Raw genomic sequence first — 108,193 nt, forward strand, 5'->3', positions numbered from 1 at the left:
GCTGCAGCTGAGGAGGAGAAGGCAATGGCACCCCACTCCAGTACTCTTGCCTGGAAAATCCCATGGACAGAGGAGCCTGGTGGGCTGCAGTCCATGGGGTCGCACAGAGTCGGACACGAAGCGACTTAGCAGCAGCAGCAGCTGAGGAGGCCTGGGGCTCTTGGTTCAGGTATGTGAGCTCTGACTTTCCTCTCAGGCTCTAAATACCCATGGAGCTTGCATTTCCCTAGAAAGGGTGCTCCTCTTTCCCTTCCCTGGGAGGTTTGGTCTCTGGAGTAACCTTTCATCCTGTTTTGAGATTTTCCTATAGAATTGTCCGAGCCTCACTTTTTTTCCCGTGAAATTCTCAGAAAACCTCTTGGAGGAGAGAACATTACTTTAAAGGAGGCTGAAATCTCCAACCCTCGCTCCCACCCGGATCTGGAAACAGATTCCTATGCACTACACCGGGCAGCTGCGAGCCCTCCCAGGAGGGTGCAGGAGGCCCGATCCCGGTGTCACCCGCTTGCTCTGTGATCTCTGCTAAGCTCCTCCATCCTTCTGCTCTGTCATGTGCAAACCAAATGCTCCCGGAGCCGCCCTGGCTTCTCCACCGCAGAGAAGCAGCGTTGGAGCTGGAAGCTGTTCTCGGACTGAACGCTGCAGGTCCCTTCTTCCTGACAGTGTACCTCAGATTTCTGCAGGAATGCCATAGTTACCAGCACATAAGTAAGGACCAGACCAGGGTTACCAGCCATCTGGCGTGTCCAGGCGTTTCCTGGTTGGACCACTGAGTGTTCTGAGCCCTGGAACCATCCAATTGATCACCTTGTCTGCACTCCCCTTGGCTGTGAGAGGGGGAGGTGATGGTGTGTCCTCCATCCCTCATCTTCTCCCCTCTAATCGAGACTGGGGGTGGCTCCTCTGCCAGGGGTGACGGAAAGGTAGAAAAGATCCATTTGAGTTTAACAGAGAAGAAGGAAGAGGAAACTTCAAGATGTCAAAGAGCCAGCCTCTCCCAGCTTCAGGTTTAACCAGGTTGGGATTTCTGGCCTGGCCCAGACCACTGAGGTCCTCAGCTGGGGCCCGCTCTTGGTTCCTGTCTTGCTGGGTTTCCACGTGGGGCCAGGTGCGGAGATGCCTCCTTAAATGCCCTCTCGCGGTCACATACCTGATTAACCTTTCTCCAGATGCCCTGCTTTCGCAGCCAGGGCAACAGGGTATGCTCCCACACATGTTCTCCCCCAGCCAGCACCTTCACCTGCCACCGGGATGCTAGGCCCACGCACTCACAAACGGTACTCGGAGCTTAAGCAAAACACCTACTCGGGCTATGCAGGGAGGCGTGCACACAGACACACACAGACACACAGACACAGACACACAGACACACACACACACAGACACAGACACAGACACACACACACACACACACACACACACACACACACAGAGACACACACACACACACACACACACACACACACACACACACACACACACAGATGGAGGGAAGGCCTGGAGAATGGTACAGGCCAGCAGAAGATCCCTGGAGACACCAGGGCATGTGTGCTCAGGGGGTGGCTGGGGTCTTGTACACAGCACATACCCCCTTTCCCCAAGCCTCCCCAGAACTCCAGTTTGGCATCAGTTTGGGAGCAGGCCCTGGACTTCAAAGAGATGTTCTCCTCCCTCTCCCGACCAGGCAGGAGCCTTTGGGTGGCCAGACCTGTGTGGGTACCAGGGCCTTCTGGCCTGGCCCCCCGGGAGGACAGGCAGGCCCAGGCGTGCTGCACGAGAGAGCAGGCGTGTGGAGGGCGGCTCTTACACAATCCCATCCGGGCTCAGCAGGGTGGGAGAGTTGAAAGGGCCCTGGCAGCTCCCCAGGCCCTGATGCTTGGGCAAGGAAACCACAGCCTGAAACTCCTGGGTTTCTAAAGGCGGGTCTTTTGGAGGCTTGTTTCTCTCAGACTCTGTCCTTCCTCTGAGGCCAGAGGGGCTGCCAAGGATGTCAGGCACCGAGTCACAGGCTTCCAGAAACTCAACTCGGCCAATGCCCTCTTTTCCCACCGAGTACAGGAAGAATTTGCTGAAGACATTGTTCCTTTGTCCAGAGTCTTACGAAAACTGTGAAGCCAACCCACTTAGGTACAGATGGCAGCTGGAAAGTGGAATCCTGAGAACACTGACAGCTTTCCTGGTTGTGCCAGACCCTATTTTTAAGCGCTTTCTGCATATGAACTTGTTCAGTTCCCACCAGAACCTGTGGAAGGTAGATACTATTCTTGTCATCTCCATTTTTCAAAGGTGGGAAGATAACTCTCCCAAATTCACACAGCAAGCATATGGCAGGGCTGGGATTTGAACCCAGGCAGCTTTACTAGCATTTATAGTCTTTCTGGTCTCTCAGGTATCAAAATTGTGAGATGACCAATTAGGAATATTAGAAATTACTTTGGAGCCAGAATTGCAAACTTAAGTGCCTACAGGCTGAGGCAACTGAAATAAATATGTGCCCAAGGCCAGCAGAGAAAGGCCTGTTGTCCCGCTGAGACTGTGCAGGCCATGCAGAGGTGTCCCTCATGCAAATTCCCTAAAAGCAAAACTAGCCTGGAGGCTAATTGGGTCCCCTGGCTTAAAGCAGCTCTAACCAAAGCCCATGAGCCTCAGGCTGTAAATGACCAGGAACAGGACATGTGGGCTTCCACGGCATTATCAGTTTGTCCTCGGGGTGGGGGGTAGGGTGTTGAAAGGCCACAGAAGCAGCAAAGGGCAGAGAGACACCAATGAGTCAAAGTGACAGGGGACGGGGAAAACAACCTGTTCAGAAAGAGCAAAGGAGGTGAGGGGTTGCCTGTCACTGGAGAAACGAGGCTTTTTCTTTTTCCTTTTGGCTGAGTCTTCATTGTGGCCCTCAGGCTTTCTCTAGCTGCAGCAAGTGGGGGCTCTATAGCAGGGGTGCCAGGCGCATGGGCTTCAGTTGTTGCGGCTGGTGGGCTCCAGAGCACTGGCTCAATAGTTGTGGCACCTGGGCTTAGTTGCTCCACGTGAGAGCTTCCCAGACCAGGGATTGAACTCATGAACCCTCCATTGGCAGGAGGATTCTTAACCACTGGCCCATCAGGGAAGTCCTGGAATGAGGCTCTCCATTAGCCTAAATAACTCCTTCACTTATGAGGTGTCAGATACCACATGCCTATGGCAAGAATGAGGTTCAAGGCCATAGCTGATTGAGGGCTCATTGAACAACAAAGATTCCTCCACTCAAGGGTTTTAGCCTCAACTTGGTCACTGATTCACTTGGTTACCCCAAGTCCCTTGCTATAATCCCTTGGTCCGCTTTCCTGGCCTGTTAAAAAAGGACAGTGATAGCATATGAGAGGTTGAACCTATAAATCTGCCATTTTCAGTTGGTTTTGACCTTCAAAAAAGATCAGTTTCATAAAACCCTACTCTATAATTGTCCTACCTACTTTGGAAAGTGTGGAGAATACCTAAAAATGCTTGAAGCATGAGCCAGAGGCTCACTGCCACCTACACAGCAGGCACCCAGTGTGTCCTCAGTGAAGGGAACGCTGGTTCCAGAGCCAGGTGGGCATGAGCCTTACCCACCTAGCCAAGTCAGCTGCACAGGGACAGCGTCAGGCAATGCAGTTCTTCGAGGGAAATTCACATTCACCCAGCTCCTCCCAGGATCCGCCCCCTCCCCTCGCCTCCCCTCCCCCGTTCACTAAGGCCAGAATCCAGAACAATCGTGACCAGTTTTCAGCCGTGAACACAAGAGACGACTGCCCAAGGCCACTATCCAGACAGGGAAGAAGACTCACTCGCTCAAATGCGGCACAGAACAAACTCTCGATGCATCGGCGTTTCGTGGACTAAACAATCCCTTCCAGGGTAACCAGAGTTTAAGGGTCGCGCCTCAGGAGGCGCTCTTGTACCCTATGTAGGAGCCGCACAATCCCTCCACCTCACGGGATAATGTGATACAAAGGAAGGGTCGCGGCCGCAGCGGCCGAAGAGACCCTTCCTACTCCGGGGCGAAGGGCGGCCCCGATCTCCGTCTTACTAAAGGCAACTGACGGCGGGCGGGAGCGGAGTGAACAAAAAGGTTGGGACGCGTGGCCCCGGGGGACACCACTTGCCAGTCCTTTGGTTTGGCGGGCGCCCGTCCTGGGGGAGAATCGCACCTCCAGCCATCGGGGCGCCCTGGGGTAGGGCGGGGACCCGGCGGGCGCCCCTCCGCGGTTGCGTACCCAGGAAGGGATGGCGACCGCCAGCCTGCGGGAGGTGGCGCGGTGCCCTGTCCTGTCCAGCACCTGCCCCACGTTCCCCTCTGCAGGAGGACAGGCAGAGCGGGCTTCTCTTTTCCCCAAAAGACAAACTCGCTCGGGAAAGCCCCCACAGGCCAGCAGCCAGAAAGGCAGATGTAAACGGGGATGCGAGCCCGATAAGCGAGCGACAGGGGCAGTGGGAGGGGACCCCGACCCGAGTGGCGCCCCGGCACTCCGCGCCTGCTCCCAGCTGGGCAGCCGAGTCTGTGGCCCGAGGCGGATGCAGCCAGGCGAGTGCGCGCTGAGCTTAGTTAAGGGAGGGTCTAGCGGTGGGAATAGGGCCACAGGTCCTTGACTTAAAAGAGAAGGGCGACCCACTCAGTCTCTCCTCTCGCCCCCCGACTTCAAGCACTGCTGGACTTGACAATTGTCCCTCCTCCGCAATCCCAGATTCCGGGTTTTCTCCATTCCCAAATCGGCGGCCCCCAAGAGACAGACAGAGGAACCTGCCAATGGCAGGACGCAAAGCGTCAACTTTGTGTTCGCCCGCCACTCTCAGCCAGTGTGCGCTCGCTTCTCCCGAGTCCCGCCTTCCGTGTCGGGCGCCCCCTTCTGGCAACACGAGGATGAACCCTATCTGTCGCCATCTTGTGTGTGGCACAGGTATATTTCTCTCGAACGTCTTTGCACTCAATTCAACCTTTCTTGGCGCAAACCCGGTGTCTCAGTTCGACAGCCAAATACGATGGCGATAAGGGGAGGGTCGCCTACGGTTTTCGGATCGTCCGAGTGGGTTGGGTCGCCACGTCACGCCACGCTCGCCGAGCCCAGCGCCATCTTGAGTGTGGCGTCCGCCTAGTTCCCTTCTTCGGGCTCCGCGTGTTCCCTAAATGGCGCCCCAAACCTCAAGGAGCCCCCAAGGAGTAGCCCACCCGGTCTGAGGGACGATTACTTCCCCTCGAATAACCTAGCAAGGGATATGTTCAAGTGCCCTTCACAGAGCCTTTAAGTGGGGCGGGAGAGCGACAGACTCGAAGGCCGGGCCCTGGAAGCATCCCAGAAGCTGTCGCGACGGCAGTGACCGCTCGGGGCAGGCGCAAACCAGAACCCCGAAGTGCGGGCACCCGCTGTGTGTTGCGACGCCCGTGGGCTGTTCAGCTCGACGACAGAGCCCATACCGGCCCTCGAGTCCCCTAGATGCACAAATACCCCCAATGTGAATGCTTGGCACGAAGCCCACTCGTCGGCTGGCTTTGGCAGCGGGCGCCTAGGTTGGGTAGTGGGCGAAGAGGTCACCTCTCCAAAGACTCGGGGCGCCCAGAACGGGACGCGGGTAGAGGACGTACGGGGTGGCCCAGGAACGCGGGTCTCCCTCACGCCCTCAGCGCTCGTCGTGGGGCTTTCCGCCGACTTGCGCTGGGACAATTCGTGGTGGAATGTGCCGAGGCGCGAGCGTGGGGGGTGAGCATCCCCGGGCACTACGCAGGGCACCGCCCGGGGCGAGCACAGCCCAGCACCCGGCCTGCCCCTCCCCCTCGCTGGCAGCCGTCGTGTGGGCCAGCCACCGCCTCCTCCTCTTCTTCCCTGCCCCCCTCCTTCCGAGCCACCGCGGGGAGGGGTGAGGACGGGGTGGGGGGGAAGGTGGGGGCTGGGCGGGCAGCTTTGCCGCGCTTTGGCTTTCTGCGTCAGCAGCCCCGAGCAAAACAGCGGCGGGAGCGCGCCCCGAATGCGAGAGCGCGCCCCTCCCCCCGCGGCGTCGGTGCTGCCGAGACCCGGCAAACTCAGACCCCGAATGACAGGGCGGCCGGCGACTGCGCAGCGCGCAGGCACCAAGGCACTGCCGCTTTAAGCATGCTTGCCCATTGTTCGGAATCGAGCCAATGAGCGAGCGCCCGCTCCCTGCCCGCAGCCAATGGCGTTCGGGCAAAGGAGGCCGAGCGCCGCCCACTAATCTATATTAAAGGTTCTGGCGCCGCGTGAGTTCCCCACTGGCTGCTCTGAAAAGCCATCTTTGCATTGTTCCTGTCTCCGGCTTCCCCGCTCGCCGCAGCCGCCTCCTCCGCGCGCCATCTCCGCCAGCGCGGACTCCGGCAGCTTTACCGCCAGAGTCCTCGAACTCCCGCTTTTCTTCTCAGTCCGTTGCATCGGATCACCGGAGTGCCCCATCATGTCAGACGCGGCCGTGGACACCAGCTCCGAGATCACCACCAAGGTGAGGTTAGACGCCGCCCGCCCGCCCTTTTGGGGTCCGCGCGCCACCACTGCCGGAGCGGTGTTTGGCGCGCAGCACCCGGCTCTGCCCCGAGCCCGCTGTTACTCCCATTCGCTGCGGAGCCCGCCCGCTCCCGGCCTGGGGTACTAGGTAGCCCACTCTTTGTGCGCGTGCGGGGGAGGGGGCGGGAAGCGCCGTGGGGAAACGTGATGCCCATCCAGGAGTGACCTGGGGGGCCCTCAGGGACCCGGAGATGCGGGTGCGGAGGCCGACAGGATCGAGGGGAGGCTGCTGCACGGGCTCCCGAAACTTGTTTGTGACTCTTCGGAGTGGCGGCCGGAGGATAGGGGCCTGGCTGGGGGGTCGTCGGCCCAGGGGGCGCGCGGAGATAACTTTGAAACTGGAGCGCTTTGGGAATCGGAAGTGCCGGGGAGGGGGGGAGGCCCGCGTGTGCGGGCGCAGGCCGGCTCAGGGAAGTGGCGGCTCCGTGGCGAGCGTCCGTCCACGGCGAGCGCCCGTCCGCGGCGCTGCTCTTTGTTCGGCGCCAGGCGGCCGAGTTTTCGCGCCTCGTAGTGGATCCGAGGAGGTTTATCTGGACTAGGCTCCGATAAGGCGGAGCGGGGCGGCGGGGCTGCGGTGTCGGTTGTCTTACCACGGAGGTGTGAAGGTCTCCTCCGCGCCGGCTGCCCTCGGGGAGGGGAGGTGGGTTCCCCGGGGTGTGGAGGAGTGTGCCGGGAGCAGCCGCCCAGCCTCAGTAATTCACCAGCGGTACCAGGGTTCTCTGAGGAGGAGGCGAGCCCACGCGCTGGAGGGGAGGAAACGGAAAGTGAAGGAGCGGCGCGCCGGGGCGACGATGGGCGCCCCCCGCGGCTGCCCGGGGGCACCGAGTGTGCGGCTGCTTCGGTGACTACGCGGGCGAACAAAAGCTGCGGCCACGGCTACCTTCTTGCGGGGCCGAGCCGCGCGCCGGGGGCTGTTGAGGCCCGGTGATGCGGATTCACTGCCCTCGGATTTGAGATCCTGCGTGTTTGGCGCAGCTCCGCTCCTGCGCGCCGCGTCGGTCCCGCTGTCTGCCCTGGGGAGTGTCTCCGCCCTCGGCGGGAGCACGGCACTTGGAGAAGGGACCGCTATTTTTTTTATCCTTTGGTCCTTATTCGTGCCCCTCCGGAGAGAGGCGCGAGTCACCTTGGCGTCTCCTTAACCCCTGTGCCCCTCGCGTCACCCCTGGTTCTTTCCCAGGGGAGACTCCCCGAGAGGAGTGGAGCTTGGGACACGGATCTCCGCCGGGGCTCCCTCCGGCGCTCTCTGGGCCCAGCCAGGGAACTGGTTTGAAGGAGAGGGTCAGCCCTTCCCAGCGCGGGCGTTCGCTTTTCCCCCAAGGTTATTTTTCGCTAGGAGCCCCAAATGCCCCTGTGGAATGCGTCTCCGACGGCCTCGGGCTTGCGGGACTGCGAAAGCCCCGCGGACTTCGGGGCAGCCTCCCGCGGGACTTTGCCCGCCAAATACAGAGACGTAGTAGGCCCGCGCACCTAGGCCTGCGAGGGGAGGCGGCGGGGGCGCCCAGAGGCCCGGAAGGACTGGAGAGCACCTGGCGCGCGCCCGGCGGTGTCAGTGCCGCCCGCGGGCGCCGGGTCTCCGGGGTCAGGGGCGCACTCGGAGGCCCCGGGCCACGTGCTCCGCGCGCGCGGTGCGTGCAGAGGCCCGCGCGCAAAGCCCGCCGGGCGGGGGTGCGCGCCTGCGCGCCACGACCTCCCCGCCCCCACAACTCCCCGGGGCTCCGGCCGCCAGGGGGCGGGAGCGGGCGGTGCCGAGGTCCGCGCCGGGTCGGACAGGGAGCACCAGGAGGATGGGGCCGGCAGGTGTCCCGGGGCCCTTCACCGGAAGGCGCCCTAGTGGCCTCCGGTTCCAGGGCTGCTCGAAGCCTGTTTGTGTTGGCGGCAGAGTGCCGCACTGGGTGGAAAAAATTACGGGGCTGCGGGGTTGCCCGCGGCGGCGCTGCCCCTTGGGGCTTGGGCGAGGCGCGGCCTGACGGACACCGAGCTGGCCCTCGGGCGAGAGAGCCACGGAGGGAAATTTGGCGCTCCCAAGTGCCAAATTTCAGGGACGGCGCGCCTGAGTGCAGCAAGGCCTCACTCGGGCCCAGAAGTGTGTCGCCTGGGCCCGCGTCCATGTTCAGGGCTGTGGTCTGCCAGGGATGGCTGTGGCTTACGGAGGGACCGGTGGGATTCAGGTGCCTTCAAAGAAAGCCCTGCGCTTGCCAGATCGTGGGCTCCGAGCTCGAGCTCGGCTGCGGGGCCTCTGGCTGGAGAAGCGGCTTCCCCAGTTTTGCCAGTTAGTTCCCTCCCATTCCCTTCCCAGGCTAGTCCACCCACGCGAGTCCTCCCGCGGTGTGAGGGCCCTCCCCCTTTGCCTTATTTATTTATGGCACATACCTGCTGTCTTCCAAGAAGGATTTGTGAGAGGCGGAGCTCTCTGGTTGGAAACAAGTCTGTGATGAGAGAGTGTGAGTGAAGTGTTCCCGGTCTCGTCCGCCCGGCCAGACAGGTTTCGGGCTGTGGTGCCACATGGCTTGTTTCCTAAGAAGCATGAGTAAAGGTGCGGTGGGAACCGCTGTCCTGGATCCATTTTTGAAAGTGTGTGTGTGTTTTTAAGGGTAGAGAAGTAGGATGAGATCCCGGCCACAGACACTCAGTATTCTTTGCTCCCTCCCACCTGTAACTTGGAGCTTGTAACTTGGGACATTAGAATCCGCATTGAATCCCTGCTACCTGTAGGTTCGGGCCCCTTTGCCAGCCCTAGGCTACTCAGAAGACTTACTGGTTTCCTTTTCCTTTTTGAAGGACTTAAAGGAGAAGAAGGAAGTTGTGGAGGAGGCGGAGAATGGGAGAGAGGCACCTGCAAATGGGAATGCTGTGAGTGTCTGCTGTGGTCATACCCCCAGCAGCTCCTGGCCTGGAGTTCTTACTTAAGAGACTTTGGGCTTAATCAAGGGTGGGGTGGGGGGCCGAGGCCTTGGCCAGTCTGTACTGGGATCTCTGGCTGGAACTTCAGGGGGCATCTCTCAGGGGGTCTGGTCTGTAGAAGCCCAGGGCAGGGTCTGGAAGAAGGGACGTTGGGGGCAGAGTGATGTTCTGTCCTCATCAACAAGCTGCTCTGCTTTCTGTCGAGGAGAATGAGGAAAATGGGGAGCAGGAGGCCGACAACGAGGTAGACGAAGAAGAGGAGGAAGGTGGGGAGGAGGAGGAGGAGGAGGAGGAAGGTGACGGTGAGTAGCTTTGTTCTCTAGTAACTTCTGGTCTTTCCCAGCAGATGGGGAGGGACTGGGGTCTCCCTGGGGGGTGGCGGGTCCAAGGGACCACCTCCAGCTGGGCTTGTAGCTGCAGAGCCGGCATCTTCCTCACTTCAGGCTAGTGGCTGTGGGGCTGTGCCCTCAGCATCACACTCACTCCCACCGAAGAGTGTCCTCCATGCCCTGATCATTGGTTGGTGGGGCTTCTCTGGTTTTACTTGGGTCTTCTTACCTCTGATGACAAGATGCCCGTGATGGGCAGTGTGGGTGCAGTGACTGCCTGGTTTGTCAGGCAGCAGAGACAGTTCAGCGGCACTCAACCCTGGCCAGTCTGTTACTGGGAGATTGCCCAAGGAGCTGTGGTTTTCCTGTCGTGTCTGTCCCGTTGTCCTACCCCCGCCCCCCGCCCCCCCCACCGTTGGTGGCTGCCACTGAGTGGGAGAGTCCCAGGACCCGCTGGTGCCTGGTTGGATGAGGAAGGCAGAGCGGTTTACCTGGGCTTTGTTCTCTCCAGGTGAGGAAGAGGACGGAGATGAAGATGAGGAGGCCGAGGCAGCTACGGGCAAACGGGCAGCTGAAGATGATGAGGTGGGTCAGGTCTGGCTCGAGTTGGGATAGAGGGTTGGGATCTGAGACACTAACATTAGAAGGGCTGATGGAACTTGAGTGATACAAGATGTGGTGTGTGGTCCTTCTCCTCTTGAGCTGGAGTGGGAACAGGGACCCTCTGGATCCTCGCATGCCTGGTTTTAGCTCTGCTAGCAGGAGCTCAGCCAGTGGGTGGGTGGGCCCAGGGGATTGGAAGAGGCCTTGACAATCCTTCCCTTCCCAGGATGACGATGTGGATACCAAGAAGCAGAAGACTGATGAGGATGACTAGACAGCAAAAAAGGAAAAGTTAAACTTAAAAAAAAAAAAGGCCGCCGTGACCTATTCACCCTCCACTTCCCCCGTCTCAGAATCTAAACGTGGTCACCTTCGAGTAGAGAGTCCCGCCCGCCTGCCCCCACCGGCAGGCAGCGCCACCCGCAGACGACAGCGCTCTCCACCACCCAACCAAAACCACAACATGAATTTGCAACAGGGGAGGAAAAAAGAACCAAAACTTTCAAGGCCCTGCTTTTTTTCTTAAAGTACTTTAAAAAGGAAAATTTGTTTGTATTTTTTATTTACATTTTATATTTTTGTACATATTGTTAGGGGTCAGCCATTTTTAATGATCTCAGATGACCAAACCAGCCTTTGGAGCGTTTTCTGTCCTACTCTGACTTTACTTGTGGTGTGACCATGTTCATTATAATCTCAAAGGAGAAAAAAAACCTTGTAAAAAAAGCAAAAACAACAACAAAAAAAAACAATCTTATTCCGAGCATTCCAGTAACTTTTTTTGTGTATGTACTTAGCTGTACTATAAGTAGTTGGTTTGTATGAGATGGTTAAAAAGGCCAAAGATAAAAGGTTTCTTTTTCCTTTTTTTGTCTATGAAGTTGCTGTTTATTTTTTTGGCCTGTTTGATGTATGTGTGAAACAATGTTGTCCAACAATAAACCGGAATTTTATTTTGCTGAGTTGTTCTAACAAAGCTGTCTCAGGCCTGGTTTTTCTGTTTTGGTTTCTTTAGGCTTTCCCCAGAGGGGCGGGGGCAAGAAGAGGGGAGGATCTTGAACTCTGGACCCTGCTTTCCTTCCTGGGGACAGTGGGTTGGAGACCTCAGTTGGGGGAGGTGTGCCTCTTTGCACCATCCTGTAGTCAAGGACTGAGCTGCAACTGGCTAATGGGGATGTGGTGCGGGCACTAGAGCTATGGTCTGAAGGGGGAGCCACTTACCAGCTTCATCCCTTCTTAGGATTATAGTGAGAGCATCTTCACTGAAGTTGTATAACCCAGTTGCATTGGAAAGGTACAGACACCTCTATATGCTGGGGTAACAGGCTACATGCCAGGCTGCTCTCTGGATCCAGGAGGTGGGGTGTGGGGTGGTCCAGGCCCAAGTGTGAACTCAAAGCCAAAGATCCCAGAGATGCCACCTCCCTGTGGGACAGCTGCTAGCTGTGCCCTTCACCTCAAAGGCCTCACTGGATTATCCTGGGCACTGAATGGCTCCCCCTGATGGTCACACGTGGCACTTTCTGGTCCCTTAGGACATACATTCCAGGACACGAACGCAGCCTAGGTTTAGTCACTTAAGAGCTAAGTTGTGTCCAACCATTGGGACCCCATAGACTAGCCTGCCAGGCTCCTTTGTCCATGAGATTTCCCAGGTAAGAAGACTGGAGTAGGTTGCCATTTTCTTGTCTAGGGGACCTTCCCGACCCAGGGATTGAACCTGGATCTCCTGCATTGCAGGCAGATTCCTTAGCAACCTTGCCCTTATTCAAAATTCCAATTTCCAGAAGAAACAAATACCTTGGTTGGGGGAGAGACAAACAACCCTGCCCCTTCGGCACAGCAAGGGATGATAGGTGAGCTGCTCGGAATTTTCAGACAGGTGAGTCAGGACAGTGAGTCAGGAGAGCAAACTGGATAAAGTGTGACAAACTCAAGCCCTCAAGGAGAGAGGCGACTGTTTAAGAGCCCTCTAAGAACCTTCTGGGGTCCACAGGTGAGCCTCATGTGTGTGGTGGGGGGGTCCACAGAGGAGCCTTGTGTGTGGTAGCGGGGTGGGTACACAGAGGAGCTTCATGTGTGTGTGGTGTGAGGGGTCCACAGAGGATCCTCGTGTGTGGTGTGAGGGGTTCACAGAGGATCCTTGTGTGTGGTGTTGTGTGAAGGGTCCACAGAGGAGCCTCGTGTGTGTATGGTGTGGGGTCCACAGCTGAGCCTCGTGTGTGGTGTGAGGTGTCCACAGAGGAACCTCGTGTGTGTGGTGTGAGGGGTCCACAGAGGAGCCTCGTGTGTGTGGTGTGAGGGGTCCATAGCTGAGCCTTGTGTGTGTGGTGTGGGGTCCACAGAGGAATCTCGTGTGTGTGGTGTGGTGTGAAGGGTCCACAGAGGAGCCTCATGTGTGTGGTGTGAGGGGTCCACAGCTGAGCCTTGTGTGTGTGGTGTGGGGTCCACAGAGGAACCTCGTGTGTGTGGTGTGTGAAGGGTCCACAGAGGAGCCTTGTGTGTGTGGTGTGAGGGGTCCACAGAGGAGCCTCGTGTGTGGTGTGGGGGGTCCACAGCTGAGCCTCATGTGTGTGGTGTGAGGGGTCCACAGAGGAACCTCGTGTGTGATGGAGGGTGTCTACAGAGGAGCCTCGTGTGTGATGTGAGGGGTCCACAGAGGAGCTTCCTGTGTGTGGTGGGAGGGGTCCACAGAGGATCCTCGTGTGTGGTGTGAGGGGTTCACAGAGGATCCTTGTGTGTGGTGTTGTGTGAAGGGTCCACAGAGGAGCCTCGTGTGTGTATGGTGTGGGGTCCACAGCTGAGCCTCGTGTGTGGTGTGAGGTGTCCACAGAGGAACCTCGTGTGTGTGGTGTGAGGGGTCCACAGAGGAGCCTCGTGTGTGTGGTGTGAGGGGTCCATAGCTGAGCCTTGTGTGTGTGGTGTGGGGTCCACAGAGGAATCTCGTGTGTGTGGTGTGGTGTGAAGGGTCCACAGAGGAGCCTCATGTGTGTGGTGTGAGGGGTCCACAGCTGAGCCTTGTGTGTGTGGTGTGGGGTCCACAGAGGAACCTCGTGTGTGTGGTGTGTGAAGGGTCCACAGAGGAGCCTTGTGTGTGTGGTGTGAGGGGTCCACAGAGGAGCCTCGTGTGTGGTGTGGGGGGTCCACAGCTGAGCCTCATGTGTGTGGTGTGAGGGGTCCACAGAGGAACCTCGTGTGTGATGGAGGGTGTCTACAGAGGAGCCTCGTGTGTGATGTGAGGGGTCCACAGAGGAGCTTCCTGTGTGTGGTGGGAGGGGTCCACAGAGGAGCCTCGTGTGTGGTGTGAGGGGTCCACAGCTGAACCTCGTGTGTGGTGGCAGGGTTCAGGGAGGGTTGAAACCCCAGCGCTGGGGCTGCCTGGAATTGGCTTTGGTTTTACAGTGGAGTGGCTGCAGAACCCACCTCTGCTGGCTGGGTTACTGTGGCCTCCTGTCTCCCTCCTGGAGGCATTTTCTCAGCCTGGAGTCTGTCCTGAAGGCCGAGTGGAAGCCGTGCACCTCCCTTCCCACCCTTGACCTGTGACCTCTGAGCCACATCAGGGATCTTTGAGCTGGCTAGGGTGGGAGCACACTGTTGTATCACAAGAAGGAGCGCTTGGGACCCCAGCCCCTCCTGATGGGAGGAGACATCCTGGGATATTTTATCTACCCCCACTTCTGTTCTCTCTCCCTGCCTCTCCAGCTGCCACCGTTTGCATTAAGGAGTCATGTCTCTTCAAGACACGTTGGGGAGAGAAGGGTGATAAGAGGGGGGTGGTTATTAACCAGGTGTGTGCATGCTCAGTTGTGTCTGACTCTTTGGGACCCTATAGACTATAGCCTGCCAGGTTCCTCTGTCCATGGAATTTTCCATTAATTTTCCAGATAAGAATAATGGACTGGGTAGCCATTTCCTTCTGCAGGGTATCTTCCCGACCCAGGGATTGAATCTGCGTCTCCTGTGTCTCCTGCATTGCAGACGGATTCTTTGAGCCATTGGGGAAGCCCACAATAACCAAGTATCTGTTTATAATTCCTTAAGGACAATCCTTAGAATCCTTAAGGAGCTGTAAACAGGCCACTGATAAGGGCGCTCTGAGTACTAGGACAGGGTAACTGGCAAAGCAGGGAGGGTTTCCCTGGAGAGGTGGCATTGAAACAGACTGGAAGGGCCAGGAATATTAAAAGAAAAAAACAACAAACTGGTAGGGGATGTTTTTGGTGGGGGGGGGGGGATGTTTTTTGGCAGGGGGTGGGGAACAGACAGCCCTGATGAAGGAGCCCATGGAGGGCACATGGGCAAAAGGGATGGGCGAGCAGTCTGAGCCAGGTACTGAGGGTTTGGGGAAATCAAGGAGACTAAATAGGAAAACTTACAGGCAGGCTACAGGGTTGGGGAGGTTGCTGGACAGAGGGGAGGGGCTAGGGGTGGGAGAACCAGGTACATTTAAATCATCACATGGGGTACCAAGTCTGGACTCCGGGATGAATTGGATGTTGGACACAGTTCGCACTGGATCCCAGGCTCAGGCCTGAGCCCCCTGGCACAGGGAGGAGCTCTTTATCACCTGGAAGGAGCAGGAGATGAAGGTCAGGAGCTGCGTGGTGGCCTCACTGTGCTTGAGGCTGTTGGGTGCCCAGGTGCGGAGGGCAGGATTGAGGCCTGGGCCAGGCCAGAGCAACTAAGGCCAAAGTGTGAACACAGTGGGCCAGGGCGAGGCCATAACAAGAAGAGACAAGACTAGTTACACCACGGAGCCTGCCACACTGGGTGCAGTCCCTCCCAGTAAGTGACAGCTCCGAGGCCAGGGCCAGCTCTCTGCCCAGTGCCCTACCCCCTTTGCTCACTAGCTGCATCAGCCTCCTGGTGCCCCTGGCAAGCTTGGTCCTCCTCCCTCAGGGCCTTTGCACTTACTGTTCCTGTCACAGGAATGCGTGACTCCCATACTTCTTGCTACTTGCTCTGTGTTAGGTCTCAGTAGCAGCATTACTACTGTTATTTCCCCAGAGACACCTTTCCTGGCCCCCAGCCCCTCCCTTGGCCGGCCAGCAGTTCTCACAGTGTGAACTTGTATATTCACCTGTTTGGATGTGGTTTGGGCCTGAGGTTAGGGGCTACTCCTTATTCACCAAGTTATCCTTCCTGTGTAAGTATTCTGTCTCCGTTCATTTATTCCTTCATCCCTCTGCTCGCTTTTTTATGGAACGCTCTCTCTGTGCCAGGCACCACTCTGGGCTCTAGAGACAAGGAAAGAAACAGGAGAGACCCATCAGGACACCTCCTGGTGGGACATCCTTCTACAGCTTGTCTCTCGCAATTCGTGGTTTCTGCCAGGCGCCCGCCTTCTGGGAGGGCCTCGCCCTTCACCAGGGCTGGAGCCTGTGGAGTGTTGAGTGAGGGTGCAGTGTGGAGGTCCCGGGCTGCCTAGAGTCAAGGTCAGATCAAAGCTTTGGTACGAAGGGCCCTCTGATCCTGGGTGCCCATTCCACGGGCGCTGCCAGGCTGGACTGTGGCCCCTTGAGGCAAGACTGGCCAGCTGCTCTTTGTCCTGCCGTCCAGGGAAGCTTGTCCTGTGGGGCCCAGAGCCTAGAGGCCGGGGGGGCAGGCAGGAGGGCGGTCCCTGAGGCAGGGGAAGGGGTCTCTGAAGGCCACATAACAGACAACATATGGAACTGGGATCAGGACCAACCCAGTTTGGAACTATAAGCCCCAAAACTCTCAGAAAGGACAGGAGCTTAGTTAACCCTGTCCAGACACAGACACACAGCCACATTAGTGTGGGGCAAATAACTGAGCCCTGCTGGGCCTCTATCTCCTACTCTGCCTGAAGGCAACACTAGCATGAGGCGTGTGCCATGGCCCAGAGCTGCTTTGCCTAGGGTCTCAAGTCTGCACTGTGAGCTCACCACATTCACTTTGCCATCTGTACTGCTCACCCCTCCAAAGGTTTGGTCTGGAACAGGCCCTGCTGCCTTCAGCAGAACCCATTTCTCTCTAGTCCCGAGTTTAGTACACAATTTATCACTGCCTGGGAAGTGTCCTTGGGGTACAGGGTCGCCTGGATCCTATTCAAGTTCTCTCCAAGGGGAAGGACAGGATGCCCAGGGACCCCAAGTTGGAAGATTTGTGGGGAATGGGCGCCCCCTGGTGGACATAGAGGAACCGCATATGGCTCTCCAGCGTTCAGCTCCTTCCAGGAAAGAGCCATTCTGGGCCCTGGCCCCTAACAAACGCAGCCTCCGCCAAAAACAAGATCTTCCTCCCTCTCTGTTGCTGGAACCTCAGTCAGACATGAAAGTCGGTGGTCATTTCCCAAGCCTTCCCTCTGGACAGCTGATGGCCCATCTCAGGGTTCTGATCCTTCTTTTCCTGGAGTGGAGACTGCAGGCCTCCCAGAGCCAGAGCTGAGGCCAGGGTTGGCTCTTCTGGAGTCATGGGAGTCCCCTGGATTCTGGACCCTCTTGTTTCAAACTCCCTCTTGTTTGAAAGTGTTAGTCGCTCAGTCATGTCCGACTCTTTGTGACCCTGTAAACTGTAGTCTGCCAGGCTCCTCTGTCCGCTGCCCTTTCCTTCTCCAGGGAATCTTCCCAACCCAGGAATGGAACCCGGGGTCTCCTGCACTGCAGGCAGATTCTTTATACTGTCTGAACACCAGGGAAGCCCTCTCTCTTGTTTAGTTCTGTTGAAATGCGTGATGTGCAGAGCGTCCTCCTAGGGCAGGCACAGCTTTTGGCCATCTCTTGGCCCTATTATAGGACTCCACAGAGTGGCTGCTGCCCTGATGGGGCTCTAGGGCCTCAACTGATTGGATTTGGGGGTGGGGGGGCGGGGGTTCCCAGCTGTACTCCCTGGAACTCTGCCTCCCTTCCAGGCTGCCCCAGGCCCGAGGGCCAGGATCTGGGGTCACCTCTCCATAGCTCCGTTGCTGGCCCAAGGGCCCAAAGGCCTTCCAGGTCCCAGTCCTTCCAGGACCCTGATGCTCAGTCTCCCCTGTGGCCTTCTGTGTCCTGGATGCAGGCCAGCCCTGCCTGCCTCAGGCCCCTGGCCACTCCGGTCCCTCCTGGTGGAAGTTGCTTCGTGAGGATGAAAACCCGGTAACAGCTTTACTTGAACTGGTCCAATTCTGCAGTGTGGCTGCTTGTCCCTCCTAACCTCAAGCCTTTGTAGGCAAGCACAGGGCTGTCCTCAGCCTATGGAGACCTCAGTCTATGCCCACAGGGTCTAGTCTGAGCTCAGAGAGGTGATGAAGGCTCAAATAAGGAAACAGAGGTGAAACATTCTAAAACCGCCTGGGACATTGACCTTATATACTGGGTGAATGATATGTGCATTATTTATGGAGATGGCCTAGCAGCCAGTGACTGGTGTGGATTCCATGAAGTCCTGGGAATAGCCAAGAACCCAGCTAGAAGGGTGTATGTGCCCTTGGGAGCTTTCCATCAAGGCTGCTGCCCATAGCAACATGAAGTGCCAGGTGGTCATTTGAGACAAGCTCATTTCACATGCACCCATGCTGGGGCCCAGCTGTGAGGCTCTTGGCAGCGAGCAAATCCCTTGAAGGAAGCAGATGCTAGTGAGGATTCCAGAAGGTACTGGGGACATCTGTTGTTTTTGTGACCAGCAGTCTTTACTTTCCTCTTGGCAATCATCTCCTGAAACTGTCCAGTGGGCCTCCTGGATAATTTCCCCTCTCCCAATCTTAATCAAGCCTCACAGGAAGGATGTGGTTCAGTCCTGGCCAATCAGTGCCTGGAGGCCCCCTCTGGCTAAACTGATTTGCTCAAGTTGATCCAATCAGAGTGAGCCCTGGGATTTTTGCCCGAGTTGCTGGGATGAGAACAAACTGGATTCTGAGCCTTGGGCATTGAACTTGGGCAGCTGAGTAAGAAGCTGAGGCTGCAGCCCACATGGATAGCAGCAGAGTTGAGCCAAGAGGCAGAGGAACCCTGAGATTTCTGATGACATTGCTTGAGCCCCCGAGTCTAGCCATGCCTGAAGCTAGAACAATCTTTAACTTGTTAATTATACATGTCAGTAAATTTCTTCCTAGCTTAGGCTGGTTCACGTTGGGTTTTCTGTGGTCTCTGAGTCATACCAGTAAACAGGTGAATACAGGGCTCCAGGCTCCGGTCTCCAAGGCCAACCAGGCTTCCATGAACAAAGACAGCCTGAAGGAGGAGGAACATGGAGGTGTGGGGGATTGCTTCTCTGGTGAGGTTTCCAGGTTGAGAGGGAACAGAGGGAGGTGAATCAGCCTCGGAAGAGGCTGTGATGCTCACGGCCTATCTCTCAGCAGGATGGCAGAGTACTGCTGGATTCATTCTCAACTGGGGGTGGGCGTTGGGAGAGAGGGCCTGGGTCATTTGAGCTGCCCCTCATGTATCACCCACCTGGAGACCCCCATTCCCTCATCTCTAGCCCCAGGACTCTCTGGTCCTCTGATCTCCCAGCAACTCACTGAACTCCCAGCATTCCCACCTGTGCCTCACAGTCCAAGTCTCACTGAACTAACTCAATTGCTCTTGAAGGCCAGAGGTGAGAGGTGAGACTCTCCGTCTTTATGCCACCTGGTGCCTCCCAACTGTCTCTCTGTCTCAAGGTGGGCCTGAGAGGTGAGAGCCCCTGTGTGGAGAAGTGCTGGGCTAACCAATGTCCAAAGTGTCTTCTTTCCACAGAACTTACTGGGTCTTTAATATACCAAGTAGTCTCCAGGAATAAGGTTTAACATGCAGCTCGTCCCAAGTTTATTTGACCTGTATTTTTTTCACAGTATGTCTATTAACATGTTGAAGGACATTCATGCCCAGAAAAAGCTGATCTTGCACAAGGACCAACTCCAGGGCTCAGGGAATATTTGCTGAACTAAGCTGATGATGGGAAAGGATTCCCTTGGGAACTGGTTCCACAGTCTGGCTCTCAGAGCCCTGCAAGGGCCTCACGCAGGCTCCCTGGGCTGAAGGTGGCCTGGGGACCTGTGCCCACAGCAGTGGCCCTTGTTAACACAGCCTGGGAGGTGACCTATCAGTAGGTTACTGCTGCTACTGCTAAGTTGCTTAAGTCGTGTCCGACTCTGTGCGACCCCATAGACGGCAGCCTACCAGGCTCCCCCATCGCTGGTATTCTCCAGGCAAGGACACTGGAGTGGATTGCCATTACCTTCTCCAATGCGTGAAAGTGAAAAGTGAAAGTGAAGTCGCTCAGTCGTGTCCGACTCTTAGCGACCCCATGGACTGCAGCCTACCAGGCTCCTCCATCCATGGGTTTTTCCAGGCAAGAGTACTGGAGTGAGTTGCCATTGCCTTCTCCGATCAGTAGGTTAGGGGGATAACAAAAGGGGAACTGGTACAGACCCTTCTAGAAAGCATTTGACCCTAAATATCGAGATTCACAAAACATGTACATACTTTTTCGAGATAAAAAATTCACCTGCAATGCCATTCTGCATCCTAGGAAAATCTCTACCCCTTCTCAGTTATTCTCTGTACCCTTCTTGCCAGTCTCCCCACAATGTCCCAGATCTGACTCTCGTGGTTTCTACTGGAGCCCGGGGCTTGGCCTGCTGGGCAGTCACCCAGTCTCAAAGAGGCTGAAGAATGGGGAGGGGGTGGTGGTGTTTCCAGTCGCAGGGGGAAGTGACAGTGGCTTCTACAATTCTGACCCCGCTGTCAACATTGTCCCTAGTGAGCCGCTCTACTTGTCAACCCAGTAGTGAGTGTCTCTCCTCAGGAGAAGCTCCTTACTCTCCTTGGAGACTAGTGTGGTCTGACCCATTTTAAAATTTATAGTTATTTTATTTATTCATTTTTGGCATGTGGGATCTTAGTTCCTCAACCAGGGATCAAACCTGTGCCCCCTGCATTGGAAGTGCAGTGTTAACCAATGGACCACCAGGCAAGTCCCTGAATCCATTTTAAAGAAAAAACATTTTACTGACCTTGGCACTTAATGGGTCCCATTATTAGGTGGGTGGGCTTTCTATTATTTTCCTGTTCTGCTTGGGGAGGGGATGGGAATCCTGCCAAAATCACAGACTTGACTTTTAAATGGTAGTCTCTTGTTATGCAATAACATTTTTCAGATGGGTACTCCCAGTGGCTATTGGCCTCCCAGGGAGGTCAAGGAGGTGGTTGTGAGCAGAGGCAAGGTTTTCCTCTGCAAATAATTGTGTCCTCCATAACACCACCAAATCCACAACGGAGCTACCAGAATTCTGGGTCATAATGATACTATTTGAGAGCCTGGAAATGCTGAAGATCACTATTGGTCATAAAATCATTTCAGTATCATGAAACATCTACTTTTAAGTAAGTGTGAACCCTCCAAGAGCTTCCCAGGTGGTGCAGTGGTAAAGAATCGGCCTGTCATTGCAGGAGACACAAGAGATGCACGTTTGATCCCTTGGTCAGGAAGATCCCCTGGAGTAGGAAGTGGCAACCCAGCCCAGTATTTTTGCCTGGAAAATTCCATGGACAGAGGAGCCTTGTGGTCTACAGTCCATAGTGTTGCCAAGAATCTGACATGGCTGAGGGACTGAGCATGCATGCACGCACGCACAAACCCTCCAAGAAAAACCTTAGTCTAATTCTACCAAATACATTATAGATGGTTGCTGAATACAAGCCAATTAAAAGAGAGGAACACTTCGTAGACAATCTACCGGAAGAGATGAGGTGGATTCCAATTGTAGCCAAGGGTTGTGGTCCCAAGTAACCAGTATGTATGACCGAAAATGTACCAGGAAAGAAAAGAAATGACCATGATCAACTTCTGTAATAGTAGCACAAAGCAGTGAAATGAAATTCCAGTTCTTTAAACAGGTAGACCAATCACATACAGCTTGATTATACAGGGATGTCCCGTGTACCATGCAGATGGCATATTGATAGCTCAAGATACACACTTTAGCCCAACACAAAAGTAATAATTATAATATGCCTGAAACATTCAAGGTGACAATAATTTTCCTTATTCCCTTATAACTGAGAAGAGCTGTTGGGGGTTGATTTGAATAAATCAAGTCACCTAAGAAATCATTCTAAAAAAATTGAGTAAATGCTATATATTTTTTTAACTTTGAGTACATGTCCTCCAAATAACTGCAAGAATTTAAAAGCATTTCATGGAAATAAGCAGCTGTTTCAGAGTTCAGAGCTGGGTGCTCAATACCCATTTGCTGGTACTGCTGCCAGTGATGGTGAAATTTATGTGTTTAAGTATGTTTCTAATCCTCTGAAAGACATAATTTTAAACTAAAGGTTTTATCAGAGAGCCCCAAATGCTCTGTTCACAGAAATCTGTGTCTCAGAAATGTTTCACACGGTGCAACTAGACCAAAACAAATAACTAACAATTCTCTTTATTAAGTAGTTAGGTCTGAACAACTTATTCAGTACTAATGTACTACTTACTAGCCATCATATTATTTTGGAAAAAGAAAAGCCACATAAATTGAGAGCAAAAATATTTTTATTTCATTTATAATCACAAGGACTTACGAATGGAGTGTGTGTGCCTGTGGGACCCGGTACAGCTTTTCCAACCTGGAGTCAGATTGGACCACACCCCTCATTTCCTCTTCACAGTGATTTTCAGCAGTGTGCAACAGATGTCCTGGACCATTACACTGCTTTTAAAAACTAAAAGATCCTGTGCCACCCCTGTGAATTCACTGCAGTGCCCTGGGGTGCCTCAGTGTACAGATTGGGAAACAAATGTATTGGGTTGGCCAGAAAGTTCGTTTGGGTTTTTGGTACACTGCCATGGAAAAGCCCAGACTTTTTGGCCAATCTGATATTTACTAAATTTCTGCTTCACTCCACTGCACTGCATTTCTCAGGTTCTTCAAAGCCATAGTCAAAGCTGCTCAGGTTCAGATCAAATAAAAGCACCTGAAGGAGCTGCTAAGCAGTTTTATGTTTTGAGGACCATTTGAACGGTGCATTTATGGAAGGCGGCAAAACGAGTACCAGGTCACTAGCCAGAAATTCTAAAAATAAACTCACTGGTACACAGGGATTGGTGAGCATATGCATGCCCTGGGGCGCTCTCTGGTTGTGGTGTGAAGGATAAATGGGGGTGGGGGGGCCAGCATGCCGCTGGCTGGACCGGCCCCAGATGGTTATAGGAACTGTAGCAGGGGCGGTGGGGATGGAGGACATGATGGGGGAGATGTTTATGAAGCTGAGTCAACAGGCTCCCGTCTACTGGTGGCAGGCAGCCCACTCTCCCTACTAACCTCCAGAAGGCCCCATCATCCCCCACACCTGGGCAGATTTTTTTTAAAAATAATTATTTATTTGGCTTTGTGCTGGGTCTTTTGTTGCTGTGCAGGTGTTACTCGAGTTTCCGCAAGCCGGGGCTCCTCTCTAGTTGCGGTGTGCGTGGGGCTTCTCACTGCAGTGACTTCTTTTGTGGCAGAGCGCGGCCTCTTTTGAGCGAGTGGGTTTCAGTAGCTGCAGCACTTGGGCTCAGGAGCACAGACTCAGTAGCTGTGGCACACGGGCTTAGTTGCTCTGTGGTGTGTGGGATCTTCCTGGATCAGGGGTTGAACCTGCAACTCCTGCATTGGCAGGCAGACTCTTTAACACCTGAGCTACCAGGGAAGTCCCAGGCAGCTATTTCTATCCAGCCATCCCCTCCAGGCCTGAGCGGTGGAGAGCAAGGATGTCAGCACGGGCACCTGTGACCTGCTTCCTCCTTACCCTCCTCTCCATCCTTCACCAGGTGGAAGGGGCAGGCGGTCACTCCTCCCACAGGGCAGGGCAGGGCTTTCCCCGTCCCACCCGGAGGTCTTTGCAGTATCAAGCCTGTCACATCTGGTTCTTACTTTGTTGATGACAGGTTAAAGGGTGTAAAAAAATCTTTCTGTTTGAGTCAAACCTGGCTTTCCCGATTGCGGGCTCGCTGCGGGGGCTTGTCAATCCTGTTTCGGGGTCAAGGGCTGAATGCTGACTTCTTTCCATTTTTTCACCTCCTCATTTCAGACACGTTGCCACTGCACTGCCCTGTTTTCTTCGGAGCAAACTGATTACCATCTGAAATTATCTGCTTTCTCTCTCTTCTCATTAGGCTCTCATGGTAGGGGCTTCGCTCATCTTGTCCAGCAAGTGTCTCCATCACTTAAAACAGTGTCTGGCACATAAAAAGTGCTCAATAAGTATGTGTGGAGTGAATGTATAATGCTTGAAGAATTTGACAAGCATGTTTTCTACATATACTAACTAAAAAAAAAAATCCCAAATTTACCAACATTTTAGGGACAGGGCAGCTGGAAGAAAATGAAGAGCCTGCAAAGGAACAAGGAGTAAATGCTCAGGAAAGGAGCTCCCAGGACCCCAGCAGGTAAAGCAAGGGCTGGACGGGGGCAGGGGCTCAGTGGAGTTCTCTTGATGCCTTGGAGGAGAGGTGGCCACAGGCCAGGTCAGACAGCAGAGGGTCGAGCAGTAAATGGAGGCAGAGAGTGCAAAGAGTGCGAGGAGATAATTTTGGGGAGCTTGACTCTGGAGAAAGAAGAGGATGGAGCAGGAGCTGAAGGCCATGTGGAGTTGAAGGAAAGCCTTATTATTTTTTTTTAATTCATCTTTTAAGGCAACTTGAACATGTTTTGTTGGTTGAAAGATCCAGAGAAGAGAGGGCTTTCCTGATTTTTTCTGCACAGCGTGTCATCTCTTCCTTTGAATGCCCACCTTGTCCTTCTCTCATGGCAGGTACTTGTAACTGCTCAACTGGAGACGATGCACGGGAATGCAGACCTGTGCTAACTGGTACACACACAAGTGTGGCCTGAATGGGCCAGATCCCCTCTGTCAGAGTGCGCGTCCTCCAACTCCCACGCCTGCCTGGGGCCAGCCTCAGGGCTTCACCACATGCCCCATCACAGAAACCACCCAGCACTCTGGCCAGTAACACAGATGGGAAGGTGGACGAGACAGCTGACTCACATCACACAGGAAACCTTAACCAAAACTCTCTAAATAGAAGTCTGTGTTTGAAAGAGTCTCTTGAGTTCTCCCGTCTTTCTCAAAGGCCATGCTGCCTGGGGCTCTTCTGTCCTCCTTTAAAGATGACAAAGTTCCTCTGGATGGCCCCAAGCAACTGGACAGGTCAGAACTTGCACAGGTCAGAACTGAGACTGCCTTTGTTCCTTAAGCATGCTGCTTGGAGATCTCAGTTTATCTTATGGTCACCAGTGGACATATTATGTCTCTAATACTCACTGAATGCCAGTATTTTGGATTAAAAAAAAAAAAAGGAAAAGTGGGTCAAGCTTTTATTTTGCTTTCCAAAAATGCCTTGTCTTTTCTCAGCATCAACCTGTCTCCTTCCTTTTTCCTGGACTGTGTCTTCTCCCCAGAATCCACCCAGGGAAGGCTCTCGGGCCTGGACACATCCTGGTGGAGAAAGGACTTCCCAGGGGAGGCTTCTCCACCTGCTTAGACTTCCTTCACTGCCCTGCTATACTTGCCCACCCAGCCAGCACTGTCAGGGACACATTGTGTTGTATTTGTATCCCTGTTGAAATACAGGGACAGTGCTATATTTCAAAGATTGCTCCACAGACCACCTGTAGCAGAATCAGCTGGGGTGCTTCCATAGGTAGGTATCTGGGCCTGACACCCGCTGGGTCATCATCTCTGGGGATGGGCAGATGTCCATTAATGTTTGAGAAACAGTGGCTGTACACTGTGCCAGGTCTGATCTGAATGCGTCTCCTTCCAATAACATTTTGTGATCTTTAATATATCCACCCCCGACCCCACACAGATCTTCAGGCATTTGGACCAGCACTCATCCTACAGGGGCTGACCTGAACCCACCAAGGATCCTGGTCCCTGCAGCTCCCGTGTCCTCTCCTTCCACCTGGCCTGTACCACCTCCCTTCTCCTCCCACCATAGCATTCAGCCATCCTCCCCATCAGTTCAAGTCCCGCTTGTGCTTGGAACCCCTTGATTGGCACTGTTCCCAAAGCACACGCTTTTCTTCCTTGTTTGTTTCATGATTTACTGTTGTTCAGCCACTCAGTCATGTCCAACTCTTTGCGACCCCATGGACTGCAGCAGGGCAGGCTTCCCTGTCTTCCACTATCTCCTGGAGTTTGCTCAAACCCATGTCCGTTGAGTCGGTGATGCCATCCAACTATCTCATCCTCTGTTGTCCCCTTCTCCTCTTGCCTTCAATCTTTCCCAGCATCGGGGTCTTTTCCAATGAGCTGGTTCTTCTCATCAGGTGGCCCAAGTATTGGAACTTCAGCTTCAGCATCAGTCCTTCCACTGAGTATTCAGGCTTGATTTCCTTTAGGATTGACTCTTTTGATCTCCTTGCTGTCCAAGGAACTCTCAAGAGTCTTCTCAAGCACCACAGTAAAAAAGCATCAGTTCTTTGCAAATGTTCAATATTTCCTGAGCACATGTACCTTGGAGAGATGGCAAATTTCTAAGGACTGGGCCATGGTTCTTTTTGTTTTTCTCAGAGCAGCTAGCAAAGCAGTGCTAGCTGGGTGGGTGAGTGGAGAAGGGCAGTGAGGAAAGTCTAAGCAGGTGGAGAACCCCCTTGGGAAGTCTTTTCTCCATCAGGATGTGTCCAGGCCCAAGAGCCTTCCCTGGGGGAGTTCTGGGGAGAAGACACAGTCCAGGAAAAAGGAAAGAGACAGGCTGACGCTGAGAAAAGACAAGGCATTTTTGGAAAGAAAAAGAAAAGCTTGACTCACTTTTATCTTTTTTTTTTTAATCCAACCTTTGGTATTTAAAAATTAGGTTTTGAAGATAACAGATCTAAGAATGGAGTCATCACTGAAAGATGGAGATATAGTACTAAAAATGTTCTGCTTTTCCTCCCACCCACAGATGCAAACAGGCCCTTTGCAGTAACAGACGGAAGGAGAGCAGGGATCTAGGAGCAGGGGCTCCACCAAGAGGGCCCACTCAGTGTATTTTCCCTCCTCTGGCCTCAGACCTTACAACTTTAGGAACCAGAAAAGTTTGCTTAAAAAATTTTTTTTTGGATGTGGACCATTTTTTGAAGTCCTTTATTGAATTTGTTACAATATTGCTTCTCTTGTTTTCTTAGTAGTGAGGCATGTGAGAAGGCATGTACATTGGAAGGTGACATCTTAACCCCTGGGACTCCAGGGTAGTACCAGAACCAGAAGACTTTTCATTGCTGTTATTTTATAAAGGACAGTGAAGGCTACTGATAGCTCAGAGGTAAGTTCCTAAAAAAGAACCTTTCTTGTTGTTCTGTGTGTGTTTTAAACTCTTTTGGCCACCTTGCTCAGCATGGGGGAGTCTTAGCTCCCAATCAGGGATCAAACCCGTGTCCCTTGCATTGCAAGGCAGATGCTTAACCCCTGAACCACCAAGGAAGTCCCCAGAAGAACCCTTTTTTAGTTTTCTATTATCAGACTTAAAAGCACTGCGGATATAACTACTGCTCCCCTACACGGACTCCCTCTGACCCCAGTTTTCAAGGTCTCCCAGCATCCCTCCCATCCAGGTACTTCCCCATCATTGTTCTCCAGGTGAGTTTAGGGAGACCTTTTCTTCATTTTGTAACTTCTAGTCTCTCATTTATGAAGTTAAGAGTCCTTATTTGACCAACTTAGAACTTCCAACCTCTCTGGAAACCTCTTGAACCAATGCAGATTATAAAAGAAGGGGAAAAGTTAAAAATAATAGACAGATGGAGGGCACATGCATGTTGTAGAAGAGAGCCACTAAATATCACGTCTAAAAGACAAATGTCAAGGTCATGGGTCTTGCTCAAGTGTGTTGTTCGTTCTTGGAAAGCAGTGACTGAAGCACTCAGGACCCGCAAGATTGATCAGTCCTCTTGAGCAAAACAGAGCTGTGATCCTACAGTCTGATAAATGTCTTTCTTCCCATCATGGAGCCAGGTTCACATTCCAAAAAAAAGGAGAGATGAAAGCAGTGTCATGCTAAAGATGTAGGAATATTTTAATTCACATGTTTTAATTAATTATGTAATAATAATAATATCAGTCTATTTTACAAGTTAAATGTATAAGAATGTATGAAATAGAAACGGTAGGAAAAAACTAAACGCGGGTCAGGAACATGAAGTTTTCCAAAACCAGGGGCCAAAAGAAGATGTGTTGCCTGCAGGGCCCAAGGAGGAGGCAGGGAGGGTGACGGGAACAGCTCGTGGCGTGTGTCTGTCCCTGGGTCTACTCCAGGAAGGAGTCGAGGTATGCCCTCTGCCCTGGTCTGGGACAGGGAGTTTATACTCTGGTCAGCAGAAGATGGTGGCTTGAGAGAAAAAAGCCATTTGGTTACCTACACAGAGCTGGTCCCCTGGTGGCCGCAGGTGGGTTTTGCCATAGAAGGAATCAGGGGTCAAAGTGCCAAAAATCAAAGGTGTAGAGGAAAAAAGTAAACAGTTTCCTCCATCCCCCTAAAAAAATCAATTCTTGAAATGCACACACATTCTTCTCTCAAACGTAGAAAAGCCTCACTCTGGATGTGCTTACAAGAAGATCGTCGTCAAAAAACTTTGTCTCTATGATAACATTTCCACTGTAAGTCAGAAGAGAGGGCAGAAGAGTGAGTGTGTTAGCAACAGATTTCATTTCCACAAAGTAGTTTCAATCTGGGTCTACTGGGCCCATGGACATGCACTCACCTATATAACCTTGGGTTGGGGATATTAAGATCACATGGGGTTAGATGTCTCACATGACCTTTAACTTATGTGATGAGGTTCATCTTCTTCAAGTTCAGAAATTAGAAGAGGGAGCATGTCTTAACCCACAGTACATCCAAAGCCCTCTGAGTGCTCTGCACGCAGAGGTGCCTATAAATACGACTTTCTGATTCACGTAAAAACCTGAGACTGCAGGGGTGGTATCTTTTCCTATAAAACTCACTCTGGTGGAAGCTGTGGGTTGGCCTGTCCTGTATCTTTCTCCTCACTTTGGGTAACAGCACTCTGTTCTTCTCTTGGGGGAACCACCCTTATCTCCAGTCCATGGTCAGTCAAGCAGCCCCTCCCTCACCTGGCAAAGGGGCAGGCACAGGATATAATTTGGGCCAATCAGAATCTCTCCCCTGAGCAAAATCCTTCCCATGGCTGCTCCTTGAGGAATCCATCCATGATTCCTGCCACCTACATCCTCTGGCTGCTCAGGTCTCAGCCCTACCCTTTCAACTCTGTCCTGTAAGCCAAAGTCAGTTTCTGTGGCTTATGGTTCAATAACCCCAAACGACACACCTGTATTGTACACAGTGTGCAATTTCATTCTTCTTGGTGGGTATGTCAGTGTTTCCAAATCAAATTCCTCTTAAACTGAATTAAAAACAAGAGTAGTGCTATTCTGGGGTTCTAAAAAGTAAGACAGAACTTAAATAACCTGAATATATTATCGTAGACTTGTTGGTGTTAGCACCTGAAAGAAATCAGGCCTGGCAAAGAAGTCAAGTAAGGGTTAACAAAATCTAAAAAATGCCCTTCTACCTATGACACTGTTTCCCAGGGTAGTTAATATCTACCAGATACATTTTTGCTGGTAATTAATTATAAAAAAATGGGTAAATAAGGAACTCAAGATCTGACTGACTGATTAAATATAAATTTATACTATTTTATAACTTATACTATTATATAAAGTTATAGTATTTTATAGTTTATACTATTATGTAAATAAAAATCTATCTAAGACATAAAATAAAAAAACCTCTATTTACAAATTCAATGTGGTTTTCATAAAGGACCTGTTTAAAGAGGTGATCCAATATCACACAATTATCTGTGTACATGATTTGCTACCATGCAGTACTGCTAAAATCTTTAAAAGACTAAAATTTTTTCGGAAGAGAAAATGGTAGGTGGGCAGTGACTGACTGATTTAGGGGGCAAAGGACAAAGTAATTATTCTTTGAGCAGGGAGAAAATTTATAAAAATGGTAAGTGAGTCTCTGAAAAACTACAATCAAACATTATCCTCTAAAACAGAATTAGGACTTTGCCAGATTCTGCTGAGGGTCAAATGAAGTACAGAGTACCAGAAGTCTGATGGTCAGGAAAGGGAGCAAATTAGCATAGATTTAATTTATGTTATTTGCTAGTTTCCTTCCATACGATCTCATTTTATCCTCACTCTACCTCTGTGAGACAGGAAGGATTATTAATTCTCCGTTTAGAGAGGAGACGAGTAAGGCCCAGAGAAGTACATAGCCCAAGATTACACAGCTAGTCATGGTTAATCAGGAACTCAGTCTAAAGGTCTAGTCTGAAGTTTTTAATTCTTTCCACTCTATCATACTATCTTTTTCATGTGACTGAAGTCAGTTAAGCTGTGACCTCGGATACCATAGATACTCTTATCCCTGTTCTCAACCTAGGTTGCCTGCCTGCTGAACGGAACCATGAGTCCCATGTGCCTGGACTTGCTGCTTCTAAACACCTCCACCGTCCCTGCAGCCCACTCACTCACGTTAGCACGCTGGCTGGCATCATCTGGGACTCGGGCGCGGCCTCTATCAGGGACTGCCAGGTGTTTGTTGAGTTAGGGATCACAAAGCCAAACTCGAAGAACCATTCTGAAGGAAGAAGGAAAAGTGGGTGAGCTGGCACCCTGGGCAGAGTCTCGGGGCTCTGTGCCCCCATCCTTTTGAGCAAGCCTCTTCCTACCCCAGAAACCACCAATGAAGCCATCAGAAACCTCCCAGGTCAGAGGCCACGAGAAAGGACATGGAAGCCCCCTTCAGGCTGTGCCCTGAACCACACCAGAGGTCTGTTCCCCATGCTCTGAGATCTGAAGGACTAGGACCAACAGCATTTTCTTATAAGTAGGCTGGATGTAAATTATACACAGAGGCACAGAACAGGCCTTTTCACTTGTCACTTTAGATCTAAGACACGGAGTGCACTCTTACACTCAGTGGTGAAGAAAACTCACTGCAGGGTGCCTTTGCCAGTGGGATCTGTATGTGACAGTATGGAAAGCACTGTACCAGCGCCTAACCAGCAGCTTCCTCGTGATGTCAGTGACAAAGCCGGCACCACCCCCAGGCCCTCCAGGGTCAGTAATCCTCTCATTAGGCTCAGAGCCCCTCATAGTTGCCAGCTTTGTTTCTGCTTTTCGCCCAAGCTCCTGATCTGCCAGGGTGTAGGAACCCTATCCAAGCTGAGTTGCAAAATGGATGTTATCAAAGCAAGGCTTTAGTTCCCTGAGTCTTGACTTCTGCCCTTGTCACCCTAAGCCCAGATACGAGGCATGTAGGTAGCAGAATACCTTCCAGGCATTGCCCTTTGAAGTAGACTTTTTGTTCCAGGCGGAATTTTTCCATTTGCTCTGCTGAAGAGAAGTTCAGTTCTCGAGACACTGCCTTGCATTTGAGGATTTTCTTGGGAACACGGGCTGGTAAAGAAAAAGAAATATTGAAACCATTTCTGGGAGCTTCTTAGAGATGATTTAGAGCATATCTTATCTATGCTAAATCTCAGAGAATGCCTCGGTAACAGAATTATACTTTTTAATTAAAGGCAGAGATCCCAAACTGGTCCAATGCATCTGACTGAAAGATCTTCAAGGAACACCAGATTTAGTGCACCGAAAGGCCTTACCCAGCTCCTCTTATCAGGATGGAGGCTGAATGGGAGCCTTCTTTCCAGTCTGTCCTGTGGGTTTTAACCCCTTGGTTTTTCTTTTATTTCAGGGAGATAAAAACACAAATTTTCTTTCAGAAAAAAAGTCAAGATCTTACTTTATATCTTTGGGTATGTTCTAATGCTAAAATTTCAGCACAGAGTCGGTTTTAGGAAGTAGGAGAAAGAAGGCACTAGGAAGAAAGCAGGCATAAGGAAGGCACTAGAAATCTCAGCATCACGTGGATGGACATGCTGTGCCTGCAGAGGCCTGTCCACTGGTGGTGCTGCGTCAACTTAGCTCCCTGATACCCCGGCCCTGCTCTGCATCATCAGCCCTGTGCAGAAAAGGGTGGAAAGTACCTTCATGCTCCACGCCAGGGACTGACAGGTCTTCTGTTCCTTGCCAGAGTATCTTCCCTGTCTCAGCATCCCGAAGGTTCATCCAATTTCTGATCAAGTATATTAAGGAAAAAGAAGACCTTGAAGCCGCCTACTTCGTCCTCCAGGTGTCTCAGATTTGCTCCTATTGACTCCTGTTTACTTCTCAGCAAGCTGGCCTGACCGCTAAGTGCCAAGAAAGCAAATACAAATGTGGAAGAGAGTGCAGAAGACATCTAAAGGAAGATGCAGAGACCCAGGGGAGATATTTTTATCTGCCACATGAGAGCTCACAGATGGTACACGTCTAGCAATTGCAAGAAAGAGGTAGAAAATGAACAGTGCAAAATTAAAAAAATTTTCCAACAGAAACTGACCAGCTGAGATAAAAAGACCTGAAGAAACAGGTATGAGAGAAATCCCAGGACACGACTCATGGAGATCGCCCTACAGTGAAAATCACAGTCCACAAGCGTTACTCACAAATCCAGACCTCTCAAGCAATGCTTTTTTTTTTTTTTTTTCTGGCTGTGCCACTTAGCTTCTGGGATTTTAGTTCCCTGACTAGGGATTGAACTTGGGCCCAGCAGTGAAAGCGTAGAGTCCAAACTACTGCCAAGGAGTTCCCTCAAGTAGCTTTTTTCCCCCCTCACAATCAATATAAAGTCATTTATTTTTAAATTGGCAATAAAATTATCAAGTTTACATTAAAAAAAAAAAAGGAACAAAAAACCCTTCACTTTGGTTCCAAAGTACCATTCCAAATGGTAAGCCCCAGACCTCAATCTCAGGTAAGCCAGGGTCTGAGATTGGAACTTGGCCATCTTCCTTGCTGTAGCCAGGCCCGTGATGGACATCATAGTCACAGGCAAAAGGGGGTCCCCTCGGCTCTGTCCGAGCTAAGTAGCTGCTGCAAAGGAAGCCAATGGGCTATGTCTGGGTTAGGCTGCTCCCCTAGCCTAGAAACCATTCAAGTCAAAGCTGAGATATCAGTCCAGGAAGCTGGCAGGCAGAGACCAGCAGGGAACCTAAGGGGGTCTTTGTGGGGGTCTTTGTGGGCTCAGCACAGTCATTACACTTACAAATTTCCTAGCTGTTGTTTCCTGCATGACAAGTGGGGAGGTGGGGACAAGGGATCTATCAAGTCCATTAACCTGGGAGCAGGAAGAGCTACTGAGTAGACCTTGGCCTCCTCAAGCTGGGCACAGGACACCCAAAGGTCACAGAAATGATATCAAACTGCTGTGGGATGTTCTTAGGACAAGCCTAGCCTAGGCAGCAAGAGGGGAGAGGCATCAAGTTTGCCATACCATCTGTCTTCTATGTAGAAAAACCCAATGGGGACTCACTTAGTCCTCACCCCAACCATCTATGATTCTCTGAGGGCCTGAGCAGAAAACAAGTTTCCCAATGACGTGGGAAGATCACATTTCTATTACAATTCATTGCAAGTGGGCGAATGTCTCTTACCTAATTTTTAGCCTGCGTGCATGCTAAGTCACTTCAGTCACGTTCAACTCTTTGCCACCCTATGATCTTAGCCTGCCAGGCTCCTTTGTCCATGGAATTCTCCAGGCAAGAATACTGGAGTGGGTTGCCCCTGTCCTCCTCCCAACCCAGGGATCAAAAGCACATCTCCCACATCTCCTGCATTGGCAGGCGGGTTCTTTACCACCATTTTGAGGTTATAATAGCCTCATTTCCAGTTCCCTACTTCCTGAGAGATACATGGATATATATACATACATGTCACACATATGATTATAAAAATACATTTGGAACACATTAAATGACTGAATGTTCACAGGTGCCTCAGTCTGAAATATCCAGAACCTGAACCTTAAGCACCTCATCCCCTGGTCTAATTTTACATGCCTGGTTATTCTGGGCCTCAAGGCAATGGCTTCACAAACATCACTTTTAACAGTAAACAGGCCATTCCCAAGACGGAGACACAGAAACAGTGACCCCACATCGCCAGCATTTACAGATGACTGTCTCAGGTGGCGCCTCCTTGAGTCAACATGAAGGAGTACAACACAGACAGAGATGGAAGCTGAACACATGAAGAGCTTAACTGAAGGCTGCATTTCAAAGAAGTCAGCTTCCAAGAGCAAAATGACCTCTGCTGTTCCCTCTTATTGTTAGGTCAGGGCCAATAAGCTGTGAGAACTGGGACCCTGCCCGTGGGACTGCCTCTCTCCCCTGGGATGAAAGACAAAGTTGAGAAATACTTTTAGAAAGAAAAAAAGACTATAAGGATAGAAAACAAGAGTAAAGATACAAAAACTGGACACCAGTACAGGAGGCCCAACATCTAGCTAATGTAACTTTGAGAAAGAACAGAAAAAAACAAGGAGAGGAAGTCATCAAAAAAGTGAATTCAAGAAAATGTCCCAGATTGAAAAGGTCCAGCAAGGGCCTGAATCGCATAACTGTGAACTTGCAGAATATCAAGGTTAAAGACAAGCTTCCAAGAAGGAAAATGAGTTGTTACCCAAAAGATCAAAATCAGAATGCATAAGACTTTTCAACAGGGACTCTGGAGGACAGAAAAACTTGGAGCAGTGCCTTTAAAATTCTTAAAGAAATGATTCCTAAAACTAATAAACCTTTACTTTCTCAAGAAACTAATGGTAACATGCTCCTTCAAAATGACAGGGAAGACCAAGGAAGAGGATGACATGGAATCCAGGAAGCAAGGGATCTAAAATAAGAAACAGCAAAGGGCTCCTCAGAGACGGTGACGGAGACCCCAAGACAAGAGCTCCTTAGCAGGCCTGGAGGGCGACTGGTCCAGGATCCAGACAAGAGCAAGCCATAACACTTATGGAGACATTTAAGAAGATGAAATTAAAAACAACAAAAACAAAAAGATGAAATTCATAGAACATCTGATGTGCTTATATGGAAAGAGGGTTGATTCAATTAGGGGAGGTTTGGGGGTCAAATTAGTGAGAAGTATAGAAAATTTAAGCAAATTAAAAAAAAACAATTATTAGCATTAGGGGAAAATTAAATGTGGTATTTGAGAAAGGAGTAGTCACAGCATACTACACAGCTTCATCGCAGTGCTGACAAAGTGATGATAAAAACACAGATCATAGATTCAACACAATTATCCTGGGAGGATGGGGAAAGGAGAAGAGAATGTATGTGTGATTAAGAGTAAAGTATTGAGAAAGAACAAAACTCATTTTCATCGTGGAAAGTCGATAAATAATGCTTAAAAGGGAAACATTAAGATATAACCACAGTGCACTATTTTGAAATATCAAGATAAACACCAAATAAATCAGTTAGAAAGAAGTAAAAACAGTTTTCTCTGGGGAGTAGAAAATCACAGTGTGAGCAATGAAATGCTCTTCATCTTTAGACACCAGGTAGAACTATGACTCTACATGAAGTATACATACAACTCTGATAAAAATAAAGACTAAATTTAAAAAGATGGGACCAAGTTTTTTGTTTTTAAAAACAATGAACAAAGCATTCAAGGAAAAGAAAATTAATATTCTCCATGCATGGTTGAGCCTGAAAAAGATGGTTAATATTTGTAAAGAGACTAAACTTCAGATAAATACAGTTGATAGTTTATGTTTTTTTTTCCCCCCTGGCTGTCTAGCAACCAAACCTTCTTCCCAACCAGCACTCCGCAGTCTCCCTTCCCTTGTGGGAGGCAGTGAGTGCTCTGCACTATAGCAACTAGAAGATTCAGCTTGTCTCCTGGTCACGGTGCAGCTGGGGGCAAGCACATGGCCTAGGCTGGGACACCCGGGGCCCTGAAGCTGTTGTCACACAAGGATCTGAGGAGAAGCCGGCAGATCCTCGGGGTAGGGCAGCAGGTCGTGCTAGCCTGATGCTTCCTGCAGTGTGTCCCTTGTCCCTCTGACTGCCAGTCAGTTCTGAAGCAGCAGAGAGCCTCCGAGAGTCTTTTCCATGGGTTGGGTAGCTTGCAATGCAGAACTCTGAATGACACAGTTCATGAGCATCATTATGTATGGAATGGTTCTACATTTAACCCTCTGGAGAGACTCTAAGTTTTGCTGCTATATAAAAAAGGTCACAAAAGAGAACCAAGGGTTATCCAGTAGTGTGCCCTGAATGTGATTGGTACCTAAACCTCCTGTGCCCTCGACCTGCTTGGGCACTGTCCTCGGACATGAACCCACCATTGCTTTGAAGTTGTGTTGGTTGTGCTACTCTCCTCTCAGTGTGCGAAATCCTAACAAACTCTCCTGCAAGCTCATTATATCACTTGATACAGTTGCCCTGTTGCACCTACGTGGTTTTCTCACCTCTTTCATATTTCTACATTCCACTTTTTAATTTTAGCGACTGAATCTAAAAGCAAGTTAAAAGTATCCACACTTGCTTAGGCCATATCTTAAAAAGTGTAAACAGTGACAGATTTTCTTTTCTTGGGCTCCAAAATCACTGTGGATGGTGACTGCAGCCACGGAATTAAAAGATGTTTGCTCCTTGGAAGGAAAGCTATGACAAACCTAGATAGCGTATTAAAAAGCAGAGACATCTCTTTGCCAACAAAGGTCCACAGAGTCAAAGCTATGGTTTTTCCAGTATTCATGTACACATGTAAGAGTTGGACTATAAAGAAGGCTGAGCATCGAAGAAATGATGCCTTCAAATTGTGGTGCTGGAGAAGACTCTTGAGAGTCCCTTGGAGAGCAAGAAGATCAAACCAGTCAATCCTAAAGGAAATCAACCCTGAATAATCACTGGAAAGACTGATGCTGAAACAAAGAGCCGACTCATTGGAAAGACCCTGACGCTGGTAAAGAATGAGGGCAGGAGGAGAAGGGGGTGACAGAGGATGAGATGGTTGGATGGCATCACTGACTCAGTAGACATGAGTTTGAACAAACTCCAGGAGATAGTGAAGGACAAGGAAGCCTGGCATCCATGGGGGTCGCAAAGAGCTGGACACAAATTTGCGACTGAACAACATACATATACCTACCCGTTCTAGAGTCTCTGTGTATTAAGAGAAAGCTTCCCAACTGGAGAAATAAAACAGGCACTACTGCTCTAGCAAGTCCATGCTGAACTCAGATCTAAACAGAACTGCCTTAGACATTTAAGCCCAAGGTTTTCAGAAGACACAGTACTCATTCAACCTGCAGTGAACATGCTTTTCATTCTTTTCCTGCAGATAGTCTCTTATGTACTAATATAGCCACAATGGACACCAGCCTTTCTTAAATAAGAGAACTAAAATTACTTCCAAATTTCCAGGCTCACAATGCAAGTAGGACATTCTAGCAAAACTACTGCAGGAAAAGCCTTGGGGAAGGGGTTCTCCTCACAAAGCAACAGATGGATCAGACCTAGTAGCTTCTAGAAAAAGCATTACTGTCCCTGACCTAGGTCAGCAAACAAAAGCCTGGGACCAGGACTTACTCTTCAATCTGTCAGGGGATAAAAAGAAAACAGCCTTAAATTATTCTGTCTGATAGTGGATAGTGAATTTGTTTCCTCCATTTTATAAGGGAGAGAGGCTGCTAAAAACATATAGCTTAATTCCTTAATATAAGCATCTCTTCTCTTTATCAATGATCAGATTAAGGACTTATTATCTTTGGGGAAAATATAGTAAAAAAAAAAAAAAGTATCTTTGGCCACTTCAACAATTAGGCATATCCTGTATGTACCCTAATCTGGAATATTATTTACTAATGTCTATAGCTTATGTTCATTTCATAATCCTAAACCTGTGACATTTTAGCCTCAACACAAAAAGCTTCTCAGGTAGCAGAGAGGTAAAGAATCCACCTGCCAATGCAGGAGACACGGGTTTGATCCCAGGGTTGGGAAGATCCTCTGGAGGAGGAAATGGTAACCCACTCTAGTATTCTTGCCTGGAAAATCCCACGGACAGAGGAGCCTGGTGGGCCACAGTACAAGGGATCGCAAAGAGTCAGACAAGACTAAGCAACTGAGCACATACATACACACACACCCACACATACAACACAAAATCAGGGAAATACAAATAGAGCTCCATTCAAAGATACTGGGGTGAAGGTTACTTAGAGACCCTCCAAGTTCTGTGATTTTAAGGGTGAAAAGAAAGGCTCTTAGCTTATGATAGAGATGCAGTCATTTTTGTTGTTGTTGTTATTAGATGGAAACTAAGTCATGTCCGACTCTTTGCGACCCCACGGACTGTAGCCCACCAAGCTCCTCTGTCCATGGGATTCCCCAGGCAAGAATACTGGAGTGGATTGCCATTTCCTCCTCCAGGGGATTGTCCTGACCCAGGGATCGAACCTACATCTCCTGTGCAGTCATTTGGGAACAGCTTTCTAAATCATAAAAATACAAATCCATGATACCCTATCAGTAAAAAGAAATAAAAATGATTGAGGAAAGTGTCTTATAATAATAACAATGAGAAAAGCTGGTCCACAAAAGAAGCAGCATATTTGCCTAAAAATGCTGGAAATGAAAGATAAGCTCTTATGGCTGATCATCATTTGGCTGAAAACATTTTTTAACAGCTTTCTGCCAACCAGATTTTTAAAAGAAAAAAGAACCTGAGTTTTAAGGCTCAAAGTTCAAGTCACTTCCTATCTTGAGAGAAGAGGATTAGGTGGACAAGCTTTAAGGAGGGGGGACTGGAGGACTATTTATAAATACCACCTTCTGGGTCAGCTGGGTTTTTTCTCATTTAAAAGCTCCGTGGTGATTTATATACGAGATGAGCACAGAGGAACGCTCCTTTACTAAGGGAAGCCTCTGCTGGGGAAGAGGGGTTGTCCCTGGTACCCCCATATTTGGAACCAGGCACCCAAAAGGAGATGCACTCTCACATGTAAAAATAAAAGCATCTTAAAAAGAAGCTTCAGAACAAAAGCAATAGTTTGTAAAGTATCAAGCTTTACGAAAGTTAACAGAGGAAATAAACTAAGATAAACATGGAAGAATTAGACATTTGGTTCAATGTGGACAGTGGCATAAGTCCTCTAATGTTTTAAAGAATAGATGTGGTCTGGTATGACTTAGATGCAGTCCAGTGTAGGAGCTGGGGACAGTCCTGAGGTTCAGAAGGCAGTGGAGGTGCAGAGGTGGTAGTGGAGTGGGAAGGGAGCGTGTAGGGGTTGGGAGAAACCAGTTAGATGAGTGGTGGTGGTGGTAGTTTAGTTGCTAAGTTGTGTCCAACTCCTGCGATCCTGTGGACTGTAGCCTGCCAGGCTCCTCTGTCCATGGGATTCTCTAGGCAAGAATACTGGAGATGAATGGGGTACTAGGTAAATTTCTCCTAGAGATGTCAGTTCAGGAACTGGGATACAAAGACTTAAAATACTTCATAACAATCATCTATAGAAGCATTTTGGAAGAGTACATTGAGTCTTGTGGGTCTTAATTAGTTTTAAATGGAAATAGTAAACATTAATTTTTGATTAATTACTGAATAAGATGAACATTCATTATTGTACTGTATATACAATATACATTTTATTAACAGCATTAATATACTGAACAGAACAGATTCACTGGACATGCCAGTATCTCACTGGCCAGTTAAGGGAGGGAACAATGAGGGACATTAGGGCAAGGCAAGGGAGCAGAGAGGGAATGAGGAAGGCAAAGAGGGGAAAGAGGAAAGAAACACAGAGCGCACAGGAACAGGAAAAGGGACTCGAGGGAGAGAGGTAAAGAAAAAGGAAAAAAAAAGCCACTGGGAAAAAGAGACAGAAATGCCCATATAAACTCAGAACCAAGAGACAGGGTGAAGACAGAAGGGAACAGAAAGGAAGAGGTTCGGCAAGTTGAGAGATCAGGTTCTAGTTTTTTCTACTTTAATATTGCACTATAGAGCATTTTGGTTAATGGTTTTCACAGAATGGTTTGAAATTGATGGGTGGAGAAGGAAACAGCAATCCAACCATTAAGCCCCTCTGACACTGTTAACTGGCTGATTCACAGTTTTCTGGAATTTATTATCCAAATTGTGGTTACCAGTGGGGAGAGGGTATGTTGAGGGGCAATACAGGAGTACGTGAAGAGAGGAAGTACAAACTATTAGCTATAAAATAAGCTACAAGGATATATTGAACAACATGGGGAATACAGCCATATTTTATAGTAACTATAAATGGAGTATAGCTTCCCTGGTGGCTCAGATGGTAAAGAATCTGCCTGCAGTGCAGGAGACCTGGGTCAGGAAGGTCCCCTGGAGAAGGGAATGGCTACGACTCCAGTATTCTTGCCTGGAGAATCCCATGGACAGAGGAGCCTGGTGGGCTACAGTCTATGGGGTTGGTTGCAAAGAGTTGGACACAAGTCAGCAACTAACACTTCCATAAATGGAGTATAACCTTTAAAAATTGTGAATCACTATATATTGTACATCTGCAACTTATCTAATATTGTCCAGCAACTATATTTAAAAACAAACAAACAACTGTGGTATTTTTGAGAATGAAAGAGGTGCTTACTGGGGGGTACACTTAAATGAGTTGGTTCTTACAAGTGCTTAAAAAGTGCCTGGGCATTTAGTTAGCCATGTTAGCTATTATTATTATCATTATTATTGCTTATCATTTCCAACCTGGCCTCCTTGCTTCCAGTCTCCTTTTTAAAAATTTATTTATTTTTTGCCACACAGAGTCTTCACTGCTTTGTGCGGGCTTTCTTTACTTGCGGTGAATGGGGACTACTCTTCATTGTGGTGCTCGGGCTTTTCATTGTAGTGGTTTCTTTAGTTGCAGAGCACAGGCTCTAGGTGCAAGGGCTTCAGCAGCTGTGGCACATGGGCTTAGTTGCCCCAGAACATGTGGAATCTTCCCAGACCAGACATCGAACCCGTGTCCCCTGCACTGGCAGGCAGATTCTTAACCACTGGACCACCAGGGAAGTTGTTTCCATTCTCACCTCCTCCTCCAACCCATTCTCACAGATGGAAATGGTTTTTTAGAACTGTAAATCAGATGTCAATCCCCAATTTTTCCTTTGCACTTAACAAAAAAAAGTTGTGTGGTTTCCAGGGTCCCCCAGTTGCTAGTTCTGCTCACAGTGGGCTCCTTCTATGTCTCTGACAGAGTCTCTGCCTGCTTTTGTCCTGACGCTTCACACCCTCAGGTCCTGGCTTCAGTGCCACCTCCTCAAAGACACCTGGGACCACTCAGTTTCCAGCAGTTTCTAAAACCAGATGTGCCTGACCCCTGGGTCAGGACTTCTTCTTGCCCCAAGGCCAACACCTGGCCACAGCTGGCTTCCCAGAAGCAGAGGATTTGTGGTACCTCCATCTCCCCTGAAAAAAAGGCTAAATACCACTCTACCTTTGTGTGTTGCTCTCTTGGTCAAAAACCTTCAATGGATCCTCCCAGACTGACGCAGGGCTCCCCATATATCTGATTTCAAACTATCATTCATTCAATAAACACTTACTGACAACCTACTGCGTGCTGAAGATTGACATCAAAGTCACATGTGAAAAAAATCTAGGCAATGTTGTCTCATAAAAAGTGACAAGTGACCCACTCCAGTCTTCTTGCCTTGAAAAGTCCATGGACAGAGGAGCCTGGTGGGCTGCAGTCTATGGGGTTACATGACTGACCATGTGTGCATCAGGGTGGAAGGAGATGAGTTGGTAGCAATAAACTGGTAGAACTAAAAAAAAAAAAAAGTGACAGGTGGAGGGAAATAATAGTTCTAAATTCATATTATTTTATTAAAATTATAATCTTAAATATGTATGTAAAAATATTTCATCCACATTCCTTTTTAAAACATTTTTTCATTGGAAAGATAAGAAATTGCCTTATACTCAGGGTCACCATATACTTAGGCATTATTTGATAATTTTGTGGGTTTTCTTTACTTAAAACCAAAAAATTTATTTACTCACTTCCTTCAAGATAATTCATACTCAAGCTGGATAATCTGCAATGATACTGAGATAATTCTTTAATGATATTAACTGCAACCCTGATATCAACCTAAGGATGGAAGATACATAAGATTTCAATTCACAGCAATTTACCAAGAAGGGAATTGGTTTATCAAGTGTTACTCTATTCTAGCCCTTTTTTTTAAAAAATAAACTTTTAATTTTAGAATAGTTTTAGATTTACAGAAAAGCTGTAAGACAGTAGAGTTTTCATATACTCAACACCAGTTTCCCTTTTTATAAACATCTTATGTTTGCTGCAACTTATGAACCAACACTGATACATTATCATTAATTAAAGTCCTGGGTTCGATCCCTGGGTTGGGAAGATTTCCTGGAGAAGGGAAAGGCTACCCCCTCCAGTATTCTGGCCTGGAGAATTCCACAGACTGTACAGTCCATGGGGTCGCAGAGTCAGACACGACTGAGTGACTTTCACTTCACTTATAGTTTGTTCATATTTCCTTAGTTTTAATGTAATGTCCTTTTTCTGTCCCAGGATCCCACTCAGGAATCCACATTACATTTAGTTGTCAAGTCTCCTGAAGTTCTTTTTTTTAAACAATTATTTATTTATTTATTTTGGTTGTGCCACTATGTAGCACGCAGGATCTTAGTTCTCTATCCAGGGACTGAACAGGTGTTCCCTGCATTGGGAACACTAAGTCTTAACCACTGGACCACCAGGGAAGTCCCCTGAAGCTCTTCTTGGCTCTGAGAATTTCTCAGACCTTCTTGTTTTTGGTGACCTTGACAGTGTTGAAAAGCACTGGTCAGGTATTTCCTGGATGTCCAAAAACTGGGGTTTGTCTGATGATTAGACTGGAGTTGTGGGTTTTGAGGAGGAAGACCACCGAGGTAAAGGGCCATTTCCATCATATCATGTCAAGGGTACATAATGTCAGCATGACTTATCACTGTTGATGTTGACCTCAATCACCTGGCTGAGGCAGTATTTGTCAGCCTTCTCCATTGTACACAGTCATTTCCCTTTCTTTCCATATTGTACTCTTAGAAGGAAGTCACTGTATGCAGCATGAATTAAGGGGTGGGAAGTTATACTCCACACCCCAATGGGAAGAATAACTAGATGAATTATCTGGAACTCTGCAATGGAGATTTGTCTTTTTCCCCATTTATTTTTAAATCAAATTATTTATTTATATCAGCTCAGTTAGTTTTATTATCAAATAACTGCATTCTGATACCTAAATTATCTATCTATATGAAAATATTTCAACACTAAGCAATTTTTAAAAAAATATTTAAGATGGGACTTCCTTGCTGGTCCAGTGGCTAAGCTTCAGCTGTCTCAATGAAGAGGGCCTGTGTTCCATCCCTGGTCAAGGAACTAGATCCCACATGCTGCAACTAAGAGTTTGCATGCCTCAACTAAGACTTGGTTCAGCCAAATAAATAACAAATAAAAGTAAATAAATATTTTTTTAAAAATATTTAAGATGTTCACCTGTAAGTCTTAGGGATTCATTTGGATTGTAGAGGGGAAGATAGACACCACAGGGTATATTAGTATACAGTAACAAGGAAAAGCTGAGACAGAGGAAAACAAAATTGGTTTGGAGCAGAACACCTGGATGAGAGTCCAATCTCTATCATATAATAGCTGTGTGACCTAGATTAAGACATTTATCCTGCTTGAGTTTTAGTTTGTCAACTACTGATAATACTTTAAGCCTTAAGGTTACTGCAGGTATATGAAATACCTATAAAAATGGTTTATAAACTGATAAACTTGATACAGGGCTTTCCAGGAGGCACCATGATAAAGAATCCATGTGCCAATGCAGGAGACACAAGAGATGTGGGTTCAATCTCTGGGTCGGGAAGAACCCCTGGAGTAGGAAATGATAACCTGCTCCAGTATTCTTGCCTGGAAAATTACACGGACAGAGGAGCCTGGTGGGCCACAGTCCATGGGCATTGCAGGGTAGGACAAGACTGAGTACATACACAAACTTGATACAAAAGTATGACATAATTATATCATAATTATTCAGGATTGGAAAAAGAAAAAAAATGGAAGCAACTTCTTCTGAGCTATTTCACATTCTCTAATAAAAGCACATTATCTTAAATGCTGTATAATCTTCAACAAGGGAAAAATTACAAGTTTAGTTATATGAATTAATGTTTGACTTTGGTTTATTCACTCAAAACCTTATAATTCCTAGAAAATCTCTTGCTGTCCTTTTTGTTACTCATATATTAATCAGCATTTCTTTTCCCACCTTCATCTGTTTAAACGTACATATATGTGCTTAGTTGCTCAGTCGTGTCTCTTTGCGACCCCAAGGACTATAGCCCACCACGCTCCTCTGTCCATGGAATTTTCCAGGCAAGAATACTGGAGCAGGTTGCCATTTACTACTCCAGGGATCTTCTTGACCCAGGAATCCACTCCATGTCTCTTGGGTCTCCTGCATTGGCAGGCAGATTCTTTACCACTGTGCTACCTGGGAAGCCCATTTAAGAGTATAGGTGAGATTTAAACCTACTTTATCCCACTCCAGTACTCTTGCCTGGAAAATCCCATGGACAGAGGAGCCTGGTAGGCTGCAGTCCATGCGGTCGCTGAGAGTCGGACATGACTGAGCAACTTCACTTTCACTTTTCACTTTCATGCATTGGAGAAAGAAATGGCAACCCACTCCAGTGTTCTTGCCTGGAGAATCCCAGGGACTGGGGGAGCCTGGTGGGCTTCCGTCTATGGGGTCGCACAGAGTCGGACACGACTGCAGCGACTTAGCAGCAGCAGCAAACCTTCTTTATACTTGTAAAGACATATATCCTAAATATTAGATAGATAGAGAGCAGCAATTGTATTTAGGGGTTTGAGTACCTTAACCTGAAAAAAAAAAATAAAGGCAGGGATGGCTCTCTTAGTTTTTCCATTTGAAATGCAACTTAACTTTTATTAATAACTCCTTCTAGATTTCTGTTTGACTCACATTTTACACTGATAGGGCTTCCCTAGTGGCTCAGACAGTAAAAAATCTGCCTGCTTGATTCCTGGGTTGGGAAGATCCCCTGGAGAAGGGAATGGCAACCCACTCCAGTATTCTTGCCTGGAAAATTTCACGGACAGAGGAGCCTGGCAGGCTACAGCCTATGGGATCTCAAAGAGTCAAACATACCTGAGCAGCTAACACTTTCATTTTTCACTTTACACTGATATGTATTAACTAAAATTAAAAATTAGGTGATTTTTTTGAGAAAAGTCACTAGAAAATGATTTTTTCTTCTACTGTACTTGTTAAAGCTAGTTCTTGAGGTATTTTTTCTCCTGTATATTATTGATAACGATAGTCTGCCAACTAATTTCTCTCCTTCAATCTGTAGTCCATTGTTTTCTTAAAGTGTGGTTTGATCATCTTGTTAAAAACTGTTCCCAAGGCCTCATCTCAGTCTTATTTAATCAGAATCTCTTCAGGTGAGGCCTGGCGATGCTCATTTTAAAAAGCAATTCTTATGTGCAATAAAGTTGAAGTACCATTTGTCTAGCCTTTACAATCTATGACTAGAGTTACACTTCTAAAGTACAAGCTGGATCAAATCATTACTTCCTTTTCAAAAATTTTCAAAAGATTTTCACTGTTCCTAATTTCTTAGCTTGGCATTTAAAGTTTTTTACATTGTGCCCCAGCATCTCTCTAGTCTCCTTTCTGCTTCATATCTCTTCCGATCCCTTCCTGTACCCCATTCTTATCTAGGCACAGTGAATATACTATGGTCCATGCACCTCCAGGGGCTTCCCACATGGCACTAGTGGTAAAGAACCTGCCTGCCAATACAGGGGACATAAGAGATGCACGTTTGATCCCTGGGTCTGGAAGATCCTCTGGAGGGCACGGCAACCCACTCCAGTATTCTTACCTAGAGAACCCTATGGACAGAGAAGCCTGGCAGGCTATGGCCCATAGGGTTGCAAAGAGTCAGACACGACTGAAGCACATGCACCTCTGCGCTCTCTCGTCAGCTTGGATACTTGCTTGAAGTCTCTCATGAGAGGAGCCAGAAAGATCAAGAGAGTTGAGCTGCTTTTTGGGAACCCACTAAAGCGATATGATCACCACAAGGCCATACCAGACAAGCTGACAAAAGGAGATGGGAAGAAACCAGTCTTTAGCTCAGAGGACCCTTGTGGAGGCAACCGTGACAGAGAAGCAGAGTAACAAAGACACAGTAATTATCATTGGCAGAGGCCGGCTATAATAGTCCCAGATGTACCAACTGCAGAGCAAAGGCCCCCATATCATCCCAAGAAAATCTCTCTAAAATATATCAAGTGTGACTAGTCTTTACTTCCACTACTGAGAGAAGAAAACACTCTTTGTGCCTTAAACACTCATTTATGCCATTTTCATATAATGCCATAAATGCTGTAGAGTAAAACTTGTCCCAAAGAACGGCAGTTTCTCATCATGTGATGAGACTAAGGGAAAGGCCATAAAGCAGAGCTGTTCAGTATCCTAGCCAAAGTTGCACAGCCAAGAGGCAGCAGCCCAGGATTTGGAATGATGGTCAGACTCTGAAGCTTAAGCTTCTTCCACTATTCCCACTGCCTCTCCATGCCTCTCTCTTTTCCTTTCCTTTAAAGATTAAAATCCACTCTTCTACCATGTTTTTTTTTGTAATGGAAGTTCCAAACAACTTATTTTTAAAAAAACCCAGAAAAACTCTTAAGTCTTCAGCACTTCTAGAAACCCCAAACTGCTCAAGCCAATGGCAATTCCAGTTTCAGTCACTGGCTCCTACTCTAGGTGAAGCTGATTGCTCAGGAAACTGATTCACAGGTAGAAAAGAGCTTTTAATTCTTTCAACCATTAATTCGGGTCTCTCCTACTTTGCTCATTCGTCCACATCCTGAGTTTTACTGTCTTCGGATGATGCAATTAAGGATGATTGTTAGGCAATGGAAGAATATAAGTTTTTAACAATGGATGAAAATAAATATTTCGTATTCAGGGGAGAGAATGAGTCAAGAAATGTGGAGTATAAATGTACTGATTTACAAAACAGAAAGAGTCACAGGTGCAGAAAACAAACTTATGGTTAACAAGGGGGAAAAGAGGTGGGGTGGAAGGATAAATCGAAGACCCAGATTGACACACACACACTACTATATATAAAATAGACAACTAGTAAGGACCTATTGTATAGCACAGGGAACTCTATATTCAGTACTCTGTAATGGCCTATATGAGAAGAGAATTAAAAAAGAGTGGAGAGGGAGTTCCCTGGTTGCCTAGTGGTTAAGATTCTGGGCTTTCACGGCTGTGGCCCGGGTTCAATCCCTGATTGGGGAACCGACATCCCAAAAGCTGTGTGGTATGGCCAAAAAAAAAAAAAAACTAAAATAAAAATATAAAAAGGAGTGGATATATGAATATGTATAACTGATTCACTTTGCTGTACAGCAGAAACTAATACAACATTGCAAATCAACTATACTCCAATAAAAAAAAAAAGTTCCACTCAGTAAGCTTTAAATATTCCAATATTATCTATTTCATTTTAAGAAATTATTGGTTCTTTTTTATTCTCGACTCACATAAGAGATTTACAAATTAAAGATTATTTCCCCTTAAAAAAAAAAAGAAAGAAATGTTAAGTAAGGGTCACTTACTTTGAGAGTATCAGCCCACTGTGGCTCCCTTTGCCTGGCAAAGCAATAAAGCTACCCTTTTCTACTTTATCCCACTCCCTAAAAAAATGTTGAGTAAGGAGAAATAAAGATGTTTATGTAAAACAAGCCATGATTCACACTTACTGGGTAAACACTATAAACATTCCCTTTAGTAGCATTGAAACATGTATATTGTCATATGTGAAACAGAACACCATTCCATGTTCGATGCATGAGACAAATGCTCAGGGCCGAGGCAATGGGATGACCCAGAGGGATGGGATGGGGAGGGAGGTGGGTGGGGGGTCCAGGAAGGGGAACACATGTAAACCCATGGCTGATTCATGTCAATGTATGGCAAAAACTATTACAATATTGTAAAGTAATTAGCCCCCAACTAAAATAAATAAATTTATTAAAAAAAATAAAATAAAATAAAAAAATAAATTGAAAAAAAAAATTCCCTTTAAAGTCAGAAGTAGGGCAGAGATATCTTCTAGCATCACTATTATTTACTTTATTCTGGAGGTACTAGACAACATAATTATAAGAGAAAGAAATAGGAAATATAAAAATTGGAAAAGAGAAAATAAAATAATCATTATGTGCCAGTGATATGGTTATATATCTGGAAAACTGAAAAAAATCAAAAGAAAAGTTACTGTAAATAATAATAAAAGTAAGGCTGCTTGGCTCAAGCTCTATCAGAAAAAAACTCTAAATGCTACTGAGTGACACAAAAGAAATACCAAATAAATGGAAAAGCATACCCTAATTTTGGATGGAAAAAATTAATACCATAGATTCATCTGTAAATTTAATGCAATCCAAATAAATGTAAACTATAGGATTTTTAAAAAACCTGAAAACTGATCTTAAAATTCATATGCAAAGTATGAGAATCATCAGGAAAATCCTGAAGAGTAATAAGAAAAAAGTAACAAGAAGTATATCCTTACAGATATTAAAACTTATAAAGCTATAACAACTAAAATAGCATTGAATATGACTAGATAGTTCAACGGAAGAGAAAAAAATCATATGGAATTCAGTACATATTAAAATTCTTAAAGAGAATTTTTAAAGAGATGGGAAAATTCTTAAAGAGATAGGAATACCAGATCACCTGACCTGCCTCCTGAGAAATCTGTATATAGGTCAAGAAGCAACAATTAGAACTGAACATGGAACAACAGACTGGTTCCAAATTGGGAAAGGAGTATGTCAAGGCTGTATATTGTCACCCTGTTTATTTAACTTATATGCAGAGTACATCATGAGCAACGCTGGGCTGGATGAAGCACAAGCTGGAATCAAGACTGTTGGGAGAAATGTCAATAACCTCAGATGTTGAGCTATTTCAAATTCTGAAAGATGATGCTGTCAAAGTGCTGCACTCGATATGCCAGCAAATTTGGAAAACTCAGCAGTGGCCACAGGACTGGAAAAGGTCAGTTTTCGTTCCAATCCCAAAGAAAGGCAATGCAAAAGAATGTTCAAACTACTGCACAATTGCACTCATCTCACACGCTAGTAAAGTAATGCTCAAAATTCTCCAAGCCAGGCTTCAGCAATACGTGAACCGTGAACTTCCAGATGTTCAAGCTGGTTTTAGAAAAGGCAGAGGAACCAGAGATCAAATTGCCAACATCCGCTGGATCATCGAAAAAGCAAGAGAGTTCCAGAAAAACATCTATTTCTGCTTTATTGACTATGCCAAAGCCTTTGACTGTGTAGATCACAATAAACTGTGGAAAATTCTGAAAGAGATGGGAATACCAGACCATCTGACCTGTCTCTTGAGAAACCTGTATGCAGGTTAGGAGGCAACAGTTAGAAGTGGACATGAACAACAGACTGGTTCCAGATAGGAAAAGGAGTACGTCAAGGCTGTATATTGTCACCCTGCTTATTTAACTTCTATGTAGAGTACATCATGAGAAATGCTGGGCTGGAAGAAACACAAGCTGGAATCAAGATTGCCGGGAGAAATATCAATAACCTCAGATATGCGGATGACACCACCCTTATGGCAGAAAGTGGAGAAGAACTAAAGAGCCTCTTGATGAAAGTGAAAGAGGAGTGAAAAAGTTGGCTTAAAGCTCAACATTGAGAAAACTAAGATCATGGCATCTGGTCCCATCACTTCATGGCAAATAGATGGGGAAACAGTGGAAACAGTGTCAGACTTTATTTTTTGGGGCTCCAAAATCACTGCTGATGGTGATTGCAGCCATGAAATTAAAAGACGCTTACTCCTTGGAAGGAAGGTTATGGCCAACCTAGATAGCATATTTAAAAGCAGAGACATTACTTTGCCAACAAAAGTCCGTCTAGTCAAGGCTATGATTTTTCCAGTGGTCATGTATGGATGTGAGAGTTGGACGGTGAAGAAAGCTGAGCACGGAAGAATTGATGCTTTTGAACTGTGGTGTTGGAGAAGACTCTTGAGAGTCCCTTGGACTGCAAGGAGATCCAATCAATCCATCCTAAAAGAGATCAATCCTGGGTGTTCATTGGAAGGTCTGATGTTGAAGCTGAAACTCCAGTACTTTGGCCATCTCATGTGAAGAGCTGACTCATTGGAAAAGACCCTAAGGCTGGGAAGGATTGGGGGCAGGAGGAGAAGGGGACGACAGAGGATGAGATGGTTGGATGGCATCACTGACTCGTTGGACATGGGTTTGGGTAGACTCCGGGAGTTGGTGATGGACAGAGAGGCCTGGCGTGCTGCAATTCATGGGGTCACAAAGAGTCAGACACGACTGAGTGACTGAACTTAACTGAACTGATACAGATGACACCACCCTTATGGCAGAAAGTGAGGAAGAACTAAAGAGCCTCTTGATAAAAGTGAAAGAGGAGAGTGAAAAAGTTGGCTTAAGACTCAACACTCAGAAAACTAAGATCATGGCATCTGGTGCCACCACTTCATCGCAAATAGATGGGGAAACAATGGAAACAGTAGCTGACTTTATTTTTCTGGGCTCCAAAATCACTGCAGATGGTGAATGTAGCCATGAAATTAAAAGACGCTTGCTCCTTGGAAGAAAAGTTATAACCAACCTAGACAGCATATTAAAAAGCAGAGACATTACTTTGCCAACAAAGGTTCGTCTAGTCAAAGCTATGGTTTTTCCCGTAGTCATGTATGGATGTGAGAGTTGGACTATAAAGAAAGCTGAGTGCCAAAGAATTGATGCTTTTGAATTGTGGTGTTGGAGAAGACTCTTGAGAGTCCCTTGGACTGCAAGGAGATCCAACCAGCCCATCCTAAAGGAAATCAGTTCAGAATATTCATTGGAAGGACTGATGTTGAAACTGAGACTCCAATACTTTGGTCACCTGATGTCAAGAACTGACTCATTTGAAAAGACCCTGATGCTGGAAAAGACTGAAGGCAAGAGGCAAAGGGGACGACAGAGGATGAGATGGTTGGATGACATCACTGAATTGATGGACATGAGTTTGAGTAAGCTCCAGGAGTTGGTGATGGACAGGGAAGCCTGGCGTGCTGCAGTCCATGGGATCACAAACAGTCGGACATGACTGAGCGACTGAACTGAAATGAACATATTAATAGAAACATTTAAAATCAGTGGCAAAAAAAGATGGGGCTATTGAATAAATAGTGTTAGGACAAAAGGGTGGTCATATAGAAAAATTAAATCTCTACCTCACTCCTCCTACTAAAATGTACTTCAGACAGATCAAAGTTAAAAAAGAAGGAAAGCAAGGAAGGAGAAAAATACAGAGGGAAATATGGGGATCATTTTTATAATGTAGGGTTGGGAAAGATCTAATATGATGAAAAATCCGGAAGCCTTTACAGAAGTCTCTTCCTTCTCTGACCAAAACTGCCAACTGCCAGAAATCCTCATTTCTTCTGTCATTGTCTTATTCCTCCCATTTAAATCTTCTAGAGGCTATTTCTTTTAATACGTAATTTATTCCTCCATCTGATTTTTTAAAGAAAACACAGTTCAGCTTTTAAACTATAAAAGTTTTAGTTTTCACTGTATAACCTTTTACACTATTTGAAAACATTTTAATCTGTATATTATTTAAAAACAAAAGCACAAATAACTTCAATTACGAATCACTTCCTAATTCTTAACCAAACAACAGGCCTAATTTTTCATACCCTAGGTCACTTGAATTTCTTTCTCTGGAAGTTTTTCTCTGCAGTGAAGACTTGGCCCTGGCTTCCTCACTGCTCTAATACATGGTAACTTCTGCGGATGGAGAGGATTCCAGGAGGATCTATTGAATTTGATCAGATTAACCTTTGGAGCAGCTTCTACCCCGGTCAATTCTGCTGTCACTGGTTTCATAAAGGCAGTGGTGTGCAGGCTTCTTTAAAAAGAGAGGCAGAATACTTGCATCACAAGTTTGTGCCTCCTGGCTAAGACAGACACTATAATCCAACATCTCTGAACGAATCAAGATTTAAAAATGAGCCTCTGCTTGCCAAATGGCCCTCCTGAATGACTATTTTTGTCTTCCTCTGTCTGATTTTCTAGTACTTGCTCCTCATTATTCCTTTTATTCTGAACACTCACAGGCTTTTAGCAGCTGTTTTGTGTACTAGTTGCTGCTAAGTCGCTTCAGTCGTGTCCGACTCTGTGCGACCCTATAGACGGCAGCCCACCAGGCTCCACCATCCCTGGGATTCTCCAGGCAAGAATACTGGAGTGGGTTGCCGTTTCCTTCTCCAGTGCATGAAAGGGAAAAGTGAAAGTGAAGTCGCTCAGTCGTCCAACTCTTAGCGACCCCATGGACTGTAGCCTACCAGGCTCCTCCATCCATGGGATTTTCCAAGCAAGAGTACTGGAATGGGGTGCCACTGCTTTCTCCATGTGTACTAGTTACTGTTTCCCTAATTTGGTTTATGGACTTACTGAAGGCAGAGGTATTTCCACTCATTGAGTTGATAGCAATAAACAGGGAAATCTTTGGCTATCCTGGCTTTTGCATCACATCAATCAGTAACTTTCCAGGGTGCCAAAAGTAATTAGCAAAAAAAAAAAAAAAAAATTGGGGGGTGGGGTAACAGGGCTAAGTAGAATGAACAAGAATTTGCTTCCAAATTATTAAGTCTAGGGTACTCTGTATAAGGACAGTCAACATTAGTTTTCATAGAGTATGTTTTCTTAGGAAGGATTTTTCTTTTAGGATAATGCTTGAATTAAGGCAAAAAGGGGACTAATTTCTTAATTAGTATTTTATTTTTATTCTACTTTGTAAAGTACTTTTTTCGTGACACTTATTCTTCTCTGGTGGCTCAGGTGGTAAAGAATCCACCTGCAATGCAGGAGACCTGGGTTCGATCCCTAGGTTGGCAAGATACCACGGAGAAGGGAAAGGCTACCCACTCCAGCATTCTGGCTTGGAGAATTCCATCTGAGCGACTTTCACTTCACTATTAACAGGTACCTTAAAGTTATTGTACAGTTCTCGTTTACTCAGGAGTTGGTTCTAATTTTCAGTCTTCCTAAAAGTAATCAATTTCTAGACATAATCCTTTTCTTCCATTTTAATAACAGTTTAGAATTATAAACTTTCAAAAATGTAGTCTCTTATAGATGCTACCAAAATCAAAACAAGGGCACATTCCTAAACTATGCCAGAGAAAACAAAAATCATTAGTTCTATTAGCTTGAAATTTGACCGAGGACAAAGGGATCATTTTTAAATGGACTATTATTATTATAAATAAATAGAAGAGTATCCTTTATATTTTCATACTATTTTTAGAGATTTGCTAGTTTGTAAAAATAAATGTCTGCCTGCTGGTCATTTGAATTCACACATTTAACTAGAATGAGGTACCATATTTAAGATCCTGTCATAATCCTTCGTATAACAGGAGAGAGAGATTGAGAGAGAAAAGAGGGAGAGAAGAGAGACATAGATATAGATAGATATGGAGAGGGGAAGGGAAAGAGAGAGAGGAGAGAGGGAAGGAGGGGGAGGGGGGAGAGAAAAATGGGAGAGAGTGAGTGACAGAGGGGGAGAGTGCCCCTGCTTTTTTATGCAGGTGAATTTAATGTTAGCAGTTTAGAACAGTTGTGTGAAAATGAAGTGTGGTTTTTGTTTGTTTGTTTGTTTGTTTTTGTAAATTACATGGTTTAAATCACTCTGCAGGAATTTATTGTTTTAAAAGTACCAAATAAGTTATCTCATAAATGGAGAAAATTTTCTGAAATTTATGTTTAAAGCCCGACTTTGAGATTAACTAGCAAATCTCTAAAAGCAAATTTCTGTTTACTGTGATTCCTTCAGGCAGGGCACATCCATGGTGAGTCTTCATTGTGATAGGAAAAAAGGCCAGTCATGTTAGTTAACAACGTCTGAAGATTATACCTCAGTTAGATACAATCATATTTCAGATCTGAACCCCCTAAAAAGCCAGAACTTAATTTGTCACTCCACTGTAATATATCCTTCCCTACCACACAAGGGCTCTCTCTTAGAAAAAGATATCTTTGATGTCTTAATAAAGTGACATTTTTTTTCCTTTTTTCCCCCTAAGCCTAAGAACCTGAAGTGCATCATTATCACATCAATGGCACCTTATAATAAGCATACGTTTGGCTTCCCTGGTGGCTCAGATGGTAAAGAATCTGCCTGCAGTGTGGGAGACCTGGGTTCTGTCCCTGGGTTGGGAAGATCCCCTGGAGAAGGGAAAGGCTACCCACTCCAGTATTCTGGCCTGGAGAATCCCAGGGACAGAGGAGCCTGGTGGGCTACAGTTCATGGGGTTGCAAAGAATCATACATGACTAAGCGACTAATACTTTCAGTTTCTTTCAATATGACCTCAAGCAAGTGCCAAGACCAAATTATCTGCATGAGAAACAACGTCCAGGGCAGAGTCCAGGGCAGCACTAAGTTTACTCAACCAAGGTAACCTGAAATTCTCAGCTATATTAGCATTTGCTGGCAGAGGTGGCTGCTGTCAGTTTACTCCTGTCACATTATTTTCCTTTGTCTCAGTCAGAAGCCACAGGGGAGGGCAACAGGGTTTGCTTCTAACTTGTAACAACAGCAGAGGTTATGGATTCCCTCTGCTGCCCTGAGGAACCTGACTCCTGGCTCCTCGCCTGGAAACAGGGTAAAGCTGGAGACAGATGTATTGTTACCACCAGGACAAGAAATCTGCTATTCTATGAAATGTTTGGTTGGTTACTTGGGGAACATGGAAAAGTCTGTCAGAGGGAGGAGAAAAAGGAGACTGTGTAGAGCTGCTTTTGACCAGAATGCCCGCTAGCCTCCTTGACACCCTCGGTTTCTTTACTCCACTTCTCATTTAATACACACTGTGGAGTCTGACTGTAAATAAGATAGCTGAAAAGCAGCTAGTTCCGCGACTGTTTTGCATGGTTATTCACCAAGTGGACTCTCAGGGTAATCCTAGAAGGTATGTGACCCAGGAAAAATCGTGGTTAATGGTACTGTACCAATGTCCCTTTCCCGGTTTTGATAATGTAGTATAGCTATGTAAAATGTTATCATTGAGGGACATTGAATGAAAGGTACATGAGAACTCAACTTTCTATTTTCACAACTTCTTGTGGCCTAAAATTACTCCAAAATGGAATTTGAAAATAAAAAAAATAGACACCCATATGTATATTACACTAGTACTAGTTTCTAAGACATTTAAGACTATGAGCATGCTCAGTCGTGTCTGACTCTTTGCAATCCCATGGACTGTAGCCCACCAGGTTCCTATGTCCATGGGATTTCCCAGGCAGTAATACTGGAGTGGGTTGCCATTTCCTTCTCTAGCAGATCTTCTCAACCCAAGGACCGAACCCAGGTCTCCTGTATTGCAGGCAAATTTACGGTCTGAGCTACCAGGGAAGCCCTGCTTCATTCTATACCATATCCTAAATTCCAAATTATTGAAGAAAAATGGTTGATTATCTCATATTGTTTACTATAATATACTACAATTGGCCTCAAGAATTACATATAGAGAAAATAAAGATGAATATGTAACCTAAGGATAAAGAAGGCCTATCTAAAAAGAAATGCAAGAGAAAAAAACCCCATAAATAACAAAGTATGTACAAATTCCAGAAAAACAGTTTAAAATCCAAGCGGTTTCAGTAGGAGGGGGAGAGCACTCTGTCTAGTGCTCTGGGGACAGAGATTGAAGCAGACTAGGTTTTTCAAACTGTTTTAAGTTTTTACAAGAAGAATGTATCTCTATTACTTAATTTAAAAAGTATCTCAAAAGTCAAACCATAGAAAACTTTATACCTCAAAGTCATCATAAACAAAGTTAAGTCAAATGAAAAACTAGAAAAATATGACAAGCAAAGGGACAATGTGTTTACCACGGAAGGAGCACTTACAGGAGAAAAAGACAAAATGGCTCAAAGGAACAGTAGGCAAACACAGGCGGGAAATGCAAGTTTTCACCTGTCACACTCCCCCGGCCCAGCCTGGCCCTCACAGAAGGTGAGAAAGAAAGAGCTGCCTCCCGGGGACCCCCGAGGAGAGGTGCTTCCTTGAGGCAGGATCAGGTTTCAGGGAAGGGGAGGGCTCCAGGAACTGCTCCTGGAGGGAGGAGACCGTGTTTAGAACAGAAAACGGCTTTCTGATGGGGTGGTGTTGGGGAGACTGGGTGGAGTAAGAGGCAAGACGGTGAGACTACCAGAATGGACTGGTGCCTGGAGGAACCTGCGCTTTGGGAGGGTACAGGAAGTTTATGGAGTCATTTATAGCCTGTTCTCAAGGTTTCCAACTTTTGACACAATTATTTTGGTGCTAAACTTGCCCGAAGGGCTTTGTTTCTTTGGGCACTGACCTTCCTGACCTCTCTTGACCTTCCTTTCCAGTCAGTCACCAAGTTCTGCTATTTTCTTCCATTAAAATGCAGTTTCACCTTTTCCCCCCTCTATCCAATCTGCACACTACTGCCAGACTATTGTTTCTAAAATATCACTTGGATCTTGTCTCCTCCCTGCTCATAAACCTCTCAGTGCTTTCTGCTGTCACTGAGTCTAGCATAGAAACACATGCTCATCTGACATCATGAGGAGTCTCAGGTTCACTTCAAAAACACCTGCTCCAGCCAAACTAGTTCCATCACAGACCTGTCCTGTACGTGCCACCATCACCCCAAAACCTTTTTTATGTTTTTAGGAAAAGCTGATTTTATGTTTTTAGGAAAAAGTCTGATTTTACACTCGAAAGACCCTTTCCTTTTTACTTCTCCATGGTCTAGCATTCTTTCACATTCAGTTTCATTCCCTCTTCTCCCACGAGTATGCTGCTGCTGCTGCTGCTAAGTTGCTTGCTTCAGTCGTGTCCGACTGTGCGAACCCATAGACGGAAGCCCACCAGGCTCCCCCGTCCCTGGGATTCTCCAGGCAAGAACACTGGAGTGGGTTGCCATTTCCTTCTTCAGTGCATGAAAGTGAAAAGTGAAAGGGAAGCCGCTCAGACGTGTCCGACTCTTAGCGACCGCATGGACTGCAGCCTACCAGGCTCCTCTGTCCATGGGATTTTCCAGGCAAGAGTACTGGAGTGGGGTGCCATTGCCTTCTCCCCCACGAGTAAAGCACAAGAGTGTAGTCTCACAGCCCCAGTGATAATCATGGCACCATTATTTAATAGTTTTGTGACCTTGGGGTCACTTTCTTTAGGTTTGCATGCTAAGTTGCTTCAGTCATGTCCGACTCTTTGTGACCCCAAGGACTGTAGCCCACCAGTCTTCTCTGTCCATGGGATTTTCCAGGCAAGAATACTGGAGTAGGCTGCCATTTCTTTCTCCAGGGGATCTTCCTGACCCAGGGATTAAACCCGGGTCTCCCTCATTGCAGACAGATTCTTTACCGTCGGAGCCACCAGGGAAGCGGTTTCCTTAAGGCTTAGTTTGCCTCAACTCCAAGATGTAATAAATATTTGTACGATTTTTGTGAAGATTCAATGAGAACTGATGTATGTAAAACTAATACAGTGCCTGGAGCACAGGAGATCAGTAGTAATGCCTGGAAGCTACCTAGATAGTATTCATTATTACTGTCCAAATAAATTTCTTTTCTCTGAGTATAAAGTTTTTACGATTTGGTGCTTGTGTACACCGCTATTTTCTCTCTTACATTTAGATGTTTTATACTCATTAACACTGGATGTAAAGCCCTGTGTTAGGTGCTTTACATACACAAAACCACATGGGTTAGGTACTGTTACTTCCATCACTTCACTTTCTGGATGGGAAAAAAGTTTGGAGATATTAAAAACCGAACCTAATATTAAACAGCTGGAAGGAAGAAGCAGGTGATTTTCTTTTGATTGATCTATTTTTAAGATTGAAAACTGTCTACGATTTCCAAACTGTCTACGATTTCCATGAATGATCACTGGACAGTCCTAATGAGTCAGGTCTAGTCTTCCCTCACCGGGAGATTTCTCCCAGGGAGAACTGAGCACTGTCACCAGATCTGGCTTCAGCTTCACTCCCCAAACAGCCAGAGCCTGTGCTTTCCTCCAGGGACTGCTCTGACCCTTTGACTTTAAGAAAGAAAGCACACTAGAAGCCCCATGTTTTGTTATAAGAAGAGAGGAAGATCATTTCTGGCGTGAGAAATCATGCCATAAGACATCAGAACAAAAACCAGGTTTCCATCAACCAGAAGCACCCTGTCTTTCAGAGGAGAAAGGGAGGCTCTTAATAGAAAGAACCAAGCCTTCTGAGTACAGAAGAGGCCAACCTTTCCCAAAGGCAACATTTAAAAGAATGTGAGTCTTAAAGAGTCAGAAAGACAAAACTTTAAAGGACAAAAGAAGGACAGACACCACAACTGTGTATTATTTATTCTAATCTATTACATGAGAGTGCCAGTACATACAACTAGATTTGTTTGGTAAGAACTGAACGAACATAAAAATGAACCACTGTATTACCTGACATGGTAATTATGTCTACAAACTGATTTCCAGTAGAATCATCACACATTAGGCCTCTTCAGGAGCCTACAGTTTCCAGACCATGAGCAAGCACTGCCTCTGAGTGAAACCTACAAATTTTATCTTGCTAACTTTCAAACTGTTTTGCCTGATAGGTTAAAGAACTTCTTTAAAACAAGCAAACAAAAGAAACCAACAGCCATAAAACAAAACAACAAGTTCAGCTACTTAGGAAATAAACATGCCTCCCCCGCTCTACTGTCTCTTAACTACCAAGGGTACCTTAGAGGTCAGAAGGACTAGATATACATTCCTATCAGTAGGGGAGCTGCCCACTGCCAGCCTCTGGACAGACACCGTGGGCATGGATTTTCTAAGGCTCAGTGTCCGTAACTTCCTGAGTTGGGAGACTGGGATTGGTGGATGACCTACAGGAGTTTTGAGGTTTCTCCCTTCATTCATCCACTTATTAAATTCTGCTCAGAGGGTCTTTACTTGTGGAAAGAAGGCAAAGAACTTTTTTCTTTATAATGCTTCTCTCCTACATGTCAGAAGAGAATTATGAGGACTGGACACATGAAGATGGTGATATTTCCCAAACTGCTCTACAAATTCAACTTAATCATTATCAAAATCCCAGCTGGCTTTTTTTTGGGGGGCTGAAATTGACAAAATGATCCTAAATTTCATATGGGAATCAAGGGACTCAGAGAACTCAAACAACCTTGAGAGAGAAAACAAAGTTGGCCAAATCACACTTTCTGATTTCAAAACTTGCTATAAAGCTACAGTAATCAGATGGTGTGGTACTAGCATAAGGACAGACATATAGATCAATGGAAGAACTGAGAGTCCATAAATAAACCTCACATTTATGGTCACTTGATGTCTGACAAGGCTGCCAAGACAATTCAATGGCAGAAAGAATAGTTTTTCCAACAGATGGTGCTGGGACAATGGGCTATCTACATGCAAAAAAATAAAGCTGGACCCCCAACATTCACATCATACATAAAAATTAACTTAAAGTGGATCATAGGTCCACATGTTAGAGCTAAAATTACAAAACTCTTAGGAAAAATATAGAAATAACTCTTTGTGACCTTGGGTTAGTTAAAACCCTTCTTAGATATGACAGACTGAAAAACACAGATGACAAAAGAAAAAAAAATAAACTGGATTTCATCAAAGTTAAAAACTCTTATGCTCCAAAGGACACCATTTAGAAAATGGAAAAACAATACACATAGTGGGAGAAAATATTTGCAGATCACAGATCTGAGGAGCAAATTGTATCCAGAATATATAAAGAACTCTTACAACTCAATAAGACAAATAACCCAATTAAAAAATGGGCAAGAATGTGAATAGACATTTCTCCAAACAAGATACAGAAATGGTCAAAAGCACATGAAAACATGCTCAACACCATTAGTCACCAGGGAAATGCAGATTAAAACCACACTGAGATATTACTTTACACTCTCCAGGATGAGTATTAGTAGGAAGACATGTGTTCACGACCATGTAGAGAAACTAGAACCCTCATACACTGCCGGTGGAAATGTAAAGTGGTGCAACTTTTGAAAGAGTCTGGCAGTTCCTCAGAAGGTTAAACAGTTACCTTATAGCCCAGCTATTCTGCTCCTAGGTATATGTCCAAGAGAAATGAAAACATATGTTCACACAAAAACTTGTACATGAATGTTGATAGCAATGTTAGTCCTAATAACTAAAAAAAAAGTGAAGACAACCCAAATGTTCATCAACCGATGAATGGATAAATAAAATGTGGTACATCCACACTATGGACTATTATCTGGAATTGAAACGGAATTAGACACTAATATATGCTATAGTATGGATAAACCTTGAAAACATTAAGTGAAAGAAATCAGTCACAAAAGCCCCAAAATTCCTTGATTCCATTTATATGAAATATCCAGAACGGTGAAATCTATAGAGACAGAAGGTAGATTAGTGGTTTCCTACAGCTGGGATGGGAGGGTAGAGGAAATGAGGAATGACTGCTAGAGGAAACAGGGGTTTCTTTTAAAAAGGTGATGAAATGTTCCCAAAGTGACTGTTGATGGCTGCATAACATTGTGAATAGACTAAAAACCACTGAACTGTACATTATAAATGGGTGAATTGTATCTCAATAAAGCTGTTAAATGTGTATTTTAAAAAGAATTACAGGGATATCAAGAAAAAGGCTTCAAAATTAATGAAAAGGCCAGGAAATGTTTCAAAAACAAAAATCCACAAAAGAATCAGAAAAACACTTGGTAAGTATGCAAAAAAGAAAGCTGTAGGACTAGAAAGAAAGTAAAAACATTCTTGGTCTGGATCTATTCCGAAAAACAATTTTTTTAAAAACACACTGTGGGGGGTAGGGATAAACTGGGAGTTTGGGATAACATATGAAAAGTGAAAGTGTTAGTGGCTCAGTTGAGTCTGACTCTTTGAGACCCCATGGACTGTAGACATCTGAGCCACATTATATAGTAGTGTGTATATGTTAATCCCTCGCTTCGCTGGTGGCTCAGATGGTGAAGAGTCTGCCTGCCATGCAGGAGACTCCGGTTTGATCCCTGGCGGGAAGATACTCTGGAAGAGGGCATGGCAACCCACTCCAGTACTCTTGCCTGGGAAATCATATGGACAGAGGAGCCTGGCAGGCTGAAGTCCATGGGGTCGAAAAGAGTCGGACACAACTGAGCGACTAACACTTTGTTTCATATATAAAAAAGATAAAGACCTACTGTATAGCACAGGGAACTATATTCAATATCTGGTAATAACCTATAATGAAAAAGAATCTGAAAAAGAATATCTATCTCTGAATATCGCTCGCAAAGAGTCGGACACGACTGAGCGACTGAACTGAACTGATCTCTGAATAACTTTGCTATACACCTGAAATAAACACAACTTTGCAAATCAACTCTATTTCAATTTAAAAAACACATTATATGTCAATTCTATCTCAATAAAACTAGAAAAAATTTAGAAAACAAGAGAGGGAGAGTCTAACACAAACTGTTCCACCTTTTTTTTTTTGCAGTTTTATTTGATATTAATAAATGGCAAAAAAGGTCTGGTCTGCACATGGACTCTTTAGATACAGGAAAATCTTTTTTTTTTTTTATTCAAGTTAACCTTTATTTTTACAACTAACTCTACATCAAAACTGTAACTACATCAAAACTACATCTACACAACTGTTCAGTTGCTCAGTTGTGTCCGACTTCTTTGTGACCCCATGGACTGTAGCCCGCCAGGCTCCTCTGTCCATGGGATTTCCCAGGCAAGAATACTGGAGTGGGTTGCCATTTCCTTCTCCATAGATACAGGAAAATCTTAGAAGTAGTTATTTCTCATGCCAAACACACCTTCCACCCTAATATTTTCTAAATCGTTGTTCTAATAATAATAAAAAGATACAGAATTAGGCTATCAGATTTACTAAGGCCATCAGTGAAATTCATCATTCACTTGCATAGTGCCTTGAAGTTTATAACTCACTTTTACACATTTTATCTCAGCTGATCCTTTCAAAGCAGGTATCACCCCCATTTTAAAGATGAAGAAATAGCCTCAGAAACATTAACAGACATTTAAAGCCTCACACCTAGTGAGAACTATAGACAAATTAGAACCCAGGTCTCACTCTACTAAGTCACTTTCTAAGTTTATAAAGAAACTGCTCTTTTGTATACAATATTCTTTTAGTAAATACAATTTTTTTCTTGTTGAATTTTCTCTTACAAAAAGTGTTCGGAACGAATTTTAAAATAGCAGTTTGGTCCATATTGAAACATAGTTTAATATACAGTATAACATATATTCTAAACTAATCTCAATCATATATTTCATTTTTAAAAAATCAAAAAACAATTACATGGGGAGTTCCTGGTGGTCCAGTGGTCAGGACTCGGCACTTTTACTGCTGTGGCCCTAGGTTCAATCCCTGGTTGGCAAACTAAGATCCCCTAAGCTGTGTGGTGCAGCCAAAAAAGCCCTCAAAAACAATTACTCAGAAATGTACAAATTCCAAGCTGACTACTACAGAGTTTGACTAATGGCTAAGAATTCAAAATAATGCTTTTGACTAATGGCTAAGAAGTCAAAGTAATGCTTTTGGGCAATAACTTTGCTATGCATCCAAAAGTCAAATGTGTGTCTCATCCATTTAATTTACCTAATATACTAATATCAGGAAACAGTCTTTCCTTAATTTGTGTTTTCGTATCTTATTTAAGAATTAAGGCACTCTGATGACAGACAGCATAGTATATGCATGTCCTCCAAAACACAATACCAGTCTGAACTTAAATAAATACGGTCTGAAAAGCTAATCCGCAAATTTTGATATAATTTTAGATAGAAGTTTTCCTATATCATTTCCCCTTTATTTTCCTTCCAGAATGTCCAGAACTCCAGAATGGTCATCTACTATACAGTTGTTAAACACTGGTGTTAATGATCAACCTGTATTTGTTGGGAAAAAAGAAAGAAGTCAATCGAATCTACATTTGAATATGGCCAAAGGGTTCTGTATTACAACATGGCTGAATTGGACATTTCATTTGTCTAACTTTACTGAACATTTGAGTGTTTGGCTCAGGGCTAGCACATACCATGATTAATAAGACATGACTGTGTACATGTTCTCTGGAGTGCTCCTCCAGGTAGGGAAAACTATCAGGTAAAAGAATAATTACAATGCAATGTGAGAACGACTATCTATAATGGAGACTTGTACAAAGTACCATCTTTGGCTTGCTTATGATCAGGTCTTGTGAGATAAGATAAGTATCAGTGTCTAAAACATGCCTCTAAAGCTGAATATCCACTCACTAACCGGTATCACCTTTCGATACTGTGCCATACCCAGGTGTCTCCTCTCTTCCTGATTTGCATAACCAGGCAAGATAGCCAAGGTTGATAGCACTACTGTCTCAGGTTAAGGCACAAACTCAGATCAAATACTACTCAAAGGAACACAAATTCCCTCGTGATCTTAGTAGGTATAGCTCCTGAAGTCTTTAGGTTGTGAAGTGTTTTGAAATCTTTCTCTTCAGAAGAAAAGCTAAGTTTAAAAGCTCAGTTAGAACTACAACTATGCAAATAAACATTAAGCCTATTTCTCTGAAATTCAAGACTGTACATTTCTGAACCTTTTATATATAGATTCTGGTAGAGAAAAGGTTAAATGGAGTAAAAAAATAAAGAGCAGAATTTTTCTCCCACAAAGTCAGCTACTGTGCATCTTTTAAAAGGTTCCCCAACTATAGAATGTATCTCCTTTCTTCCAATTGTAAAGAGACTATCAGCAAAATTTTTCCTTTCCTATATAGTGCAACTGGACTGGGTCAAGAACAGAACAGTCAAGAAGAATAGGCAGATCATTTATTTTTTTCTTTTGAAGTTGGGGGAGGACTGGTATTTATTCCCAAGTTTGGGAAAAAGGAGGTACTTGAATTTCTTTAATTACAACACAGCCTGGCCCACTATAATACACTGTTGATATTTTCAAGATTTTGCTCAAAGGATATTCTAGCTTTACATACTATAATGTACACAGTAATGAAGAGGAGACTCAAACTGTGAGAGGCATTTGTTGTCTTGAAGCACAATTCCAACTAAACCAAAAAGGATTTGCAGAGGAAATTCAGAAATATAATGCCCTTCAACAGGACATGTAGGCTGCAATCCAAGTATCATTAAGGATTCCCTAGGGGGCAGCATCTTCTGGGATGGTAAAGTCAAGTTTTCTGTGTTAAGTGCTCAAAAAAGGCTAGTACTCAACTGATGACAGTTGCAAAAGCCTCTGGGAAGGTCTGACCTGACCTCACTGCAGTTCTGACGTCTCCATTTAAACATAGTTCCTTCTGTGGACAAGGAAAGCTCCAAACACTATAGGTTTCTCCAGGAGTTAGTCTCTCAAAGATTCTAGTAAGTATATAAACGTACCTTTTAAGTAAAAATACAGTCATCCTGGATCAAGATTCACTTTAAACAATATAAAAACCTATTTAAATGATATCTAATGGTATGAGAAAATGTTTGTAATTTATTGGTGTGTGAAAAAAGATAAAATTTTAAAATTAAGGAGTTTACAAAACACATACAATGTTATCACATTTATTAAAAAGTATATATATATATATATATATACACACACACACACATATGTGAGGATTTTTTACCAAAAGGATTCATGGCTATTAGAAAATTTGGAAAATAGAGGACAAAAAACAATAGCTGTATTTCTATAAATCAGAGATTACCATTTAATATTTGTGTCAGTATTTCCAATTTTTTCTCTCTCTGTGTATGTCCTCCCAATAAATGTAATTGTGAGAAACTTAATCTTTTGCTTAGTCATTAGTCTTGCAGTGATTAACATATAATGATATTCTAGGAAACTAAGGTAAATTATAAGATTCATGCACATGAGTGGTTTTCAACCTTATTGCATATTAGAATAGACTGGGGGAATATTTAAAATTCCCAATGTCTGGACCACTTCCACAGACCAATTAAATCAGAATCTCTGGAGATGCTGCTAAGTCGCTTCAGTCGTGTCCGACTCTGTGCGACCCCATAGACGGCAGCCCACCAGGCTCCGCCGTCCCTGGGATTCTCCAGGCAAGAATACTGGAGTAGGTTGCCATTTCCTTCTCCAGTGCATGAAAGGGAAAAGTGAAAGTGAAGTCGCTTAGTCGTGTCCGACTCTTAGCGACCCCATGGACTGTAGCCTACCAGGCTCCTCCGTCCATGGGATTTTCCAGGCAAGAGTACTGGAGTGGGGTGCCATTGCCTTCTCCCTCTGGAGATGGGACCTAGGCATTTGTATTTTTCAGAGTTCCCCAGGTGATTTCACTGAACACCAGGGTTGAGAACCACACTTGACAGCTTTTCTCGCTTTGAGCAAAATGTGATTTACAGCAGCGCTTTCTTAAACTTTCATGTGCATATAGATCATGTGGAAATCTTGTCAAAATCTACATTCTGGCTCAGTAGGTCTGGGGTAGGACTTGAGATTCAGCATTGGCTCAAGGGCCGTGGTCTGAGTAGCTATAGGGTTCTGGGAAGGAAAACTCTTAAATGGAAAGAAACATTTACAGCCACTGAAGCCCACACTCTATGCCAACAGACAGGGAGGGCAGTCTACCACGGATGGACAAAGAACTGATAGGGCAGTCAAAAGATGTTTCTAAAAAATAAGATTTTAGGGAGGTGAAAGTTTGGAATAACTACATTTTTCAGGTGAAAACAGTTGCTAGAGCTTATATAGCTCATGTGCACAAAGAAGGACAAGCGAGAATGAAGAAAGGTGGGCAGTGTAAGAAAAAAAAAACATCAACTGTCTAAAGAATTGTTACGGGAAAAATAAAATCTTTGGCTGCTGTGCTGGAAATGGATAGAGAAACACTACACGGAGACCTGTAGAATATTTCACTGCCAAAAACATGTTTGGGAAGCAGTACAGCTAATAAACTGAAGTTGGTGCAGATTACTAACCATCCTCCATCAACCCACTCCTGGGGCCTAAGAGACCCCAGGGGTATAAGTCTCTCCTGGCAGCACTTAAGGAACCAACAACAAACAGTGGACTATTTGCCCAAATGCTTCTCACTATGTGCAGAAAGAACACTGAGATGCTCAAACATGGGGTCTTTTGAAGCTTCTTGGGGATTCCCAGGTGGCACTAGTGGTAAAGAACCTGCCTGCCAATGCAGGAGATACAAGAGAAGCCGGTTTGATCCCTAGGTTGGGAAGATCCTCTGGAGTAGAAAATGGCAACCCACCCTAGTATTCTTGCCTGGAGAATCCCATGGACAGAGGAGCCTGGTGGGCTACAGTCCATGAGGTAGCAGAGTCGGACACGAACGAAGCAACTCAGCATGCATGAAGCTTCTTGGCAACATTCTACTTCAGGTTTCTAAATTTCCATGGAGGTGGAACAAAAAGGGTTTTTTTTCCCGAGGGCTTTCCCATGAAAATTAGAAACGTTTAGCCTATTTTGTAGAATGACAAAGTATGTACGTATTCATAAATAGAAAATATAAAAGTATTCATAAATCACCAGACTGTTTGTTCTCCAAAATAACTTCTAAAAACAATAAAATAGGAAAACTTTTGCATAAAATTATCTGGAGAATTATTTGAATCAGCTGGTATACTTTATCAGATATTCCTTATCAGATCAGCCATTTCTGAGTAAAGTTCTGTTCAAATAAACTAAAGAGGAAGAAACTAAAGGGGAAGACTTTACCAAGTAATGAAAAGAATTCTGATGTCATGTGATTCATGTAACACATCTCTTGGATGTCAAGAATCTTTGGCAGAATCATACCCAACCATAACGGTCCCACTGATATGTATATTCAGCACTTACTGTGTAATGGTGATGGTTAACATGTGCTGAGTGCCAGATGTTGGCTAAGTGTTTTATCCACATCTAAGTTAATCCGCACAACCCTATGAAATAGGCATGATTATTACAGTCCTTGTATGGATGAGAAATCTGTGGTTTAGAGATGGCAAGTACTATGCTCAAAGGTCATGAAGCCAGTATGTCATAACACTGGTTTTTGAATGCCTGATTTCAACACCTATTCTCTTAACATTTATGACATAAACAGCCCTCCTGTGTGCTAAGTCTGTACCAGGGAGAAACTATACTCAAGACTGGGGGACAGAAGGTAAGTTATGATGTCTAAGCTTGTGGTACAGGACAAGCAGTTCTTCTGGGACACGAGGCTGGAAAGGTACTTCAAACACTGTAGAATACAGGATGCTGTGTGGCGTTGTGGCATGTCAGTTCAGATTATGCTACTGGTGTATTTCATGGATCAGAACTCATTTACCTTTGGGGTCCCCGATTCTTGATTCTTTATACATTCTTGATGAGCCGAAGACATATTTACAAAGAGGACATACTATGTGACTATAGACATAATTTCTTTTAGCTTAGGCAAGCTTTCCAGAAATTACTGAACCACTCTAACTCTAAAATCAAGAAAACCACAATAATGTCCAGATAAGAGATCTAGTACTAGTTGAGGGGTTGGTCTCCCCCACATTCAAATGGTAAGGGGGTGTTGCTGGATAATCTAGTCCAGTTAGGACTAGGAAAAAAGAAATCTGTCTCAGATTGAGGTTCTTGTCTTTCTACTGAGTTTCTGTAAAAATCTCCAAAGGCTAAGGGAAACCCCACTGAAGGTATTAGCTGAACAGTGGTGACAAAGATCAATAATTCTTAATCAATGATTCATTACCAGTGCAGACAGATAAAGAAAGTCCTAACTTTTTTGCATTTCTCAGAGCTAGCTTTCTAGCATGCATTCGTGCTCAGTCACGTTCAACTCTTTGGGACACTGTGGGCCGTAGCCCGCTTGGCTCCTCCGTTTGTGGAATTTCCCAGGCAAGAATACTGGGGTGGGTTGCCATTTCCTTCTCCAGAGGATCTTCTCCACCCAGGGACGGAACCCACGTCTCCTGCCTTAGCAGGCAAATTCTTTACCACTAAGCCACCTGAGAAGCCAGTTTCCTAGCAGTCTTGTTCAACTTGATAACAGCAAACTTACCAAGGAAAAGGTAAACAGTATTTCCAGCCTTATTTGACATTTGGCTACATTAACCGCTTAAAGCTGGTCTTTCAAAGCAAGAGGCAGGGCAAAGAACTACTATCTGAGTACCTACATTCAATATACCAGTTGAGCACTGTCCTAAGAGCCCCTCTCTTTTCTATTTTTCAATCTTATCTCAGTTGATAATGACACTCACATGAAACAGCAGTGATCTCAGAAGTTAAACACCTTTCTCAGGAACTCATGAGAAAGGTACTCAGGTAGTCAACATCGCTCACATTCAGGCAGAGGCCTGTCCATACTACATGCTCTTGAAAAGAAGTGACTTCAGGCAGCTGCAAGGTCCTGGGTATCTTTATGAGGACAGGCCTCCAGTGCTAGAAGAGCTGAGGAAACTGATCAGATGATAAAGGCAGGCAGACCTCAAATATTCCACAAAAATGGTCCTTTTGCTCCACCTAACAATGTTCTCTTGGGATATGGTTAGTAGAGAATAAGGACTATGGACTGAGCTATTGATGCTGTACAGCTGTACCCTCGGTATCTGTGGGGGACTGGTTGTAGGACCCTCTCACATCATAATCTGTGGATGCTCAAGTCCCTTCTTTATAAAATGGTGTAGTATTTGCATACAACTTATGCACATTCTCCCTATACTTTAAATAATCTCTAGAATATTTATAATATTCAATACAATGTAAATGCTATGTAAATAGTTGCTGGCATGGCAAATTCAAGCTTTGCTTTTTGGAAACTTTCTGGAATTTTTTTTCTTGAATATATATTTTTTAAAATTTGGCCACACCACTGGGCATGTGGGATTCTAGTTCCCCAACCAGGGATCATACCCATGCCCCCTCATTGGAAGGGTGGAGTCCTAACCACTGCGCCACCAGGGAAGTCCCCTAAATATTTCTGATAATGCAGTTGGTTGAATCCCTAGATGTGGAACCCATGAATATGGAGGGCTGGTTTTACTGATCCACAATGGAAACAAGATACTTATGACAGCAGAACTCCCCTGTTATAAGTTGCATTCAGTTAATTAAATATTTTAGATTAATGATCTCCTTGAAATGCAGCCGTGTGTTCGAATATCAAAGAATACACCTCCTGCTTTTCTATCCTCTGAACAATAGCATGAATTTCTTATTTGAAAGTAATTCAAGACCTTACAATTTGCGTTAAGGAACTGAAAATTTGTAGTGTAATAAGCAATCTGAAGTTATCGTGCCTGACACAGAAAGCTTGTTTATTATCAAGTTTTTGATATAAAGACTTCTTTCCTTATTCAGCTAATCTTCTGAGAAGATGCAAAAGGAAACAAGAAAATCTCAGGCAGGGAAAGCATTTGGCAGTATGGTCCATATTATGACATGGAGGAGTACTTTGACTGAAAGAGCAGGGTTACTATCTGAATCAATCCTTGCCAACTGTAGCTTTGCTCCTGAAAACTAGTTCAGATAAGCAGGTTGACAGTTTTCTATAGACATTTATAGTAACTTTTATATTTTTGGCAAGATCAAAACTAGTATTTCTCATAAATTCACACAGGTGATTTACTAGTATTTGCCTAGAGAGCCAAAGGAACAATGTTCAGAGAATGAAAGCTTGTTTTACATGGAGGGTAACACTGCTACAGTACTCTTTACTTTCTCACTAAATTATTTCCCTTCAGCTCTCTAAAGAGAGCTGCCATTGTTCATTTTCCCCTTTCTACTATAATCATGCTAACCATCTCATTCACATACTTACTCTTTAAACATGCACTGAAGTTCGACTGTGTATCAGGCACAAATTGTACTGGGGATTCTACAGCCATGTTACTCAAAATGTGGTCCACAGACTGGTGCTCGTTTGTGAATGCACTGGTTACCTGTCTAGGACAAGGGTATAAAAAGTTTAACAGGAATTTAGCAGAGTAATTTGAATGTTGATTCTAATAATACAATTCTTGACATTTGTATGTCATCTTTCTAATAATTCATTTTTATTTATTTTATAAAAACATCAGTCTATAAAGGATTAGAAGTAAATATCTGGCTTGTTACCAGTAATAGTTCAAGTAGCATTGATCTAAAGCTGCAGTCCTCAACCTTTCTGGCACCAGGGACTAGTTTTGTGGAAGATAATTTTTCCCTTGAATGGGGTAAGAGATGATTTCAGGATGATTTAAGCGCATTACATTTACTGTGCATTTGATTTCTATTATTATTACATCATCTCCACCCCAAATCATTGGGAGTTAGATCCAGAGGTTGGGGACCCCTGTTCGAGAGGATAGAAAGATAAGACCTTGGCTCTTGCTTGACATGGGCACAATTAATCCCATGTGAGCATTAAAAAAAAAAAAACTTTCTGTCCTCAGACACACACATTTCTAAGGAACTTTATATAAAGTTCAAGCTTTGTAAATAGGTTTGGGGAATACTGACTCTTTTTTTAAAGGTTATAAGTTAATAATAGGTTAAAAGAACAATGGAAAAGGGTGAGATAAGAAGGCAGGTCAAGTAGAAAGGACAATTTAATAAAGAACGGGAAACCAACAGGCAGCCAGGAGGGTAGTAGGTACAATGAACTGCTGAAAGCCTGGAGTGAAGTTAAGAGGGTTAGTCAAAGCTTACTGGAGGGAGGAAGACACTGAGTCTAGTCTCAGCTATCCTTTCCATTCTCCAGTCACCTCCTACCTTAGTTCCTAGGCACAGCCTACCCTCCAGCTACCCCTAATTGCTATACTTCCCAAAGACATTATTTTCTTTTGCTTGAGTTTTTAGCAGACTACTGCTCCACTCCACCTAGAAAGTGTATTCCCCCATCCAGTACTCTTCTTAAGGACTCAGTGCTGCTGTTAACCTCTCTGATCATGGTCCCTGACACACTCTGAGGCAAAACTCTTATCCCTCTTCAGTGCACCTGTATACTTGTTTAAACTTGCATCACATTACTTATCAGAATGCACCATGAATATAAGTCTGCGAGTCAAATTCTATTGGCACTGTATTATTTACCCTTCTCTTCTCAGTGCTCAGCACATAATTGCCTTTCAAATATGTGTTGAACCACACTGAGCAGCAGAGAGCAAGTCAGAGGGGTTGATAGATTCTTGTTCAGGCTGAGCAACCAGAAAGCAAGGCTCACTGAAAAGTGCCTAGAAGCCAAACAAGTAGAGCTGCTCATTCAGGGTTCGACAGGCTATGGAAAGGCCAGCTTAGAGATGGAGCTCGGCCAAAAACAAAAGGCAACAAACAGACCCCAAAACCCCATTCTCCTTAGGGAGAACAGTTTCATCACTAAGCCAAACTGTACACGAAAACACATTAGGATGAAAAGCCCATTCTGTATTAAGTTGAATTCATCACTTGGCAGAGTAAATTATACATGGGAATGAGGCTCTCTACCTATAGTCTAGAGGAATTTCAAGTAGAATTGTCAGGCAAAATGGCTGACTAAGCACAAATGACATACGCTAACGTCTACTATGGCTGACCTGAGAGCAATAGGAGGCAAAGCTTCAAAACCAAGGTCACAGGCATGAGGAAAAACCTCCCCCTTCTCATTCCTCTGGGGTGGAAGCAGCTGTAATGACCAGCAGTAAACAAAGGGAGTTTCTATTTAGTGGTATCCTGAGCATTTTCATCACAGGAGTGCCTTTCTTTGCTCTGCTTTCCTCATTTTTGGTTGTAGCTTTTTCTTTTTGTTCTTGTTCTCTGTTCTTTAACACTCTGCCTTTATGATCTCTCCCCTCTAGAACCCTCTCTTCCTTGTTAACTTTCTGAACTCACTTCCTTCTCTTATTCCCATTATTAATTTTTTTTTAATAAGGTATTCATTCAGTAATCCTTTAAAAAACTATTTATTTGGCTGCACTGGGTCTTAGCTGCGGCATGTGGGCTTCTTTAGTTGTAGCATATGGGATCTATCTCCCTGACCAGGAATGAAAATCGGGCCCCCTGCTTTGGGAGCACAGAGTCTCAGCCACTGAACCACCAGAGAACTCCCCCTGCCTTTCATTAATTCTTAAAATACCAAAACCCTCCTTCTAGGCTCCTTCTGCCCTAGCATTGGTTATAGAGAGCATCCTATTTATTAATATGTTTAAAGAACCAGTTCTAATTGATGGACATTTAAACTCCAAGAGATGGTGAGGGACAGGGAACCCTGTTTTGCTGCAGTCCATGGAGTTGCGAAGAGTCGGACATGACTTGGCGCCTGAACAACAACAACAACAACATCTTTCTTTGCCGAATAAGTTGCTACTGATTTTTCCATGTGGTATTTCTCCTATGCATGGGGACAAGGTGAGAAAATATAAATGGATCCCTGAGAAACTTGGTTTCAGTATCCTTGAAACATAATATGCACACCGTGATCAGTGGTGATATCCCAGTGAAACAATACTCTGGCCTGGCAGAGGTACTATGCTTGGAAAATGCACAATCAAAATTCAAACTGGCTTGGGAAAAGAGTGGAGGCAAGTAGTTTATAATGAGAAAAAGATCAGTATTTGAAACATAACACATATCACTAGCAAAGACAAACAATGAGACAAACCTTTCTTTTTCTAGTAGGTGTATTCTTCTACTGACATATGTGTGGTTATGTGCCTGAAACTGCTCAGAAACAAGCTAGAAAAGACACAACCAGAGATTCATAGACACTCCCTTCGCATTTTTACTTGGTTCCCAAAACCTCCTGATGGAGGAAGACACAACACAGGGTACTTTCCCAAAAGGATCAGCAGCTGTTTCTTATATATTATTCAGAGGAACAGGAATATTACCTTTAATCCTACTGAAATCCACATTTAGAGAACCCAAATTTTACCTAGCTTTAAAAATGCTACAGTATTGAGAAATCAACTTCCTCAAGTTGTAACCCTTAAAAAAAAAAAAAGGATGATTTGGCTAAAGATGATTTTGGCTTTCAAATGGGACATATGTGCCATGGAAGGGGCTTATTTCATCATTCCAGCAGCCATAATTATCCTCCAGAATTGTGAAAAAGGCTTCAGATGTCTAATCTGGAGTAAAAAAAAGGATCACTAAAGCTCTGGTTTTATCAACACCCTGAAACATGGAACCTAAAATTTGAAAAATAGAAAGCAATCCTGAAATTTAAAGCAAAGATAAATAATTTAACAGTGTAATAGTAAGCACAATGCATCTATAGAGCTACAGTTTTTAAAGTGAGGTGACAAGTATTATTCCACTCAAATTTCATAATATCTCTATAAGGCAGATGGAACAAACATTATCCTTGTCTTATAAGCTGGATAAGCTTTAATAAGTGACTTCTACTCTAATAAAATCTCTCTGCCTACTCAAGCTACTTCCCTAATCTCTGCTTTCTCAGGTTACCAGATTTCTTGGAAAAGTAATCTATTCTTGCTGAATTTATTTCCTCATCTATTAACCACTTTTTAAATCTTGACAGTTAATTTGTTTCCCCAAATAGCTACTACTCTCAAAAAGATCACCAAGAAAGGATTATGGAACTTTCAGTAGTCTCAAATATTCAATGAGTGAACGAAATTTCCAGCAATCTCAAGGACTTGTTTTTGATCCTCATCCTTTCTCATTCTTTTTTTTTTATTTATTTATGGCTGTGCAGAGTCTTTGTTGTCGTGAGTGGGCTTTCTGTAGCTGCAGCGAGCAGGAGCTACTTTTCGTAGCAGTGCATAGGCTTATTGTGGTGGCTTCTCTTTCTTTTTTAATTCAGGATTTTAATAAAGGATTTTACTGCAGCTTGCAAATTTTGCAGGTTCCACAAGAGAATGAGGTTTAAAGAAGTAGTTATGTCACCCTGTTTAACCTGTTCAGGGCACTGTGGAGGTTTCTCTTGCTGTGGAGGACTGGGCTCTAGGCATGAGAGCTCTGTAGTTGCAGCACTTGGGCTCAGTAGTTGTGGCATGTGGCCTCTAGAGCTCACGGGCTCCAGGAGTTGTGGCTCGTGGGCTCTAGAGCACGGACTCAGTAGTTGTGTTGCACTGGCTCAGTTGGCCCACGGCATGTGGACTCTTCTCAGACTGAGGATCATTGCACCACCAGGGAAGCCCTCTTTCTCATTTTTGACCCCAACTCCCCTCTGAGATCCTCTTTCCTCATTTTCCATGCCATCACTTTCCTTCCTGTTACTCTCTTGTATCTTTAAAATTAAACTGCTCAACACCTACTCATCATCCAAGACCTGATTCAAATGATAATTCTGAAGTCTTCTAGAATGCCTCCAGTGGCAGGTTCCACAATATTCTGAGGTTCCTCAGTACTTCATACTACTAGGCACTTATTGCATTGTATTCTGCTTGTTATCATCTCCATCTCGGTCTCTCCCTCCCTTATAAAAGCTCTTTGGATAAAGAAACTGGCTTATTATTCTGCATCTCTTGGGTTTAGTAAATTACCTGGCACTTACAGACCCTGCTAACAAATGTCTGAATGAACCACCAGTAAGGGCAGCCCTAAGGCCAGAGTTCCTCTGCCTTTAATCCTTCTCACAGAAAGTAGTTCAAAAGCAAGACGTTTAATTTAAATCTCTCAATTTCTATTCCATGAGGTAAGTGATCAGGCTAGATTTTCAGATTTAGTCCCTTAAAAAAGTTTATTTTGCAGTGACCTGTCTACGAATCATCCTTTCCAAGTAGAACTGTCGGCCAGGTAGCAGTGCCACACATGTCAGAGTTATGACTCTCGTACGATTTGCCCATCTAGTCTCTCTTCACCATGTGAGGACGCAGGGAGAAGGTAGCCATCTGGAAGCCAGGGACCAAATCAGTCAGTATCTTGATTTTGGACTTTCGAGCCTCTAGAACTGTGAGAAATAAATTTCTGTTGTTTAAGGCCCCCAGTCTGTGGGGGAAACATCTTTTTCTGGAAAACGTCTTTTTTTTCCCCCCTGCTGCTGCTGCTGCTAAGTCGCTTCAGTCGTGTCCGACTCTGTGCGACCCCATAGACGGCAGCCCACCAGGCGCCTCTGTCCACGGGATTCTCCAGGCAAGAATATTGGAGTGGGTTGCCATTTCCTTCTCCAATAGATGATTCTAGTTATGTATTAATTTAAAGCACCAGTCCTGTCCTGTGTACTAGGGCCCTGAAGTTGAGGAAAGGCCACCTTCTGCTGGTAGTTGTACAAAAGAAAAAGGGAGAATAGAACATAGAACAGTGGCTTTCAGGCTTATATTCCCTCAAATAAACTTGCCAGGTGTGATTTCTGTGCAGAGACAGATTGACCATGAAGCCAATCAGCTTAAACTTCTGTGTACCTCATTTGCATGGCCCATTTTTTACTTATAAAAAATTCGTATTTTTTTTTTTTTAGGAAGGCCTCAAAATTAAGCTTCAAACCCCAAGTATCTGGATCCCCCTCTGCAAAATATCTGGATCCCCCTCTGCTTATGACCACTTGTAAGTTGAAACCCAGCTAACTCTAATTGTTAGGAAATTCTCCCTTACCCCAAGCTAAATCCTGCCCTTTGTATCTGAGAATTGAGGAAAAACAAAGAAGAATACAGGTGGTAGGATCACAACAGAAGAGAATAATTTCCAACTGAAAAATAAATCTGTGACTTGACCACTGAGGAAAATTTTCAAACTCAAAACCGATAATATAGCAACAAAAATAAATTCTCCAACGAGGCATCATGATATGCTATAGAAAACAGTAGTTTGTAGAAAGACAAGCCAATGTTTAAGTTAAGGTTCTGCCTTTATCTTAGCGACAACCTTGTCAATCCTTACTTTTCTCGTCAATAAAGTGAGGCTAATATTGTGTAGAGTTGTATATAATAATAATGTAATAATGCATCAAAGGGCTTTGAAAAACTGAAAAAAATTACAAGAATTTGAGATATTATTAGGCTATCCCCTTTCTTCTTGTGGCTATATGTAAAGTGTTTTTTATATTAGAGCTACTTATGTTTAGTTCTCTGGACTTTATTCAAATTCAGAGGCAAAAATTGCTCTCCATAACTTTGAATCAGTGGATCCACAATACACTAAACAAAACACATTAACAATAATGAGTTTCTAAAGAGTTGTCTGAAAAACAAAAAGGAAACAATATCATGCTTTCATTATATCAAACCACAAAAAGTTTTGCCTATTTTAGGTGTAGTACATATCTCAATAGAAATAAGCTGCTGAAGAGTGCTTGTTAACTAAGAAAATTTGTCACCAAATCAAAGAACTGCAGTGTTGAAAGGATTTGAGTCCTTTTGGAAACCATCTACTCTAATATCTTATCTGATGCATAATAGAATTCCCTTCTGCAATACTCTTGATGGACAGGCATCCATCTGCTGCTTAAAATACTTTCTGGAAAAAATTTTTCTCTTCAGGTAACTCTAATTATTATAACTGGGCTGGGACTTCCCTGGCAGTCCTGTGGTTAAGACTTTGCTTCTACTGCAGGGGGTACAGGTTTGATCCCTGGTCAGGGAACTAAGATCCTGCCTGCTGCACAGAGGCCCACCCCGCAAAATCCTCCAAGACAAAAAACAACTGGGCTAAACTCTGTCCCTTATAACTGCTAACCTTGTGTCCTCTGAGAGCCATAAAGAATACATTCAATTTTAACTCTTTAGAACAGTTTTTTAAAACTTTACAACACTCATATCCTTTGCCCAATTCATCTTCAGGTTAATCCTCCTCAGTTCTCCAATTATTGTGCTGACATTTTTCAAGTGTCTCTCCTCTGGACCAGCTCCACTTCACTGTGTTCCCCCATCCTCACTGCAGTCTAAGCAAATTCCTCTATAAACAGTGTACTTCTTTAGTCCAATCCACTGAGATCTTTATGGATATTGGACTTAAGAAAATATATTTGCTTTTCCTCTCAACTTCAAAATTATCAGCAGGTGAAAAGCAAAAGAAGAATGTTGCTCCTAAAATCTTGCTAATTTGAATTTTAAGCATTCAAGCAATGGTTGGAATAGTCAGATTTTATTAGACAAGATGGCCTTGCCATTAATAGTATCTTCCTCTGATCCCAAAGCTCAGGAATAGGGACAGGTCCATACTTTTAGAAGTCAAGTCCTCCTCTAACATGGCGATTTGTGGACGCAGAGTGCTGACAAGTGATGCCTGTGAGGCAAAAGTGAGGTCAAGCCTAATAAGAACCTAGAGCTGGCAAACCTCAGCACCACTGCTAGTCTTCTATCAAATACAATGATGATACAACTGGAATTTTCCATGACAGTTTTACATATTCTGTTACACTTTTCCAGAAGTCAGTATTATATTTCACTATAAACATAATCCTAGAAAGAAATTTAGAAGGTCTGAAGAAGAATTTAAGTGTCTAATTATATTCTAAATTCCTCCCCTAAATGCAAAAGCAGCAATTCCTGTTTAAAAATCCTAAATAACAAAAACTATAGGATGTTATAGTCATTTAGTCAATTCAGGATAACAATAACTTCTCCAACCCCATGCAGGAAGGTTCTGGAGAACAAACTACCAATCACAATCTCCATGAAGTCTATGATCAATGATCAAAACAATCTGTTTGGGGACTTCCCTGGTGGTCCAGTAGCTAAGACTCTGCGCTCCCAAGGCAGGGCCCAGGTTTGATCCCTGGTCAGGGAACTAGGTTCCACCTGTCAAATAAAAAAGATTCTGCAAGCTGCAACTAAGACTTTGAGCAGCCAAATACATAAAGCAATCAATATTTTTAAAAAGTTTGTGTGTTCACAGGCTGTATGGGTGGTGTGTTTTACTTTCCCCAAATTTGGAGTTGATAAAATTAAAAACTACGTTTTAGGAATTATAAACTCCAGACTCACTTTTAACACTTGGTCAAGGTATCTCTTAGGCAATACTGACACTCAAGAAAAAGTTCAACAGTCTACTATTCTTAACAAGGAAATCTAAGTAAATAGATGATGCAAAACCAATTATTTTTGACTGGAAGTAAACTCAAAGATTAAGGTGCTCTAAGAAAGAGAAGGTGGGGGATCCAGGAGCAAACTATAGAGAAGAAATGCAAGAACATAAGTGAAAGTTGCTTTCAGAAACCTGAGTCAAACTAGTTCTTTTTTTTTGCTCACTGCCATAAATTGGAATGTGATTAGTTGCTAGAAAACACGATAAATACTAGGTATACGTCAATGCTACTTAACTGAACCATTTCTTCAAAGAAGCAAAACAGATATTATAGCTGTTCAGTGAGAAAGAATGATAGCATGAAGTCATTGGTTATACCTCAGAAAAATAAGTGGCTTTCCCTGGTGGCTCAGATGGCAAAGAATCCGCCTGCAATGCAGGAGACCTGGGTTTGATCCCTGGGTTGGGAAGATCCCCTGGAGAAGGGAATGCCTATCCACTCCAGTATTCTTGCCTGGAGAATTCCATGGACAGAGGAGCCTGGCAGGCTACAGTCCCTGGGGTCACAAAGAGTTGAACATGACTGAGCAACTAACACTTTAACTTTTTTCACTTACAGTAATATTAACACTATGATTACTATTAATAAGTATTAATAAAACAAATAATATAGCACTTAACATTTATTACTTACTATGAGCCAGGCACTGTACTAAGCATTTTATATGCAGTCTCATCTAATCTTCTTAGCAACCCTCTAAAGAAATGAAATGGATACTGAGGTTCAGAGTTGAGGGCTCTGCCTAGGGTCACAGTGGTAGAGGCAATAAAATCTGCAACTGTAGTCCATGCTCCAATGACTGCTCTGTGCTTTGCTGCAGCTACATGTACATTTTTGATAGATACCAATTACTTTCCATAACGTCTTACACAGACACAGACACACACATACACACACAGAGCAAACAAAGCACCCCTTTGCCCCAGTAGTTGCCAACATTGACTATTATCAATCTTTTAAGCTTTTGTTAACTAATTGGGAAAAAAGGGATAATTTTTTTTTTTTTCTGGGTCACACCATGAGGCATGTGGGATCTTAGTTCCTCAACCAGAGATCGAGGAACACTCCCTACACTGGAAGCAGAAGTCCTAGCCACTGGACACCAGGGAAGTCCCTTGTTGTTTTAAGAAGGTTGGACATCTCTGAATCTATTCATTGGTCATTTGCATTTTTCTTCTGTGAACTGTTTTTCATATCCTTTGCCCATTTTGAATTAAATATTTATCTTACTGATTTGTAGGCAGTCACTTATATTCTGGATATTATATTAATATTTAGGGTATAAGGAAATAAATAAAGACAATTAGCAATCTTTATAAAAAAATTAAATCACTGCTTCATACCTTATACCAAAGCAAATTCCAGACAGATTAAAAATAATGAGATCATAAAAGCATAATTCTTTCTTATGGTAGTATGTCAGTTTCTTGATATTAACTTAATAAAATTATAGATTTATGTTGAGGAAAAAATAATCTGATAGGCAGAACAGTGCATTACAGCCTACACTACAAAACTAGTATAAGGCTTTCCATGACCAATCTATGTCACTGACGGCAACTCAGAGTATTAATAACTATCTTCAAAAATTATGAACATGATAAATTTATTCAGTTTAAAAAGTTTCAAAATAACACTTATGATTCCATTTAATAAAAGAAAATACAATAAACATTAGCTACACTAGAAGACTATATTAAAATATTAACAAAGGTCATATCTAGGTAGCTGGAGCCTGTAAAAGAAAAATTAAATACTATTTTAAAAAATGCATGGCTTTATAAGATATCCCTTCTTGGGACTTCCCTGGTGGTCCAGTGGCTAAGACTCCGAGCTCCCAATGCAGGGAGCTCGGGTTCGATCCCTGGTCAGGGAATTGGATCCCACATGCTGCAACTAAGACAGAAATAAATAAATAAATATTTAAAAAAAAAAAAAAAAAAAGATATCCCTTCTAAATAGACACAAAAATGGTTAGACTTCTGAAGGGTCTGTGACTCATTCATTTTTGTCCTTTAAGTGCACAGTGCCCTGTTCAGAAATAGCCCAACAGACATTTATTGAATGAATAAAATACGGAATGCAGAATTCACAAACAAAATCTCCATATTAGCTACTTAAATACTCAAATTCAAAACCCTGCAGGAGAATCACATTTGTTCCCCAAGTCATATTTCATTCACAACTTTAGTTCCTAACGTGTATGAGCTAAAAGCAGATGGTGTGGAAGTGACGTGAAAAAGAAATCTTGGGAATTCCCTGGTGGTCCACTGGTTAATGGCTCTGAGCTTCTACTGCAGGGTGCATGGGATCGGTCCCTGGTCGGGGAACTGAGATTCCTTCCACAAGCCTGAGCAGCCAAAAAAAAATTTTTTTAATATTTCATTTTTGAAAAAACTTATAAGTTCATGTTAGATTCTCTCAGACACAAAGACTATGCCTGATTTATGAAGTATGTTATTCATACTTATTGAGTATCTATTATGAGCACACAGGCAAAGTTCTGTTTGTATAAAAAGTACATGAATATTTATAAGGAACTTATATGACTTAAAACACATAACTCTGTGACATATCAATCCTATTGTAAACTATACTAAATCATGCTATAAAACTATATTAAATCAATGCATTAAATTATATTAAATCAGGAAAGGAATGGGAAGAGCTAAATGGATCAGTGAAACGGAAACAGAAATATTCCAAAAATACACCCAGGTCTTATGGAGACTTAGTACATGACAAAGATAGCTTTCAAAACAGTGGGGAAAGGATGGGCTAACTACTTAGTAAATGGTAGTGGACAACTGTCTACCCAAATAGCAGAAGAAGTTAGATTTCTACCCCATACCATATGTATTAATACATCTTAGGTGGATTAAAGAGCTAAACATTGGAAAGAGAAAAAACATAGGAGGATATTAATTAACAGTAAGATAAGGAAGGTCTTAAACAAGACACAAAATTCAAAAGCCACATGAAAATATTGATGAATTTGAAGTTATAGTATTAAACTTCTGTTCAACAACAAAAAAGCAAAACGTCGAGAGAAAACGTTGGCAATATGTAATATACACAAAGGATTGACATTACAGTAAAGAACATCTACAAAGCAATAAGAAAAATATGCAATTCAATAAATGGGCAAAAACAAAATCAACAAACAATTCATAGAAGAAAAAGAAATGGCCAAACAGATGATTTTGTGACTTCTAATAATAACAATGATGACGATAATAGCTAATACAATGTGCTTACAGGCATCAGGTGCTTGGCTAAATGCTTTAGATATCAACTCATTCAATCCTCACAACAACTCTAGGAGATAAGGTACTATTTTTATCCTTTTTTAACTGCTGAGAAAATTGTAGCAGCAGTTAAAAGAAGCTCCTCAGGGACATACAACCTGAGCTGGAATTCCACTGCAGACAGTAAAGCTCTCAAGCTTTACTCTAAACCGCTATGCTGTTACCTCTCCACAGATAGCAGTAACAGGGAAACACAAGTTAACACAAGATGTCATCTACTGTTCGAACTGACAAAAAGAAAAAGACCAACACAGTCAATGTGGAAAATGAGTACTATCAACATTGTTGGCAGGAGAATAAAATGGTGATCTCTTTTTGTAGTAATGACTCTTCTTACAGAAAAAGATACTCGGAACAATTTATCCAATAAAAGGTGGATAACAGTCATGTAGTTTCTTATTAAAACATTAATTTTATTTTTCCCTGAAGGTAGTAACAAATCCTAGAACTCTTTCCTTTTCTCTCTTAATTCTCGGATGGGAATAAAAGCTACCAGAGGATGATATTCTGTTGTCTCCATGCTAACTTTTCTTGGTGGCTGCTCCCCATGTGATTTAATCAGCCCGGGTCAAATTTTCCCTGAAAGCCTGTTTCGTGATGCACTGAACGACACAGGTTCTACTTTCTATTCTTTCCATATTTGTCCTTTGCCTCTTTCTCAAGAGCCAAAGTTTCTCTTGAACAATATTCAAGAACCAAGAATGAAGGTGAGAAGCTCAAACTTTCCCTTTTTGGTTTGTTCAAAGCCATTAAAAAGACCCTTTCTTATTGGCAGCAACATGTTAACTCCAATCAGATAAAAACATGGCTTCTGAAATCTCTCAATTCTTCACAGTCTTCAGTGTACCGTTTACAGCATAAATGTTAAGTAACAATATAAATTACTTAAGGGAAAAATAAAATCCGTGTCATAGCTTTTCTAACACTTCAGCCATTCCTATCTATAGGCACTATTAGGAAGAGAAACGGGAAGGTACATGAAGCTATTAATATATTAAAGAGGCTGTTAGGAAACTTCACTGCATAAAAGTACTGAAAGTTTATCATGTATGGCAGTAAGGTTAGGTGATAATGCCTTCCCTTAAAAAAAAAAAAAGCATAGCAGGTCAGTTCCCCTTTGAAAAACTTAAGAATTTGTACCTCCAAAACTTCCTGTTAACTTTTTTGCTGTTGGGTTCTAAAGCTTACTACCAACTTGGTTTCTGATTATGACAAGGCAATGAAAATTTGCAGGGGTGAAATGGACACCGTGGAAACACACAGTCAGCTCAGAGCACAGTGCTTGACTAAATCTCCAGGGGAGGAGCCCTACAGGGATGACTATATGTTCACTAAGAGACGAACTGAAGAATGTTCCATATTGTAAACATAGGATGTAAGAAGAGATTAAGGTCAGCAGGAAAATGTGAGATTGGAATGGACAAGACTGCACTTTTTCCATCTGCATCAAATGGTCACAGATGAACACTCCATTCAAACACAGTTTCACTAGGGTAAGGTGAGAAGGTAGTACCCGCAGCACCACAACAGGCCCGAGGCAATGATTTCTACACCCTGCTAAATCCTACCGTGTCCCCAACGTAATCAAGTAATTGCTGGACAGTTCCAGCGTGTCTACGCCTTAACCACACAAACTCGTGCAAGCAGACACACCTTCGCCAGGAGTCCCAGTGCAAAACCAAAACGCCTCAAGGCATCTCACGCACACATCTAGGGTCCTCATTTCGCTGGAAAGAGAACTGAGGAGCTGAGGGAGAAGCAGCGACCGTCCAACACCTCCAAGGGCCAAGACAGAGTTAAGATGAGGTCCATCTCGGACTTCTCACTCCCAACCTTCCTCTGCTCCAGCCCTGGAAGGAGCCACAAGTGAGGAAGAAAAGTTGTGGAAACAAGAAAGGAGGGGCGGGGGGGTGGGGTGGGGGGTGGGGCGGGGTTGGGGGGTGCGGAGCAGGATGCGAGAACCCCACTCGCATTGAGAGAGTTCAACACCAGCATCTGTATTTGCCCCACACAAGGTCACTCGCTCCAAGTCACTTTCCCCCTGATGCCCCGGTGGGATTCCCACCAGAGGCTGCTGGGCTTCGAGGCCAGCCCACCGCGCCCCCTCGGCCCTCCCCTTCGGGCCGCAGCCCCTTCCCGGCCTCCCTTCTCTGACCCTAGTGCGCCTCCCCGACTCCGGTTTCCGACGCCCGGAGCCTCTCCCAGCCCTATTCGGCGGCTCCTCTGCCTCTACCCACGGGGCTCCCATCAACGTCCCCTCCCTCCCTCCGGAAGCCCCTTTCCCCGCCTCCCGCGCCCTGTCCCGCCGGCGGCCCCCGGGCGCCGTTCCTTTCCTCCTTTCCCGCCACCCTCTCCCCGCGTGCCCACCTGGCGCGGCCCCCGCCCCGGCCCGTCTCCTCAGCGAGCTGCCGCCTCCCGAGTCCTCCCGGCCCCGCCCCGCTCCCAGGCGGATACAGTTTGAAGCCCCTCAGGATCTCCCTGGCACGCTCGTCCTTGGCTGACATGATGCGGCGGCCGCCGCCTGCGGCTCTCTGACGCTAGCCTGGCGGAGCCTCGCAGATGGTGCCCAGAAACTGAGGACGGAGCCGCAGCCCGGCCTGAAGACCTCGGGCGAACAGCGGCAGCAGCCAGACCCAGACCGACCTCTCCCTCCCCTCAGCTCCCGCTCCTGATCCCTTCTCCTTCCCTCTAGCCTCTGAGCGCCCGCCCTGAAGCCAATAGAAAGCCCGCCTCGGCGATTGGCATCTTGCTCGGCCAATAGAAACACTCAGCGGCTTCGCAGGGGGGACGGAGAGCGTCAATGGGAAGGGCCCTCACGGGGAAGTCCCGTAGGACAAAATTTTCATTCGGCGTGGTTGCCTAGAGTTTGTCCCAGAGGAGAGTTTGCTTCAGATTTGCAGAGACTCTCCTGCGGCTGGGTATAGTAGGGCTTTGAGAGGACAGCAGGTTGTCTTGTGCGATGTGGTGGAGACTACACTTCCCAGCATTCCAGAGGGTGCCCGGGGGGGGGGACCACAGATCCCAGCACGCAATAGAAAGCCCAGGGACTACAAATCCCAGCATTCCCTGCACTCAGTTCCTCTAACTTCGATTCCAGTGTGCCGCGCAGTGTGCGCAAATCCATAAATCTGCTTGTAGGCTTGGTGGTTTTTGAATCCCAGGGGTTGAAACCAGGTGGGAAGATCCTCTTCAGCCTCAAAAGATGACAGCCCACAGACAGGTAACTTCTATTTACATGGAACCCAGAAATCTCCTGCAAATCATGGTAAGGCTGAAACAACAAACACAAACACTGATTAAATCATGAAAGAGAATGTAACAGAATGATTCCTTCAAGTCGTACTTGTTTGTTTGCCTGGGGAGCCGGTTAGGTATTTCGCAGGGATTTCTGGTGTGCTCCTGCGGTGGACCAAGAGAGGTAAAGATTGTGTACTCAGACTATCAGTACACTCAGAATTCAGAGGATTTGCTAATGCAACCTCTCTGTTATTTTACGTATGAAGAAACTGAGGCCCAGAGAGGCAGAGAGATTGTTGGGGAAGTTAGAATTCAGCTCTAAGACTCCTGCAGTCTGGGCTTTTTGCACTACACTAGGGTAGTGATATTTTTAGCAACATGGCTATGCGATCTTACTCTCCTTGGTGAAGTTTTCCTATCGAGGTTGAAACACCCAGAGGTTACTGTGGACAAAAAAATGTTGCCTGACGTTCAGTAAACAACAACAAACGTTGCCCACCATCAAGCCATCAGCCACTGAAGCCACTGCTGAAGATGGGCCCAGAGGGGAATTCAGGATGGAAAAAAAATAGGAACTTGCCCTAGATAATTAAGATGCATATGTAAGGAATGACTTCAATGAGCCCAGACACTTGCATCTTCCCTTGTATAGAAAACCACAGAAATCATTCATTTGAGTTGTCTGTTTCTTGTTGATTGGCAGTAATCTTTTGATGTTCAACTACAAGCTCTCTTTTCAGGAAAAACTGCTATATATCCTGGCTCCTCCCTTACTTCTTTGGAGCAGTTCCTCAGGGCTATATGAGGCTGTCTCCTGGGCTATAGTCCTCAGTAAGGTCCCTGTATAAAACATAACTTGCAATTTTTAGGTTGTGTGTTTTTCTTCAGTGGATATTAGGTGAACATTTATTTGGTGACTTTCCTGCAAGTGAAGGAGTGCAGTGTTTGTTTATCCTCAGTCTAGGTAACACTTGGTGTTTTGGTTTGTTCTATGTTACTCAAGGGCTTCCCTGGTGGCTCAGATGGTAAAGCTTTAATATGATTTCAGAACCTAGATAAATACTGTAGTTTAAGCTAAAGTTTCTTTAGAAATCTGCTACTCTTTTTCTAGGGCTTCCTTCCTCTTCCTTTACCCCTTTTGCCCATCTGGGCACCCACCCAATTTTTCCTTCCATGTAATTCAACAAACACCTTTTTCAGTTTCTGTTATTTGCCAGACTTTGTTGGCAGAAGGTTAAAGACATGGTCACTGCCACCAGAAAGATAACCATCTAGTTAGGGAAATAAAGAGATTCCACTGAAATTCAAGATGAACTGTTAGGAATGGTACAAAAGAAAGGACATTAGAATGCTACAGAGGCCCCAGTGGAAAGATATATTCAGTTGGCAAAACTTGATGGCGGTGGCAGCAGGGGTAGGATTTTTTCCTATGGTAAAATTTTTATCTGTAAATTGTTTTTGTTAATGAAATAGAACACATACAGCAAGAGCACAATTTTTGCCTATGTATACACTTTTGTCATGAACCCCTAAATCCAGATAGAGAATGTTTCCAGCACCCCTTTGCCCCTTCCCAGTCATCCTTCCGTCCTGATAATCACTCTTCTGACTTCTATTACCATAGATCAGTTTTGCCTGTTCTTGAATTTCATTTATTTATTATTTCTTTATTTTTGGCTGAGCTGGGTCTGTGTTGCTGCACGCTGGCTTTCTCTAGTTTAGGTGAGTGGAGGCTACTTTCTAGTTGCAGTGCCCTGGCTTCTCATCGTGGTGGTTTCTCTTGTTGTAGAACATGGGCTCTAGGGCTGGCAGGCTCAATAGTTGTGGTGCACGGGCCCTATTTCTCCATGGCTTGTGGGATCTTAGTTCCCAGACCAAGGATTGAACTTATGTCCCCTGCACTGGAGGGTGGATTCTTAACCACTGGACTACCAGGGAAGTCCCTTGGATTCCTATGTAATCATACACTATGTACAATATGAGTCTGGCTTTTTTTGTTCATTATTTTTGTGAGATTCATCTATGCTATATGTAGCAGTAGCTAAGTTTTTTATTTTTATTTTTTTAATTGCTAAGTAGTATTCCATTGTAGGTATCTAGCACTATTTATCTTCTCTAAGGTTCTTGGACATTTAGGTTTTCATTTACCAATTTTTTGGCTTTTATTGACAAAGCTGCAGTGAACATTCTTAAATGGTTCTTTTTGTGGACTCGTGCACTTATTTCTAGGAGAGAGGTTGCTGGCTTGTGTGGAGGGTGTGTGATCAGCAATAGTAGATATTGCCAGTTTTCCAAAATATTTGTACCAATTTTCACCGTAAACAGCAACATAAGAGAGTTCTGGCTGACTCTTATCCTTCGCAATAGAGAATGGTGTCAGTTTTTAAAAATCCTAGCCATTTTGACTAAAAGTGGTATCCCATTATATTTTTATTTACATTGTCTTTGGTGTTGATCCCTTGTCATATGCTTGTTGACTATTTGCTATCCTCTTTTGTGAAGTGCTTGTTCAGGTCTCTTGCCCACTTTTTTAATTGGTCTGATTATCTTCTTGTTGATTTGTAGTTCTTTATATGGTCTAGATATGGAGTTCCTTGTCTGATACACGCCTTACAAATAGCTTTTCCAAGTCTGTGGCTTGTCCCTTTAGTCTTGTGCTGGTGTCTTTTGAGAAAGAGCAATTCTTAATTTTAATGAAGGGCCATAGTTCAGTGTTTCCTTTTCACGATTACTGCTTTTTGAATTCTGTAACTCTTTGCCTACATAGTTGGTGGAATTTTAGCAGACAAATACGAGGGAAGAGCATTGCACAAAGGAAGAGAGAGCAAGTCTGAGCCTAGGTCCTGGTGTCAGGGAAGATCTGAGTCCTGTTGGGTCGGGATGGCATGGAGTTTGAGCTCTAATGGGGGGGTGCGCAGTGAGACAAGGCTGGATGGGGTGGGGGAGGCATCCTGAGCCTTCGAATATGAACATTATTCTGGAGGAAGCAGAGGCACAGCCGGAATATTTATGAACTTAAACAGGACTTATTAGTCCTCCTTCCAACACCAAATTTGTCCCTTCTCCTCCTCAGCCCTGTTCACTTCCCACCACCTCCAGACAGCTCTGGCCTCCCCAGCCAGAATTCTGGGTGATATCTCCCTTCTCTATCCCTGCATTCAACTGGTTGCCAGGGCTGATAGATTCTATGATCTAAACGTCTCCAACAATGACCTTTCTATTTCAAGCCCAACTGCTGCCACCTTTGTTCAAGATCTCACAGTCTCTTAACCGGAATCCATCAGTCACCTCAAGGGTTTCCCAGCCTCTAGTTTTCTCCATATCCAGACCATTCCTATAGCAGCTATTGTCCAAAATGGCAATTATTCAGACCTCTCCACAGCTTAAAAACCTTCAATAGCGCCTCAGTGCCTCTGAAATAAAAGAAAAACTCTTTTACATGGCTTGTCCTCTTTCTGATTTGCTTGCTTGTTCTTCCAGGATCAACTCAAGCCTCATTTCCTCCAGAAGGCTGCCTTGAATCACCTCTCCCCAGGGCACAGTCAGGAAAGCCTTGGCTATACTCCTTAGTCTGGTGTACACGTTAAAGGAGCCAGCGTAGGTGTTCAGTTGCGTGGCATTCCTAGCCATCTTCCAGGGGAGTTGGTAAATACCAGATGCAATGCCACAAATATCATTTTGGTCACAGAAGCATGGTTGGTTCAACCCGTCTTTGACTTATTTTAAAACATTTTTTTTGAAGAGAGGCGAAGAACATGGTCTTTGGCTTCAGAGAGCTTGGGTTTCAAAGCAGACTTTGACACACTGGCTTTTGGATCTGAAAAAATGGGAATAATATTACAGGCGTGGAGGTGTTATAAGAATTCGACGAGATGGTGTACAGCATACAGCACCTGGCATATGCAAAAATGCCCTGTACCCCATGGGTAGCCACAGTTCGGAACTTCTGAGGGGTAAAGTTCGGCAGGGAGAATGGATTTAGGGCCCAAAGCTGCTGATGGCGATGGTTTGGGCCCCCAGTCCTGCCTAGGCTGCATTCCTCTCCTCAGGATCCCCACCCCAGCCGGCTCGGACCCCCTTTCTCTGGTGAAGGCCTCACTGGAGCTCCGAGGCTGCGAACGCGGCGGGGGAACCTAGTGTGGGCGGAACTCGAGTGCAGCGGCAGGAGGCTTCCGGCGGAGCCGCAAGGGCAACGGGTCGGCGGAGGCAGAAAAGCGTCGGACGCCGGGCCGATCATGGACGCTTGACAACCTGCGGGCAGGCGCCGGGAGGCCAAGCCAGCGACCGAGAGGACAGAGAGGCGGCCGAGGACAGGTAGGGGCCGGCGAGAGGGTGGTGCCCGGCGGGCTAGGCGCGGCTGGGCCGTCAGGCCTAGCGCCAGCCGTGGGAAAAGCCCGCGGCCACACCGCCCCGCCCCCGCCCCGGAGCGCGCCCCTCCGCTCCTCACCCTGCACCCACGGCCCTGCGCGGTACACCCCGCCCGCCCTAAAGCCCACCCCAGCCCGCGACCGTCAGGGTCCGCACGGCGCGTGCTCTCGCTTCCCTACCCGCAAAGGCTGTGGCTTTGCCCTTCTGCTGTCCATCAGAATCGCGCCCCCCGCAGGACGGGAATTCTCCCCTGAGTTCCTAGCCGCCTCCTTGGGCCCTCCCACTCCAGAAGAAAGCGGTTATCAGCGCCTCCTTATTATCTCTTTGCCCCCACGGGCTTTGCTTTTTAGGCTGAGATTTTTTTTGAGGGACCGAAGTTCTGTCCATGTTTTTATCCTTTTTCCATCCCCTATCATTCAGTGTCTTCACACATCTCCACTTGGAAGGGAGGTTTTTGTTTTTTCCTTTCCGAACACATCACCTTCCCCCGACATCTCCCTCATATCCTCTCCTCTTCTCCCTCAGTTTCCCCTCCCCTCAGCAACCTTTATTCCCTAGCACTTCATTTTGTTCTGTTTCCAACAAGACCTTCTTAGGTAACCCTGTTGAAACGACATACTTATCCCTGTAATACTACGAAAGGACTGCCGCTCTTGTTGCCTGCCTCCAAAGAAAAACTTAAGTTTCCCTTGCACCAAGCTATCCTTTTTCGATTTGTTCTCTTCTTCCCTATACTATACGTCTTCATTTTGTCGCTCTGACCAGGATATATCATTCTTAGAGAAGTAATCTTTTCTTATGTAGAACTCCTGTAGAGTAGATATGCAGTGTGTGTGTTCACATACACTCAGCCTGTAGTCAGTAGGTTTTACAATTGAGGGACTCTCCTGTGCTAATGTCTTCAGGCTGGCTATACTGTATCTTCATTGTTTCCGCAAATCTTTTTATTGTTTTCTGGAGCTTTTCTACAAATTCTGAAGTTGTATTTGGTGAAATGTCACATATCACTAGGAGGCCAAATAAAGGGATTTTCCACATGGACTTAAACAGCATGTGTGCATGTATTTTCTTAGTTTGTATATGTTGCTCTTTATCTTTCAAGATGATTCCCCTCTCCCCTTTTCTATTCAGTCAGTGATTTTGTTGATTAAATGCATTGTCTTTCTTGTCTGCCTTTTATTTTTCCTTATCTGTATCTGGTTGTAGGTGGGATTCTAATGACACAATGGAAACTATAACTGATTGCTTTTGCTTACATCTGATGCCTCTGTGTTTTGACAAGATTCTCTGCTTCTTAACCAGAGTCTAAAAATTAGGTGAATATAAGACAGCTGCTGAGATACTCCTGTGTGTTTCTTCAGGTCCTGGTTAGGTTTCAAGGCTTCAAAGGTGCTGCCTTTGGGGAAGGGTCAGATAGAATGAAGTGGCTTTCATTAAATGTTTCAAATCTCAGAATAAGGACCAAATCCCTGTAACTCCAGGTTAGACCCTACCATGTCACAATGTGAGATCTGGACTCAGGAGCTTTTTTTTTTTTGAATACTGCAAAACTAAAGTATTCTGATGTCTGATCCAACATGAAATAAGCATAGATTTTGCAAAGGAGGAGGAAGAATGACTGAAACGCTTTTCTTTTGGACAGATCTCAAGGCCAGAGAATGGCAGGTGAACAGAAGCCCTCAAGTAACCTCCTGGAACAGTTTATCTTACTAGCCAAAGGTACCAGTGGTTCAGCCCTCACTGCTCTCATAAGCCAAGTTTTGGAGGCTCCTGGAGTATATGTCTTTGGAGAACTGCTGGAGCTGGCCAATGTGCAGGAGGTAAGGGCAGTTTTCAGACAGTTTCTCTATCTTTGTTTTAAACCTTCCTGAGATTCTCCAGGCTTCCAAGGATTATTGGTGCTGAAGCATTGTGGACCTGTGAGGTGCTGTTTTTGAGCGAGGGATGGGAATTGGTGAGGCAGGGGAAGGGAGTGGGGATGAAATTCTGGGCTCCTTCGGGTCAGTATTTTCATCTGAATTTGAGGTAAATTGAGATTAGTGGTAGTGTTAGTTGCTCAGTCATGTCCGACTTTTTGTGACCCCGTGGACTGTAGCCTGCTAGGCTCCTCTGTCCATGGAATTCTCCAGGCAAGAATACTAGAGTGGGTTGCCATTCCCTTCGCTAAGGGATCTTCCTGACCCAGGGATCGAACCCAGGTCTCCAGCACTGCAGGCAGATTCTTTACTTTCTGAGTCACCAGGGAAGTGGTAGTAATTTGAAAGATAGGGGAAAAATCCAGCTGAGCCTGATAAATTAGAAAAGTAGAGTATCAGCATGAATGATGTTACTGGTAGTTCCAGTCGTTCTTAGGGACAAAAAGCCTCCAGTGTAAATATAAACAGTGAAGATTGGTCAGGCACATACATAGCAGGAAGTGTTTGTTATTGAGCATGAGATAGGCATGGATCAAGAATATATTATTTCTGTGAAAAGGGCAGTGTAGTGCTGAAGATGTGTAAAAACAATATGACATGAAAAGCTGGGAAGTAGTCCTTTTAGCTTTGTTTGCTTGTTTGTTTGGTAGTGGTTATTAAAACCTTGGGTATCACTCTTGGTTGTTGTACCTTAAAAATGAGAAGAATAACCAGGTGGAACAGAGCTGTAAAGGATCCCGTACTTTTCCACCTCTGCTTCCCACCTAGGATATTTTCATATTTATTGATTGATGCTTTTATGTTGATTGATTAAAAAGTCTGGTGACATCTTTATTACATACTTTTTTGTATTACATACTTTATTACACCAGGAGCTCTTGGTGGGGAAGGCTGGCTTCCTCTACACTGTCAGAGCTTCTTCCTGGTTGCCCAGGGTTGCGCCTGCTCTGCTGAAGGCTGCCATGTGCAGGTCTGGGTGGTCCCTGTTCTTGAGGATCATGTGCCATGATGCTACTTAGGGTTGCCTGGGCTTTCTTGTCAATGGTGGTCCACATAAATGGGGTGACTGACTTTTGCTGGCCAGTTCTTCAGTTCATGACAGTAGGACAAACACCTTTACCATTGGCTGCTGGCTTCATGCCTATAGCCCTGCTGTGAGTCAGCCCGTTGTAGCAAAAGGAGTTGGGTCTTCAGGTTACTGGACTTGCTGTTGTAATACATGTGCTCATTCCTCTTGGTTAGGAAGCTCGAGCAGTTCCCCTGGATCATCCCTTGCAGATGTATGGGTGTGGCATCAGTTCCTGTCCCTGCAACAGTTGAAAACAGAAAGACCCACTTTTTTTTAAATTGTAAATTTTCATTTAACATCAGACTGACTTGCTAGACTGTAAGCTCTGTGAGAGTAAGGTCTATTCTGCCCACTGTTGTTTTCTTAGAGCTTCTTATGTACCCTGACACACGGTAGACTTTCAGTAAAAATTTAATTACCAGAGATAGAAAAGGAATCCTGTGAGGAAAATTTAAGAAAATTTGAGTTCTTTTTTTTTTTTTAAGACTTAATTGTTTTCGATCAGTTTTAGATTCACAGCAAAGTTGAGAGGAAGGTACAGAGAGTTCTAATATACCCCCTGCTCTCATGCATACATAGCCTACCCCATTGCCAATATCCCCCACCAGTGTGGAATGTCACTGATGCATGATTATCACCCAAAGACCATAGTTTCCATTAGGGTTCACACTTGGTGTTGTACAGTCTATGGGTTTTGTGTGTGTGTGTGTGTGTGCTCAGTTGTGTCTGACTCTTTGAGACCCCATGGACTGTAGCCCATCAGGCTTCTCTGTCCATGGGATTTCCCAGGCAAGAATACTGGAGTGGGTTGTCATGCCCTCCTCCAGGGGATCTTTCTGACCCAGGGGTTGAACCCATGTCTCTTGTGTCCCCTCCATTGGCAGGTGGATTCTTTACCACGGCGCCACCTGGGAAGCCCTTACGGATTTAGAGAAGTGTTCGATGACATGTATCCACCATTACAGTATCAGGGAGAGCATTTCACTGCCCCCAAGATTCTCTTCTGCCTCTTCTTCCCTTCCTCCCCTCTAATCCCTGACAACCAGCGATGTTTTTACTTTTCCCAGAATGTCATATAGTTGGAAACATACACATGTAGCCTTTTCAGATTGGCTTCTTTCACTCAGTGATATTGCATTTAAATTTCCGCCATGTCTTTTTGTGGCTTGATAGGTCATCATCTTTCAAAAGAAGAGATAGCCAGAAGTAATTTGTTTCTTCAGGTTTGTGAAAAACCTGAATGAATATAAACAAGTAGTTGTTTTTTATGGAAGTTTGCGTAAGAGGAGATGGATGAAAATTAAAGTCAGAAAGATGTTACTGATTTAGGCCAGTGGGAGAAATTTTGGAGTGTCTGCCCTAGAGAAAATAGTCTTTTATGGCTAGTTTTGAAATTGTCTGTGTGAAAATTGGGGGCTAGATTTGATGGTCTTATCCACTTCTGATTCAGGACCTCAGGAGATTCTCGATAACCTGAGAAGGTAGACCAGGGTATTAGGATGCCAGAGTTCTCATTGGTGTGCTCAGCAGAACACCTTTATCTTCCCACAGTTGGTTTTCTTTCCATATGTGAGCTGGGAATAAGCTAGTTGCCTTTCAGTGGTCAGAAATTACAGATGTAGTTTTTGGAACCTTTTAAAGTTGAATGGTGGTATTATCGGTGTCCACAGAATGCCACTTGGTTCCTGGGTGGACTTTCCTGAGTTTGGTAAATTGGGAGAGTAACAGGGCATCTTTGCGAGTAGGGAAAGCTCACAGTTACGGTGACTGGCAGCAGAGCAGAGCAGAGCAGCTCCCAGCAGGGCAGGGCCGCTTTCCTTGTTCTTCCGCAGGTGGCTCTTTGCCGTTAGTATTAGTGGGGAGTAGGTAATTTTAGTGAACAGTTTTGTTTGGGGCTGACTGATAGCCTGGTTTCCTGTCCCAGCTGGGCTGTACTGTCGAATCTTAGGCTTTGCTAATCTCCGGCATTCACAGTCCACTTGTAGTCCTGAAACTTGGAGCCACCCCTGTACTTTTTTCAGTCTGGATTAAGAGTGACTTGTACTGTACCCTCCAAGCTGGGATGTCGACAAAGCTGCTCCAGTCTTTGTTTCAGTGGTGGGGAACGCTGAGAAAATTCCACCTGCTCCCAGTGTTTATTGCTTTGTGTGCGTGTATGCGCATCTGTGTGACAAAAGTAGTTCCTTGGGCAAGCTGGGTAGGGTGTAAAGTGTGTATTCCCGAGAGAGAAAATTTAAATATGGGCCCTTAATAACCTTATTTATTTTTTCCCAAAGAATCAGAGTTGGGAGGGATCTCAGGGACCAAGCAATAAAACAGTACAGAACTGTGGCCCGTGATCACCTGCCCTCTGCTCAAATGCTGCAGTGATGGGTGGACAGCTCGATCTGTGAACTGTTTTCTTTTTTTCCTGCTCAGCTTGCAGAAGGAGCAAATGCTGCTTATTTGCAGTTGCTGAACCTGTTTGCCTATGGAACATACCCAGATTACATAGGTGAGTTGGTTAAGATCCTCCACAGACTTCTCTTCATTACGTTACTCTGCCTGGATGTGTTGTCTTCCCGAGGCTCATTGTGGTCTGGGATATAATGGGGTGGGCACTTACCTGGCTGTTTCTCATCTCACTGTGCTTTGTAGGTGACCTCCCATAAGGACTTTGGTTCCCTCCTTTTATTTCCCAGTGGGTTAAAGGGAACTATGTTTATGTTCATCCATAAATACAGCCCTTGGTTTTTTTAGATGAGGTTCTTGAGGACTGATGTTGGTAGAGCACTTGGAGTGTTGTGAAATGTCAGAATACCCATTTGTAAAGTATTTAAGCATTAAATATTATTTAAATACCATCACCATATTGAAGAAGGTTTGGAAAATAGGGAAAAAAATCATCTGTAGTTGTACCACCCAGGGCCACGGTTAGTTTTATGGTGCTGGACTTTTCCTCCCTTGTGCTTATGATTTCTGTAGGTATAATTAGAATATGTGTACAATTTTATATCTTGCTTTATTCACTTATTTCATAGGCATTTATCCATTTTTCCATCTTTATAGTCATTTTTAATATTCCATAATCTAATACTCCATAATCTGCTTACCCGTTCTCTTTTCTAGATCGTTTGAGTCATTGTAAGTTATTGTACAGCATAGTCATTGTAACTGTCACAGATGAGGTACATGCATGTTCAAACACTAACTTACATTCCACTCGAGCCATTTTTGTCTGGCTTTCCTAGTTTATTTTAGTGGTATGAGATAGACCTGGCAGTTTATTTTAGTGGTATGACTCAAGATCTTCACTGTGTTATCCCTGACTTCTCTTTTTCTCTCACTTTCTTTCTCCCTGGTCACTTCTACTTACTCTGTGCTGCCATCACACTGGACAGTTTGCCACTTGCCAGTTTTTTCTGACCTTTACTTTGTTCCAGTGAGTGAATCCTTTGTTTCCATCCTCACTAAAGAGCAGCATTTTACAGACTCTGGAACCAGGATTCTTGGCTTTTATACTCTGTCTCCACTTCCACCAGTTGTGTGTCCTTTGGCAAATTAAGTGATCTTCTGTACCTCAGTCCCCTCATCTGTCAAAGGGGAGTAATAAAAAGGTCCACAATCCTTTATCTGCACTTCTTGGGCTGGATGTTTCATCATTTAGAATTTTGGGGATTTTAAAAAGTTATATGATGCATATACTTTTTTATGTAACACGCTTGAGAGATGTGGGCAAAACCAGTAGTCAAACACATTCAAGTTTTGCAGCAAAACAAATGACTGTTCACAACAAATGGGATTAAAAAGCCTAACTCAGTTTAGGTCAGGAATTGCCACCATGTGAATTTCAGCACGGTGCTCAAGGGGAAAAAAAAGCAGTTTGGATCCACCAGTTGGAATCTAGAATTCTGGATAAGGAACCGAAGACATTTGGAATCTGGTTTGTGGGGTTGTTGTGAGGACCCCCTGGTTGTGGATGTATGTGTGGGTCTGTGTGTGCCCTTGCACTACATACAGCTTGCCGTCTGTGTTCCCTTGGCTGCTGCCATCGATCGCTGCTGTTTTCATTATTGTCATTGCTCACATTGTGCCTGTCCTTCCACAGTCATCTGAAGCTCCACCTTTTTTTCTTTTTCTCTCCTACCTCCCCAGTGTGATTGCACTCACTGGTGCGCTCTCTTTTTCCCTTTCTTCTTCTCACCCTCTTGTCATCTTCTGGTAACTTGTACCTTTCTCTGGTAGTTCTCTTGCATTTGTAGCTGTTGAAATGTCAAATGACAACTGAGGACGAGTCCAGGGCCATTGAGTTGCCCACCTCTCGGTGGTGGTTGGTGCTCCTGGAGTTGTGGAGTGCAGCAGCCCTGATAAGGCCCATCTTGTTCCCCTTGAATCACTTAAGACAGTGCATTGCACATAACAGATACTTAGGGAAGACATTGAAAATAGTATTTCATCAAGATAATTGTCATACCATTTTGTGCAGTCATGCCTGGCTTCTTAGGAGACCCAGCTTCTTAGGTGTTTTTCAGTTTTCTTCAGTTTTTTCTTCTTTGGAAGCACATGGTTTTTGAAGACAGGAGGCGCTTATGGAACATTTGCCTCATGAGTAAGTGCAGAGTCATGACAGTGATTCAGTAGTAGATTTGATGTGGGGAGTTTTGTGTGCTTATTCCATGAAGAAATCCTAATTTTGTTTTGTGTCTTGATTTTTGTGGTGGGTGGGACTGAGCAGCCAACAAGGAGAGCCTGCCACAACTGAGCACAGCTCAGCAGAACAAGCTGAAACACCTTACCATCGTGAGCTTGGCGTCGAGGATGAAGGTACGGCCCCAGCCCTTTCCTGTCTTCTTCCTCACCTCGAGGCAGGTGTCTCGTTGGCATCAGTGTGGAAACTCCCAGCTGCACACGGTAGAGTTGCATCATAAATGGATAAAATTTGCCTGGCAAAGGACAAAAGAGAATAAGATAGCAGTTAAAATAGTGTAGATAATTACTCACGATTCCATTTAGGAATAGTATGCCCAGGAGTGATGTGAATCAGCAAGTCTCAGTTCTGGCATGCTGTGGTACCCCACATGCTCGAGCATTTGCTATGCTTAAAGGAGACTGCTGTTTCAAGATACAGATTTTTCAAACAGCAAGGCATCTCAAGGCAAGTTAACCACTTCAGCTGTTGCTCAATGCACAGTGAACTGTTCCCCTGCTGGAGGAATAACTTGTATGTTGGACTTACTGAGAGGTCGATTTTTTAATAGGCTGCCTTCCTCTGGGGTTTTCAAGGTTGAATATACTAATTGGAATTTTTGCCTTATATGCTAACTTCTGACCCTAACCTTCTGTAAAATACCACTCTACTATATCTCTGAGTTCTTTGCCCCACTTAGGTTAGATGACATGCAACCATCTGCTCATAGCCATTGACAAAGAAGATCCAGGTTCAGTCAATTTATAGTTGGTTTTTGGTTCTCTGCTCAATCCTAACCTAAATGTCTTAAGTTTTCGTGAAGCTGTGCCTTTGAAAAAGTTTGCTTTTTGCATTTTTCCTCTGTGATTGAGCCAGAAAGATGTATATTTGTTCTTGGATTGTTGTTTTTACTTCTTTAATATTATTTTATCTGGTCTAATCACAGATTTCTGATTCTCAGTTGGGCATTACAGGTGGGAGGCCTATTTTGTTAGGAAATGAGGACCTGAACTTTTTTTTCCTTTTGTCCTGATCACGGACTTCTCAAGTATAGCAAGGAATAGTAGTGACTCTTTACCTCATTTTTGCAACCGGTCATTGTAAGCCCATGTACGAACTCTGGATTTCAGACCTTTAGCCATAGAACACCCCTCAGGTAGGTTTGTCATATTCTCTGCATACATCTTCCTCCTGTCTGTTTCTGCAAATTTGATTGCTCTGTTAATTTTCAAGCTAATAGTGATGTGTTAGAGGATTTGCAGAAAACTGGGTATTGAAATATCCAGTTGCCTTGGTGTCATGCAGAATTTTGGTACAGCCCATTACAGGACTACTATTGGGGAGTTGACTTTGTTGGGTAAAAGACTAAGAAAGCAAATGTAAATTTCAGGATGGCCTCTGAGCCGGCAGTACCCAGTGGCCACCTGTAGGTGGGTGTGTTAGCCTGTAAGTTTTTAAAATTTGTGCTCTGCTGGGCAGGCAGCCACTTTGTCTCTCTGGTGTCTGAGATTGTTTGGAGGTTTTTTTTTTGTTTGCTTGGAGTTTTTTGATGAACTGGCATGTTACACAAATTCTGCAAGCTTCCAGAAGGCAGCAGAGTGCCAGATACTGAGTATCTCTCTCTTCTCAGCTGAAAGGTGAGCAACGTCCACGAGGCAGAGGATGGAGGAGAATGCATTCCTAGATACTGTGGGTCTGGTTTGGATCCCACAGGTCTCACAGATCTTTTATCCATCTCTTGTTGCCGTGAGTGAAAGTCGCTCGGTCGTGTCCGACTCTTTGTGACCCCATGGACTATACAGTCCATGGAATTCTCTAGACCAGAATTACTGGAGTGGGTAGCCTTTCCCCTCTTTAGGGGATCTTCCCAACCCAGGGTTGGAACCCAGATCTCCTGCATTGCAGGCAGATTCTTCACCAGCTGAGCCAGCAGGGAAGCTCAGATCTCACCACACCGTAGATGTTAATAATTACCACTGGACCGCACTTAGCAAAGCCCTGAGGCAGACGTTGGCTATCTGGGTAATAATCTGAATTTTCTTGAATGTTTACCAGTGGTTTTGTAAGTATGACACATACCTTCTCTACAGTGTATCCCCTACTCCGTGCTGCTGAAGGACCTGGAGATGCGGAACCTCCGGGAACTGGAGGACCTTATCATCGAGGCGGTCTACACTGACATAATCCAGGGCAAGCTGGACCAGCGAAACCAGCTGCTGGAAGTGGATTTCTGCATTGGCCGTGACATCCGAAAGAAAGATATCAATAATATTGTCAAGACCTTGCATGAATGGTGAGGCTCAGAGAAGGAGGCTCCCCCATCTTTGTTGTTGTTTAGTCGCTAAGTTGTGTCTGACTCTTTTGTGACCCCAAGGGCTGTAGCCTGCCAGGCTCCTCTGTCCATGGGATTTCCCAGTTGAGAATCCTAGAGTGGGTTTCCATTTCCTTCTTTAGGGGATTTTCCCGACCCAGGGATCGAACCCACATCTCCTGCACTGCAGGTGGATTCTTTACTGCTGAGCCACCAAGGAAGCCAACTGCCCCCTGCCGCCGCCACCCCCCCCCCCCCCCCGACTTTAGGAAGGTGATATCTAGCCTAGCCTTTGTGCTTCTGTTTGGGGAAATGTGGTCTTCAGGTATCAGCGGGGGCTGCCTGGGTGCTGAGACCTTGGGACAGCAAGCAGAGTGTCAAGCTGCATTTGTGACTATAGCTGTGTGACAGCAAGAATCACTTCAGGCTGCCTAGTGCCCATAGTTGTAAAATAGTTCTTGTCCTGTGCAACTGGGAGCTATTTAGCAGCAGGCTGTGAAATGCCCAGGGTTGGCAGGTGGAGTCTCTTAAGCCTGACACTGATCCTGTTGCTTTGCAGACTCATCCTCAGCCTTCGACCAAGCTGGGGAATTCATGTCAGTAAGATTTTGTGGAAAAGAGAACCATATTCAGCATCAGTAACATTGGGCTAGCGTTTGTAAAACACTGTGAGGGATGTTGAAGACAAGGAATGGGTTATTCTAAATTGGGACACAGACTCAGGTATAGAATATTTGATAACCGTGTTCTGGTATATAAAAAGGAGTGGGACATTTGAACATACTCTTTTAATGGAATTGGATGCTTGTGAGAGCTGTTGCACGTTCTATAAGAATTTGTTAGAGTTACTAAAAACCGAGTTGTGAAGGAGGGCCAGGATGAGAGTACAGTTGCAGGTGGGCTCATGGCATGTTCGAGATCATGAAGCAGGGCAGGTAGACTTTGTGTGAGGGGTGGGAGTGGGGGTGAAAATTGTCTTTAAACAGACTTACTCTCCGGCTTAGCCACAAGAGGTGTGTATCCAGGGATGTACAGCCCGGCTTTGACCTTCCAGAGGTCCAAAGCCCTCTGAGCTTCCCTCACTGCAGCTCCTGTCAGACCCCCAGGCTTTTGCTGCCCACACTTTACCCCAGGTTCCGTCCTAGGTGTGACTCCAGACACCTTCCCTTTACAACATGTGACACAAGCAGGAGCTTTCAAAAGATTGTAAAACTGTTAAGTCAGAATAGATGGGAAAAAACTTAGAAAATACCCCTAACATGAACATGGTCTGGAAGAGAAGCTTTCGGTGTCTAGTCCTGCTGAAGTTGGCTGTCTGTTTCTGTCTTTGAGATGACTGACAGTTTTCACCTCCAGCATCTGGCGTCAACGTATTTGCATTCAGGGCTCTCCTAGCTCTCATCCCAGGGTGTCTACAAGTACAAATTCTTACCCCTTGTTTTTAGGCATTGGAATTAGATTTGAAACAAAGCTGTTACATTGAGTGGTACCATAGATATGGCAGAATGTTCACAATTGCTGACTCTGAAGTGGAGGGGAGGTGGGTATTTACTGTACTATACCTTCAACTTTTTTTTTTTAATTTAAAAATTTTCAAAATAAAAAGTGGGAAAATGAAATAATGAGGAGGTGAGTGGCAACCAGGAAGTAACACACTTCTGAGAAAAAGGGCAATCTTCAAAATCGGATGCTTTTAGAAAATAATTTTTTCTGTTGAGAAAACTGATTAAACATTGCCACCTGTGCAGTCTCTCCTAATTCCTTTAATTGCATGGTCTGTGCCACTTTCCCGTAGGATACAGAGGTTGGAAATTGAAGCTGTATTCTAAGAAACCACCCCAGGGACTCTCTGTGCTCCCACTGCTGGGGGCACGGGTTTGATCCCTCATTGGGGAACTAAGATCCTGCATTTAGCATGCTGTGGTCAAAAATAAACTCTTAGGAAACCGCTCCATATCCTCTGTATTTGTTTTCATATGCCATGTCTTATGGATTTAGTAACAACCTGTCCTTTGGCAGGAGTGAAGGGGCAGGAGCCCCGGCAGACAGAATGTTCCAGCAAGTGACTACGGAGTTGGGGAGGGAGATTTGGGAGACTGGTGGACTCCCAGGCTTCTCTGCAGCTCAGGGCTGGTTCTCTCCTATGTAGGTGTGATGGCTGCGAGGCAGTCCTGCTGGGCATCGAGCAGCAAGTTCTGAGAGCCAACCAGTACAAGGAGAACCACAGCCGAACTCAGCAGCAGGTAGAGGCCGAGGTAAGGCAGGGAGTGTCTGTCCCCACTCCCAGGTATCCCTGTTTGTTCCTTGTCTCATGAATCTTGGCATAGATGAAGCGCTCACGAGCGGGCCCTGGGCGAGGTGCTCAGGTAGAGGACAGTGGGACCCATCCCTGGGCTTGGTGCTCTCCGTCTCCTTTCTGATACCCAGTCGCCAGAGGGTGAGTGGGCTTGGAGACCAGAAGGTTGTAATTCTTAGTTCACATACACTTTGCAGCTGCAGAGCACAAGAAATGAGTTTGGGGATGGCCTTAAGGGTGGATGGAAGGTTGATGGTTACTAGGCTGGGCGGAAGCACCTGGCCTCCAGGCCCAATGCTGCTCTGCTCCTCAGCTGTGTGGTGGGGGCTCCGTGTTTGTTTTATTCTTCTCTAATCTGTGCGTGTTTGTTGTAACCTTTGAAAATGTGTCATATGTTTTATCCTGAACAAGGAAGAAAGGGAAAAAATTTGGTGAATGAAACGCAAGGGAAGGTAAAAGTGTGTGATTGTGGTATTAGACACCTGGTTGTTTAGGACACTTTTAGCCTCTGGGAAGATGCAGGCTCCAGCCCTGCAGTGAATGGGCATTTGTGAGCCTGTGGCCTGGACACCCGTGGGAGTCATTTCCCAATTTGTTTGGAGCCCTGAAGATCAGAATTTTAGCACTGAAAGTTCTTTTCTGGTACGATGGAGCTTGTGGCATTAATGATACTTGATGTATTTTAAAAGTCAAGTGTCCTAGAGTATGGCAGACTGGAACCCAGAGTTAGAGATAAGAAACATGAGAAATAAGTGGTTGTGCCTTTCAAAGGGGGGGTTTGTGAAATTTAAAGATTTCCCCTACTGTGTTGTATGTATTCCTTGAAAATAAAACCTGTGTCTTATTTAAATTAAAACCTGATCTTTGTAAGACCAGCTCTTTGCCCCATGCCTTATGCATAGTAAGTGCTCAAATGATTGTGGTATATTTCAGGCACATCCCGTAAGTATCAGTGAACTCTGAAGTCTGCTTTTCACGAACTAGAGAGAATTTATTTTGTGTACACATATACCCATGTATACTACGTAGACCCACCCACTCTGGGAATGTTTCACCTGTTGTAAATTTTTAACCCTACTTCTTGCAGAAGTGTGATCTATATTTAATTTAGCATTAATCAAAGACAAATACAATTAGGAAAGTAAGCCTGCTGCTTCTCCAACAAACTCTGTAATCCCCCTGTTGAAGATTGTAGTCTCTTCTCTGACCTGGGATTGATGTCTGAGTGAAGTAGGAAAGGCTAACCTCTCTCTCCTCTTCACTGATGCTTCCCTGTAAATCAGACCCTGGAAACAAGGAGATTTGGAGGCAAAACACCCACCTGACCCGGGATCCCCTAAAAAGCTCTTTAACCTGGTTGGTCGCCCAGAAGGAGCCTGATCACTGCCAGCTGCCCCATTGTGGTTGAAGTGAAGTGAAAGTTGTTCAGGCATGTCTGACTCTTTGCGACCCCACGGACTAGACAGTCCATGGAATTCTCCAGGCCAGGATACTGGAGTGGGTAGCCTTTCCCTTCTCCAGGGGATCTTCCCAACCCAGGGATTGAACCCAGGTCTCCCGCATTTCAGGCATATTCTTTACCAGCTGAGCCACAAGAGAATACTGGAGTGGGTAGACTATCCCTTCTCCCTCAGATCTTCCTGACTCAGCAATTGAACCGGGGTGGTTGGACTGCTGCTAATTGTGTGGCAGGTGGTGGGCTTGATTGTGGTGGTTTGCCAAAATGAATGATACTAGTTGTAGAACTTTGAATGGCTCCAGTTTATTTCCATAATAAATGGCATCTGATGAAAGAAGGCACTGACTGCCTAATGTTGAAGCCCAACCAGTACTTAGACAGCAGTGTGGACTCCTTAAATTATGGTTATTAAACGAGAGAGCCAGCATGCGTGAACTTGCTGTCAGCAGTCCGCTGCTGGAAAACACAGCTACTCCGGCTGGCAGGGCCTGATGCTGCCACCAGATGGCAGTAAGGGTTTGCTTAAGTGCAAGGAAAAGAAATTTGAGCCAACTAAAGAGGACAGGGAAGCCTGGTGTGCTGCAGCCCATGGGATCACAAAGAATCAGACACAACTTAGCAATTGAACAGCGACAACAACAACCAAGGTCACCTTCACTACCAGTTAGAGCAGTCTTCTAATTTGGTCTTTCCTGGTAGCTCCGACAATAAAGAATCTGCCTGTAATGCAGGAGACCTGGGTTTAATCCCTGGGCCAAGAAGATCCCCTGGAGAAGGGAATGGCTACCCACTCCAGTATTCTTGCCTGGAGAATCCCATGGACAGAAGAGCCTGGTGGGCTGCCGTCCATGGGGTTGCAAAGTGTTGGACATGACTGAGCAACTAACACTTTCACTTTTCACTAATTTGATACTCGTCTAGGAAATCTAGAACAGTCAACTATGAGAAGAGTGGGAGTGTAGTCAAAGCCCAGAGCCTTGTCAGTTTTTCTAAATGTGTGATCTGGCTACTACATGTAGGGTGCTGATTGTCCCCTGGCTGAAGGCACAGAAAGGAAGGTGCTCACTAAGTGTTTGTTGACTTGAAACAGATCTGCTACCAAGTTGTAATTATGTTCTATTCTGCTTGTATTTATGCTTCTGTTACTCTTAACTTTTTTAGTCATCTTCTCAACTAAATTGATCTTTATTTGTCCTTAAGTTAGATTGGTGTTCTCAGAGGGGAAAACTTGATGTTTTTTCCCTCATCTTCTAACAGCAAACTTCTGGTGACTATTAGCTTTAAGAACTTTCCCTCTTAATGAAGTCAATCCCGTACAAACTGCCTAAGAATATTCTCTTCTTTCAGTCTTTCACAGAAATAACATGAACTAATTAGTCACAGTGCCAGCATACCTGCAGGATATAGAGCAGTGACGTCATGAACTGTTTGTCATCTCCGAGCAAATGCTCTGGAGGGAGGTAATGGTCACCTCCACAAAGTACCTCATCACTTATATTTGATTTTGGAATGTATTCTTCTTCATATTTAAATGTGCTTATAAATCTGATGTTCTGTGGAACGTCAATATATAGCTCTTGCTGCATTTACAAAATAGGCCATTTTCCAGTCAGGTAGGTAATAGAGCATAACTGGACAAAGTACGCTCTTTTCTTTTTTAATATGGACAATCCTCCAGAAGCTGAGTTAGTGACAGACCTTGAGCCCGTTGGCTGTTAGCGTGTGCTTCCCTGTGCCTCCTGAGAGACTTCTTTCCGTCTCCCTGTTCTCCTTTTTCTGTGTGGCCCTTTCCCCACTCTGCGCTCTACTTCTGTTGTCTGCCTTTGCTCGGCCCCACAGCTCAAAGGTGTTCTTCTGCGCTAGAGCTGTCTCGATTCTCCTTTCACCTGAATATCTAAAGTGTCTGGTAGAACTAGGCTGTGATTGTGTTAGCAGGTGCAGTCCCACGTGAAAATTCCTAGTGCTTATGATCTGAGGAACTTGACAAACTCTAGGTCATCTGGGGTAATGGGATGGCGCTGGACTGCAAGCCAGACTGCTCAAGGAAGAAAATTAGAAGGCAGCATGACATTGAGGCCAAATAAGACCAGCCTGTGTAATATCAATCATTGTTCAAGGGCGGCTCTGTGAAGGCAGAGTTAGACTTCTCAGGATTGTCCCGTGGAGCTAAGACAGGCTTAATTGGCGGACCTGCCTGAGTGGCCACTCTTGGGTTCTAGAAGTAGGTGTCTATTGTTAGACCTGGGGAGTTATTACAAAAAGCTGGTTGACTCAATTCCCCTTCAACTCTGAGAGTCTGTTACTGGCTCAGCAGTCTCCTTCGTGAGTTCTGTGTGTTTTAAATGCCAACAGTCAAACTGATTGAGCACGGTATATGCGTAACGACCCACTGAGCCATCTCATGACTCCCCACCCCCCCACCCCTTCCAGCTGAGGCCTTGTGAGAATAATGGGCCTCATTTCTTCAGGAAGCCCTCTTTTCACCTGTGTCGTGTTTACCTGACTGGAGGGATCAGCTTTGTCAGCATGTAGTCTTACCGTAGGAAGCTAGACATGAACCCCTGAAACACAGAGGAGACACAGCATATAGGAGGCCACCATCTGACAGTGAGAGGCGCTGTCAGGCAGTGTAATTGAGGGGAGACAGGTCATTGTGGGCGAGTGATCAGGGCGGGTTTGTGGAAGAGGTGGGGTCAGAGGGGGCTGGTGAAGGAGGAGGCTTGCCTAGGCTGGAATCACAGGGTGTGCAGGACAGGCAGCCAGGCAGAGGGAGATGATGACTGCTCCCGCATGTGTGACTGAGGACTTGGCGTGGCTCGAATGGACGGCTCGTGTTGTGAAGGGAAGGATGGTACAAGGTCTTGAGTGGTGTGTCGGAAATGGAGAACAAGCCAGATTGGTCCTTGAGGTAGGTCTCATTTCCTCATGTGGCATGCCAGTGTCACTGAGCACCAAAAATATCAGCTTATTGGGAGATGGTTTCTATTAAGAAACTAAAGAGGTAAATAGGCACTTGAATGCTTAGAAAACATATCAAACTGGACAAGCCTTGGAGTGTTGTTTTATAAAGCAGTGATAACTGAGAAGTCACATTTCTTAATCTCTTCTCCACGGCCATCAAAATATGCCTTGAAGTAAAGCAAAAAGCAAACTAGCTCTTTTCTAAGAGACAGAGTGGCAGGCTGTCCACTTGCCTCAAATTCTTCGCTCACTACCTCACCAAGTAACTCTCCTGAGCAGGAGATAACAGAGCAGCAGTGAGCATGGGAAGGTGGGATGCCCGGGGTCCTGAGATGGCATGTCTTGGCCTGGCAGACACTGGATGCACCCAGCTTTGGATTCGGTGGCCCTCTGTGTCCACTGTCCCCATCCACAGTCCTCTGTTGATGCTCCTCTTAGAAATGTCATTGAGATGACTGAGGAGACAGCAGTTTTGAGGCGTGGCTGTTCCTACATCTCAGAACAACAAAAAAACCAAAAATGACCTGCAGTCTAGTCTAGGCCCGTTCCGCAGATGACAGCTTTCCTCCAGGAACCCAATTTTTATGTTGCTTTCCTCTCTGCATTCGGAATGTCTCTTACTCAAGCTCCTGATACTCTGTCAGTACTCCAGAAGTACTGACACTGATAGCTCCCTTGTTCTGTAAGAAACCAGGGCTTCTTCCCAGAGAACACGGAAGCCACCAAATAGGGGAAGCTGCTTACTTTCTTACCAACAAGCATACACCTTTCTCTGCACCAGCCTTCTTCTCTTTCTTCCTTCTAATGATTGGGGGGGAAAGTTGATATTTCGTCTTCTGTTTTTCTTCCCTTTATTATTATTCTCAGCTAGCTGAAGGGCAAAGGTATGAATGATCCTTTAGAACTGGCGTTGGGAAATGTGTATAAATATGGGCATAGGAGCACACAGTTTGTAGGACAAGTTGGTACAGTCATGTTTCAGAAGGCAGTATAGCAGTAGTTACTAAAGTGAAATGTGTAAACCCTTTGATCTGGAAAGCTCCACGGGTATTGACAAAAGTATGCAAAGGCTGTTCATTGAAGCACCATACATAAGTGAAAAGCAAGCTAGAAACTAATTTAAAAATGGTAGAACATTCATCGTAGATCAGTACATCCATGTTACTGTATAGGATATGTTCAGGAGGTGCTTAAATATCTGTTAAAGGTCTGCTGAAAACAGTACTGTGATTGCATTTTTCTTTGACTACATTTTTTTGTCATTGGTCACTTAGTTGGCTGAAGTTTACCTTCTAGTTGCTTATTCAAGAAAGAAAGTATTAGTTGCTAGTCGTGTTCTTTGTGACCCCATGGAATACAGCACACCAGGCTCCTCTGTCCATGGAATTCTCGAGGCAAGAATACTGGAATGGGTTGCCATTCCCTTCTCCAGGGGATCTTCCCAACCCAGGAATTGAACCCAGGTCTCATACCTGAACAGTGGTCAGCTGAGTATAGCATCTTGTGTCACCCTTTCTTTTTCTGTGGGCATTTTAGCCAGTGCTTTCTTTCACCTGCTCTGTTGTACCTTTTTGCCAAATGGTCCACTACCACTTAGCTTGTTTCCCATTTTCAACCAAGAAAGCATCATTTGTTCCGCTTTTCTGCTTGACTCATTTCCACATATCTTCCGTGAGTAGTCCCTGCTCATTCTCTCCTTGTGTGGGTTTCTGAAGATAATCTCAGGTCTTCTTGCAGAGGGCTCTGGGTTCTTCGCTGAGTGGCCCCCGCTGTTGCAGGAGCAACTTGTGAGTTTCTGGCACGTACGAGCTGAGCACCCCAATTCTCTGTCTCCCTCCAGGTTACCAACATTAAGAAGACCCTCAAAGCTACCGCGTCCTCCTCGGCTCAGGAGATGGAACAGCAGTTGGCTGAACGAGAGTGTCCCCCTCACTCCGAGCAGAGGCAGCCCACTAAGAAGATGTCCAAAGTGAAAGGTCTGGTCTCCAGCCGCCACTAGGGCCGGCTGGGGCAGCTGGCACTCACCAGGCCTGGGTCAGGTGGGGAGGGGACACCGAGGGCCTGCTTCCTCCCCTCTCCACCTTCCGTGAGTTCCAGACCTGCCCGTCCCCTCACCAGCGCCTCCACCCTCGTTGGTACTGTTCCAGAAGAACCGTTAAGTCCCTCCCCCCCAACCCACCGCCCCTGTCCCCAGTTGCTCCCTTCAGACTCAGGGGCTCCACGGATGCCATCCCAACAGGGCCGACACTGCCCAGCTTCCCTCCAGGAGGTTCTCGTCTCTGTCTAAGGGCTTGTCTCCCTCCCAGTTTTCCTTTTGCTTCGTGTCATTTTGTCAGGCTGCTCATAAGCTGGAAGCAGCTTTAACTGGCCTACAGGGATGGGTGCTCTCTGAGTGAGGGGGCCCTTCCTTCTCTAGCCCCTTGTACACAGTACCCGCAGAGGTGTGGGCGCTCTCTAGTAGCCAGGTATCAAAATGCTTCGTTTTCCCTCTCCTGCCTTACCCCTTGTTGGCAGCTCCGATCAGGCCATGGAGGGATGCCGACGCTGGGCTGTGTTTACTAAACCTGTGGGTTTTCAGCCTCTTAACGCCCAGTTCCAGTCTCTCGTTAGTTGGGAGCACTGGGCTGTCTTTACCCCTGGTATCTGAGCACCAGTGGTGGGTTGCCATGGGTCTGCTGGGTGGCAGAAGTCTCTTCCGGCTTGGTGTTCTCTGCTGGCTTCGCTCCCTGCTGCCTTTTGACTACTCAGACTGGCCTTTGGTGTGAAGGCCCCGGCTGCCCACGCGGGCTGTCTGCCAACATTCGCTCTCCCAAGATCTTTAATTCCTCCCGGCTGCATCTGTGGTGGGGATGGTGTGTTGCGGCCCCTCTGGTGAAGGATTTGTTGCTGCTTCTGTTTCTTTCTTCCCACCCTCCCTGGCTGGTGACCCAGAGCCCTCTGATGGTGGCATTCTCCTGGCAAGAGAAAAGGACTTGACTAGTAGCCTTTCTGAACTTGAACAGTTTCAGGTTATATTTTAATTTTTTTTTTTTTTTGTACAGGTTCTGATTCTAATACATTTCAACATGCCTTTTTTCCCCCTCGTGTCAATATTTGTTATAGACTAATCGCCGGGGATTTTCACCTGGTTGGAGGGTGGTGTGTGTGTATGTGTGTGTGTGGTGGTGTTCATTGGTTTTTTTTCTTAAGGGGAGGTGGAGGTCCTGGGCCGATATTAAAGAGAAAAAGCACATTTTAGAACAAAAAATAAATGTAGATTTAATGTAAGTGACTGTAAAATGTGGGGT

General features: G+C 45.1%; 3 protein-coding genes and 1 non-coding gene across 22 annotated transcripts; 3 read left to right on the forward strand and 1 right to left on the reverse strand.

Moving 5' to 3' along the window:
* The first annotated feature begins 6,236 nt into the window (after window positions 1–6,236).
* Window positions 6,237–11,336, forward strand: PTMA (prothymosin alpha). Of its 2 annotated transcripts, none has more exons than XM_081585648.1 (5): window positions 6,237–6,465; window positions 9,306–9,377; window positions 9,634–9,730; window positions 10,269–10,342; window positions 10,587–11,336. In XM_081585648.1, the coding sequence occupies exons 1-5, from the start codon at window positions 6,421–6,423 to the stop codon at window positions 10,632–10,634; spliced, it is 336 nt and encodes a 111-aa protein (XP_081441774.1). In that variant the 5' UTR covers window positions 6,237–6,420; the 3' UTR covers window positions 10,635–11,336. The 2 variants fall into 2 exon arrangements, with proteins under 2 accessions (XP_081441774.1, XP_081441775.1); XM_081585649.1 differs by having other exon boundaries at window positions 9,637–9,730.
* A 15,953-nt stretch (window positions 11,337–27,289) lies between these two features.
* Window positions 27,290–83,320, reverse strand: PDE6D (phosphodiesterase 6D). 16 transcript variants are annotated; one of them, XM_081585658.1, is made up of 9 exons: window positions 83,126–83,320; window positions 82,330–82,473; window positions 77,949–78,135; window positions 77,633–77,811; window positions 69,192–69,316; window positions 31,326–31,414; window positions 30,610–30,735; window positions 29,809–29,914; window positions 27,290–27,892 (listed from the first exon to the last, which is right to left on the reverse strand). In XM_081585658.1, the coding sequence occupies exons 5-9, from the start codon at window positions 69,200–69,202 to the stop codon at window positions 27,811–27,813; spliced, it is 414 nt and encodes a 137-aa protein (XP_081441784.1). In that variant the 5' UTR covers window positions 69,203–69,316; window positions 77,633–77,811; window positions 77,949–78,135; window positions 82,330–82,473; window positions 83,126–83,320; the 3' UTR covers window positions 27,290–27,810. The 16 variants fall into 16 exon arrangements, with proteins under 16 accessions (XP_081441784.1, XP_081441783.1, XP_081441785.1 ...); XM_081585657.1 differs by having other exon boundaries at window positions 77,949–78,011; window positions 82,277–82,473; XM_081585659.1 differs by lacking the exon at window positions 77,633–77,811.
* On the forward strand, window positions 61,744–61,816 carry TRNAK-UUU (transfer RNA lysine (anticodon UUU)). The gene has a single exon. It is a non-coding gene; the product is annotated as a tRNA-Lys (tRNA).
* Window positions 83,321–83,700: 380 nt separating the features above from the next.
* Window positions 83,701–107,983, forward strand: COPS7B (COP9 signalosome subunit 7B). 3 transcript variants are annotated; one of them, XM_081585650.1, is made up of 7 exons: window positions 88,080–88,174; window positions 89,871–90,048; window positions 93,632–93,707; window positions 95,928–96,016; window positions 97,970–98,172; window positions 100,340–100,445; window positions 106,747–107,983. In XM_081585650.1, the coding sequence occupies exons 2-7, from the start codon at window positions 89,887–89,889 to the stop codon at window positions 106,903–106,905; spliced, it is 795 nt and encodes a 264-aa protein (XP_081441776.1). In that variant the 5' UTR covers window positions 88,080–88,174; window positions 89,871–89,886; the 3' UTR covers window positions 106,906–107,983. The 3 variants fall into 3 exon arrangements, with proteins under 3 accessions (XP_081441778.1, XP_081441776.1, XP_081441779.1); XM_081585652.1 differs by lacking the exons at window positions 88,080–88,174; window positions 89,871–90,048 and adding an exon at window positions 83,701–83,888; XM_081585653.1 differs by lacking the exons at window positions 93,632–93,707; window positions 95,928–96,016.
* The last annotated feature ends 210 nt before the right edge of the window (window positions 107,984–108,193 follow it).

Source organism: Giraffa tippelskirchi, chromosome 3 (assembly GCF_054371585.1).
Source record: "Giraffa tippelskirchi isolate mGirTip1 chromosome 3, T2T-mGirTip1v1.2.pri, whole genome shotgun sequence".
Classification (NCBI taxonomy): domain Eukaryota; kingdom Metazoa; phylum Chordata; class Mammalia; order Artiodactyla; family Giraffidae; genus Giraffa; species Giraffa tippelskirchi.

Coding starts and splice junctions, on each gene's coding strand:
- PTMA (XM_081585648.1), top strand. CDS start 6,421: ATGTCAGACGCGGCCGTGGACACCAGCTCCGAGATCACCACCAAG. Junction 9,731..10,268: donor GGAGGAGGAGGAAGGTGACG/GTGAGTAGCTTT, acceptor TGTTCTCTCCAG/GTGAGGAAGAGGACGGAGAT. Junction 10,343..10,586: donor GGGCAGCTGAAGATGATGAG/GTGGGTCAGGTC, acceptor TTCCCTTCCCAG/GATGACGATGTGGATACCAA.
- PDE6D (XM_081585654.1), bottom strand. CDS start 83,127: ATGTCAGCCAAGGACGAGCGTGCCAGGGAGATCCTGAGGGGCTTCAAA. Junction 31,415..83,077: donor ATCCTGAGGGGCTTCAAACT/GTATCCGCCTGG, acceptor ATACTTGATCAG/AAATTGGATGAACCTTCGGG. Junction 30,736..31,325: donor CCCTGGCGTGGAGCATGAAG/GTACTTTCCACC, acceptor TTTCTTTACCAG/CCCGTGTTCCCAAGAAAATC.
- COPS7B (XM_081585650.1), top strand. CDS start 89,887: ATGGCAGGTGAACAGAAGCCCTCAAGTAACCTCCTGGAACAGTTTATC. Junction 93,708..95,927: donor AACATACCCAGATTACATAG/GTGAGTTGGTTA, acceptor GGGACTGAGCAG/CCAACAAGGAGAGCCTGCCA. Junction 96,017..97,969: donor GCTTGGCGTCGAGGATGAAG/GTACGGCCCCAG, acceptor CCTTCTCTACAG/TGTATCCCCTACTCCGTGCT.